Source organism: Pelodiscus sinensis, chromosome 6 (assembly GCF_052426305.1).
Source record: "Pelodiscus sinensis isolate ZL-2025 chromosome 6, ASM5242630v1, whole genome shotgun sequence".
Taxonomy (NCBI): Eukaryota; Metazoa; Chordata; order Testudines; family Trionychidae; genus Pelodiscus; species Pelodiscus sinensis.
In genome coordinates, this window is record NC_143057.1 from 40,009,049 (window position 1) to 40,153,227 (window position 144,179).

The following is a 144,179-nucleotide window of genomic DNA, read 5'->3' on the forward strand; positions in this document are numbered from 1 at the left end:
ATGCTGTCCTTGAAGAAACATTAATGTTTATTATTTTCAGTTGCAAGCTACCATCTCCATTTTTCTGTGCTCAAAAGGCTAAGCATAGCAGTATGTATGTTTACTTAATCTCCAAACTAGTTATCTTAATCTCCTACTCATTCCTGGCAAAATTCACAGATATAAAAGATGATCAGGAAATATTAGACCTTTGTTCTGTGGACACAGCAAAAAGTCATTTTTATGTTTCCATTAAATTAGTGTGGCCTAACCGTGAGCAATGTTTGAATGGAAAATTACAAAAAAGTATTAGTTTCTCTAACACCAAATATAGGTACCAGACCCTAACATCCACAAAAACTTAAGTAGATAGCCCAAAATGAAAGAGACCACTAGAATGAAGAGTTCAAGAGATTACTGCTCTTGCATTTATGCTCCTTCCTTTCAGAAGAGATATGCACCACGCCTATACTGTTTATACTTTTCTGTATAATATTGAAAATACTTATTTTCAACCATGAAAAGAATGACTAATTATTATTTAGTGACCAAGTAACTACTATTACAGACCAATAAACTTATTCCCGTAAGAGTTCATCTCTGATAATTATTTTACATTTACCCCACAAAAACCTCACAACAACTTTACAAGGCACAGTTTGACTGCCCGAATTTAAAATGCATATTTCAAATATACAGGGAAGATAATGGAGCAGGTAATTAAGGAAATCATATGCAAACACTTGGAAGGTAATAAAGTGATAGGGAATAGCCAGCATGGGTTTGTGAAGAACAAGTCATGCCAAACTAATCTGATAGCTTTCTTTGATAGGATAACGAGCCTTGTGGATAAGGGAGAAGCGGTGGATGTCATATACCTAGACTTTAGTAAGGCATTTGATACGGTCTCGCATGATATTCTTATTGATAAACTAGGCAAATATCACTTAGATAGGGCCACGATAAGGTGGGTGCATAACTGGCTGGATAACCATAGTCAGAGAGTTGTTGTTAACAGTGCCAAATCCTGCTGGAAAGGGATAACAAGTGGAGTTCCGCAAGGGTCTGTTTTGGGACCCGTACTGTTCAATATCTTCATCAATGATGTAGATATTGGGATAGAGAGTACGCTTATTAAGTTTGCAGATGATACCAAACTGGATGGGGTTGCAACTTCTTTGGAGGATAGGGACATAATTCAAAATGACCTTAGCAAGTTAGAGAAATGGTCATAGGTAAACAGGATGAGGTTTACTAAAGAGAAATGCAAAGTGCTCCACTTAGGAAGGAACAATCAGTTCCATACATACAAGATGGGAAGCGACTGTCTAGGAAGGAGCATGGCGGAAAGGGATCTAGGGGTCATAGTGGACCACAAGTTGAATATGAGTCAACAGGTGATGCTGTTGCAAAAAAAGCAAATATGATTCTAGGTTGTATCAACAGGTGTGTTGTAAGCAAAACTCGTGAAGTCATTCTGCCACTCTACTCTGCACTAGTTAGGCCTCAGCTGGAGTACTGTGTCCAGTTCTGGGCGCCACATTTCAAGAAAGATGTGGAGAAATTGGAAAGGGTACAGAGAAGAGCGACAAGAATGATTGAAGGTTTAGAGAACATAACCTATGAAGCCAGGCTTCATGAACTGGGCTTGTTTAGTTTGGGAAAAAAGAAGATTAAGGGGGGACATGATAGCGGTTTTCAAATATCTAAAAGGGTGTCACAAGGAGGAAGGAGAAAATTTGTTCCTCTTGGTTACTGAGGACAGGACAAGGAGTAATGGGCTTAAAGTGCAGCAGGGGAGGTTTAGATTGGACATTAGGAAAAAATTCCTAACTGTCAGGGTGGTCAAATCTCCCTCTCTGGAGATATTTAAGAACAGGTTAGACAGACATCTGTCAGGGATGGTGTAGACGGAGCTTGGTCCTGCCTTGAGGGCGGGGGGCTGAATTAGATGACCTCTCGAGGTCCCTTCCAGTCCTATTATTCTATGATTCTATGAAATACAAAGTAAAGAGTGGATGTCTGTGTGTGAAACAGTGGCACCTTCTTCGTCAAGACTTTTCTCTGAGCAGTTTTGAAATCCTTTCTGCTTACCTTTGATGGGCAAAGAAATATACTTTAAGTTTACTCCTGTTATTACTGCAGACACAAGACACGAGTAGGAGATTAAGCGAGATTATTTTCTGGCCTATGCATCACCAACGGATCTGTGAACTAAGTTGCAATTGCAAAATCTGTATTGCTGCTGATCCATGAACTGGAAAGAACAGCTTGTTTTTCATATTCTAGGAGGAGCCTGTGGCACTGGCAATTAGGAATAAAAGAAAGCCATCTTCTTAGTTGTAAGTTGTACAGATTTCTAACTCCAACCCAAAGAAATATAAATCCACATTTGTGGAAAAACTAGTCACACACTCACATTGTCTCAAGAAAAGCAACTCTAACAATACTGGGTTCTTTGAACCCAATCTGCTTCTCATTCATTTTTCTCATATTCTTTGTGTGTTTTCATTATTTCTTATGCTCAAATTTATAGATTGAGCTTTTTAAAAGTATTTTTACTTTACATGTATCTTTGGTTATACATTTGCTGAACCAAATTTGTCACCACAAAAAATACAAACAAAAATGAAAGCAAAGCACAGGACAAAATGTTGTGTTAAGTATCTTTTTAGTCCTATTGCTGGACTACATCCTGAAGACATTTAGACACTTGAGTAACTTTACTCATGTGAGAAATCTCTCGGAGTTCAGTAAGACCATTGGGAAAACTTTCAAAACATGTAGGTGGATTAGGTGCTTTTGAAAATGTTATCTACTTACACAAGGGATGTTAACAGGGATTTCAGCGTTGGCCCATATTTTATATACAGTATTAAGTATGTTATATTGTATGATAGACAGAGAATCAGTTTTGGCATTTGTACTATAGCAAAATGTAATTTTACCATTTTAAATGTCTATGGAACTAATATTCCATTTGCTACACATGCTTTAAAATAAGAGCTCTTGAAATGTTAACAGCTCTTGAAGAAGTCCATCACAAGTATTCACGCATATTCAGGGTCTTTTATTGAGGGTTGGGAAATTTGGGGTTGATGGGGGGAAAGCTCTCTGCTTTGAATGATATGAATAGGATGTTATAAAGAGAGGATACATTATTGGAAAAATATATCACAATGTTGTATTGTTAATTCATAATATAAACAGAAAATATAGATGTGTGAACTAGTAAGATGATTGTGTTCAGATGACTTGATATTTCCACAAATCTTTTCTCCATCAGTCTTTGTTTGCATTGACAGCCAATATATAATTTGTAAGGCTTCCCTGCTTCTGTCTGACATTAAAGTGCTGCTGTATGCTGTTTCAGCGATACAAAATACTTAAGGCCACATAGCAAGTCAAGGTAGATATTTCCAGAAAGGGGGATAAAGAAGGAGAATCCTTTATGTTTATGGGTAAAGGGCAAGAAAAATAGAGAAATAAGGTAAGTGAGGTAATATTAATCTGTTTGTAAAAGAGACAAGCTTTCAAGCTCCTCGTCGGTTGTCTTTAGGTCGGAAAAAGGTAATCAGTATCACAGCTAAATACAAGGAAAAACCAGAATGCTAAGCATAAAGAGTTAACAAATATTGCAAGAAACCTAGTGGTGACACTCCAATTTCTTTCTGAGACCTGAAGAAGAGCTCTGTGGAGCTCAAAGGCTTGTCTCTTTCATCAATAGAAGTTTGTCCAAGAAATATCACATCTACCTTCTCTATCATATCCTAGGACAAACATAGGTAACACTGCAAACAAAAAATATTTTAACCCGCTTGGCAGTTTCTGCGAGAATATCCCAAACTGCATGCCATTTCTACTACCACAGGAGCAGAGGATGAATTTTGGCCTGTTTCTCTCTCCAATGCAAATCTCTACTTCACCCATTGCTTTACTAAGAACTTACAGGTTCTACTGCTGCTGGCTCTTGAGAAACTTACAGAAGTGTCCCAAGATTTTACTATGTCAGGGAACATCTCTTCATGGAGAAAAACAAAAAACAAAAAACTAGAAACTTAGGAACTTGATGTGCCCTTTGCAGTATTTGGTGGGAAAAGGTTGATAGTGATGTTGAAATATAGTTGCAAAACTTACAAAAATGTCCAGAAAACTGAAACGGCAAAGGCCAAAAGGCAAGAATACATATTCCATATTAAGGCCTTGATCCATCAACTATGTGTGAGAGGACTGTTACAGCAACCAACCTCACTGGACACAGCAGACTCCCCAAATGTACCAAAAAATTGCAGGACCTGAAATAGATGTGATCAGGGATCTAGTTTTCTCATCCAGAAACTGGATTTAAAAATTCCTCAAATCATTTATACAGTGTAAGCTTATCTGCACAATTAACATTGCCGCACTTTGTGAGAACAGAATAACTACAAAAATCAGGAGCTGTTAGTGAATATCCATCAGATTAAATATTAGACATAAAACGTGGGGGTGAGGGGATATCTTAGGTGTGCTTGTGTTTTTCTGTCGCTATTGGGTTTTTTATGGAAACTGGCATTTGAATAGATGACAAAGAGCATCCCAGACTTTCAATAGCAAACATTCCTGTGCTATTTCCTGAAAATAAGCATGAAATTTTAAAAAGGAAACGTTTTATAAAGTAAACATATTAAAAACATTCACCCAATTTGTCCATCTAGCATTAGTCTCCCGCGAATAAAAAGGCCACCTGTCAACTAAGATCAAGAACTCTCATGTGGCAAACTTCAGTCACAAGATGTGTTTTGGACTCTGCAATTACTGGCTAGCACGGAGACTGTGGGCTCCCAATAACAGTACAATTTTTTAATTTAAAAAATAGTAGGGACATTTTAATAAGAGCAAATTTTAGTACGCTTGTACAATTTTTTAAACTTCATTTTTAAAACAGATTAACTTTTTGTACAATCTATTGTGCAGTCATACCAAACACCATGCTTCTGGATGATCAAAACCAGAGTGCTTCAGCCTCCCCCCTCACCAAAGAAGCATGAAAATTCATAACACCTGGTTGGTCTATCATCTTCATACAGATGCACAGCACTAGGCACGTGTATGGCTATGTATAGTTATAGCACTAATTTTAAAAGGCTACAAAATTAGACCATCAGGAATGGTTAACATTTTACATTTGAAATGTAAAGTTATATATTATGGCTATTACAATTTCATAGTGCTATGAAATGGTTTCAGTAGAATGGTCACATAAATTGAAAAGAAACTAATGTCTCTTCAGACACTAGAAACTAGAGGAAATTTTCTCCAACATTGGACACTCTGCAGCTAGCCAATGAATCTCTGAACCACAGCCTGAAGAACAGGGCTGGGGAACCTTTTTTGGGTCAGGGGCCACTGACCCACAGAAAAATCTATTGGGGGCTGCACACAAGTGAGAAGCAAAAAAAACCCAAACCAAACCCTCACAAATGTGGCCCCCCGACTGAGAAGGAGAAGGACACTCCCCACATTCTTATCACACAGCAGAACCTTGGGGGGGGGGGGGGCACGCTAGTAGATTTTGTGTGCTCCAGCCACATGGGGGGCTGGAGCACCATCATGGAATCCTCAGTACTAGGGGGAGACCCAAGCCTTGGAGGCTGGATCTAGGCAAGTCAGGGGCCACCCCTGGGCCTGAGGTTCCCTGCCCCTGTTTTAGGAGCACAGATGTGGGCCACTTCATGAAACATCAGAGAGGGCAGCTCTTTGCAAATAAACTTTAGTTTGTTTGCCATTTATATAATCTGAAGTGTCAGTTCAAAGACATTCCTCCTGTTCCTCTGTGTTTTTCATATCTTATATCCTGTTATTCAGCTGCTCATCTAGGAGCAAGGTACATATATGACCCTCCTTAGCCTAGAATCTGAATGTAATTTGCAGACACTAGGAAAGACCCTGTTAATTAGAACTATCAGGGAGGTTCTCCGCCACCAGCCTCCTCCCCACGCTGCTCCTCCCCACGGCCAGCTCCTCTCTGGCCCCGCTCTCACTGTGCTCCAGCTTGGCGGTCCTGGACTTGGGCTTCAGCCCACTGTGACTCCCTATGGACAGAGCTCCCCAACTGCTGTGGCCCTGCTTCTTCCCTGCTTAGCTGGGGATTCCCAGGGACAGGGCTTGCCGGCTGCCTGGCTTCTGCGACACTCCACAGGGGATCTCGAGGGACAGAGCTTGCTAGTTGCTCCACTTTTGCCACTTGCTGCCCTTTTCAGCCAGGGCTCCCAGCCGGTTTACACTCCCGGGCGCTGGGACTCTGGTAAGACCACGGATGTTGCCGGACCAGAGTCCTGGATTTAGGAGGTTCAACCTGTACCCAATGCAATGGTTTGGGGGCTTCCAGCTTTGGCAATTGCCATCAGAGCATGGTTCTTCAAAACTACTATCCATAGTGGCATAATAAATGGCAGAGATACAATCCACTAACTGAAGGAGCCCTCATTAAGATTTCATAGAGTTTTAGATATACAAGCTGCCAGGCCACATCACTTCCTCAAAGAGAAACTGGAATCCAAAGTGGTATTCACTTTAACCCCCCTTTAATGCACCAAAGATTTGATGTATTCATTTGAAATGTAGTTCTGAGTGAACTTTATTAATTAGGTGTGTGAGAAAAGTCACATCTTACTGCATGTGTTTTGGAAAGAGCTGAATGAGTTATAATTAGACATAAATATGACCCTGCCAAATCAAATATATATTGGAAAATTTATCATTAAATGCACATCTTTATGAATGGTTCTTCAATGTTTATACTGGCTCTAATTGATCATTTTAAAAAATTTCTGTTCAGTTTTCTGTAGCACAAGACAGTTCCTACTGAATTTTATAAATGTGGTTTCACATATGATAACTCTAGGGATGGTTAGTAAATAAAGTATAGGACGTTGTTCTCAAACTTTACATAGCTTTTGCATTTTCCCATAAAAGTAATTATATCCCAAAAAAGTATTGAAATAAATCACTTAATAAGTGAGAGCAAAAAAGACTGTTGGTACTAAAGCCTTTACTGTAATAAACGAAATATATTTACAATTTATACAAATGTTTGACCTTCAACAAAAATACAAAAACATATCACAAGATGCAAAACCAGGAAAGCAAGTTCATCTGAGACATCACTGCTCTACACAGGACAGAATGCAAGTTGAACTGCAAGAAAAAGAAAGGTAATCCCACATATTCAGGCAATGAGAAAGGTTTGTATGAGATCACAAAAAAAGAAAGAAAGAAAAAAGGCGGCTTCAACATTCATCAGCAGACTCCTTTTTTTAAATCCCCCAAACCTAGGCTACATCTGTCCATCTTGCCTCCATATTTCATTTGGTCCAGGTAGCTGATACCTAGTTGCTGGATGTTGGCTTCTATTTTGTATACTTGGAGTTGTTTCATTTCAAGATCTGCAATCCGGTATTTTGTTCCATTTTTTAAAAAGGTTAAAACCTTTCTACTTCTACAAATTAAGAACATTTGGCCCAGTTCAACTCTTAAGTTATGTGCCCATCACATTTTTCAGTAGATGACTTCATAGACCGTAGCTTTCTTGTCTCCAGAACCAGTAACTATGTATTTATCATCCACAGAGATGTCACAACTAAGTACAGATGAGGATTCTTTGGACTAGATGGGGGAAAAAAATAACAAAAAAATTGGTTACTAATTTGTTCAATAACTGTTTGAGACATGTTGCTTATGTCCATCCACTGGGGGGAGGGGAGGGTCTGTCTGTGTACCCAGTGAACTAGAGTCAGAGATTTTTACTTTAGTGATACTCTTTGGGGAAGCGAATTCACCATCAGCCACCTTGTGCTGTTGGATGCTACCCCAAACCCTCTCAGTTCCTTCTAACCAGATGGGACTCTGCTATAGAGAGAGTGATGGGTACATCATGGAATGCACACATGCAATACATCTCAAACAACAACAGTTACAGAACAAATTAGTAACTGTTTTCAATCCTTCAAGCAATTGCACGTGTCCATTCCACTTCAGGTGGCTCACAAAAAGTACAATCCGAAGATGGCTTTTGGAGTCTATGTGAACAAGGATTGAAGGACAATTTGTCCAAATGTGGCATCAACTTTGGAATGTTGAGTATAGCATAATGAGTAGTAAGGCTACATTGATGACCAACTTGCTCTACAAAGTATCTGTTACAGGTACATGAGCCAAAAAAACCTGCTGAAGCTGCTTGAGATCTTGTAAAGTATCCTTCCACCCCATTTGGAGGGGGTACCTAGCTGTGCAGCATCATAGAACTGATGCATGCAGGATGAAATCCTCTGAGTTGAGACTGGAAGTCCTTTCATTTTGAGTGTAACTGACAAACAGCTGGGACAATGATTTACAAGACCCAATTCTGTCCAAATACTCTTCTAGCATCCAGGGTATGGAACCTCTCCTCATCCTTATGAGAATGGTGCTTAGGAAAAAAACGTTGCTAAGTGTATCTTGTGCTGCAGGTCTCCAGCACCATCGATATCAAGAAATGTTCCCGCTGCTATTACTGATGCACTGAAGGAGCTGGCACTGTAGCAGAGATCCTTCTCAATGGCCCAGGCGTGCATGCTTGCTAGAGTTGATAACCCGTGATAGGAGAAGGTTGGTAAGAGGGAATATATCTTCCCAAAGGATATCCTAACTCGGTGGTCTCCAACCTTTTTACACCCAAGTTCACTTTTTAAATCTCAGAACAGGCAAAGATCTACCGCCCCGCCCCTTCCTTGAAGCCCTGCCCTCTCTATTCTCCTCCTGTCCATCACTTGCTATTCCCAGCCCTTATTTACACACTCTGATAAACTGTTTATTTTTAAATTATGAGATATATAAAATTAAAATCACGTGTTTATAGTTATGAAATAAATGGTCTGTTTTTTATTCATGCTATTTAAATCTAAAATGAAGCATTTATAATTATACATTTTGTGGGGACAGAGTTCTGCAGCAGGGGGCACAGGAGAGGGAATAGGATGCTGGGAGGGCAGAGGACAGAATTCGGGGAGTGCGGATGGGAATAGGGGCAGAGTTCTGCTGCTGGGGACAGGGGAGTGGGGACAGAGTTCTGCGGCTGGGGCCAGGGGATTGGGAACAGCGTTTTGTAGCTGGGGGCAGGGGAGTGGGGACAGCATTCAGGGAGTGGGGACGGGGAGTGAGGACAGCGTTCTGTAGCTAGAGAGTGGGGGCTGGGGAGTGGGGTGCCAGTGGAGGCAGCGAGTCCCCTGCATCTGCCTCCTCCCAGGATTTCCTTCCCCCCCGCCAGAGGGAAACCAGTGCGTGCCTGCCCCGCGGCCGACCCCCTCGCCCCCTTGCGCATGCCAAGAAACCCCCTGTGCGCCTGCCCCGGGGCTGACTAACCCCTTCTGTGCAGTGCTGAGAGCCAAAGCTCCCTCCCACAGTACACCCGGAAGAGCAGCTAGCATACTTCCAGAATTGCCGGAAGTGGCACTAAGCTGCGGGACTTCTGTCCATTCCCAGGAAGCCGACGCTACCTCCATTTTCACTTGAGGTAAGTAGTGGGGCTTCTCGGGGGTGAGAGGGAAATGGGAGCGGGGAGGACAGGATGCCTCGCGATCGACTGGTCGAGGACTCGTGATCAACCAGTCGAGGCCTCTGGTGTCCACAGTCCTAACTTGTCCTCCAAGTTGTTTACTGAGATGGTCCCTGGGACCTTAGTCTTTGATCGGACCCAAGTTTTAGCTCCTTTGACAAACAGGGATGTTAAATAGGGTTAGTAAGGTACTTGAGTAATTAACAGAATTTTCCATCGACTATTCAATTAGTCAGCAAAGGGGTTCTCTGCAGCTTTGCTTTTTGCCACCGGGCTCCTGCCACCAGGCTCTTACTATATATAAAAAGCAAAGGCACACAGTTCCCCACTACACCTCTGCCACTCCTGCGCCTCGCAGAGAAGGTGCTGGGGGGAAACCAGATTTTAAGCCAGTTCCCCCCAGCACTGGCTCCTCCCCCACCTTTCTGCCTGATACAGAGGCAGCAAGGGGGAGGATTGATTAGTCAGGTAGTGGACTACTCGCTTGCATCGCTACTGACAAATGGTCTGATCTTCCATGCTTCTCTCACCAACAAAAAAGGGGTGACCTTTACAAGCAGTGTCCCAAGGGACACTCCTCACCAATGCCAAAGTACTTCATACTCTCCTTGACAGGAAGGTACAGAATGTGGATGCAAGAGTAGCCTTTCTGAAGATGTGTGGCACAATCTCACCTATCTGTCTTTTTTTGGTGTCTGGTTTAAAGTCCTTGCAAATCTGGCAGGGATTTCAAATGTATCCCACAATGAGGCACTTCAGGCAGGTGAAACAAGGATCACTCACTGACAGATTTCTTGCAGCCAGCACACAATGTAAAATCCAGGGACCCCAGCATACCCACAAATAAGAAAGAACCAAGAAAAATGAATAAAACTGACACTAATCTAACACCAGTGCATATCACTAACTTTATCGATGTCTGTAAAGGAAGATCATTTCCACATAAAGGGAGAAACTTGCAGGAGCATGTGCATGAGCTTTGACTACAGATCCCAGGAGATCAGAAGGATCTGAGGGAGGTCTGGGGCAGCAGCACAAGGGAGCTGAAGGTGCATCTGCAACCCCAATGGGTAACTCTAAGGGAAAAGTTTCCAGCTCTTGTGCATTAGATGCAGACACCAGAAGTAGAATGGACATGTGCAAGCACTCAAAAAATGTAACATTAAAAAAATCCTTTTTTTTTCCATCTTCCCTCCAGCACACATTTGTGGTTTCAAATAATACAGAGCACATAGCTGGAGATAAAGGCCCAATCTTTGTATTGCCACTATTTCATCTTTTTTCTAAACAAAACAATACCAAAAAAAAGCTATTACTTATACCTGGAATATACTGGCTCCATAGGGGGTCCGCCAGGCATTAAGAAGGTTATCTTTTCCAGTACTCACAAACCATTTACCTAGAAATTTAACAGAATGTCTATGAGAGCATGTAATAAAACATCTAACAATTCTCAGATTTTTACATTTAACTCACATTTATAAAATTTAACTCAACAAGCCTATTAACCTCCGGAGTTATTAGCTAGATGATCAGCACTATTCAAAGCTCTGAGATGGTTTCTGCTTACATGTCGTTGATTAGTACTGTGTGTGTGAGAGATGGGGGACAGAATGTGAAACCCACCCCATAGGAATGCTGCTGCTGCTTGTAATAATAGTACTTAAAAAAAACACTTCATACGTAGAAAGAGCTTTACAAACATGAAATTCTCATAACAGCCATGGGAGGAAGAGAGAGATATTATCATTATTTTACAGAGACAAGTAAGAGGCAGAAAGACAAAGTGACCTCCCCCAAGTCACCCAGTAAAGTAACTGGCAGAGCAGGTATTCAAACACAGGTCAACTTACCACAGTAAGCAAACTTGAGTGACAACACACAGCTCTCATGAAGGTGTAGTTGATACTTGTCTGGTTTATTTACATGTAGTACTTCCACATTGCTGCTTTCCATTCCCACAGCTAGCCATTCACCAGTAGGGCAATAGCCCAGGGAAAAGATCTAGGGGAATTAAATGAGAATGTTTACCTTTTTGCAGTGTTAATAAATGAAATAGCACAGTAAAGGAAAGAGACAAACAAAATCCAAACTGTTCACCAGCAAGACTACAGTTCCAATTCTGATAAGAGAATACTGGAATATTTAGTTATTTATTCCTGTAATTCAAACTATGTTTTTTGGGAGAACAAGTGAGCTGTCCTTTAGGTTATTATTGCAGTTTTTCTGCCAATAAACTATAGGAATACCAAAACATATTGCATGTTTTGGCTTCTCATAGCAACATAAAAGTTTCTCACTTGCACTGGATTTAGTTCTTGAGTATCTTCCTAAATAAACTGGCAAATTAAAAAAAAAAAAAAAAGTAGGAAAAACTAGTCACCTGTGATGTGAAGTCATGCTGTTGTAGCTGTCTCCCTTCTCTCAAGTCCCAGGATCTGACAGTGTTGTCCAAACCTCCCGTCCAGAGCTTGGTACCATCATTAGAAATGTCAATACAGCTGGCTCCATCTGTGTGGCCCTGGAATTGCCTGATAAAACAAACCAGATTGAATAATGATTTCCTGCCAGTGCTCAAGGTAAACACTGTTGTGTTGTTAGTTTTGGATTCTGTGTGTGTGTCTCATCTCTTCTGTGTCTGCTGATGTGCAGGAGCCAGCCCCTCCCCCTGGCTGGACATGAAATGCACACATTACAAGAATCATTTTGCAGGTGTTAGGGAAATGATCCGAAGTACAGCTAGCTAAACAAAAGCAGTCAAATATTTCCTATCAGATTTTGGGAGGAAGGAAAGCTATTTCAAACCAAAGTACGACAGCCATCACATCTGGGAAAAATGAATGGCTCATCATGATTAAAAAACAAACTATCCACAGGACAAACTACTGGTTTCTGCATTATTTATTTTTCTGAGAGTCAAGATGACACATATGTAATAGATTTGGTTGCATAAACAGTAGGATATAATCCAGAAAACTAAAAGCAATACCATCATCATGACTGAATCAGCAAAATTATGCTCTTGGTGGTAGTGGGTCAGAGGCCCATGATCACGAAACGTTTTAATTTTAAAGCTTTGTATTGGGAACTCCCAGCTCTCAGTAACAAAGGACCATCTCAAGTTTTCCTTAATCCTGACATATGAGATTCCTGATTTTTTCACTGGCAATTGGCTTTGGAGAAGTCAAAAGGGAAAAGGGAGGAGGGGTTGACTTGTATATTAAAAATGTACACACTTGGACTGAAGTGGAGATGAACGTAGGAGATAGCTGTGTAGAGAGTCTCTGGGTTAAGCTAAAAGGGGTAAAAAACGAGGGTGATATCATGCTAGGAGTCTACTACAGGCCACCTAGCCAGGTGGAAGAGGTGGATGAGGCCTTTTTTAAACAATTAACAAAACTATCCAAAGCCCAAGATTTGATGGTGATGGGGGACTTCAACTATCCAGACATATGTTGGGAAACTAACACAGCAGGGCACAGGTTATCCAATAAGTTTCTGGACTGCATTGGAGACAACTTTCTGTTTCAGAAGGTTGAAAGAGCTACCAGAGGAGAAGCTGTTCTGGATTTGGTTTTAACAAATAGGGAGGAACTAGTTGAGAACTTGAAAGTGGAACACAGCATAGGGGACAGTGATCATGAAATAATAGAGTTCATGATCTTAAGGAAAGGTAGAAGGGAGACCAGCACAATTAAGTTAATGGATTTCAGGAAGGCAGGTTTTGATAAGCTCAGAGAACTTGTAGGTAAGGTCCCATGGGAAGCAAGACTGAAGGGAAAAACAACTGAGGAGAGTTGGAAGTATTTCAAAGGGACGTTGTTAAGGGCCCAAAAGCAAACAATTCCGCTGTGTAGAAAAGACAGAAAATATGGCAAAAGACCAGCTTGGCTTAACAAGGAGATCTTGCACGATCTCAAAATAAAAAAAGGAGTCATATAAAAAATGGAAACTAGTACAAATAATAAAGGATGAATATAGGCAAGCAACACGGGAATGCAGGGGCAAGATTAGAAAGGCAAAGGCACAAAATGAGATCAAACTAGCTACAGGCATAAAGGGAAACAAGAAGACCTTTTATAAATACATTAAAAGCAAGAGGAAGACCAAGGACAGGGTAGGCCCACTGCTCAGTGAGGAGGGAGAAGCAATAACAGGAAACTTGGAAATGGCGGAGATGCTCAATGACTTCTTTGTTTCGGTCTTCACCAAGAAGTCTGGAGGTGTGCCTAACGTAGTGAATACAAGCAGAGAGAGGGTAAGTTTAGAAGATAGGATACACAAAGAACAAGTTAAAAATCACTTAGGAAAGTTAGGATACTCAAGGAGCTGATAGAGCAGGTATCTGAGCCTTTAGCTATGATTTTTGAAAAATCATGGCAGACAGGGGAGACTCCAGAAGACTGGAAAGGGGCAAATATTGTGCCCATCTATAAAAAGGGGAATAGGAACAACCCAGGAAACTACAGACTGGTCAGTTTAACGTCTATCCCAGGGAAGATAATGGAGCAGGTAATTAAGGAAATCATGTGCAAACACTTGGAAGGTAATAAAGTGATAGGGAATAGCCAGCATGGGTTTGTGAAGAACAAGTCATGCCAAACTAATCTGATAGCTTTCTTTGATAGGATAACGAGCCTTGTGGATAAGGGAGAAGCGGTGGATGTCATATACCTAGAGCGACAAGAATGATTAAAGGTTTAGAGAACATGACCTATGAAGCCAGGCTTCATGAACTGGGCTTGTTTAGTTTGGAAAAAAGAAGATTAAGGGGGGACATGATAGCGGTTTTCAAATATCTAAAGGGGTGTCACACGGAGGAAGGAGAAAATTTGTTCCTCTTGGTTACTGAGGACAGGACAAGGAGTAATGGGCTAAAAGTGCAGCAGGGGAGGTTTAGATTGGACATTAGGAAAAAATTCCTAACTGTCAGGGTGGTCAAATATTGGAATAAATTGCCAAGGGAGGTGGTGGAATCTCCCTCTCTGGAGATATTTAAGAACAGGTTAGATAGACATCTGTCAGGGATGGTGTAGACAGAGCTTGGTTCTGCCTTGAGGGCGGGGGGCTGAACTCGATGACCTCTCGAGGTCCCTTCCAGTCCTATGATTCTATGCCTTAGTGTCAAATGTGGAGAGGAAAGAGAATCTTTTGGGACTCCACTATAAATAATTTTCAACTGCCATACTAAAGGTCTTTTGGCACGTTTTCTTTTGAACCACTGGTCTGAAAATACTAGGAGTTATCAATTAGTAAAACTAGCAGGCAATGGAAAATTAGAAGTAATCATATAGAACAGGCCTGGGCAAAATACGTTGAATCTGGCCTGCCAAGACACCAGATCTGGCCTGCGGGCACAGCGGGGAGCTCCAGGCAGGTTCCCCTGCTTGCCCCGCAGACCACTCAGAAAAGCAACTGCCAAGCAGTTTCTCATTCAAAACTGTGATCCCACTTTCCCTCCCCCTCACCCCAATTCCTTACCCTAAGCTCCCTTCTGCACCCGGCCTTCATCTCAGACCTTGCACCTCCTCCATTAACATTATGGAAGAGTGCAGCCCTCGACCTCTTTCCAAACTCTTGAGTAGCCCCTCCCATCAAATTTTTTCCCCCACCCCTGATATAGAGGTATCCCTTAGTGATACAGTTAGCAGAATCCTCACTCTTGTAAATCACTTTTGGGTAGTCCAATTTTGTTACAATGTATGAGGCGATTTTCAATATTTATGTAATAATGCTCACAAGACAAAGAAACAAACTTTAATACTACCCCAAATTATGCATTCACTCTTCATACCCATGAAAATTAAACATGCCAAGGTTTGCAGTGATTTGTGGCTGGTCCAAAATTCATTGGCACCCATGAGAGTTTTTATATTGACTTCAATGGGCTTTGGATCAGGCCCATTATGAAATGGGAGAATGTCTCCCAGTAATAGGCTGAAACTATCACTCAACTAACATCTACTTAAGTAGGATTCATTCTGTTCTCTAGACAACAGGTGTATCTACGTAACACTTTTAGCAAGAAATACACTATGTAGGTACAATAAATATTTTAGAGTAACTCACCTGACCAATGTCTGGTTGTGCAGATCCCATACTGCAATGTTCCCATCACTACAGCACGAGAAGCAGACCTTGGAATCAGGGCTGATAGCCAGAGCATAGCAGGCTGGAGCAGATGATGTCAGCTCTGCTTTTATACGAGGAGTTGGTGCTGCCAGGTCCCATATGGATAATGTGCTGGCTTCCCCACCAACTATGAGGGTGCATCCATCAGGCAGCAATTTACAGGAGCGGATGTAGTTATCTCTGTTCTGTGTAATACAAGCTACCTCAGTTACATTAATAAACGCCTATTGATAATAACCAATGACATGGTTCATTCAGCATCCAAGTTTTAAACACTAGTTTGTATTCTCCTGCTGCCAAAATACACAAATTTCACCAGCAGATTCTATGGCTTCAATCTTCTACCTCTCACCACACAGCAGAGAGTACAGCTGTGGAAATTAAGCTACAGTTTTTTTTCATATTGTGAGTACGGAAGCCTACTTTGTTTTGAAGCTGATGGAAAGCAATTCTTACATCTCATTACAAACCAACAGAGCCAAGCTAACAGAGCCAAGAGTTTGCTTGTTGTACAAATGCATGCCTTCTGCTAGGACTGCCAACAGTGCAGGAATATTTCCGAAAGAGCAAATGACCTCTTTGGCAGCGTGGAGAAATCATCTATGAGAAATAGTACATAAGTCATACTGACCTAAATTTTTTCCCTTAAACGCTGTTTTGATCTTATTTATAAATGCTGCACATTTTGTGTGCTGACTGCTTTTAACCTGTTTCTTGGGACTTAACACTGGATCTCCGTTTGTCAGCAGAGGTCTTACTATATAACTAGTTTCATGTTTGTGATATGTTAAGGACTAGAAAGTACTAAGGCAAAACAGTCTATGCTTCAATCATTACAAGTTTTACTCCATAAATTGGCTGTCATTTTAAATAGCAAAATTATTGTGGTGAGAGCTCTGTAGAAACCAAAAGGATAAAACCTATAACTCAAAACATTCAAAATAGCAATGTTATTATTGGTTTTGCATTACACTTTCCTTATTACAGCAATGCAATCATGTAACTTGCAGGCCTTGTTATATGCAGCAATAAGGTCTACATAACTTATACTTAGATAGCTATGAACACTGCTTCCAGGATTGTGTCCTCCACAACAGACAGACAAACAGAAATGAAGACCCAGCAAAGCTTGACTGTATAACTTGGCTCGTACCAATATCACTGAATATTAAAAGTAGAACTTGCTGTGTTTTAAATGGGTATTAAAGTGATTTATAGCCTACGCCCTTAGAAAGGTACCTGCCTTTACACAGTGCGCATTTTACTGCTTGCCTTTCTTTCCAAATGTATTGGTTCTAAAGCCAATGCTCCATGTTGTATGCAGCACTGAATTCATTGTCAGCTCTCAACAAATGTATGTTCACGTTCAGAACAAGAGCAAATATTTATTAGTTCTGTATCAAGCTTTGAGACCAATCCCCATATTGTAATCAGGCACCTTGTGAGTATCTTCTGTTTAAATCAGTGTTTCTTAAACTTTTTAAGACCATGGAACAGCACATTTTTTTTTATGAGGAACACCAAGGATTTTTTTTGTTGATCCAAAAAAAAAAAAAAAAGGTTGGGGGAAAAGGGGAGGAAGGGTCGGGGGGGAGGAGAGGAAGGGGGAGAAGTTAGAAAAAAAGGGTTGGGGGAAGTTATTGAACAAAAATAGTCACCTGCCCCTTTAAGGGCAGCCATTTTGAATTCTGTTCTTCGCAGCACACAGTTTAAGAAACACTAGTTTTAATGAACTGTAGCAAAAAAAAAATACTCATGGAACATTCTAGGCATCTCAGAGCAAGCCTGATTGCCTTCACTTACTGTGACTTATCTAATGAGGAAACCTCCATTAACTGCAAGAGGAAGAATTGGGGAAAATTCCCATTTAAAAGTTATTTCTCTAGTGCAGTATTTGATTATTGATCTTATCTATGAGGACTAAACTACAATTCTTCCTATACCATTGCCACCATTTTATTTAAAAAAAGTTACATGCCAAAAACAGGAAAAAGAACGGCCTAATATTTCCTTATAATATGAATAAAATCCAGGGCTGGAGAGCTATTTCCTTATTGGGTCTTCAAGGAGAAGTTACTCTTGTACACAAGTTCCTGTTTGCTTACCAGGCAATCCAACTGAGAGACAGGGCTCTTGTTGCCGGGTTGGCTAATATCCCAGACTTTGACACATCCCTTTCCACCTGTGTACACGTGTCTTGTGGGGTTGCTGATGGTAACTGCACATACTACTTCCCCGTGATTCAGAGTGTTGATCTGACGAGCATGGCGAGGGATTCCTGGTCCAATGAGGGCATCGGGAGGGAAAGGTACAGGCTGCATCTGACCATCCGCAGTAACGTGAAAGGAGTATGCTCTTTGGGGGGAAAGGGGGAGCAGGAGGGAGAGGAATGACAAAGATGGAGAATTATGTCAACCATTACATTGCTGAGTTATGACAAATAAGAACAACCTTTACCAGTTCCTTAGATTGACATAATGTGAAAAATAAAATCATCCAAGCTGCAGTGCCAAGTGCTATGCACACACAAGAAATTTGGGATGAGAAGAGAGGACTTACAACAGACAATTCCATCTCCTCTTGCTTGTGAAGCACAAAAACGGTAAGTGCATTAAGTGGTATGATTAACAAGTCCCTTTTTAAAACATGTCTATGTCTATGAGGTCATAGCAGCTACCTTTACCCTTCGTGAATTTAACCAAACATCTAGACTGCAAATATGAACAAATGGAGGCCATACAACTTCAATTGAAAGGCTGACTGATACCTTTTCCTAGTGGCTGTTCCTCTGAACAACATTTGTAGGGTCTCATTTCTGCAAAGAAGCTGACATGCCCAATTTCCCAGGCATTTTTGATTATTTGTACAGCTTTAATATTTGCATTTTTGCTAGTGTCAGAGTTTAAGTGAACTGAAACTGCTATCTGGAATATGGGGAACTGTAGCTGAATAAAGATACATTTTTCCTTGTAAAAAAAGCAGATAGAATAATACATGTGAGGCATCTGCCTAAGACTACTCCACTAATAATAGTTAGGGTTTTGAGTGTTTCCTTTATAGCTCAATTACCATTTATAGGACACATTTTATTGCCTAGGTGAGATCCCTAATTTTGTCCTAATATTTTAAATGCATATCTGATTCACATTACAAAGACCAATATTCCCATCATTGCTATTGCCACATTTATGACAATCTCAAGAAGACCAAAACTGAATGAACATGGAAGAGAGAATAAACTGCCTGCTCACTAATACAAATTGAGCCAGTTTGAGTCACACTGTTTGGTGCTCCGCCTGCTTATCCATCTGCCCCCTCCCCCCCAAAAAAAGTATTTTTCCTTAAGAAAGTCTTGAAAGTGCCTACCCTACACTACAAATACAGCCCCTTAGTTAGTGTAACTCAGATGAAATTCACACTTTTTACATATTACATTATGTAATTGCCATTCTATCCTAAAATTGGTAGTCAAATTTTTCCCATTTGTGTTTTCTGTAAATCACATGCTATAACCAGCGATTAAAAACCCATTCAAATAGGGTGAGTACACGGATTAGGAATGGGGAGAGAGAATTGATGGAATGCTGGCACCTTCCCCTTGAAGGAAGGGATTAAGTTTGAGAGCAGAAATAGTCCAGATATCATTAATGATCTTTTCAGTATGAAAGGAAGAAGCAAAAGAGCACCCCATATACTCTTGTTTTCACAGGGAAGTTACAGGAGTGAAGAGCAAGCTACAATTAAGTTAAGGCATGAATATTTCTTATACCTAGTCACATGTGGTAGAATCCATACTTGAGTGAATGCATACAGGTAAGTGAGAGTGAGAAACAGAATGAGGGAGCTACACTAGCTAAGAAGTGAAGGAGAGGAAGATCAGGAAGATGCAGGCAAGAGAAAATGTAGGATCCAAAGTAAAGAAAAGAAGATAACATTGAAAAGAAAGAGGAAAGAATACAATAAGCATGGAGAGAAAAAGAATGGAAAGATACTCTCTCCAAACAATGCAACATATACAGATGGAAAAGTGGAATGAAACCAGAAAGAGGAAACAAGATACAAGAAAAGCACAGGAGACAAAGGTTATATTGTTGCAAAACTTAATAAATAGGAAATAGACTGATAATGAAAACATAAACATAGTATTCTTTTAAAGTGTCTAGAGCCTGGTTTTGAGGGCTGTAATGACACAGGTGTTTCTCACATGGGCTAACAGAAGATGTTGGGAAAAGTTGTGACAGGACATTCCTTGCATTGAACAGAATATACCATTTATCTTCACACTGCTGATAGTCAGACTCATATTACCTATTGCCCTCTCTCTGGTTTTATAGGCTGTATCACGTTTGTAGCACTCTCTCTTTATTCCTATGCCCTGAAAGAGGAAAGGAACTAAGTGAACACTACTCCTCGACAAATATCTTGTAGGTCACTCCACAACTTATCTTCTTTCATTCAATGAGTAGTTTTTATTTATAGGTACTCATTAGTATTTGATTTAGAGGGCAGTTCTTTACTCACCTCAAAAAGCTCACCTTTCTAAATACCATAATTATTGTCAATAAAGAATAAAAAGAGGCAGCGTGAAAAAAAATACTGTTTGATTATGTAATTAAAGACTGCACCATAAAGCGTGTGGATGGGAGCAAAATTAAGGTTACACAGCCAACCATAACTCTGGTATTTCATAAAGTACAGGAGGGGTCCCCATGAAAAAACATTAAACAGTGTCCTCCTCTTCTCCCTGCCCCCTCCCCCCCCAAAAAAACCCCAATCCCACTCTGAACATTGTTTAGGTTATAAATTAAAGCACTTTAAAGTTAGGAAATGTCAAAACTGAGGTTGCCTATGCACTATGATAAACATACTATTTCTTCCTGCCTCATTAAATAAACAGAATTGTTTGTGTTACAGTAGTAGTCAGAGGCTCCAACATCAAGGCCTCATTGTGCAAGGTACAAACAAGATACAGCAGTGAAGTGACTTGCCCAAGATTACACAACAGGTCCGATCTGAGGAACAGGATCAAGGTATAGAATCATGACAGCAGTGAGAGGCTGCAATTGGACCTATTCTGTCTGTCTGTCTCTCTCTCAGCCCCCCCTCCCCCCCCCCCCCCCCCACACACACACACACAGAGCAGAACTTTAAATTTCAGCTGCAAAACTTTTATAATTGGTGAAAATACACAGGCAGAAAGTTATACTAGTAAAGCACATCTTGACCTAGATTTCACACTGATTTTGCAGGGCAAGTTCAATTCAGAAGCTACAAACGATATACTGGTTGTTTAAAAAATCAGCATGTTTTAAATTCAGAACATGGTTTTGATCAATTTTATGTCTTATACAGGCAGTCCCCGGGTTACGTACAAGATAGGGATTGTAGGTTTGTTCTTAAGTTGAATCTGTATGTAAGTCGGAACTGGCATCCAGATTCAGACGCTGCTGAATCTGATCAGTTTCAACAGCAGCTGAATCTGGACACCAGTTCTGACTTACATACAGATTCAACTTAAGAACCGCAGGCGTCCCCAAGTCAGCTGCTGCTGAAACTGCTCAGCAGCTGATTCCAGGAAGCCCAGGGCAGAGCAACTCTGCCTCGGGCTTCCTGTAGTCAGCCGCTGGTCAGTTTCAGCAGCGGCTAACTTGGGAACGCCTGGGGCAGAGCAGCTCGGGTGCTGCCGGGTTGGTCCAGTAGCGCCAAGGAGCGGTGCTGCGGGACCAACCGGCAGCGCCCCACCTGCTCTACCACAGGCCCCGGGCTTTGCTCCACGTCTCCCTGGTCTGCTGGGGGGGGAGGGGGGGCGCACTAGCTGTGTCCCCTCTCCCCCCCCCCCCAGCAGACCAGGGAGACGTGGAGCAAAGCGGCGGAGGACCTGGGGCCGGACCTGCGGCATTTCCAGCTGATCTGGAAGCGGCCGCGGGTCCGGCCCCGGGTCCTCCGCCGCTTTGCTCAGCGTCTCCCTGGTCTGCAGACCAGGGAGACGGGGAGCAGCTTTTCTCGCCCCGGAGGAGGCGGGCAGTGGGACCAGGCGTCCCGCCGCTCCAGTCCTCCGGGGCGAAAAAATCCCCGTTCGTAACTGCGGATCCGACATAAGTCGGATCCGCGTAACTTGGGGACTGCCTGTAGTTCCTACACATAAGTAGTTTTACTTTAATAAAAAAGTGCTGTTTTTAAGCATTAATTGAATTTTCATTTCTGTCCAAATGGAACTTGACAATCACAAAATTAAAAAATCACACATGCCAATTGGTAAATCAGAAACATCATTAGTCATCTTCTAAAATTGTAAAGTATATAAAAATTAAGAATGAGAGAATGTGTGTTAAATTACACAAATGTTTAAATAAATGTGTATTGCTAATGTGTATCTTCCACATTCGCAAAAAGAAGCACCATATTTAGTGAGATGGTTATATTTAGCTGCAAATTAACAGCAATAATATTTTACCAAATTAACAGTAATAAAAATTACCAACCAATAAAATAAAAATAACTAAGAATCAGAGTACTAGAAATGGAAGGGACCTCAGGAGATATCAACTCCATTCCCCTGCATCACAGGAGGACCACGAAGTACAAACACAAAACAAGATTACAATAAATTACTTCAATCAGGGTTTCCTACTTGCTGGTTTAAAATCACGAATAAATTTTAATTCATTTTAATTTAAATGAATCTATCCAGAAGTGATCTCTCTGATCTTAGTTCACTCAATCAATAAGTTGTTTTTCCATTTGTACCAGGCCTTTGGATTGGTACCAGGAATATGACGACACTCCAATGTACTACCACAATACAAACAATTGTAATGTATTGATTTGGCTAAGATTAATTTAGTATAAATCTTGCACTTTTAGCTCTCCATTTTCTAAGTAGGATAATTGTTTTATGACTGTCATCCTCCGAAGAGAACCCCAGAACTGTTCTTGCCATTTCAGAGAAATATCTAAAATTAGTGTTTTTATGATGAAATTAAACTGCAAGACTTTCTTCATTTTATGGAAAAATTAGCATGACAAATATGATTAAACTGATTTGACCAGCTATCTTACTCTAGAGCCTGGTCCACTCTACAGTGGAAGATCAAGTTAAGATACACAACCCCAGCTACGTTAATTACGTAGCTGAGTCAGAGTATCTTACATGGTGTTTCTGAACCACCCATTCAGTGGGAGGCTGACGGGAGCTTCCCTTACTCCTCACAAAAGGAGTACCACCAAACATCGGCTGGAGCTGCCTTCAGCGTTCGATTTATGGGTCCATACTAGACCAGCTAAATTGAATGCTATAAGATTGACCTCTGGAGTGTCGATCTTCTGTGTAGTGTATGCATGACCTAAGTATTTAACAGAATTATTACTAGTCAGCTTCTAACTAGGACATTCAGGGTAAATATCTAAATAAGTGAAATACTGCAACCATATTAAAATTACTGACATTTTAAAATGAAGTTAAATTTTGCCTCCATCTCAATCTTGCCTGTAAGATTCATATGCTCCAAACTAGATTTGAAAAGTGCAAATAGAGTACTGATAAAAGCACATGTCCTTAATACTACTGTTGCAAATCTATTTTTAAGGCAGCATGTTCTTTAATTCTCAAGTTTGTGACCGAAAGGTTGCTACCATTTAACTCTAGCATCAATACTAAGTGCAAAACTAGAGTGAGAAGTAGTCAGGGCTTCTCACTTCCTGGGAAAACCCAGAAGAATCTAAATACAATAGCTACAGGGGACAGTAAAGAAAGCTAAAAACTCCACTGCAATGACTAATCAAATGAGCAAATATGAACATAGCACTATACCAAAGAGAGTATAAAATCTATGTGCTGCTTACTGTACAGTAACAAGAGAAGGGACATAAGGTGCAAGATCTGTCATTATGCCAGACAGCATCTCTGAAAATAGTACTGATTTCAGGAAACAAGTAATTACTGATTTGGAGACTAAGGCAGAAGAAGAAAAATAACAGAACAAGTGCTGCCAGGAAATCTAAAGACAAAAACTGAAGTAGTTTTAGGTCATCTGGCCTCTCCCAAACACTACTGACCATGAGATTTTAAAGTATGAGCTTGAATCATTTGTTATGAGGACAGAAGTGTGCAATTGCACTAGAAGTAGTTAGTCCCAAAAGCCGTTAAAGGCAAGATAAGTGAAAAAAAGATTGTATGCATAGAGAAAAAATAGTTCCACAGTAACAGGAAAAATTAGCAATGGGCTTCAATAATGGACGAAATACAGGATACAGGACAAAGGGAAAACTCCACAAAGAACACAGAAAGAGTGCAGGAAAACTGAAGAACAAATGCTAAACACACCTTGAGAGCAGGATGGAGAGAAAATGGAAGGAATGGGTCTCGAGGAGAAAAATAAAATAAGGTCACCTGCTATCAACTGCCAAGACCCACTAATTTGTAGCAATGGGAAACAGGAGAGCTGAAACCCCCTGCAGCATTCCACATCAGCATGCAATAGCCCAAAGTCAATAGCATCACTTGTAACAGGATTTGGCTTTGAATCGTATAAACTTGTCAGTGGCAGATTTAAAAAACAAAAACCAGAAAAGGATGGAAGTAAGGGACTTAACTTAGTGACACAACACAAGGTGAAGCAATAGAAAATAAGGTGTTTTCCAGAGCGAAATCTTGCAACAGCCGCCAACAGGAAAACAAGAGCAAGTTCCTAAGAGGCAGCTTATTTTTCTAGCAGCAATCTATTCTATTAAGATGATCTCAGTGTGTACTGTGGCTAAAGAACAGGTGCTCACAGAAATACTGGTTCTTTGGAAAGAAAAATGAATCAATGGTACTTAGAACAACAACAAAAAATAAGGGTTGCAGAGTAGCAACAGATAATGACAGCAGCCAACCGATACAGATGGAAGGAGATAGAGTATTTCCATCTGAAAATCTTCTTCCCCCTCTCCCACCTGCAACAGGATACACAACAATAATGACATCTCTCAATTTGAGAGTCTGGGAAATAATAAGTTTCAAATATAAACTGAGAATTCGCCTGCAGTTTGCAATGCCTTGACAGGTGCCATGTTATGCATACGTTGTACCATTAATTTCAATAGACTTAACACAAATAAGAGATGCTATCTTAAAGTTACTCTGGGCAATAGAAGACATCCTAGTTGTGGACAAAGGCAGCTAAAATAAGTCTAGAATCTCCTAATGCAGTTAACTGAAAACTACCCTAACTCCTGGAATTTTAAAAGTTTGCCATGTTTATTTATAGTATGAAAAGGCTATTGAGGCAACTATCAGCTAAGGAGGCAAGACAGTCTCCACACAGCGTGACACAGAGATAACCTACCTAAGAGAAGTCTGAGGCTACGTCTAGTCTGGCACGATTTTCCGCAAATGCTTTTAACAGAAAAGTTTTCCATTAAAAGCATTTGCGGAAAAGAGCGTCTAGATTAACACTGACGCTTTTCCGCAAAAAGTGCTTTTGCGGAAAAGCATCCGTGCCAATCTAGACACGCTTTTGCACAAAAAAGCCCCAATCGCCATTTTCGCGATCGGAGCTTTTTTGCGCAAAACGAATCTGAGCTGTCTACACCGGCCCTTTTGCACAAAAGCTTTTGCACAAAAGGACTTTTGCCCGAATGGGAGCAGCATAGTATTTCCGCAAGGAGCACTGATTTCTTCCATGAGATCGTCAATGTTCTTGCGGAAATTCAAGCAGCCAGTGTAGATAGCTGGCAAGTTTTTCCGCAAAAGCACCTGCTTTTGCGGAAAAACTTGCCAGTCTAGACACAGCCTAAGTGTATAACTTATTACTACAAGTGAGTGTTCTCCGAAGCTATTTCAATGAGTAAGCTTTAAATTCTTGGGCAACACTTATGTGACCAGAAGGAAAACACCATACAGACTTCATTCAAATCATACTTTTTAAGCAATAAGAAACACATGACTAATGGATCCTGAATGCTATAACAATTATATCTAGAAATGAGCCTCCTTCCCCAATATGATTTGTTTAAATATTCCTAACATTAATGAAATGGAAATAGTAAAATGGCTTAATAAATGAAGTCCAAGAATTAAAATTACCCATAATCGGCCTATAAATGATCCAACAATATTCTATTTAAAACTGTGGGCCATAACTTGCAAAGCAAGAAGTCAGAAACTCCAACAACTGTCACTGGCAGAAAGAAGGAATTAAGCTTGAGTCGGGTCAGCAGGAGTGTACATATATGACGCATCACAACCAACCCGTTGGGTACTGCTAGGGAAAATCTTCCAATGATCATGCACACACATATTGGAATACACGTGAGCAATCACTCAAAGAGCTAAGAGTGATCACATTATTTTGAAAGCAGTGCAACAGAAGTGAATCTGCATGATCATAAAGTCATGAGGCAATCGGGAGGCATATGATGTACCTGTGAGAGGAAGATGTCACTGATGAGGGGAAACAGTTCAACCTATTTCACGGCTAAATCTGGTAGTTTAACGGAAACTAGAATCACGTTGCACAATATTTTTAATTATCAGAATTTCCCACATTAGGCAGGCAGTTTAGATAAACACTGCCAGGAGATTGAGCAAACTGAACAGGAAATCATATATACATGATATAAAAGAAAATACCTCCAGGAAAAAAGGAATTTTATCAATAATGTATTCTTTGGAAATCACGTTCTCTGTAAAATTATGTAAAAATATGTAAATATTTAAGAAAACTGCAAAAATAATAAATTCAGAGTTTAAAAAGGAGGCTCTGTGTGTCCAGGATTCTGCCCTAAATGTGGAACTTTACCAAGTTTAATTAAACCTTTACAACCTTGGGATTGTTCCCTAGAATACTGATCATACCACTGACACCAGCCTTTTTGCCTCTGGGGCTCCCCTACCACCCTGTTCTATTAGGCCAGCTCCATTGGTCTCCGCCCCCACAAGGCACAGAGCTGGGGTTACTGCCCCCTCAAAATCTAAGCAGACACTGACCCACTTCAGCTCTGGGAGAATGCAGTTCCATAGAGCACAGCACCCAAGCAACTATCCCCCAAAACGATCAAAACCCCAAATAAATCCATCTTGATCTGCATAAAAATTTTTACAAAGGGGAAGCTCATGAGGATGTTTGCCTTTTTTAATCAATGAAAAAAGAGAGATATGCACACTGGTCGTTCCCCTAAACACCACTTACTTACACTAGGCCTCACCGAAAACAAAAGTATTTTTTATTAAGTACAAACAGTAGGATTTCAGTGACTATAAGTGAAGAGTCAAGTAAGTTACTAAATTAAACTTAATGAAAACATGTAGCTTAAAAAAAAAAATCACTAAAAAACTTATTGCAAGCAGATGCTTACCCTAAAGAGCTGTTATTTCAGGAATAATCTTCAGGTCAGACACTAACTCTTTTTCCCTGACCAGGGTCTCCAGCCCTTGTATCCTGATGGAGTGTGCCAGGTCAGCCGAAGACAAAGGGCTGATAGCTTATATCAGTGGTCCCCAACCTTTTGAGGTTGTCGGGCGCCAGGGGGCGGGGACACTTGCGCAGCCGGGGGTGGCCCCCCCCATAGCCGCTTGCCCGGGGCCGGGGCCCCCCCATAACCACGCGCCCGGGGCCGGTGCCCCCCCGCCGCGCCCCCCCGCAAGCCCCTCTGCAAGTGCCCCCGCGGGCGCCATGGCGCCCGCGGGCACTGTGTTGGGGACCACGGGCTTATATAGTCTTTCCTCCAGGAATGGAACCTTTCATTCTACATTCTGCCCCGCCGCTCTCCTTCCATAGAAAAATACCATAGTCAAAACAGAATCCCAGTACCAGGTGGTATGGTCACATGCCTCAGTTAGCCATATTTCTAATTTCTCATACAAGAAGGATACATGCACCAAAATAGGATATACAAATCCAACCAAATGTAACATTAAAATTGACTGGTTACATGAAGCATTTTGTCCAAAGCATCTTTGAGTTATACATATTTATATTCATTAGTCAATTTTCATAAAACATGAGGAGGGACTGTCACAATCATCTAGCTACAAATGCTCAATAAAATGCTCACCCACCACTCTGAAAGGCATACTTAAGTGGCATGATTTCAAAATACTGCTTATTATGCCAACAAAACACTACATTCTGAAAATACAGAAAGCAAAACATTTTTAAGCGCATCTCAAAATTCATTTGACAGAACAGAGTATTAGCTAACTATAGGACTGCTTTAATTACCTTTACTTCCTCACTAAAAAATAAAATTACTCAAAAAATTCAAAATACACTGGCCTGTGAATGCAAAACAGCATGGTCACAATTTTTTAAAAAAGTGCTCTTTTTCTTTATATATCGAGTTTAGTATCAATACAAGAATCCAATTTCAAACAGTGCTGTGAACATGAACCTTCCCACATGTATATGTCCACTGTACATCTACAGCTCCATTTTTGAGGTAGTTTTTAGAAATGCCTGTTTTAATGTGCAGGTTATGTGCCATAGTAAGTACAGGTAGTCCCCGGGTTACATGGATCCGTCTTACATCGGATCCCTACTTACAAACGGGGTGAGGCAAGCCTGCACTAGCCTAGAATAAAACTGAACTCTGGAGAAATGTTTGGCTAGAGTTTCTCCTACAATATGTACCAGTTCCGACTTACATACAAATTCAACTTAAGAACAAACCTACAGTCCCTATCTTGTACGTAACCCGGGGACTGCCTGTACTTATGATCCTCATCAAGTGTCACCTACATTTCTGAAGCTTGAGACCCAGTGATATCGTCAGCCTTTCACTCCTGCTAAAATATCTACCAGTTTATAGGGGGGATGTGATTTGCACCCACTGTTTGTAGTGGCTGAAAGACAGATTCACACGTTTAAAATATAAAAGTCAAAACAACTTATTTTTTTCTGTGGAGCACTACTTCTCCAATTTCCCTTGCTACCTCTGGTTCAATGGCAAGGCTTGAGAGAAAGGAAACAGAGATGTATCCCATCAACAGCATCTCACCGGAAATAATTAAATGTTCACAAATGCGATTATAAGATGACAGCTGCCAGTTGAGAATTTATAAGAAATGCTCCTTATCAGGAGAGTACAACAGAAATCTCTATCAAAATACCCCAAGATATCATTCCATTTGGAAGTCTTGTTTGTGGACATAATATAACTAAGTGCTCTTGCTATTTAGGTGTTCTAAGTTACTTACGGTTTCCCCCCAGGGATTCCTGCTAGATTTGGAGGGATTCCAGGTACTCTCATGTGAGGAGGAGGATCAAATCCAACCTGATAATGAAAAATGAATAAATCTCAAGCCTATCGAATAAGAAAACACAACTCCCCTTTCTTCACCTAGGGATGTTAAACTTAGATTAACTGGCTAATCAAATAGTTGATGCAATTTGCATCTACTACTTGATTAGTCAAGAAGGGCACCTCTGCCATGGCATTACAAATTGCCAATGCTGCATGGAGCCCAGGGTTAGCTGGGGAGTCCCCAGCTGATCCTGGACTTCATGTGATGCTGCCACTTTGAAATGCTGCTTGCGGCCTGGGCTTGGAGTCCTCAGACTGCACGCAGCATATCAAAGCAGCAGATGCAGGGCTGCACACGGCATTTCAGAGAGGCAGCAGCAGTGACAGGGGCCAATTCGTTGAGTAGTGTGTGGACTATCCGATAAGCACTTGCTTATTGGACAGTTGACTAGTCGGTCACATCCCTATCTTCACCCCCAACTTATTTGAATTTCCAAAATGTTCTACAGAATTTTTTAAATACAATGTTTCTTAAAGGAATGAATTAAAGGGACATTCTTAAGAAATTTATTTTTACATTTTCCAGTGTTCATATCAAAAACTGAACAGATGTACATTATTGTAACAGCTTAAATATGACAGTAATGATATGCTTAATACATTATGTGCTACTTCAAGATTTTCTAGCATTTTAAATCTTATTATATTAATTCATCTAGCATAAATAAATAAATCAAGCCATCCCTACAACAAATATCGACCAAAGTGCATTCAAAGTTCATTCTTTGAAATGGTATCCATAAAATAAAATCATAATGCACATGGTTTTAAAGATATGGCATATACAGTTTCAGTCCTTCCTGCTCAAGAAAACTGAACTGTTTTCCAGTTTAAAAGATTAGCCTCATTATAGAATTTAGAGAATATAGCACCAAGCCTCCCATATCCTGCAAAGATTTATGCACGTTAAGTTTGCTTACAAATAATCCCAATGATTTCACTGGGCCTACTTGTGTTCCTAAAATAACACATGCACTTAAAAGTTTGCAGAACTGGGCCCTTAGTTATATTTTATGGTAGTGGCGACTACAGGAGTACCTTATTTGCACTGTTGCTAGATCTAACATTTTTTAACTTTCCAGGCCATAGAGCCATAAACAGACACACACCAACTAACTTCAATTTTTTATTTAAAAAAAAAAATGAAACTATAAGCACAGAAAAGTGGATAAAAAGCCTTCTATGTGCTGCAAGATTAATGTAGGATGTCTGTAAAGTGTACGGATCTGCTCCAGTAGGAGAGAAACAGATGTCCGGAGAACCAATGAAGTGCTTTGTAGCTTCCAACACTACCTTTTTATTCAGAAAATAAATAAAAAAATAGTTTGGCATTTCTTAATGAACCGAAGCATTGATGAAGGTTAACAAAAACTGAAACATACATAAATACACTGAGATTCTTTGTTTTCAAGGCATGAGTTTGTTTCTCTAGCCATATAGCAAAATGAAACATAACAGCGAAGCAGTCAAGCCTCTGGCGTTATGGCCTGGGAGCTTGACAGTGTTAAATGAAGCATGTAGCTTTTCCTAGTGAACCAAACCTCATCCTATTGAGACTGCAAGCAACATGTTTCCCTACCATAGGAGATCGTCCATAGGCAACCACAGCGGCCGCGGCTGCAGCAGCACTCATCTGCGGGGACATGTTGTGCAGACTGGCATAAGCTGCCCCTGGACTGGTCAAATCTCCATTCATGCCAGCATGAGGTACCATTCCAAATGGAGCAGGATATGGTCCTGATACCGCCAAGGGTGTCCTCAAACCAGCAGCTGCAGTTTAATGAAAAAATATGCTCATTTTGAATTGAAGTAATTTTCTTTCTATTTTTCTGCATAGGAAAGAAAACATGTCATTCCAGATGAATTCTTCTTGAGCAATACCCAGTCTTCCCCTCTTTGTGTTGCTAGTTACATTCTGAACTAGGCTCATCATCACCACCACCACTTATCCGGACTCTGTGTAAATGAAAGCTCTTCTATACATATGGCCAGGGCTAGACAAACCCCACCGAGAGCCACTTGCCAGCCCCGTACTGCGCATGCGCAAGACCGGCACTGCGCATGCACGAAGCGCTGGTGAATGAGGCTTGTGGCGCAACCGGCTGAAATCTACTCGCCACGGGCGAGTAGATTCAGCAGTTTGTTGAGCCCTGCATATGGTTTTTAATCTGATTACTTTTAATAATCCCTAAGCACAGTGTCCAGTCCTTCCTTCATATTTTCCTCCTCAGCATTGCTCATTCCCTGTTCTCATTATTTGGTCTTTCACCAATTCCTGCAATAAGGCTGAGAGGTGCAGTTTAGAAAGCTTACCTCTGAAGACTGAACAGCAAAGGTAAGCATCACTCTCAAGTTGTCAGGATTTACATTTCACTAAATATTAGCTGACTCAAATACAGGATAATGGGCTAGGAAGGCGCTTGCATTCAGAATAATTATCAGAAACTTTAAAGGAGTCATTCTGTAGTTTAGATTATGTAGACAGAAGATAAAACCAAATGTAAACAGTCAATCAGAAAGAGGTACAAGCTGCTGAAAACTAAGTCGGAACATCTGTTTCTTATCAAACCTGTTGAACAGTGTAAAGAATGAAGCAATGCATTTATTTAAGTATTCACAGATAGTTACATAAGTAAAAGATTAATGAAAGACTCAGAAAGACACATAAAAAGCAATGCATTACCAGCTTGGTTAACCAGAGGGTCCATTGTTGGCGGTTTGCCAAGGCCTGGACGAAGTCCTGGAGTAGCACTAGTGCCCGGAGTTGGCACATCACTTCGAGGAGTCGGTGTGCTGGATTTCAGAACAGGCGTGCTGGCTTTTTCATGCTGGTATCATTAAACAAATTAAATGAGCATTATTTTTAATCCAGGCCACATTACACAATTTATCACAACAGCAGCTGGGACGCTGGGCACCTACTACCTACTCCCTAAGCCAATTTTCATAAATCCGCACAATGTTGACAGCGTTAACTTGTGAACGAGAAATGTTGACCTTTCCTATTCCTGCCAAAATTATACAAGCTAAAAATGCAGAAGGTAATTTTTTCCTTCCTCCACGGTCATTAAAAATGTCTGAGAGAATTTTTCTTCCGGACAGTATTCCGTGTATTACCAAATTCTTTCAGTGTAAAATCGACACCTCAAATATAACGGATAATAATGTCTAGTGTCCCAGATTAAAGTCCAAAAAGGCATGATATCTAATTGATAGACCCCTAAAATAAAGCAATTTAAGAAGTTGTGCCACTACAACAAAGACCTTATGATCAAATAATGACATTTTAACGAAAGAAAGTAAAAACAGCCGATTTAGAAGAAGGCAACCCTGATTCTGAAGAACTTTTTAATGATCTGTGTGTGTATGTTTTGTCTGAAGTGAAGAATAAAAGTGCAAGCTATTTTCAGCTTCAAAAACAAAACACTGTTTATAGTGTGCTGTTTGCATTATAGTGTAAACATTAGCTATAAGTGTACAGGCAAGACCAGTGGGAAGTAGAAGTTTTTATCAGCAAAGAAGAGGGTTGTATAATGGTCATGGGGAACAAGAACAAGATTCAACTTCAAGTGTATAAAATCAGACATCCACTGCCAACAAGTAAGCCACTGTGCACAATAATTAGTAGTAAGACCATACATGTGAGAAATAGATAGGTATTTCCTCAGGGCTACAGGCTTCTTTTAACACTCACCAAACTCATTTCTTTGGATTTCAAGGAAGTGGAACTTCCTGAGGAGGCTGTGGATGCAGGACTGCTAGAGGCATCTTTTTTCAGCAGACGGTTTTTATCTATGCCATTCTCACGTGGTGAGTGTGCAGGACTTGCCCGTGGCGATGAAGGATCCTAAAATAATAATAATACTAATAAAACAAAAATACAGATTAGGGATGGGGGAGACAGGACAGCGGAAAGCAATATTATGGCCAGGGGCTTGTACATAACACTGCAAAGAAATTATCACCACTGAAAAACTGGAAGGTTTTAACTAGACATGTTTAAATACACATATATTTTTAATTATTAGTTTTTATTTGTGACAATGTCTCCATTCCATCTGGTCAATTGGGGCAGTCAGCCCACTGACTAAAATAAATAAATAAATAAATCACAGAAAAGTTGTAACAAGTGCATGACAAACAGTGAGGGGAAAGGGAGAACCAAAGTAACAGCAATACAATTATGCAGTTCATAATGTCTGGTGCAGGATAGCTCTGAATAATGAAAACATTTTAAAATTTTCTTTTCAAACCATAACCCTCTTTGCTTATCCCCACCATCAAGAGAAAGTGACCCTGAGTTCCTGAGCCACAGAGTACACCTCTATTGTTTTCTTCCCCATGTACCAGTAGTGGGCAATCTGCAGCCCATCAGGTAATCTGATTGCTGGCTACAAGACATCTTACTGATGTTGACCAGCACCAGCATCATGCCCCACAGCTTCCAGCAGCTGCAGTTCTCTGTTCCTGGCCAATGGGGCTGTGGGAAGCGGCATCAGAAGGCAAAGGAGCCACAGAAATATGTTGGCTACCATTTTCCACAGCTCCCACTGGCCAGGAACAAAGAACCATGGCTACTGGGAGCTTCATGAATAAACCACATGTCATGGAGTACTGATGGATGGATCACAAGCAAAACGTCTTCTGGCCCAGAATCAGATTACCCCAATGGGCTGCATGAGGTCGCTCACCACTGCTCTATACAGTCTGCCCTTTACTCCTCTCCGAAGCAAACCCTCCCCTGTACTCTGTCCACCCAGGTTCCCGGCCCTGTGCAGAAACTGCAAAGCCACCAGGACTCTAATAGTTTTTCCACATTCCCTGTTGCTCTCCTAAGGATAGTGTGGATATCTGCAAGTAGTATCAGATACAAGACATCAAAAATACTATTAATAGTTCTGTATCAGATACTGAGATACTGCTATGATCTGATCTTCGGAAGATGTTGCTAGTTACCTAGCTCCATGCTCACTTTCCACCATATAAGCCTACAAAGTGATGGACAGAGCTGACATCATCTGGACACCATAGGCCTTTACAGTGTCCACTTCCCAGTGCTGCTAAAAGGCAGATGGGAATAAGAGAAGAGTACTGATGGCATTGTATGCTCCCAAAATCTTGTATCTATAGGACACAAGAGGGGGGAAGAGGTGGCTGACTAGTCTTCTTCTTCGAGAGTAATTTGCTCTAGGAAATTCTGTCGACGTCTCTAGTTGCTTCTCTGCTCTGTTTGCTTCAATCCTGGACTTCATCAAATGCTATCTTCACAGTGGCCATTTAGTGTTGTGTTCCAAAGCCATACCCACCTAAGACACTTGGATTTAAATATACTGCTTGACAACCCCAGTCCTGTAGATCCTCATCTTAACTCTCCCCACCATACAAAAGCTTTCAGGACAGCAGCTGTGAAATGCTGGAATTCATCTTCTGGGAAAGCTGAGTGAATCAGTTTAGAGCCAGAAGAAAAGAGCCTGATTTCTTCTGTCCTGTAGTATGGCATCCAGCTAGCAGTAAATTTTAAGGTTTTTCAGGTTAATTACAAATATTAGTTTTTAAAAAAAAGCCAATCTTCTTTTTTATATACATTTAGATGACAGTAAAATTTTCCTTAATTGCTTGGGCAAATGTTAAAAAAGCAAAAATGGAAACTAAGTTACCTCATTGGATACATCCACAACCAAGTTATCATCACTCTTGTCCCCATCACTGTCCTAGAAAAAATTGTTTATTCCATTTAATACACTTGAAAAGTACAGGAGAAAAACTAAGCATCTGCTGTATACACAATCTAAATATTAACGTTATCACGATCTGAACCCAAATAAGAGACAAAGAGGAGAGCCACGCCATTAGATGCAGAGAGCATATAAGGACAAATACACAAATTTAATGAAAATAAGAGAACATTGTTGGGGGAAGGGGCCTGGCCTTTTAGCTTTAAAAGTATACTTTTGAAATTTGAAAGAATTTGCAACTAAAATAACTGTTTACACTCAGGGGAAAAAGACATACTTAACTGTTCTCATTGCTAACCTGTATGTTTCAATCCTATGAACTGTAAAAGGAGAGTTATAGAATTAGTTACAGTTTGCACTGTGCTTTGAACATGTAAAGGACAATGACTAAGATGTTCAAAGACGTTTCCTGTGTGTATTACTTCTTTCAGAAAAATATTCTCCTAAATCCAAAATAAGCCCAGTTTGAGACCTACTCTAAAGCTTCATAATATCAAAGTTCTGAGTAGAAATTAAACGGGAAGATTTTGAATTTATTGTCCTATTTCCAATCCCACAATTCCCATAGTCAACTTATTTCTGTTTTCTAAAACACAAATGAAACCAGCAGCCATATAAGTGCAGTCTGAAATTCAGTAAATCTTTGAAACAGTAAACGTGTTCCAGAGTGCAATAAGCATTAGAAAACAAGGGATTTAAAATAATGTATTTAGCTTATCTACTTATAACCCAATTCCCTTCTGACTACTTCTACCGAATCCAAATTGCCCTGTTTTCCCTAAAATCAACAGCTTCACATTGTATTATGATTCCCAAGGAAACAGAGTGGTTTAAGCATGCACTCCTTTGAATAAATGAGATCATTAATATCTCCCTCCCCAAACTGCTAACATCTGGACATTAGTGAGCTGAAAGACTTTAGTACATAGAAGAGTGTGTGAAAAGTTCCCAACATCAAAACAAGATTCAAGATGGTGGAAGAAATCACAGACTTTTGTTTCAAAGAAACCAGGGTAACAGGAGAGGTAATAGATACCACAGGCCTAAATTAACAGGATAAAGAAGGTGCCCGAACCTGCCTTCAGCTGTCTCAATGTAAGCCCAAAGAAAGAGATTACAAAGGTGTAACTGTGAATAGAACTGGACATATTGTGACCAACAAAAGCATCTGGTGAGTGATATTAAGAATTACAATAGAGTCTAATTTTGGGGGGTCTGAGTAACCAGCAGTTCAGTTAGTGCCCGAAGTCACAGATCCAGGGTATTCTTGCTACCGTACAATTTTATCACAATTGCACTTCCAACAAAAAGAGATCAGTCCTCCTCTTTGTTTCCCTGTATTACTAACATCTCCATTCCTTTTCTAATTACTACTATTACTCTTTAATTTACATTAATCCTACTCCTCCCGTGCTCATTTTTCATAACCTTGGAAGAAAGTTAAGGGGAGAAATGCTGAGCCATTGCAGCCAGTGCCTGCCTGCACAATTCATGATCCACAACCCTTTGTGCTGTTAGTTCTTTGGAACTCGATGGGCAAGCAAAGCTGCTTTTCATAGAAATTTTGCATAGAAATTTTGCAATTTCAACCAGCATGGGCAGTAGCTGGTGAGGTCGCATGGCAAGCAGACACCTTTGGGAGTGTGTCTCAGAAGATTCTACAGACTCAGGCTTGTGGGGCTCGCATAGAAGTACTTAAAAAAAAAAAACACCATATAGGCATTTGGGTTTGGGAGCTCAGGCTGTGAAGTTGGAGAGGGGGGGTGCATTTCACTAAAGGTTTCTGCTTAATTTGTAGGGATACCTTCATGGATTCTGAGGTATGTGCATGCTACAGTGGTGGCTACTATTACATAAGGGGAGGAAACTGAGGTAAACCAGCAATTCTCAAACTGTGGGTCATTACCTCAAATTCAGTAAATGGGCTACCAGATCTGGCTTAAGCTTGTTGGGGCCCAGGGTCAAAGCCCCACCACCCAAAGCTGAAGAAGGACTGAAGTTCTAGGCAGCAGGCCTTAGATTATAGGCCCCCCGACTGAAGTTGTTCCTCACTGCTCACCCTTGCCAAGTGATGGGGTATGGGGTTTGGTCCCACCACCCAGAGCAGCAGGGTATGTGTGGCAGGCATCAGTCACACCTCCTAGGGTCATATACAGGCATCAGTCACACCTCCTAGGGTCGTATACAGTAAAACTCCAATAGTCTGGCATCCAATAGTCCGGACTCCTGATAGTCCGGCATCAAAATGGCAAGAGCCTAGTGAGTGAGCTTCGGCAAAAAATGAGTCACAAGGTAACTGCGGCAGCAGCTGAACTGAGCAAAAAGGGTAAAAAAGGCTTAAAAAAACTAAAACATTACAGTATACTGTATATAGTATGTACAATAAAAAGGGTTAAGAACACTTTATACAGTATATAATGTATACAGTGTGTGTATATATGTATATATATATATATATATATATATATATATATATATATATATATATATATAACCAGTTTATAGTACCTCCTGATAATCCGGCATATTTGATAATCCGGCACCACCTAGGTCCCATAGGTTCCAGATTATCAGAAGTCTAATGTAGTAATTTTTGTTGTCAGAAGGGGGAGGGGGGTCGGTCATGGCACAATGAAGTTCAAGAACCCCCAAGGTTAACAATTTGTTTCTGAATCACAGAGGGCTTCTGACTCCTAAACCATATGAAACCTGAGATGCAGCTTTTAAAGAGGGTGAATTAAAAAATAAAAAAAGATTTTAAATCAGGTTTTTAAAATATAAATTATCTGTATTTTTGTTTTTAATAAACCTATTTAAATTTGAAATTATGACCATATGAATTTAGGTATGTCCTAAACTTTTACTATATTACATAATTTAATTTATAAATATTTACAAAAATAATATTAAACACTACATAGTTGAAAGTATAAAGAGAATATTTTCTTCATTTCAGTTTATTCAATTATTTTCATTTCAGTTATTTGTTCATTCAAAGTTAAGTTACTCATGACAGTTGAAAATGCAGGAAATCTTGTTTTCCTCTTCCAATCTATGAATGAAAACTAGCTTTAAAACCAGGAGACATACTAGTTCAAAAACCTTATGGCCATGGTGACCAGAAACAATCAGAATAATCAACTACAGATATTTCCTTTGTTTAATAAATCAGTTCATTTTATATGCAAAACGCATTTTGATACATATTCATATTATATATGCAATAAATGTAAGGCAATTTAACTAAAATTAATATGCTGCTCATTTTTTTAATTGAATTTCCATCAAAATAACATTTGATTTAATTCTCAAGTTAAATTATCACTTAAGAAATGAGAAATGCATCATTCATACTTTCTAACAAAAAAATTAAGAATCCAGATACATGTAAATTATTCTATATAATTGCTTAAATCAAAGTGGTATATTCTCCTGATTATCAAAAAAACCTCCCCAGATTAATGATAAACTATATTTAGTTGCAAATCAACATGTTTTAATGTTTTTCAACCAAGGAGAATTAACCTTCTTTAAGAAATAACTAAAAAGTATAAACACAAAACCAGATTCTAATTTATTGAAAAGAGGCTTCCAGTTTGCCAATTTAAGTCATTATTAAAATGGGTGATTTAAAATCTCTTCAATTTCCATCTGCACTGCTTTTTACAACTATTTCACTCCTCACACAAAATATCTGCAAATAAATTAATCATTTACTTGACATAGATTTGCTTACATAGTGGCTGGAATCCTTATCATCCACCTTTCTTTTTTTGATGTCATTGGAATATTCAGGACCATTCCTGCGTTTATCTGTGTTTCGCAGGCTGTCCGGTACCAAAAGAGAATTACTCTGTAAAGACAAAAAACAAGGTCAATCAAAAATTCCTTCCAGAATTCTTTTATATATGCCTGATAACCAAAACTGGATGCAACAGACATTTTAGAAATGTCATACCTTCACAATCATTCAATACAATTAATCAAAGTCTTCAAAGGCAAATTATAATTCGGGGATTCATACATTTTACGCTTTGCATAAATCAACCTATCAGTAACTATTTGTTAGGTTACTTAATTTAACTGACATTTGTTTTACTTCAGGAAAAATACTATTTGTGAACATGCAGTATTTTATATGTATTCATACACACACACAGTTCATGTATACATCATAATATTCTCATTTTTAATGTCAAAAGCAAATAAAGTTTGGAGGATCTGCCCATTGAATGTACTATTATGAAGCCATCTCTTAAAACAACAACAAATGTAACTGGGTGTTACCAACAGAGTAAGATTAACGAGGGGTTATTTATTTGTTAGCTGTGATAAAAATCTCATCTCGATGCCCTCAACAAATTTACCGCAAACACAAAGATCAAATATTTTCACTGCAACGTAAAATTCATCATTAGTGTGAAATTAAAGCTAACACATTGTTTAATCAGTCTTGGATTTAAAAACTGAGGCCAATACACACACAAAAGAGAAGAGCAAAGACTAATTTCATTCAGATATGCTAAGTACAAACTGTTGACCCAAAGAAAAAAAAGGCATTTTAAATATTTTTGGGTCACATGACACAATTTGACATGCTTCTGATTCCCATCTCCCCTCTAGCTAAAGCATTAAAACATGTTACAATGAGTTCTTTTAAGAATAGGATTAGCATATGCAAGAGGGCAATTTGTTCAGTGATGTGTTAATGCCATGAACAATGCCGAATGAGTTGTGCAAAGAACTCCCAATCAAAAAGACCTGATAAGCCTGGTTTCTAAAAGCCATCTAAAAAAATCATCACAAGAAGAAAGCATGGTGCCAATTTACATACTTAAAAGAAAACTTAAGGACAAATCAGATACAGTGGTGAGTCCATGAAGGAAATATTTGTTTATATTAAAAGTCATAGATGTTTACTCTAATATTTAACCTAATAATCAGTTCCCTACTCCTTGAATGATTCTCCATTTGAAAGTGCTCAAACACATAGAGGAAAACAAAACAGTATTACACATGGCAATTTGAACCCTCTTTTGCCTACTTCAGAGGCTATACTTTAAAGCTAGCTCTAAGCTCTTTTATTCATGACTATTCAAGCTACACAAATGCCAGAAGGCTTACATAAAGCATATGGGAGGGTCCAATGAAATTCAGTATAAAGAAGCTCATAGTAATGTCTTTACCACAATGTTTTGTGGCTAAAAGGTGGACTTGCTGGATGACTGAACTAATTACCTTGATAAGCAGAGACCAAATTTAACCCATCTTCTCCTTCCAAACACACACAAAAAGATAAGGAAGCCAATGTTTCAGAAAACTAAAATCCAACTCAGATGAAAAATAGATTTGTATTTTAAAATGAACACCCAAGATCTGCAATAGGAGATACAGCTTAAAGATACACTCTACTCTAGCTGTCAGGGGGAAGCCTGTTTTTGCTAAAACCCAAGACCAAAAGAAATATTCGTTTAAAAATATTTCTCTTGGAATTTTTTAAAGCAACCCAAATATTGCAGTACTGGGAAGCTGCAAGGGACCCCTAACAATAAAACATGCACCTGACTTCATCAGTTATCACTGTCACAGAAAATAACTTCAAAAAAGGGAAGAGTATTTGTGAAACAACAAATTATCTGGTATCACTTTATAGACTAACTCCGCTATCCTCTGAAGCTTCTTACATTTTTGAGACCTGGATCCTGCAAATTATTTTAAATGTATGTTGATTCCACTCATGCAAGCATCTTGCAAGACCCATGTCTAAAGTACATAGTAGAGTAATTTCAGGTGTTAACAGGTAGTTTTTTAGTGTCCCTTTAATGTCTAGTTCATGATTGTACACACTTCTGTGCAATTCAATATTCCATGAGGCAATAGAGAACCATACTTATAAATCCAGAAAAGCCAAAAAGCATATTCATTCTCTGAGAGAGAGAGAGAGAGAGAGAGAGAGAGAGAGAGAGTGAGTTCCTTATTAGTTTATAAAATAATAAAGGACAAGGGTCCATACAGTTTCTGGGATGCAACTTTCCACTCCCAATAATCCCTACTAGTACTTACCCATTATTTTTTGTTACAAACGGGAATTCCTAAAATGATATAGATGGTGAAAATATCTAGACAAATAGATAAGAACATCTGCAAGCGTCCTATATAGCACCACATTATGCCTATATAACCCTATCTCGTAATGCTTGGGGGCAGAGGTTTTCAACCAGGGATACACAGAGGTTTCAGAGGGTACATTAACGCAGACTATTTGCCTAGGTTTACAACAGATTACGTAAACAGGACTAGTGAAGTCACTACAAACAAAAACTAATTTATGCACAATGTGTTATTTGCTCTATACCAGGAGTGGGCAATACTTTTTTTCCTAGGGGCCTCTTCAAAAATTTCTGAAGTAGCCCCAGGCTGCACCGGAAGGGACGGAGCCTCAAATGGAAGGGGCGGGCCAGGCTGCTTCTGAGCTTCCCTGCCCACAGACCATGATTAGTCTGGGGGTGAGGGAGCACCTTTGCCCCCACCCCAGACTTCCCCAAGGTACCCATGCTCCTGGCGGTGGGAGGAGACTTCCCATGCTCCCCCACCTCCAGGTCAATCAAACTCTGGAGGCGAAGCCTTCTCCTGCCCTGCCAGGAGCATATGGTGCTTGTAAGTGCCATGTGCTCCCTCAGGCTGGGGGCAGGGTGGAGGAAACTTCGCACGCTGCCCCCGACCCCAGGCCCTGATTGGCCTCTGCAGGATGGATCAAGCCACTTGGCAGGCCAAATCCGGCCTGCGGAGGCCCTTTTGCCCACCCCTGCGCTATACACTATATACTGAAATTTAAGTCCAATTAACTAATTAATGACAAAAAGTGGGAAAGCAGGCAATTTTTTTAGTAGTAATGTGCTATGACACTTTTGTATTTATGTGCGATTTTGTATGCAAGTGAGGTGAAACTTGGGAGTATGCAAGTCAAATTAAACTCCTGAAAGGAGTACAGCAGTCTGGAATAGTTGAGAGCTACTGCTCTGGGGCATTAGCAATACAGTTTCACTAGCCTGCAGGATCATATGGGGTATGATAATGGGCAACAAGGTGCTGTAAAGGGCTAAGCTTATTGGAAACCTTTTTTAAGGTTAATCTTAAATAAAAATAAAGAAGAAAGTCTGTTTTGCTGCACAGACATATGGCACCAGGAATGATAATCATGTTTTTTCAGCTCCTTCCACTCCTCTCCAATTTTCCAGACTTAGGGTACGTCTAACACTGTGTGGCTATTTCGGGGTACCTCTGGGTAGATGTGCCAAATTTCAAAATAGAATCAAAATAAGACACACAATTTGCGTAGCGCAAATCGCATATCTTATTTTGAATTTAGGGTGCTGTATAGACACACCCTAAAGGGATTATCTACAATGGGGAAAGTGATTGGAATAATTGTTCCTCAATAGCCCAGTCTCTCCTCCCCACATCTCTCCTCCTCCCCTCCATGGACTCCCTTAACACAGTATGAGTATCTCTTAGGCCAGATCTACACTATAAACTTACATCAATATAACTACGTTACACAGGAATGTGAAAAAAATCCAACGCCCCAAGTGACAGTTATAACAAACTAACCCCTTCTGTAAGTAGTAGGTGAAGTACCTACACCAACAGAAGATGCCCTCCCATCGGCAAAGGTAGCATCTTCACTTCATGCCATTGCAGAAGTTAAGTGCAGACTGTATTCTGGAATAAAAAGAATCCCTGTGAGAAGCTACTGCACCAGCTATTCCACTCAATTTCCCTGACAAGCACCTAGACCTATGATGTTAACTGAGCCTGCTCACATTCCGACGCAACCTATCCACCATCCAGGAATTGGAGATTTTGGGTGGTGGTATAGTTCGTTTGCAATTTATATCCCTATTCTCGGTTGTGTAAGATCACAGAAGACAATAAAGGATTTATTTTAAAAATTAGATTTTACTAATTATTCAAAATATAGTTCAACAAACTGCAGCCCTGAAAACAAGAAATGCAAACAGAACATTAAAATACTGTAAAGGAGTAAGAGCACATTTCAACTGATTGGAGTATGTTTTCAATGTATGTATGCTTGCTATTGCAGACTGCTCCTTTAGTGCTGAGAATCAGCTGTGTGCAATTTCATCAGGCAGTATGAAGAATTTCCATTTTCCACTTTTGTTACTAGCACTTTAAGAAATACTGAAGTGACACAAATGACAACAAACAAAAATATGGGACACAGATGACAATACCAGACTTTGTTATCCAGGGGCTCATCGTGCCTCCTGCCTGCAGGAGCGACTTGAGGAACAGTTACCAATTAGAGCAGCAAACTGAGAAGATTGTCCCATCTTGTCAGGTCAAGTACTGTTTATATTTCCCACATGATTAGTGCCCTAAATGGCATAATATAAGACTGATAGCATGAAAGAGCAGCTGCTTCACTACACTTTAATGCAGCTGATATTTCTAGAGAGCACTAACCAGTTCTCTTCACTTGGTGGGAGGGGAAAATTTTATACAACAAATCACTAGGAATAATAAAAAGTAACTCTACCATTCTACAAATGACCCATTTTGAAATGTTAAAATTACTATTCTCTCTCTAGGAATAATACAGATTTCAAAGATAATATTACAGACTTTTCATTTTGGATTGAAATCTACAGTGTTAACTGATTTGTGTCATGTCGAAAAATATCTGGTTGACTCACTAAGAATAAAAACAGCATGACACCAATTTCTGTTTTGTCTTAATTTCAGTAGACTAGACACTTAATTGAGGATAAGCCTTCCTTTCATGCTAAGAACTCAATTTATCAGAGATTAAGAATGCAGAGTCTACATACAATGTATCCAGACTGGCATAAATGATTACATCAATTTTATAACATTTTATTTCTCTCCAGTGGCTCAGCATTATTATTTGCACAGATTCCCTTCGAGTAATTCTTGAAAAGAAAAAGACAAAAAAAGCTTAAATGTGGGCATTACTTCCTGTCATTGTTACCAGAGAGCATAAAGACAATTTTGGATCTCAAAGCGACCTTGCTGCCAACAAAATTCAAACACTGAAACCTTCAAGTAGCAAATGTGAAAGGAAAACTCACTCATGGATGCAGAGAGAGAAAGCAGGTTCCCTAATGTGACTATAATGTACATTACTCAAATGGATTTCCGTAGCTGACATGCTGATTCCCCTTAGGAACACTTTCCAAACCACAAGAAAAGTATTTGTGTCAGCAGTAGAGACTGGGAGCCCCAAATACCTCATTTATGCTCTGTTATACTAGGGGATAGGGAAACTAATTTACTAGCACACACCATGTTGACAATTAGCTTTACATTGAACATTACAACAATTAGGTAGCAGAGTTCCCATCACTTCTGTGCGCATGCTTTAACTACACCTGAGACCAATTAAGACATTCTCTAGAGCTGTATTTTTTCCCCACTGTGCTTGGTCATTTTACAGAGATTCTGCTGTACATCTAGCCAACTGCAACGAATGACCTCAACTATTATAGCAGATTGAACTTCTGCTTGTCTATACTGTCAGTGGTCAAAAAGGCTGATATGTTCATTTTGCTACTACATTAGACCTGATGTGCTGCGCCGTACACCAGCACACCCGATTTGCCAACATCTTATGTACCAGGAAAACAAACATTTATCCTTCATCAGAAAGAACAGCAAGGGAAAATCTACAGGCAAAATATGATAGGGCCAAAGTAAGCTCAGGGGCTAACTTTTCAGAGAAAGACGGCTGTTATGCCCCACAAGTAAACAAGCATAAACAGTATGAGTTGAATAGAAGGGAAGATCATTTAACAGTTCCTGTGGGGTTTAAATTTTTAAAATATCTGCCTGAGTAAAGATTTGACTCAAGTCTTAACAACTAACAGTAATAACAATCTATCACTCTTATCCATCCAACCGCACAACAATCAGATACAGGAACTTTCTTCCAGAAAAATAAGCTATGGAAAGTTAAAGAAAGAGGTTTTTGTTTTAAATACAAACCCTTAATGTCCTGTTGCCATCTTCCCACATCTCGTTTCTTTTTATGCCCGTTTGCATCCTCTACTTGAAATTAATTATAAATATTTTATATTTTTACAGGATAGAGCTGCACCTCACATAATAATACAAGCTGCCAGTTATTTATGTGCTCAGTGAGACAAGTTGACTGAACAGGGGTTGTAGTCAACAAATGTTTCTATGGCATGGATCAGAAGTTTCAAACATTGTGGAACAGATTGGAGAGCACAATGGTTAGATTGGGGTGGGAGGGAGAACCTAATTCAAATGATTGTGCACACTAATTCAGTAATTTACATATACATTACCACAACTGGCAGCACCAATCATAAGCTACAGAGAAACCACTATTGTTCACTAACGTAATGACCAGCAAGAAATGAAGAGAGTTTGCTAGGTAGAAACTGAAGTACATTTTGAAAAAAAAAATCTAATTACAATGGCAGCAACCATCATGGTAAAAACTGATATCTTCCCATTAACATACGAGCACAGTGAGAAGTTCTAAATTGCTTTCCTCTATGCTTTAATAATCAGAAGACGTTAACAATAGATTAAATAAGGCTTCTGTTGAATTCAGTATTTTCTAGCTAATGCCTGTCAAAATGAGGGTCAGGAATTATCCATAAATATTTATGCTCCACCCCCCTCTCTTCCTCTTCTCTTTTGTAACCTTTATTGCTAGCTATCACCACATGTTGTTTCTAGTTAGTTTCACACTGGACTGCAACACAATATTCCCCAGCTCTTGCACGCATATAACTCTGGTTAGAGTTAACTGATGTTTTGCATTAGAGATTTAAAGGGTTAATTGGTAAGGTTAGAATTGGGACTGGGCCTCTTGTTATAAGTAACACGGCCATTAAAAATAAATAAATAAAGAGAAGGCTAACATATGGTTAAAGGAAGCATGTAAGCTTCCCTGTTACAAGCTCTGGGAAAGGTACTATTTTCTTGGCAGAGATATGAAAAAATACATTGTTCCATTACCTAGTATACAAATCCATACTACACTTTCAAATTATTATTTATTCAAAATTTAATTTTAAATTATTTACATAAAACATGTCCACCATAATCACCTCCCCCGAAAAGGAGAATAAAAAACCCAAAGAAATTTTTAGCATATGGTCTTAAAGGTATTTTTGTTGGTTTGGGGGATGGTTTAGTGGAGGACAGGAAATGCAAGAGAATTTTCTATTCATTGTAAAAACAAAATGGCTGTTTGATAAACAATAATGCTGTTTTCATAAACAGTACTCAAGGCAAGAACTAACTACTTTTAAACAAAGATACCTCCTAAGTCTTCTAAAAACAGTCAGAATTCTTGTCTGAAGGTTTTGGGATTCATGTTACCATAAAAAGGTTATAACTCCACTATCTACGAATTACTGTTGATACAATACAGTACTTGAAGACACTTGCATTTCTATGTTGTGTGAATAGACTGCTAGACCAGTGAGAGCACAAGTGATAAATGAAAACCTCAAATGAGTCAGAGATGTTTCCATTCTACCTGACAAAGAAAACTGTGGACAAAGCTTGCTTGCCTTGTAAAGCCCTTATTAAACTTCAGTTGCAGAAATTAAGTTAACCTAATGACTGGTCAGTTTTATTAGCTGTAGCTCATACTAGTCACAATAGTTTGCATTGCCACACTAAACTATTAAGATGGCTCAGTTTTGGGCAGCTGAGATCAGCAGAAACTTGGGTGAGGTTACAAGTGCACACTTCTGACTTCAAAACTGGCCAGTCTTAAAAGATGCTGTTTAAAAAAAAAGTTGTTACCATCATCAGAAATTGTGCACTAAAGAATTTTTTGAAAAATAAAATCTAGCAGACAATTTGCACTTAAAATAATCTCAGGATTTTTAGGATACAAAGAGTGAGATTTAAGGAAGAAAAATCAAGTTTTGGTAGTCCAGACACCCAGATGCAATGGTAGTATGTACAGTGGCAACTTCTACATCAATGTTCACATATGACCATCCAGAAATACAATACATTTGCTTAATGCACCTTTGCATCCGTAGTATGTTATTCCCAGCTTTCACTGTCTCGTGTGTTTCAAACTATACAGTTCTAAACTCTAACTGCATGTATTGTCTGAGGGCACATTTCCCGCCCCAAAAAGAGCCTCAGGAAACAAATTTCTATTTTAAGTTTACAATAGAAATTCAGTGCTCCAGGGGTCCCTGATCTGGGATATCCATGGTTCGGACCCTAGCGGAGGGGGGGTGGGGGGGGGGGGGAGGAGAAGTGGCACTGAGCCCTGCCACTCCCCATTCCCCTCCACCCCCAGCTGGGGGAAGGGCAGTGTAGTCAAGTGCTGGTCTGGAGGCCTTTGCCATGTCACTACCATGGAGGCAGGGGATGGAGTCCAGGCAGGATGGTAGGGTACCGAGCCAAATGGGCCCCCAAGAACAGGAACCTGGTAAATACTAGGGATGTAAGCAAGCAGTCAGTTACTCACTCCCTCTCCCTCCGCTCTCCATTGCTGCCTCTGTATCAAATGCAGTGGGGCGTGAGAGGAGAGAGTAGGGGGGGCTCCTGCAAAGCAGCCTCTGCCCATGGCGGCCCAAGCTGTCTGCAGGCAGAGACTGCTCTGGTAGCATCCTCTGTTCACAGCACCTGTGCTGGCCATGGACAGAGGCTGCTCCAGCAGCTGGGGCTGGCCATGGACAGAGGCTGCTGGACCCGGCACATGCCGGCTCAGTCCTGGCTTGTGCTGGTCCAGGACTGCTGCAGCTCTGCATTTTACATATAGTAAGAGTCGGGCTGCCTGCATGCCCAGCTCCTGCTACATTTAAACTGCAGAGCCGCAGCATGGGTAGCTCCTGGAGCAGTGCAAGTCAGGACAGAGCACCGTCCCTTATCGACTAATCGTGTAGTGGATACAAATAGTATCTTAACCGTGTTAGTAAAATACCCCACCTCATTCCCCTCCTTCTCCCTCCTTCCCAGAACCCACTTTAGCATCCTTCATGGTCCAAAAAATTCCTTAATCCGGCATACCCTATTTCTTAGGTTTGCCGGATTAAGGAGGCTTGAATGTATTAATACCTCACAGATGAGCATTAAAAGCTTGCCATGTAAATATTTTTATCTTGCAATTTAGAGTAATCAACATACATTGATTGCACTGGAAGCTCACAGTTATCTTTACCGGAAATAACACTGAAGCAATATTGCAGCACTTTAGATAAACAACAACATGGTGTCTAGTGTCTTGGATCAGAGCATCTTTCTGACAGCAGTATTGGCAACACTACCACAGGCATTTAATATGCAAAGCCTCACTGAATTAAATATGTAGGTTACCAAATGTCTGATTTAAATAGTAATCTGCATAAGAATATAGTACTAGGTTAGGAAAAACTACATATAATAAGATCTACAGTCATGTGGATATGACTTATGTTACTATGACTACTTGAATATTAGCCTTAAAAAAGTATTTAAATATAAAATCCATTTCAAAATTACATTAAAGATGTGACCAACTGAGGAACAAAATTCAAACCAAACAAAGTTCAGTCAAATAAATTTGAAATCTGAATTTGGATAATATCCCATAGATTTTAAATACTTTAATAAAAAAAAGGAATGCAAACTTCTGTTTGCCAAGAAATGCCAAAATAGCAACGTGTTTTATGTGTAAGTCACATGCTTAAGTTCATCTGTATTCAGCAAAACATGTAAACCCATTTGAGCATTTTGCTGAACCAGGACAGAAAGAATGGTAAACCCTTTATTGTATCAACTTGCATCCAATACTAGGTGATCTACTTAAACAGCAAGGAGGACAACGAGCATTCAATTTTCTTTATATTTATTGTGCATTCTCCAGGGCCTTGAAATCTCACATTGTTTGCATGATCCTAAATGAGACCCCAGAATGTTAGATATATCACACCCACAGCTGAGTAACACTCAAGGAAACATGGATTTGACATATGATGGCAGGTTGCGACTGTGGAGGAGCTGTTTTAGTTGACTGCAGGAGTTTAATTATAATTAAGAAAATGACACTGCAACCCACACAATGTACTAAAAAGGCTTTTATGCCAGCCCCACACAACAGATCAGAGTGATACTGTATGTACTTAGTTTGTACAACAGTCTGCATTCTGTAACGTTGTCATTCTGTGCACCAAAGTCAACATATCTTAAGTGTCCTTTGCATATGCTTTTAAATATACTGCATATTTTTCAAATTGTCACATTTTTCTTATTTGCAGAATATTTTTAGCAAAGTAGGTTACACAGGGCCAAGAAAAAAGTGGGGGGGCAGGGGGGGAATCCGTTTTTTGGAGTTAGGTTCTCAACAGTGCCAAATATATTTAGGAACATAAATCCCACTGTAATGTAATGGGACTTGTGCTCCTCAGTCCCATCAGTGCTTTTGATAATTGTTCTCTTTAACCATTTCCACAACTGTACTGACATGAATGATGCCACTGCATTAAGGTAATAAACAAAAACTGTTAATTCCAACTTTGAAGAAATTTTTTTTTAAAAAACATGCAGGAACTATGACTAAATAGGAGGGAGAGCAAGGAAACCTACAGAGGAAAAAACCGCGCAATTTTTGTTTATCAAGTACTGTAGAAGCAGAAACATTTTAATGTCAACAGAAGTAGTGGTACTTACTGTGCCCGGCTCTCTGTCTGCTCCCGTAGTAACCAAGAAATGCACAGACATGCCCGTTCAGACACAGAGGCAAGAACAGAAATAAAAAAAGGGGGGAAAAATTAGAACACAAGCCCCGAACAGTTTTAAAATGGCTTTTATTTATATAAGTCATTGCACATTCCTAATACAGTGATTTCCTGAAAATTACAGTATTTTGTAAACATGATAGATTTACAGTTTAAACATACACAAAGCCTAGGTTTTTTTTTTATTTCATGACAGAATAAATTATTTTTTCAAAAATTAGTCAAGTGCAATTTTGCCCAATATTTAAATGTGTACTAGAACTTAAGCCTATGAAACTAAAGTAACAGATACAGTTATCTAACCCTTTCATTTAACACATTCACTTCAAAATTTAATTCTCATTCCCCTCTTCCCTTCTCCCCACCCATTTAACAACATTAGTTTCTTTGAAAAGTTTACCCAATTATGCAGTTTAACAATTATCCACAATATTGTGCAGGCACTGGTGTTACACTAAGAATTCCCCAGGATGTCAAAATGCCCTGCAATCTATAAAGCAGGAGACACCTAATGGATCGCCTATTTCAAATACTGAAAACTTCCGAGCTTAGTTTTGCTTCAGTGGTAGAAATGCAGACACTTAAAAAAAAAATTACAACAGTTTGTTCTCGTTTTCATTCTATATAATTCGATTTCTTTAGAGATGCACACAATTTGCAGCAATGTGCGAATTTGACAATGTCCTAATCAGGCTTGCCATGCCTCTCACCTCTGTGGTGTTCTGCATCATGATGCTTCTTGTCATCTTTTATTGCCAAGTGAGACTGCCCACCCAAAGCACTAGAGAGGGCAAGAAGGCCAGCACTGCTTCCAAGTGGAGGAATTCCAGGAGGTTGAAGTCCTGATGGGTGTGGTGTAAGAGGCACTGGAGGTCCATGGCCATGGGACAGATGCTGAGCTTGCAACTGTTGCTGCTGTTATGGATGGTATTGTTATTCCCAGGAGGAAGTATATGAAGCACATAGTTGAGGAAGAAAAGAGAAGAAAAGTGTTTGTTAGCCATTCATAATCAATACTTCCTGTTTTTACCCTATCTTCCTCTCTTCTCCAACCCAACATCCTTTATATCACCTATTCCTGATCTGAATAAACCTAACAAATGCAGTTAAAATACATTTGCCCTATCTACAGCAGCACTCTCACCATCTCTGAAAGGGTGGGCCAATTTTTAAGAAAAAAAGTCTACCAAAAAGACAACCTACAAGGTTGCATTCTCTTGCTTAAACTGTACAACTGCACTTTTACAGAACCTTTGTTTCTTACCCATTTCAGTGTCTACCATCTAAGAACTCTAGCTAATATAAATCAGCTCAAGTATTAGCATAAAGATATTCAAATACAGCACTCCCTCAAGCATTATGGCACTTATGGATCAGGACACCTCTCTCAATTTCATGTGCAGAAGAGCTGGCACCACTGTCCACATTTAAAGTTGCCTAACACTTCCTATGATAAGACTTTGTTAGGTTACTTATAAGCAGGGCTTAACAATCTATGTAATCTACTCGCCCGTGGCAAGTAAGTTACATCCCGGAAGAGCTGGGTTCAGGCAATCTGCACATGGGCAGAACGCCAGATAGCGCAGCCGGCGAGCGGGGCTCGCCGCGGCTTGGCGAGCCCTGCTTATAAGTGAACCAAAATTTTAACCTTTCAGAATAAAATTTCCCAGGCTGGAGGAATGCCTCAAGCTGAAATTTACCGGGCGAATTTCTGAAAAAACAGTTCTGCCATTTTTAAGAATAAGATGAGGGGAAATAAGATGTTTTGCCCAGATTAAAAAATTCCTTCAGTTAGTTCATCGAGCTCTCCTATTCCAAAGTAGTGATTTTAAATATGGCAGGGGCTTTCCTTCATGTCAAAGATGTGCCTTTTGCTACCCCCATGCAAATCTCTCAAAATTTCTACATGTACAGTTGTTGGAATTTGGCGGCTAGTTTATACAAAGATTTCACTTGCAAAGGGCATGCTCTATTCCACGTATGCGGAAGTGGAGCAGGAGATAAGCAGGGATTTTCCTGCAACTGCTGCTCCTAGCTATGGCCCAGGGCTCAGAAACTAAGAGCTAGGAGACTTGTCTTTCCTGTGCTGTCAGTTCTTCCTGCACTAGCACCAATGCAGTGTGGAAAGATGGTAGCTTCATCTGAGTGCAAAGAAAACAGGTATCGGACTGTGGGGCAGGGTTGCATCATAGAGGGTACAGACTGGGACAAGGAGCCATTAGGTGAGGGAGAGAAACAGGAAACGGATGGAATATAACTGACTAGCCAAGGAAAGTAGATCTGGCATCAAAGGCCCAATGTGTGGAGACTCGTACTGGTTAGCAGACTAGGCCAAGAATCTATAGGGGCAGAGAAGGTGGAGGAGAAAATGGCAAGGAGTATGGAGACAGTACTGAAACTGAGAAAGGCTGGAGGAGCAGAAGGGAGTCGGGGTTGGCAGTAAGCGTGACAGAAGTATCTGAGACCTCTACAGACACACCCCTCCAGAGCCTGGAGTGGAACCTAAGATTCCTGTGTCTTAATGTTCCTCTGTAGTCTTCAAACATCTATCAAATCTCATTGATCAAGTGTGCTTCATTCCCCCCCAGTGCTGGGCCTCAGATTAGGTGACAGCCCACTTGTGCTATGAGTTATGCCATAAGCTCAAGTGGCAGAGGACTATGTTGTAGATCTAAATGTTTCAACACAGTCTCACTATGCTGCCACATGATGGAACTGGGCTTTTTTAAAAGTCTAAGAAATTATACACACAACTACAACAAGAGAACAACAAGTTTGCAAAGTCAAGCACTCAAAAGTTAGAAAAGCCAAAATTAAGGATCCTTGTGCAACTTTAATTGCATGAATGCATTGTGATACAGTATTTAATTATAGGATTACATACTCTGTCCCCCCTCTACAGGACCCATGTTTCATTCACTACATAGGATGGACCTGCTCTAGCATCAAAACAGGGCTGAGTAGTGAAGGAGCCTGTTACTTGTAGGACCTACACCTCAGTTGGTGCACATGTTGTAATGAAACAGAAGAATGCAGGAAAACAAAGGGCAGCCTCCTGGTTCAGGCAGATGAACATCTTGCTGGAGAACTGAATTCTATCCCTGCTCTTGCCACAGAGATCTGAGGTGATATTAGTTAGTTCATTTAAAGCAAACAGGTGTTCACTAACTGTGCTCCTCATTATTTGAATGTGTAACTTGAGACCACAGAGTTTTATTTGCAATAATGCAGAACACTCGCAACTGATGTTAATGGGAACTGTACTTTGAACAAAGTGCCATATCATGCTGAATATGCATCCCAAAATGAGCACTCAATTAGTAGACACTTTTGACCTTAATGTCTCCACTGCTCAGTTCCCCATCTAAAACAGCCTCGTCAGGATGTTGTGAAAAATAAGATGCTTAATGTTAGTGATGCAGTTGAAAACCCAACATGGAACATCATAGAAAAGCCCAAGAGTAAATTTAGTAAGTCTGTGTTCAGAGCAGGGTTGGAATAACATGCACTAAATAGGGCATGATCAATTACAACAAAACAAAATACTGAATAGCTGCTCATTAAGTGATCAATTATTTCTGTGGACTTCCTGCGGAAAAAACAGCATGTGATTATGTAATTAAAGATTGCATCATAATGCACATGCACAAGGAGACCAAACTAATGTTGCGTAAGTTACTGAGTGTGCTGGACTTTGCAAACTTAATACATTTATTTTTATTTTTTGTGTTCACATGTAAAGCAGTTACATTTCTCAGATCTTTGCAATATTATATGCAAGGTTAGTATAAGAAAAGTTTACACCTGTTCATATTATTTGGCCCAATTATTATTTCAAAAAGAACTGCTTTGCAAATATTGTGGAAAGGGAAAAGTTATGCCTTACTACATCTCCACACAATCCACACCAATGGCAGAGGATACGCACATCAGCCCCTCAATCTCTGAGCTTCTACACATGAAGTGTGTGTGGGGGGGGGGGGGGGGAGGAGAGGAGGAAGGTTGCAATAAAAGCGTGGTTTAAAAAAAGCTGTTTGTTTCTTCCTCTGTAATATATCCTGGGGTTGGAGTATCACGTGACAGGGAAGGAAAGCAGAGCCAAGGATTATCTCAACAGCTCTTGAGTGATCAGAGCTATCACTGAGAAGAATGTTGTGGAACTATACCAGGAACTATACTGAAACAGTGAGGCTTCCAGACCACAAACTGTTCTCCAAGAGTTAGTTCAAACAGAATGACGACATTAGCATTGGACTCTGTTATTGGAGCTGATGGAGCTGTAGCAATGTTTGGAATGCCTGTGGAATGTTATGAACATTCTTGGGTCTCTTGTTGTAGATACCTGCATTCTTTAGCATAGACCACCTAAAGTGCTTGGGTCAAAACCTAACTTCTACAAATATACCCAGCACCCTCTTCGGTCAGCTATTTCAGTATCTGTAAAGGTTTGGTGAAGGCACTTCAGAACATCACAATATTAACCAAATTGAATTTGTTTTCTATCAGTCATCTATTCTTGCCTCTGTTCACAATGGCACAAGGCATGCAATTTTTTGGGAAATCAAGGAAAGTGTGGTCTAAGAAGGAATACGTTAATCACTCATTTCACATGCTGTATTCTGAAGTGCTTTCACCAAACCGTCAAAGCAGCAACAGCAGGGGGAAATTCCTACAGTACAGACAGGGGAAGAATACTCCATGATCCTTTACAGAACTACTCTTCTTGGTCAGTGTTGTGTCAGCAACTAGGAGAGGGACAATCTTTGGCCTATTTGTAAGGACTCCTGGTAATATAACTGTATCTGCAGAATGAATAGTAATTGATAATTGCTATAAAATAAGAGACTCAATCTGGTCTCTTGCATCACTGGAGCTGTTGCACTTGTGTGGGGATAATTTGAATTGAGCAACAATTTTAAACTTTATTTACGTCCCAGCCTGACATAGAACTGTTAGTGTTATATGAATCACAGCTGAAGACACTTGCAGCCCCAAAGTGCTCATACTCTACATCATTTAAAAAAAACAAACATCTCAGTTACTAAAGTATCTTAGTCCTCTTGCACAGAGAGGCTAGGTTGTCTGTAAATGGGGAAAAATGAAAAGAGGGAGCAGGAAAATGGATAATAGCAACAGTCGGGAGACATTTACAAAGTAGGTATTCACCACTTTATAGGATAGTAACAATTGTATTATGCGTATAATCACCTGTCACTTCAAATACACTAAAGCCTGTTCTCTCTCTTTTTAAGAGCTTACAATAGTAAGCCATAAAACTGAAGAAGTTGGTAGCAGTATCATGGTCCACTAGGTATGCTCATTAGCACTTAATTAAAATCTAGACACCTGCCATAAGAATTGTGCTCAGATAAGGATGAGTAACAGGTCTGTCTTACCACCAATTACTATCATTACTTGCAGAGCAAGAGCTGCTTCCGGTTTCAGCAGGAGGGAAGGATTGCAATGATCCATGCAAAAGCAATTGTATTGTGATAACTGACCACAGTATTGATTTTAAAATAATCTCCAATTCATCTAGAACTACTTTCTTACAATTACCTCTGCCCTCCCCCAAATCCTTTTAATATTGACAAAAGAACAATTCAGTTCATTTGAAAGCTGTATCAAACAGCATTTATTTCCTCAAATCTTCTGTCCAATTTCCCCTCACCTTCAAAAACAAGCCAAAAGACCAAGTATTGAAAAACTCAATCATAATATCAGAGGGTGATATTTCACTAGTCCTCTGTTTTGGAATATGAGTTGTTAGAGAAGAAAAAGGCAACCCAGGAGCTGATGGGGGGTAAACAGAACTGCTTTGTTGCCCATGTACATTAACCTTGACCCCCCAACTCAATGTTCTAAGTGGCAACAATTTGGCAATTACATCCTTTTATCTACTGTAATATATTAATTTACACATCTATCACTACTTTCCCTAAAATCTTATTTCGTAACGTTAACTCCCATACAATAAATATTAATAAGCAGGTGATGAATACAATTATACCTGCCCCAGTTGTTCACTGGTTTTTAGTTAAATCAGCATTACATACTGTCTTAATGAACAGCTGATAGGGTGGGGGGGCAAGAACTCTGACCCTGAAAGTGTTTTTACAGAGCAAGATCTAAGACAAAATAAGACTCTGTTCAGTGCAACCATCTTTCAAGGCTGCCAAAACAAACAGGAAAAACATGTTTAAAGGGCAATGCCAGCTGTAGCAGACCCCTTACCACTATCTCACCCCCTATTACTTTTTACATATCCCAACAAGGGTGTTGTCAAAGTCCACCTCTAGTTATTAAAGAAGATAGTTTGTTGACAGCATATGACTTGGAATCCAGTGAATCTAGGTTCAATTCCTAATTGTCAGTTTCCTGTGGTATTGTGGAAAAACTTAATCTCTGTACATCAGTTCTCCCTCTGTGAAATTATACTTCCTCTTTTAACTCATCTACTCTATTTAGATCAAAAGATGTTTTTGTACAGATGTACAAGGTAAAGCATCTAAATACCCATGGACTATTTAAAGTCCCTTTAGTCTTAAATTTACAGTATTATTGCACTCTTCAAGTGCTACAAAGTACATTGTATGCTTCCAAAACAGGATGGCAAATTTCAAATTCAGAGGCAATTACATTTATGTAAAGGATAAAGTGATCCCTGTATACAAGATATATTGTATGTATGCATACGGCCACATTCCACAAAATTTACCAGAGTGTAACTTCAACGGGCCACATTTCTCAGGACTGCAGAATTTAGAATCCTTTTCTATGAAAGGAGCTATTTAAGCCTATATTATTCATATCTATTAAACACAGAGGTTCTAATGATTCAAATCACTAATATTTTACTTAAGGCTACCACATCAAACTTCTTTATAAGTCTGCAGAGGTGTGTGGCATTAGCATATGATTGTACTTGCCCAGATAGATTGAGCTAGCATGGGGCTCCTATGTCTATATTTTAGGTACATGTGTCTCCCACCATACTCAGAATCTTACACTCTACTGTATTTATCCTTGCTACATCCTGGGAAATAGGGAAATACTGTTAGTTTCAAATTCAGGAGGCTAAGATACAGGCAAGATCTGGGCCAATACTGGCAAGGGTCCTTAGACACTACAATTTCAAAGCCAATTCAGAGCTACCACCTAATGCTGAAGGCACATAAGTCCCTAAAGTTTCCACTGACTGGCATTTAGTAACAGGGCTGGCCAACCCTCCAGGACTGGCTGAGTGTCTCCTGGAATCAGCATCAATCTGCCTGTGACTATTGAAAGCAATCCTAGAGATTTTAATAGGATATTTTAAGAAAATGACATTACATCATGCTGGGGGAAAAAATCTCCCGGAATAGCTTCAGTCAGAGTTGGCAACCCTACTCCAAAAGCAATGTAAACCCTGACACGATCCCACAGCTAACAAGCTATTTGGAGCAATAACTCAAGTCAAATCCTGAAGCAAGATTCTGAAACTCAGCAAGGTAAGCACCTCTTCCTTTAGCATGGCCCAGTACTGTAGGCATGCTTTCAGTATGGCTAGGCCCTGTCAGACCCTGTAAAAGTAAGGTCAGAGGAGGCCGACATCCCCAGTGTCATGTGTGCAGCATCCACCCAAGACAGGTCTTCCCCTGGGATGTGCGAGAGCTGGGTTCAAGTCCTTGCTCCAAATCAGGCCTGGGTCTCCCAGACAAACAGTGGGTGTCCTAAGCCCTGATGGCAGAGTAGCTATTGTGAAGATTCATTATAAAAGCTGTTAAGTATGTCTGTTTTGTCCAAATGGTTTTAGCTGCCAGCTACCTGAACACCTGACCTCACTGCTGGAGAGAGTCCATGACTGACTCTACAAGGAAGCATTTTTTTCCCCGCCTGTCAGCCAGGAACTAAGCCTCTTCCCCCTTTCCAGCATTTCTCTGCTGGCTAACTTAGGTAGCTTCCCATCAGCTTGTTGATGTCTGAGGATTTCTATCTTGGACCTCTCTCTCCTGATAGATGTTTTAGGGAGTGTGAGCACTTAGCTTAGGGCAGAGAATTCCATGGGATGGGAGGGCACCGATTGGTTAGGTGCTGAGTGGTGGAGGAACACCTAGGTAATGCTGTGGGGTCTGGGCCTGAAGTCACTTCACCAAGGTCACAAAGGAAGCCTACAGCAGATTGGGGAATTTAAACAAGGACTCCCGATGCTCACATTTGCAATCCTTGCCACCAGCCCATTGTCCTCTCAACACAGTGATTGCATTCAGTTTTTAAGAATTTGTCTAAGTGAACATGTAGTGCACAGTATACTAGTGAGGGGAAGATTCTTGCCCCATCTTGCTGTGAACTAAGTGTTCTCTTAAAGAAGTCCTATGGTATCGGTCATCTTATTCCTATCCAAATCCCACACTGCTCTTCTGCGTTCTCTCCAACACACCCATATCTATTTTCTTCCTCGCTTCTTCCATCACTCCCCTTTTCCTAGTTCTTGACAATAGAAAACATCTGAATTACTTCATGCCATTTTATGAGTAAGTTCTTTGTTCTGCTTCCCTGTCACACAAGTAGAAGCAAGCAGTTCCACTTCTCCTCTGTTATAACAACACTACAGGAAGCTCTCCCAAACTGGTATTTTCTCTCACTTGTACATACATAACATGGTGGTGATTTCCTCAGTGCTAGTCTCTCCACTCGTTCTTCTCAGATCCTCTATTCAATTTGATATAAGGTAAGTACAAAGCATCAATTACCTTCATATCCTGTCACTGGACAAGAAAATAAAGGGCATAAGATGTTTTAAAAAGGGGGAGGAGGAATCTCTGCTTTTTCATTCTGAGGCCCAATCACTTGAAACTGAAGCATACTTCGTTTCTAGGCAAGTGGCTGAGCCCCAGAAGATCTAGGTCTCGTGCCCCTTATTTACAAGGCCTAGTGCCTAGATATTAAGGTGATTTGTGTTATGTGTGTTCCTTATCTATGCTGCATAAAGGAATTTAGTTGGAACAAGTGAGGCGAGACTACCACTTTGGGAAATATCTGCCTTGTTATATATGCACAGTACATGAATATAGTCATATAAGACAATACAATATAACAGATACATGCCCCTCCTACACCTTTACACACTTCTTGTAGTTCCTATGATTGTGAGCAGGCTTCTTCAAAAAATATTTTCAGAGCTTGGTGCAAAAGTCAGATGTGTAGTGCATACCAGCTCTTCCTATAAGGTGAGCTACAGCCCAGCACCAAAAATGTCTTAGTCCTACAGATCCTTCTAGTCTTATGTGCAGCTATAGCTTGTGTCTCCTTGCTTTGAGCAGCAGTCTAGAATCAGGGTATGGATGGGGAAAAGCAATGAACAGGCATATTCAGAAGTTACCTTACTGGGCTGACACCAGGTTACAGACTCTCAAAAGATGAAGTATACTCAGCAGCCTAGAATAGGGTAAATACAGACTTTTATATTGGATTTGTCCTACTGCAGTCAAGCCATAGTGCTAGCAGAATTTGCAGAACTCTCTCCCAAGCCACAAACCAACACAGCCCTTACCAAAGAGCAAAACTAGTCCAGACCGTTTCACCACACAGGCAGAAGCCTAAACCAGGATCTTAATGCGATTATGTCTGTGGTCACCATTCTATACTACCCCTTTGAAACTCAAGATGAGTAGAAAAAACAGTTATGTTGTGTTATTGTCAGATTTAACCTCAAAAACTATCACTCCCTCCCCACAGCCACAAGGTTTTCTGCCACCTTCTTTTGTGCTAGTTGAAATTCTATCCCCTCTACATGAACCCTAGAAATACAGGCAATGAACAAATATATATTATCTAGATTTCCCCAAGAAAAAAAGCACATTAATCAAATTGAGACGGTGAGGGGGAGAGGAGGCAAGAGAATATGCACATATAGAAGCATATGAAATACTTATTCTATGTAAGTTCTTATGCTGCCCTCATCAGTACAGTGTCTGAGCACTTTCTAGTAGCATATTATGTGATGTAAATAATATCTATTGCATGGTATTCATTTGCATATCCTTTCCCTAGGGGAAGAAGTGCATGAGTATTGTAATGCTGTGTTTGATTTTTTTATGTTTTACATACATAGTGCTATGTGTTTCTATTAGAGAATGCAAGGTCAAAGATGTGCAACATGCCCTCTGAGGTTATACAGTTTGTAAATATATTTTGTGTAAGTTATAAATCAAGACACACACCTACCCTAAATTTGGAGGAAGTGGCATTACTTTCCTAGAAAACAAACTGAACTTAGTTGCGAGTGGGAATACAAGTTTTATCTAAATTTACCTAATTCCTGTAATTCAGAACCTCTCTCAGGTCATGAGGACAGAGTACACACTGCAAAATGTGAACTGCCTCAGACATGTTTCTTCTTTAAGGGTAACCCAAGATCTACCCTGCCTCGAGGCCTCACCCTTCCCTGAAGCCCTGTCCAACTCACTCCATTCTCTTTCTCTCCTCCCCCTCCACTCACTCTCACCAGACGGGAGCAGGAGATTGGGATTCAGGAAGCAGTGTGGGCTTTGGGCTGGGACTTCAGGCTGAGCCAGGGACAGAGGGCTGCGGTACAGCAGGGGGTGACAGGTGCAAGCTCTAAAAAAAGAGTTCAATGTAGGAGGGGCTCCAGAGTGGGGCAGTGTTGGGATGCAGCAGGTGGTGGGGGTATTGGCTCAGGAGTGGGGGGGGAAGGCAGGGCTTTGGGAGGGGGCTCAGGAAGGGGTGTAGGGAGCTTGGGGTTGGGATGTGGTCTCCTGCCAGTTAGCACTTAACCAATGGCAGCACAGCATGGCTAAGGCAGACTGCTTACCTGCTCTAGGCCCACACTACTCCTAGAAGGTGCCAACATGCCCCTGTGGCCACAGGGACCGGGGAAGGGAAATGTGCTTCTATGTCCTGCCTCCCCTCTGCTGGTCCCCATTCAGCTCCCATTGGCCAGTTTCCCATTTCTGGCTAATGAGGTTGGGTATTTTGGGGGGGAGGGGGGGCGCCAGGCAGGAACAGTGTACTGAGACTTCCACCCCTCCTGACTTCCCCCCCCCCCACACACAAACACAGGACTGCAGAGCCATACTGGTCACTTCTGGGGATGGGCTAGCAGCACGAGGCTGGGGCAAGCAGGGAGCCTGCCTCAGTGGCAGCTTCTCTCCACCACCAAAGATCACAATCAAGTGGGAGACTTCCAGGATCAACCAGTCAATCACAACCAATTGGCTGGTGACCACTGGCCTAAGCCCTCCCTGTTGCCCCTTAGCTGTACTACAACCCCCCCCCCCCCCCACCACCACCTAAATGTTTCAGCTAGAGACCTCGAGTGTCTGAGGCTTTGTCTACAGTGCAGGGTTTCCGCGCAAGGAGCCTTTTGCAGAAGAGTTCTTGGGCAAAAACTGCTTGTGTAAAAGCACAGTCAGACCTCAAAACGCATCACAGAAGTGATGTGCTTTTGCACAAGAAAGCATCCACACTGCATAGACACTTGCGCAAAAAAAAAAAAAACAACAACTCAGATTGCCATTCACAGAATGGCCATCAGAGCATGTGTGTTTTTTCCGATAGGGGTTTCTTGTGCAAAAACCACTTTGGAGCATCCACACTTGCCTTTTTGTGCAAGAGCTGTAGTGCAAAAAGGAGTTATTCCTCATAGGGAGAGGAATAACTCTACCAGCAAAAGCCCTCTGTTCTGTTGATTTTCTTGCGCAAAAACATACTTGAGGTGTGGACACACTGCCAGTTTTTGCACAAAAACCTTGTAGTATAGACATAGTCTAAGAGAATGTGGGGGAATGAGTGTCCTGGCATGCCCTGGAATATAGTCTTGATTAAACTTAAAGAACTGTGTCAAATGCATCATATACCAAAACATAGTTCAATACAAGTGTAAGTGTGTAAAAAGTCCCTCATTAAGGGCAGCATTATCCCAGGTTTTCCAATAGCAGCAGATTGAGTTTCCCTCAAATTTATCTTTTGGACACCATACACTTCCATCCTTCCTTATTCCAATGCGAGAAAAAAAATCAGCACAGAACGTGGTTTCTCAATTATGGTATACTTTTTTTAGACTATCTTGTACTAATGGCAGCCGTAAGGCCGGGTGTATTTGCCCATGAATCTCTTAAGTTAGTTGTAGCTCTGTTTTCAATAATTTTATAACCCTGTTGCCAGTTACTTTTCAATAATGGTCTCTCATAAGGAGAAACTAAGATGCTACCTTCATTCCTTAATGTTTTAATTCCTTTTAAACAAGGGTAGATTAAGAGATACTTTTTTCCTCCAATCTTACTTAAGCCCTTTTTTATTTATATACTCATTTAAAAAAAAGATTTTTCAACTAACTTTGAAATTGACAAGTTACCTGATGGCCCAATATTATTAAAATCATTTAATTTAAATAAAATAAAATAAAATAAAATAAAATAAAATAATAATCAGCACCATCAGTTTGGTTTTAAGTTTTAAAGGAAATCAAACCACTGAACTGGTAGAAAACACTAACTAAGCCCCCAGTACCAAAGAGCTCGCTGATGTGAATTTTTTTTTTTTTTTTTTTTTTTTTTTTTTTTTTACAGAAGTAGTCTTTCCTGAAAATTGAGAATGAAATTAAGAAAATATTGTTTATTCAACTGGTTCTGTTCAATGACTAGCTCAGACAAAGTTAAGAAACTAATTGGGAGTTGAGAAAGTGGAAAATCTTGTCGTCCTCTTTCAATCTATGAATACAAAAAATTAGGTTTGAGTGTGAGATCTACTAGTTTTGTTTGCTCAATTGCATTCCCATCCAAATACTGGCAAGTGACCAAAAAAAAAAAAATCATGTAGTGCAGTGTTTCTTAAACCAGTGTGCCGCAAAGCGGTCAGAGGTGTGCCATGGAAAAAATAGAAAAAATTCTGCTCTCCCGCCCCCTGCAGAGCCCGGAGACAGCTCCCACTATAGCTGTCACCCCTCCCCCAGAGCCCACAGGAGCCTCTGCTGCTGCGCAGCCTCCTCGTCCTCCACGTGTGTAGGTGGCAGCTTTTACAGTGGCTGCTGTTGGAAGGGGGAAGGGTGGGTGGAGCTGAGGAGCTACCTCCCAGACCTCAGCGTTTTAAAACTGCCGCCTTCAGGGAACCCAGATCCACACACCCCCCCACCACCCCCGATCTGGGGCACACTTGGGCTCTGCTAGCCCCCATGCGCTGCTGCTCTCTCCCCCCGTGCCCCTCCCAAGCCTGCTGCGAAAGTGGCAGAGTTTAATCTGGTGGGGATGGTTGGGGTTTCTACTCTTCTCCTCCCCCCCACCTCCACCCTGTCCTGACAGTGGGAAGCCTGGCCTGGTGCTGCAGCTGTGCTGGGTTCCCCACTGCATGGGTTGGTGGGGGAGAGAGACTGAGATCTCCCCCTGGAGGAACAAGAGCATGCTCCCTGGAGGCTTTCCCTGCTGCAGCAGGATGCCAAGCCAGGTAAGTGTCCCCCTTCATGTCCAGATCCTGCACCCAACCCCTCCCCCCTTTCCTCCCCCTGTCAAGACCCCACATTCCCAGCTTGCTCTGACACCCTGCCCCCAAGTCCCCTCTTGCACCCTCCCTGCCCCAAGTCCCCCCCGCCCTCCCTCCTGGTCCGGTGGTGTGTTTTGTTTTGTTTTTTGGTGCTCGACAAAAAAAATCGTCTGTGTTCCCCATAAAAAAAATTGTTTGGTGTTCTTCAGTCTTAAAAAGTTTAAGAAACACTGATATAGTGAATAAGACATGTATTATTCACTTTAATATAATAAAAAAGTAAACATTAAGAAGCTAAATAAAGCTTTAAGCTGCATAAATTTAGTATAATAGGTGTTATTTAACAGCAGATCAATGTGTTTTAATGATTACCAACTAAGGCAAATCAATCAGTTTGGAAAATAATCTTTTGTATTTGTGCCTTGTAATTTATTTCAATCAAGGTTTCGTGCTTGCTGATTTAAATCATGATTAAAAATCAGTGACTTAATATAACTGATATAACTCAATCCACCTTTTGAACTGTCAGTGCTTAGTTCAGTCTCTGTACTTACTCTCTTTTTTAGACTCAGATGTATAGGGATTTGAAGCTACAGTATGGTCACTGAAAGCAAATCGGAAAGTGCACACTGCCGTATCCACAGCTAGACAGCTGAGAATGAAATCTTTGTAGCTCTGCACAAGTAATTTGAAAGATCTCCATTATGTAAACACATTATAGTACCCTAACAGGGGGAAGAGAACGTCTCTCCAAAACAAGGGAATAGTGTCTTCAGAAAACCTGTTCTAGTAATAAACTATATAAAATGTCACCCTGCTAAGAGACCCCAAAGTCTATAGGGGGTAGTAAAGCCTGCAACTATGATATATATAACTCATGGGTGATAATGGGACTCTGTTATTATTTCAAAGCTCAACTGACGCAGGCAGAGGAGGGAAGAATCTTCTTTCCTTTTTTCTTCTACAGAAATGTATGAAAATTGATTTTTATTTTCCTGCCACTTATTTTGCCTTCCCGCAAAATGATAATCCTTCGTGGCATCATTTGTTGCTGTGGAGATGACGGATGTAAAATCATAACTGTCAAATTACAAAAACAAAAATCACTAATAAGCTTACCTTGTTTTAAAGCAGATGTCCTTTGTAGGAAGCCTAACTTTATATTAGCAAGTCTCAGATGGATAGCTATGTTAGTCTTTATCTACAAATACAAGTCGTCCTGGGGCACCTTAAAGATTAACATTTATTTGGAACGAACCATCTGTGTTTACACCCATGAAAACTTACATCCAAAACACAAAAAGTTTTACATCTGTTAATCTTTAAGGTGTTCTCTCCCTCCCCCTTCTCCTCTCATATATAGAGAGATTTGTATGAGAATTAGAATCCCGAGTACACAGTGCCTTAATCTACAAGGTTCAGGATACAAGACCTTAAACAGAACATCCACATGATGGGAATCTTTACTATTCCATGAGACGGCAAGAAGCAAAAGATTCAAGACTACTGCCATTCCTCTTCCTTTTTTGTCCTCATGTCTACATGATTTCTTCCATTATCTTCTTTGCATTCTCTCTCACCCCACATGTCAAGAGAATCTCAAACTAGTCTCACCACTTTCCTCATTCTTATCCCTACATCAAGGCCCCAAAGATACTATCTGGAGAAAAAAAAAGTTTTTATTTTTCAGAGAACCTCTAGTTGAAGGTGAGCATATTGGATACAAGGTTGACCTTTTCTACACTGAAGTCAAGTCTGCCCGTGCCTGGTCTTAACTAGAATTTTACAGCAGGTTGCCTATCTATGTAACACATGGTTTTGGTAATGAAGAGGTGAGCCACAAAAAGATAACTCTGGTTATCTTCAGTAGATTTCTCTTTGAGTCAATTGATGAACAAATCTGTTCATTAACTAGCAAAGGTTAGTGGGGACATTCCCCACACATTTGTTTCAGGAGTTAAACATTTGTTCTTCACTTCTGTTTTCATGGGTAAACACCCTTTGGTAAAGAACAAAGGTGTGGGTATCCCACACCAGCTCTACAAACATTCTAACTCCTTTGGTGAACTAGCAACTAACTCCACGTAAAAAAATTCTAGCAAAGACTCATCCCATGGGAGCAGAAGATTTGCTATTTCTTGCCAAGTCTCTTGTGACATAGGCTGCTCTATTCCTTTCTGAAGGCTTCTCTTTCTGTCTCTGAGGATCTCTCTGGACCTTATTCTTGTTTTACACAGTCGAGCATTACACTATGGTAATTACTTATTTTATTTGAATGTACTCTTCATTTTAAATGGAAGCTGTGGTTATCTACCAAGGGCATATCTTGGGAATATACAGATGTCTTCTAGGGGTACATCAACTCACACCATCATAGGACTCAAAGGAACCTTGAATAGTCTTCTAGTCCAGGCCCTTGCACTCACGGCAGGTCTAAGTATTATCTAGAGAAGGAGTGGTCAATAATCTAATGGGAGGGAGGGGGGGGAAGTATGGTAAGAGAAGAGCACTTCAAGAATTTGATAAGTGGTCAAGAGTCACATTCTTCCATATTAATGGAGGAGGTGCAAGGTCTGGGACGGAAGGGAGACGGTTGGGTACAGGATACAGAGCCTGGGATAAGGGACTGGGATGCAGGTGTGGGATCAGGCAGCTCCCTTTGGCCAGAAATGTCCCTACAATCTATCGAGTATTTCTCAAACTGGGGACATCCTGACATTTTATAGTTGTATGGTAAAATGAGAAAGTACGCAAATTTTTCCTTGAGTGTGCTATGACACTTTTCTATTTTTATGTCTGATTTTTAAGCAAGTAGTTTTTAAATGAGGTAAAACTTGGAGAACTGCATTTTCCTCAAACTCTCTCCTGAGCAGTTGTCGGTCTGAGAAGGTATAGCAGCTCTTCATCCTCCTAACCTCCTGGGAGGATGTCCAAAAATCCAACAGCAACTATTTTTTCTCTTCCCTCCCTTCTGACACTCAAAGAACAAGCCCTGGCACAATATCAGAAAGATCTTACTGTAGAGCTCTATAGTGTAGTTTATAACAGTGCACTTTTTGAAACTATGGGTATGAACAGCCCCACCCATCTGTATTTGCGACTCAGGCAACTGTGAATAAGCATGCTGGGTGGGTTTTTCTGTTTAATATCAACAGTTAAGCTTTCATTCAGTAATCATGTTAATTACAATATTTTTAATACTCATTGACATGGAGAGAATAGTTACATAGCACTACAACTGGTACTGACATTTGCACAACTAAGATGTAGTCTTTTGCTCAAAGACCTTACTACAATAGAAAGATAGGGAAATTAAATGAAGAAAAGTTGGAAAAGATAAGAGAATTTTTCATGTGGCAGGAATAATGGGGCTGGGATCAGAATTGGCAAAAAACAAAACACACACACCTAAGTAGTAAAATAAAGGGAAACAACACTGCAGAGTTCTAGTTGAAAATATGTATCTCCTTAATTGCCATGGGTATCCCCAAACACTAAAAACAGTACACTGGTTGACACACACAGTGCTCCTAACCATAAAGGTCTGGAAACGAAACCTAGAGCAGGCCTATAAGCTGGGCATCTGACCTAATACACTTTGAAAGTGATTTTGGAGCCAGTTAAACATGCTTTTCTATTTTAGACAGATAGGTATTATTTGTTCTGGAAATTGCAGGTCTAATCATTATCACTAGAATAAATCTGTCAACAAATGGATACTGCTCTGAAATTCTTGAGCCAAAAGTAAAGAATAAGCTTTTAAGGGGTCAACCACACATTCCTTGCAATGCTGCCCACCTCCATCTACACTTGCAGGTTCTGTCATCTTACATCAGATGGGATGTAAAACCCATCTACAAACTGGTAACAACTGACCTGGGGGTTTCGGCCGGCAGGGCCAGGTAACTGGTTACATGATAAGCAGGAAGTTAAGCTGCCTGCTTACCATATAAGTGGTTAACCTCTTACAACCCTAGTCATCATGTCTCTAAAAATCTAACCAATGCAAGCATGTCCATACTGTTCTGAGACGCACAGATAATTACACATTAGGTAATGTGCTGTGTCCTTTTATGATTTTTTCTGATTGATGTATAGTTGAAAGTATTTTCCTTGTACCTACCTTCCTTTATACAAGTCTCATCCAGGATGAAAGCTGATCAACAGACAACTAGTGAAGTAGTGACAAGACAAAAGCCAAATTGAAAGTTGTGCAGTGCGGACAAGAAAGGATTTGGTCAGTTTAAAACCAAAAGAGATTTAAAAACCTTCAACTTCACTGACTGATGTTTTAGATATTGATGATTTGTATTTAATTCCATGCTGTCACCCTTTGTATTGATGTACCCTACATATATCCCTCAGATCTGCCAGCAAAATCATGGAAAACTTAACATTTGTCACTTCCAAATTCATGCATATTTAATCCCCATTTCAAGTCTTCTTTATACAGTAAAAACTACATATATAGTTATTTTCTAAACAGGTCACCTTTGGATATTAATTGAAAGTTACATATATGTTCTTCATTGCTTGGGCTGCATAAAAGCTCCAAGACAGTGTATGTAATTGTTGGCCTCTTGCAAGAAAATGTATTTTGAGAACTGCAATTAGTTTGTGGCCTGACTCTTGAGAAATGGGTGCTCACATTTTGGGGGAGTGTGGGGAGAAGAGGAGAAATGGGGAAAATAGGTAAAAGAAAAGTAATTGAAAGTCAAGGTATCTAATTTAATCCTCAATGCTGAACAAGTCACTTGCTCTCAAGATGATAAATCTTGCCTCAGCAGTGATAAAAGGAAATAGATTACTTGTTACGTCTCTAATGCAAATACATGGTAAGAAATCCCATGTAATTTCTAGCACAACAGCAGATTTGTGCACATACATACAATTCTTAATTATGCACAAAGTATCTGAACAGCTAAGTTTTAGCTTGTTTCTTATAGGCTGGCATGCAATACTATGAAGTGAACAAGAAGATGCATAGGTATTTTCTACTCAGCTTTCTTTTTCCACAGAAAACTAATAAGCCATTGCTGTAGAAACTCCCACAGATACTTGGCACAAAAAACAGCTGACTGCTGAGGAGGATCTGAAGTAACGCTACAGCTGCTTAGCTCTTCCCTTGCACAAAATTTTGCATTCATTCCTGTTCTAGTCTGTATTTCTATTTTATAATGAAACATACAGCCTAGTTATTTATAGGCTTTCCAAGGATTAACTACACACTCATAAGAATAAACCCTCAAGAGGTTAACCTCATCCTCTTAAGCTTCACACACTACTATCCCAGAGATAGCTGGCAACCACAGCCAAGGAGAGAAAAATAATTCAGCAGTTTGCTAATCCTTTAGCCAATCACCTCATGCAACAGTGAAGAGCTCTTTTGGAGGTCTACAACTCAATCTGTCCTGAAAATACTGTCAACCCAAAAAGATACTATTTCACAAAAACTAATGTCAAACTAAGTATTCAGGTTTGTAGGCTACATTCTCTATGCTAAAATACCTTGCCAGTTTACAGATTTGTCATTCTAAATTAAGAATGCACTTTTGTAAAGGTCTGGATTTTATTAATGTTCCTAGGACATAAGTCTTTCAAAATTATGTTATTGCTGACATTGGGACAGACTAATTATAACTGTCCCTATTCCTGTTGTGAGCTGATAGGACATCTTTGATTTTTTCCAGCCTGCTGCTTAATCAAATCTCAAAAAAAAAATCCCTTCAAGTTCTACCATGATAATCCACATAATCTTTTCATACCAGGATCTGGATTCTCCCCAACTGCCAAACAGACTTCAGGCAAAACACTGAAATTGGTGGTGCCAAGGAATTAAAAAAGTGCACATATCCTTTCCTATCAAAACCTTACATTTAAATATCTACCAAATCTACTACTTCTTACTTTAGTGGAAAACAGCAGCACAATGAACACTGACTGGTGTAATTAAAAACATAGAAGACATGTACAATATCAGATATTTCCACCCAATAGCTAAAGTTGGAACACACACACACACACACACACACACACACACACACACCCCCCCCACACCTTAGCTCAACTAAACGAATACATGTAGTGGCTTGACATGAGTACTTGGACAATCTCAGTTAATACTCATTTCAGTAACCATTTGGAAGAGGCTAAGGATAAGTGTGTGCACGAACAAGTATCTCAACTCACCTTCATGATTTAATTAAAGAAATTAATACTATTGATATAGTATTAGATATTACATCCAAATCATTTTATTTTTAACCATTAAAGTTTATGAATGCAACAACACACCCATTATTCCTCCAATCTAAATTAGTGTATTTATACAGGTTGAACATCTTTAGTCTGGCACTCCCTGGCCCAGCAACCTCTGAGGTCCAGTATGATTTTAATTGGCTAGATGCCTAAATGTCTTCTAAGGGCCCAGCAAGCGGAAGTGTTAGTAATGCTGCTAGACCAGTGGTTTTCAAAGTACAGGTCCAAACACTTGAGTCACCAAATATCAAGCGCTGGGTCACCTAGCTGTAGGGCATATATGGCCTGAGCAGTTCCACAATCCGGCCCATGTGCCACTTCCAGGATGAGAGTCCCTGCGGTTCAGAGGAGTATGTCTGTAACCCTCCCCTAAGCCCAGTCACTGCTGAGCCACATCTCTTCCCATCCCTGCTTCACACTCTCCCCCCATTGCACTCCTTCCCTCAATCTGCCTATCTCCGAGGAAGGGACCTCGGGGATTATCAGGAGGCATGGCACAGAGTGGCACAGTGCTAGCAGATGTAAGCTTCTCTAGCCCAGCTGTGCTGGAGGGGGCAGAGAAGCACAGAAGGCCTGGCTAAATTTGGAAACAATTATTTTAAGTCATTATACCATGTCAGGGAATCAAAATTTGTTTCAAAAAAAGAAAGTCAGTGCTCAGACAAATGCCAAGAATGCAGTTTACACCTAATCACGGACAACACCTAAGTGAATACCTGCTAAGAAAATGCATAACTTCCCTCCCATCCTCAACATCTACAGTACAGAAATATCTTTAGTACTATGATGCTGTAAGCTACTTGATTGTACCTTATACTGCTGGAGAATGCTTCAGCCTATTTGCATTTTAAAGAAGTCTTTCATGATCTTTCACACTCATAATAGCTGTCTAAACCGTTAAATTACTATTTCTTTTCTTAGCCTGAAAGACACTGCAGTTTAAGAGCATGGCCCCTCTATTGTTCTTTACACTAAGTTGGGTCCCTGAACAATACTGACAGCTGCTATCAAACTGGGCTGCGTTTACTTTCAGCGCAGCTGCTGCTTGTAGGAACAGCCAGCCTCCTGATGCCTCCTCCCCTCTGGGGAGACAGGTTGACACACTGCATGTTCAATGAAGGAGAGCAAAGGTCCACTGAATTGTCAACCCAATTTTATGCTACTCTGATTTTCCAGGATGCACACAATTCCTTTCAAACAAAATCAAGCATATGTCAGAGCATGAAACTTATTGTGCAGCATAGGATAATTATTGATCACCTAAAACTGTAAAAGATCACTTTGACATGCATCTGATTTCTGGCATGCATAAAACAGAGCTCTACATTGAAAATTAAAATAGTTTGTGCTAACTACGTGTTTATACCCTCATTCACAACATCTGAATTTGACATCATTGGTGAGCACTCTCTTAACACACATGAATATACTTCAACTGAAGGATTATTGGCAGTTTAAAAATGTCTGGGAGTTCCATTGGTAAGATTAATACCTCTTCCTACCTCAAAAAAATATTGCCTAGAAAAAGTTTAATTGTGTCTTGTGGTTGTAGAACTAGCAGCAGAGAGCTGAACACCCTGTGGTACAAGTTTTGCTATACAGGAAGTCTCCATAATCAGGACAATCCCTTGGTCCAATGACAGATGTTTTAATGAAAAAGTTTAGTCCAATATGAAAGGACTTTTTGTTCAGGATCTGCCCTCAGCAGACCCCTTTTAAAACAGAAAAACCCCCATAGCTCTATTAATCTTTGCAAACCAAATATTATACATGCAAACATACTGTATGAATATTTGATTTGATCATCAAAATAAGGCAATTCATTACACAAGCAAAGCATAGAGAAGACTACAGATAAATGCAGATTTAACTTTTATTAAACATGATTAGTGAATTAACTCAGTAACAGTCAAAATTTGAAAATAAGGGGAAAACATGGCTCAGATTTGAAGGAGGTATGTTTATGCAAAGCATCTTGAATAAAATTTAAGCTGAAAATCCATTGAACCTCCCCATTTGAGGGAGGAAAAAGCTATTAAAAGGAAATGAAGGTCACCCTCCCATTTTTTTCACCTAATTGACTGCCAATAGCTTACCACAGGCAAACCGACTGCAGCTCTGCAATTGAGAAACTGATGAAAGGAGAGTTTTCAAGCTGAGGCTCATTCTTTTAATCCTCCCTCGCTCTTATTTTCCCCCCACCCCCATCTCCAGTTGGGATGTAATTTTAAGCACAGATGGATTAACTGGTTCCATTGTCTGTAGACGTCATTGGACTATGGCACTGTTAATCCGTACAGCAGCATGTCTAATTATCATTACAAAGTGTCTGAGGGAACTATAAAGACCAGCAGGGCATCTTCTCACAAGCAATTAACATAAATTGATAAATGAGTAATTTGAATCTGCTCAAGGCGCTCACATATGAATAAAATCAGAAAGGATGGCGTCTTGTTTCGGCTACTTCTTTCACTTAGTCTGGAAGGGCAGAAAACATGATAAATATTCCATGCTTAGTGGTGGGGGAAATGAACTCATGCCATGGAAGGAATGCATGGTTCACAGAGTTCATTAATGCTAAACAAATGACTTGTGATTGACAGCCAGTCACAAGTAAGTAGTATTAACTTATTTCAGCATAGTTAGCAGCACAAACTTGGTGAAAGGCTATTAGAACATTATGTCAGACAATTAATACTACTTCAAAAGCAAGAGACGTTTCTTTTCATTAGCCTACTACTTCAAAATTCATGAAAGATTCTGAAGAAAGGAAAAGGAAAAAGACTGAATAGTCGTACAGGTTTCAAAAACTCAAATGTCACAAAAGCAAGAGGCAAAACAAAGGTAACTTAAATCAAGTAGTATACAATACCCATGATCAATCAATAAATAAATCTTTCCCAAGCTGATCTTTCTTGCAGCAAAGGTTTTGTATAATATATAGTAGCAGGAAATTAAAAAGACATTGTTACACAAGAAACTGCTGTTAATTCTACCCCCTCTAAAATTTGAGTGAGCCAAATTGAAGTTTGAGCAACAATAGCAGGTATCAAAACAATTAAATCTGAAAAAAATTATATCTATTTTAAATCTACCAAAGCAATAAGAAATGAAAGGTGGTTATACACACTGTAGGAGGTAGACCTGGAAGGCCACGTACCCCGATGATGGCATTTAGTTCAGCCATGGTCACTTGTTTGGCACGTTCTACTGCTTGGGCCACTTGCTGCTGATGCTGTTTTTAAGAGGAAAATGAGTTGATGTGTTAAGCATTTAAACAACGATACCAGGTCTCTTCTTCTACCTCAAAGTAAATTAAAACTGAGACCAGAAACGTTTACAGTATACACACAGTTTATGTATAGAAATCTGCCCAGTAAGACAGAATCCCAGGTTGACTATTATAAGTCATATTGTGCCAGTTTAAGTTACAGGGCTTGTTTTATAACTTATTATTTAAGAGTAAGGCAAAAGTCATAAACAAACAACTTAAATGGTTTCCAAATGAGATGAGAAAGTGCTGACAACTTTAAACTAGTGTCTGTTTTATAAGTCATTTATAAGATCTGCATTCAATATAATGAACATAGTAACTAAAAGACAAGGCAGTTACCTACATTTAACTTAACAAGAACTACAAATAATAGTCTTTGCAAACTATGCAGTATTTGAAAATCTAATCCAAAGCAGGTTCCAAAACTGAATAGAAGTACTCTAATATGATACAGCTGTAGTCATGCAACATTTTTATACCTTTAAAATGACATTTTGTATTTGAGCTACCAACTGCATGTTACCTACCCAAAAATAATAAGTATTTTAGTATTGAAGGCCAACATTCTTATTTACACTGAATTTAACACTACTAAGCAGCAGTTAATTTAGTATTCTCATTAAAAATGAAAACAAAGTGTTTTATAGTAATTTTACATTTTTTCCTGAAGAGAATTAATTTGAGGTTTGAGATACTGTCACCAGTTCTTTAGTTTAAACTCAGATGTTCAACCAAATTAGCAGGGGGGTTGCACACTTCAGCTCTAAACAGATGTTCCTCACACTTGTGCATTGTGATAAAATTAACATCTTAAAACTAGCTAATTTGCAAACAGAAAAGCAACATAATTGCACTTTAACAGCTGAACAGTTTTACTTACTTCCTGAGACAAAAATGGGATGACTTGTGCACAAATCGTATTTAATCTCTTGGCGATTTCTGTCTATTTAAAAAAAAAGTAAATATTTTGATTAAAACATGTAGGAGGTATGTTATGTATCAGCTACTAAGAGGATCATATATTAAGTACAAGCATGGTAAAAATGTATAAAGATGTTTAGTGAAAGTATAAACGGTTACTATACAAGCCCAATCAGGCCATTGACCTAGTTCATTACCATAGGACAGCTGCTGTGTCTCAAGTACTTAATCTCTATATACATAGAAGCAAAAATCTGATCTTTATAAGTAACTCATTAACAAATAAAGTGTTTGTTCAAATCCAACACAAGGCAAAGCCTTTCAAAAGACAGATTTATTATTTAACAAGCTGCACAGAACAGTGTTCCACAAAATGGTGCTGAAGTGAAGATTCCTTCATGATATTCTTTTTTAATTAGGTGCTGTAAGTTTAGATAGGGATGTAAAAACTGTTTATAAAGATAACTCTGTAACCGCTGAAAGTCTTAGTGGTTACACATGCTTAGCTTTATACCCAAATTCTGCCCCCAACTGTCACTGACAATCATCTTTTTACTTACCAGACATGCATTTACACCTCACCACACATCTGCCAGTTATATAATAAGTGCCCTCTGAGAAATTTAAACTCAAAAGGTTATGGAGGAGATTTTCAAAAGGCACAAAGGCCAATTAAGTGCCCAACTGCCATTAAAGGTAATGGGAGCTGGATGTCCCCTGGGAGGGGGGAAGGAAAGTGGGGGTGAACCCTCTCTCAAAGGGTATGTCTACACTATAGAGTTGGGGTTTTTTTTTGTTTTTTTGGTTTTTTTTTTTTTTTTTTTTAAGAAAAACAGCCATTTTTCCAAAAAAAGTCAGTTATGTCCACATTGCAATCTCCTTCTGAAAGAAAATTGAAAGAGGAGAAGAGTTTTTCAGACATTGGTAATCCTACGAGGAAGAAGACTTTTTTCGAAAGAGCTCTTTCGGAAAAAGGCGTGTGTGGACGGGGAAGAGGGAGTTTTCGAAAGAGGAGGAAAGAAGAAAAAGCACAGGTGGCCTAGTGGCCACTCCAGCCATAGTAATCACAGCTGAAATGCAAGTTTCTCTTCCAGAAAAGCTTCTTCTGAAAGAAGCCTGCAGTATAGATATAGCCTAAGTGACCTGTCCAATGTCAAGGCAGCAAGTCAGTAATGTCAGTAACCAGGATCAGAAGTCGTCTAATCCCCTGACTCTAAGGACTGTACCTAATGTATTATGAGTGGGGGTGAAGAGGACTCAGAAATCACCAATCCCTACATCTTTAAAGTAATAGCCAGGGTTAATAGATGATATCTGCGTTGACAGCAAGGATTTCTTGTCAATTTACCTGAAGTGAAATTCCAATATTATGATGAACATAGGAACTCACAGATCTCAGCTGCAGCTTACAACTGAAAATGCTGCTGTGAAGTCAGCCACTGAATCTCCTCAGCAGCACCCTAATGATCTAGGCACAGATTTTCTACCCCATTCTGCTTCCTTCGTGCCACCCAGGAAGCACAAGAGAAGCAGAAACCACCTGCCAGTTCCCCGCTGGTGTTCCCCAGCTGCAGGTTAGGCCCCAGCAGATGCAAAACTGACAGCTGCTCCCTCTCTCAGCCCTTGGCAGAGAGGCTGGAGAAGGGGAATGAACCAAGGTTAAAATACTAGCAAACTATTGCCAGTTGATGCAACTGAAAGTAGTCCCAGGTAATGTTCCCTTTAATCTCTTACATCCATGTGCAATGTTCACTTTTTTTCCATCTACATGCGGAATAATTTTATGTGCACTGTACATGAGCAAATGTGTATCACCAGTAGAAACAAAACACATAGCTGTTGGTACTCTGCTAATCAGCTGCGTGGCATCTGAATCTCTCCTCAGTGAGCACACAAGTACACAACTTACAAGGAATACTGGTCTCAGGACCCTTTAGCCTGCATCAGAACTGAAGCAGAGAATCAAGGACCAGCAGCCAATTACTTGATAGCTGTTCCACTGAAAACTAGCAAAACCAAAAATATTCCCCTTAGTGTGAATTGGGAGCAGGGCATATAGGATGGCAGAAGGAGGGAAGGGAAGGCAATTTTGTTTCCTCTGAGGAAGTGATGGTTGCTTCTCACCTTTTCTTCTCATTCCAGAAGATGACAATTGCCCAGCAAGGTTTCCCCCCCCCCCCTTCTTTTAAAAAAGGCTGGCATGAGGGAGTAGCAATAGAATCTGCTCCCAGAACTAAGAATATACACAAAACTAACTGGGGCCTTTAGTGCTAAATTAAACAAAATGAATAGTAACAGTAACATGGGAATGCTTGTATGTGTTTTTAAAACTGTCAAATTGCTACAATCTATAGCTAGCCAGTTTGTGCATTTCTCCCAAGTTTCATATATGCAACTAACAAACTTACATTGTTAGCAAAATTCACTCTTTGCAGAATGTTCCTGACATCCTAGCCCCTCCTAAGCTGAAGAGCTGCCAGCAATTAGGAGCCAATAGACTGCTGTGTAATGGGCTTGCATCCCCATGAGAAAGTGGTGGTAACATATAGTTCCTGATCGACCGAATGATCTAATTAAAATGAGGTCACAAGTCCTTCATTTTCAGGATGGGAGGAGATGAACGCTAGTTTCAGGTGGAAAGCAGTATTGGTTAGAAGAGCCTAAGTCAGCGATAGGCAACCTAGGCTAGTGAGTGGGCCACATGACTGGCTGTGCTTCATCTCAATGGTCTGCAAGGCTGATGTAACCAAAATGATAGGGTATTTTTGCCACCTGCACTTGCCTACTTAGACTTTGGGGGATGTGCCAACTGAACCATAGCAGAGGTATGATCAGATACAGAGGGAGCACACAGCTTTTAGAGTCAGTGTCATGTGCAATGAGCAGAGCTCGACAAATCACTCAATCTATTCGCCTGTGGCAAGTAGATTTCAGCCAGTCGCCCCATTCACCGGCAGTGCGCGCATGCGTAATGCGGGTCTTGCGCATGCGCAGTGCAGGGCTGGTGAGTAGGTTTCGCTGCCATTTGTCAAGCCCTGGCAATGAACATGCACCTTCCTTCACGTGCCCTTGCTTTCTGTGCATGTCACTTTAGTAATACTGGTGCACTGACAGAAACCAACTGAATCTGGCAATCCTGTGCCTGAGCAACGGTAAACAAAACATCTTGCAGGCTGCACATAGAATCCTGAGGAGTCACATGTGGCCCTCAGACTGCAGGTTGCCCACCACAGGCGTCAGCGAATGTTCTCTGGTTTGTAATCCTTCACTGTAACAGAGGAGAGCTTTTCACTTGTGGGGCATCAGTCAAGTGTTTTCTAAAGCAAGCTGTCTAAAATATTTGGTGTTTCATGCAAGTCTCATACTTAGATGTGTGCCTCTCTTCAGGTAGCTCTCTTCCTCCCTTCCCGAGCTTGAGTGCCGCAAATGAGCAAATTTGTGGCACTCTGGAAGCTTTCAGGGGGTGGGAAAGGAGTTGTGTGTAGGGCCTAGCTTCTCCCCTTCCTCCCCCATGAGTACTCCAACCTGACAGCATGCCTCTTCCCTCCGAGTACCTCCCTCCCCAAGTTCCCTCATGGTCAGTACTAGCCACTCTGCTGCTGCTGGAGAGGAGCCTTGCAGCCAGCAGCAGCGGAGGGGCCAGCACTGACCTCCCCTAGACCAACCAATTCCCTTGTTCAGGACTGGTCAGATCCAGAGGGTGCCAGTCCAAGGAGAGACAGCCTGTAGCGGTCTATGAAATTTAACATACTGATGGAATCTTCAGATTTCTTTTCCCCAAGAAGCTATTAAATGAGTCAGACAAACGTGTAGCTCTTGATACGGGGGAAAGATCTGACCTTAGATCACTGAAGTGTTTCTAGTATTTCTCAGGTATATAACAATTAGTTTGTGTTTAATCTGTATTTTTGGAAGTTTTTAAACATTGAGCTAGGTAAATATCTTAATCAGATAAGTCATAAATATCTCTGGTTACATGGGGAAAAAAAATACATGAAAAATCAATTTTAAAAAGTTAAAAAATGCACTGCCTCCACTCTTTCCCTCAACTCTAAGGGCATGTCTGTCTAATTTACATCTCACTTTCGAAAGAGGGATGTAAATTAGACCGATTGAAATTGAAATGAAGCTGGGATTTGAATTTCCCACGCTTCACTTGTATAATGGTGGTCGTGCGTTTTCGAAAATGGGTATTTCAGAAGTGAAATCACTGTCTAGATGCGGTTTTTTTTTAAAAAAAACCCTTTTTCAAAAGATCCTGTACTCCTCATTTTGGAGTCACTCCCTCCTCCGGAAGAACTGCATCTAGACAGCGGTTTCACTTTCGAAATACCCAATTTTGAAAGAACGCACAGCCTCCATTATGCAAATGAAGTGTGGGAAATTCAAATACTGCTTCATTTGCAATTTCGATCTCTCTAATTTACATCTTTTGAAAGAGGAATGTAGTCTAGGCAGTCTAAGGTCTTGTCTACACTGCCACTGTACATCGCTGTAACTTTCTTACTCAGAGGTATGAAAAAACACCCCCACACACTCCAAGCACAGCAAGTTACAGCACTGTAAAGTGCCAGTATAAACAAGCTCCCACTACATAGTGATGCTATGACAATATTGCCACATGCATAGACAAAGCCTTATACTTGATAAATGTCACCTTTTGCTGTATTTTAAGAAGTTAGTTGGGAGTGGTTTCTGGTAGGGATATTAAATTTAGATCAATCAAATAGTTGACGGAAATCCCATCAACTCTTTGATTAGTTAATCTATAAGGGTGCCTCCACCTTTGAACTGTAGCAAGAGCCTTCAGAGGCTCTTGCTACAGTTCAAAAGCAGAAGCCCTGCAGGAGCAGCCGAGGACTCCCCACTGGCCCTGCGCTCCTGAGCTGTTGAAATGTACAAAGCCCTGGCAGGTCTCTTCTACATTTCAAAAGGAAGCCCCACACTCCTTGCAGGGCCTTGGCTTTTGAAATGTACAAGAGCCCTTTTGGGGCTCTTGTACATTTCAAAAGGCAGAATTGCAGCAGAAGCCTTCACAAGGGGAGACTGCTTCAACATCCTTTCCTGCTATGCCTCTACCTTCCCTACCCCCAGCGGAAATAGCTTTTAAGCCAGCACCAGCTCCCCACCACCCCCACTCCACTGCCTCTCTGATAGAAGCAGCAAGGGGGGGGGGGGGAGCAACTAGTCATATCACTAGTTGTGTCTCTGATAAGCTTATGCTCATCGGAGAGTTGACCAGTCACTTACAGTCCTAGTTCCTCTGAACCCACTCTGTGTTACTGAAGCCCCTAGCTACCATGATTTATAAGCCTTCTGCAAGCCCATTTCTGGTCTTTTGGGTTCCTCTGCCGTTCCATCAACTCCTCTGGACATGCCCCAACTTTAGGGAAATACTGCCTTATGCAAATCAGATATTTCATCAAAATTCATGGAAATTGTTTGAGATCAGGAAAGTAAAGGATGAATACTTAATCCAGCTATATACTCATGCGCAATGCATCTCTCCTTTGCTGCCTGTTGCATCATGAAAAAAATTGACTCCATAACTATACTCCATATTTGAAATTTTCAAACAGTGATAAATCAAAACAGATTTTCACCAGAATATTCCAAGCTTCAAAATATTTCTAAGTAGGAAAAAATAAGCACCACCCATCATAGCTCTCACCATCTTCTCAACTCAACAATTAAAAATAAACCTTGTACCTTCAGGAACAGGTGTGGCTTGCAAACTTTAAACTTAACATTTGACTATGATTAAACCATGTAACACATATAGTACTGATGTGCAGAATGACTACTCATCTAGCTACAGCATTAGCAAAATTCCTACAATACCTATAGGCTGTGTCTACATTGGCAAGATTTTGTGCAGTAACAACCGCTTTTGCGCAAAATCTTGCCACCTGTCTACACTGGCCACGAGTACTTGCACAAGAACACTGACGTTCTAATGTATAAAATCAGTGCTTCTTGCGCAAATACTCTTACACTCCCACTCAGGGATAAGCCCTCTTGCGCAAGAGGCCAGTGTAGACAGGCAACGTTAATTTTTTGCACACGAAAGCCCGATGGCTAAAACGGCCATCGGAGTTTTCTTGCGCAAGAGAGTGTCTACACCGGCACGGATACTTTTGCGCAAAAGCACGTCTCTTGCACAAAGGCACATGCCAGTGTAGACGCTCTCTTGCACAAATACTTGAACACAAACTCGTGTTAGAAGTATTTGCGCAAAAATCTTGCCAACATAGACGTAGCCATAGACAATACCAAAATATTTAACAGTTTTACATGTTTTTCTTCCTTGACAACGTTATTGTACAATAAACTTCTACTTAGACTGGTGTACCTAATTAACAATTGTTACATCTAACTTTAGGAATCTTTTAAAAATCCATAAAGTTAGAAATTTCAAGCTCACTGACATCGTTCAAGCAGCCAAAGACAGTACTCAAGTATCCACCTAAATCCATTGTCATCTATTAAAGTATTTATTTATTTAATATCCAAACAACTTCAGCATACTCTCTCAAACACTGGAAGCAAGACTAGTGACCACAAGATACTTAACTTTGTCCCTGCACCTCTGAAGTCTGCCTTTCCAATGAGGTTCCAAAAAAAAAAAAAAAAAAAAAAAGTTCCCATAAACTTAGGCTGCCTAGAAATATACAGTAATGAGTAGGTATGTCAGCAGTTATCCAGTTAACGGGATCACCAGTTCACCAGCAGCCTGGCTTTGCTCAGCAGCCCCCTGCCCATGGGATCCCATTTAAGCAGTTAACCAGTGAAACATAACATTTAACAAGTTAACTGATTAGATGGGATTTTACATCCCTAGTAATGAGTTCTAGATCTCCACCTCTGCCACATTGCCTCATCAAGAATATTAGTTGCTCATTTAGCAATCCAAGAAGGAACACAATGCATGTATCCTATGTTCCTATACAATTGCCAATTGTGAAAACTTCAAATACAGATCCAGAGAGAGTATTACAGCCATTTAAATCCATGACTGCAAGATCAAACTTCCATCACAAAAGCCAAAACTGAAATTCTTTAAAGGGGTATAAATAAATAGTTTAGTTAATCATGACTTAAGTCACCAATTTTGAAGCTTATAAAGATATTTATGATTAGTCATCTGGCATCTGCACTTGGGCAGTCTCCAATCTGATGCAGCTATATTCAGATTGATTTAACTGTCCCACATAAGCCTGAAAATCAGCAATGAGGAGTTAAAAAAAAAAAAGTCATGCAGAAAGCTGCTTGTGCGTAGACATGAACACTAATTGCTCGTGCTCTCTTTGGCTCACTGGCAGAGCAGACTGCAGATGCATGTGAAAGCTCTTGTATACGTATGGCAGCTCTTAGCAGAATATTTCAAGTACCCTTAATTGTTTATGTTCTTAATGCAGAGCCTCTTGAATACATTCATTTTTAATAGCAGGCTTGAGTGTGGGGCCTACCCAAGAATGACAAAGCAACTCTATTCATTGGTTCTTCCTGTTGCAAAGATGGTCTTTTGATTTATTTGCAAATGACAAGCTTGTCAGGCCCCTGATTCAAGTGCTGCCCTCCTTTTTGAAGCATCATTAAAATTAACATGAAGGAATTCAGCTGCATTTTGCAAAGCGAAGCAGAGCCTGCAATGTTGTCTTCATGTAATTTTTTGCGCCTTGGTTCCTTCTAATTAAGGACAAATATTTTGACCTAATTGTTGCTAAGCATAAGTGTTTGTATTTTAATGCTTCATTTTGCTATAGTTTTTTCTTGTCATAAGTGACCCAAAGAAACCACACAAGAGCAGTGACATGTATTGCTAAATAAGATTATCAGGGACCTTCCAAGCACTTACAAAAGCAATGTGCATACCAATACAACAGTGTTTATTTATTCCATGTTGCAAGAGGATGATTAATACTATTAAAAATTTTTACAAAATGTCTGATCCAGATGATTTGATTTTGCATTCTAAAATACAACCTTCAAATGTGATTGTACATGCATCATATACAAACCCACGGTGAAACCAAACATTTCTTTAGCAAGTTGCTAGTTTTTGCTTTGGAAGTGCAATGCAATCTGAAAAGACACCACCACAAGGGCTACATAAGGGAAATGCTTTAAAAAGTTCTCACTATTACTACCACTAGTTCATCTATACTAGTAAAGTTGGAAGGAAGTCCTAGCACAGAGGGCACACCAGGCATTGACACAGTGTTACACCTTTCCTCCAAACAGGGAAAGTCTATGTAAGGCACATGACCTTTTCACACTAGAGCAGTGTTTCTCAAAGTGGTCTGAAAAACCACTGTGACAAACCTGCTAACTGGCCTTTCTGCTGTGTTTATTTACCCACTCCCTTTTACAGGGATTGCTAGATTAAACCCACTTCAGAGTAGTTACACTAAAATGCCATATATTAGAGGACAAAAGCAAAGAAGCATGTGACATGCAGGTATACAAGCGATAATAAACTCTTTAAAAAAAAGCTGGTCCTATTGTATCTAGTAGGGATGTGAAAGGTTAACCAGTAACCATCACCCTGTTAACAGGTGGGGGCTAGAGCAGCTCCTACCTGCTGTGGCCAGGTGGCCTCTCCACTTCAACAGGGACTGCTCCAATCACCAAGAGGCAAAGTCTACTCTGGCCACCACGTGCATTACCCCTTTAATCAGTTAACCAATTAAACAAGATTTTATATACCTAGTATCTAGTCTTGTGTCAGTTAGGCCAAAACTAGTTAGTTACCAAAACACAAAGGTTACATTTAGAAGTGGCCTTAAACAATGAAGTGACCTTATCCAAATTCATCCTGTTTATACAAGGCATTCTAGAGTTTGAAAAGTTGGAACAAGTATCTTAAAAAAAACGAAAAACAAAAAACACTACACCCACACACACCAGAACAAAAAATTAGACTGCCAAAGTTTACAACAAAATTAAATTTAATTTCTAAGTTTTTGGCCTTCGTTCGCACTTCCCCACATGCAAGGCCCATCACAGCACTGAACTTCTGGATCAAGGAAGTACTGCCAGCCATTTATACTGTGTAACACAGTAACCCACCAGAGAATTAAGGTCAATGTTGCACTTCTGGTCATTACTGAATCATTTGAGATGATCTGTGCTGAGGATGAGATGAAAATCGAAGGATATGAGAATGATTCAAATGGCTCGACCTCAGACCAATTGTCATCTCCATCTGTCTAACAGATATGTGGATAAAAGCTCTGTTTATGGGACTCACTTGGCTATTTTAAATCCATGCTGCAAGCTAGGAATCAGGATATTTTTCATTCTTAATGCAACATTTAACTTTCACACACAATTATGTTTCAAATTTTATTCTTCATCAGTTGAAGTTTAGAGCTATGTATTTTCTCATTCCTGCAGCATTGCTGAAAACACAATGCAGTACAGAAGTGAAACTTAGCTTTTCGAAACACTGACATCCTCCAAAACTAAGATGTGGTTGTAACTAACAAGTCTGCCCCACCACCACACATAAAGAGGCACTTCCAAACTTCTTAAATTCCAGTGTGCCTGCTTAAAAAACTGTTTCATGAAGTCATGAACATTTCTAAAAAGTTAATTGCAAATTTTTAAAAAAATATAACAAAAAATATTAAAAAGCCTCAAATAATTTAAGTCCAGTCTAACATTCTATGAACTCTCTGTTAATGAGCATTATTGAATCCAACATTGAATATCAAGATAAGCATATATTATTATAGGTTGAACCTCTCTAGTCTGGCCCACTCTAGTCTGGCAACATCCATGGTCCAACATGATTTTCGCTAGCTGTATGTCCACTTACCATGGATGAGGCCAACTTTCCAAGTAGTCCCATGAAGTTTGTTTGCAACCACCTGACCTGGCTCTCAGTGTTCTGTACTGTTATTTAGCTCTATTTGATCCTTAAATATCTTCTAAGGGCCAGTAAGCAGTGAATATCTTGGTAACACTGCTAGACAACATTGACCTCCCGTGGTTCGGCAAATTCTCTGGTTCAGCACCAGTCAGGTCTCGAGCGTGCTGGACTAGAGAGGTTCAACCCATTCTAACCCTTTATTTAAAACTAACATATTATAGTCCCTTCTTTTGGCAATAGCTACATAAAGAAAAAAAAATGAGGACAACATGCCATTTAAAAGTTGAGGCCCCCATAGTATATCAATGTCAAACAACAGTGTGTCAAGCTAAGATTCAATTCAGGTAAGTGCCACTGCCAAATTTTCTTGTTCCCAGACGTGCTTTAAGATTATTTTATTGCTTAAAATTTAATTTGTTCCAACTCACGTCTCCATGACAACGTTGGCTAACCCTGCAAATCATTTGGGTAATTGGATATCTTATCTTTCTATTGCTCTCAAATCGAATGATTCTGCTAGAATTGTAACAGCCAATCAAATTTACAGGTCTCCTGAGTAATAGACTCAGGAAAGTAGCCACATTCATCTCCTCTTTACAGCCATATTAACCAGTATATGACAAACTGTAGAACTTGGCTTTTAAACTATATTTTAAAATTATAAACACTGTCATTACTAATATTCTCACCAACAGGAGAGGTGAAGACTTTTACTCAAAGGAAAACTATCTAATAAGCAGCAATGAGTACAATTCCTATATTTTGGGCAAAAGCCAACAGTTTAACATGACAGTAAAAGCAGTTCTCCTTCAGCCACATGTTTGTAGTCACTTTAAATCACAAGGTAAGGCAGCCAGACAGGCCCCCCCCCCCCCCCAAAAAAAAGAACACGGAAGGGGACATCCTCACATTTCTTTTAATGTTTCTCCACTGAAAAATTAGGGTGTATGTAGCTTGTCTGGGAAATAAAAATATCAAAATCCCTACTAGAATCTCAAAGCATACTATATAAGCTTCATAATGCAGAAATTTACATTTTTGATTCCCAATCCTAGGCTACATTCTTTGAAACCTCTCAGATGACAGAAAGGTCAAAATATTCCAACATAATATATATTGTATGAGGCACGAATCAACTTTCATCATCAGATGTGAGTTTGGACTTCATTCAACAATAAAGTACAGTCACTAGATACATTTCACTGTTCCAACTCCAATTTTCTCTAAGAGTGAGCTGCTGTACAGCAGCTATTGACCAAGCACTGTAAACAACCGTCCATCCTACTTTCAGCTCTAAATGCTGTTGAACCAAGGCCAACTGGCAGGAATGAGGAACACTTCAGCATTTTGACAACAACCTCTCACACATCTTTAGTAGGTCAGGCCTCTTTTTAAATTACTCTTAACAGAAGGATGCTTTATCACATCATCCTTCTAATCCAAACTTTCAGCATGTCCCATTTCACCAATTCTGATTTACCATTCAGCACTTATGCACATTCACAGAGGCCTTTCAGTTCCACCATTTTGTTTCAATATCTAGCCTCAAGTATACATTAAAGTTGTTTGAGGCCTCATAACTACATAAACGTAAAACTAAGCTCATCTCTGGTCAATAGTTTCCCACCTAATTCTCTTCCTGAGGTCCCCAAGTCCATCTAGTTGTCACTATCCTCTTTTAGGAACAGGAACATCTCCAAAGCCACCCAACTTAAAAGCATGAAGAACTTCAGCCACATAAATAATTTCCCAAGAACAAAATGGATATAGTATCTCCTTCAGCTAGATATTGGTGCTACAGGTAAAACCTCTATCTTCTATGCAGCATTAGATTCATATGGATGCTAGGCCATTAAGACCTTTCCTAAGTTTACAGGAGCACAAAGAATAGAAAACTGGCCTTTAATTCCTAACTGCCTTCACCCACCTATTAATCTTATAACTATTTTAATTCTCACCCATTTTTACACTGATTGTAGCCAGTTCTAAACATCCTGTCACCTTTAGTAACTCTTTGTATCTACCCTACATTTACCTGGACTCTTAGTCTTGGTATAATCTTGGCCCTTTATACCAATACAAATTGTCATATCTAAAACACACGCACCAATGGGCAAGAACCTCCTCTGAAACTTGTGTCATATAGTGCTTTCCTAGATCTGGAAGTAGTAATTAAAAAAAAAAAAAAAAAAAAAAAAAAAAAAAAAAAACCAAGAAGCATAGCACAGCCCAGGGAGGCCCCAAAGTTTTTCAGGTTAATGAATTATCTAGGTGTAATATTCACTTTTTATAGTACCTTGAACTATAGATTTTGGGTCTTGATCAAAGAGCTTTGGATGACACCAAAATCCAAATAAATATTAGAATGTTGATTCAACATGGACTTTTGAGGAATAATTCGGACACAAAGTCACCAGACTTGAGGATTAAGAGAAGGAGCTGCTTGGAAAAATTCACACTCACACCACAGAAACTGGCAAGTCAGACCCCTAATACATCACAGTATAAAAATAATGCAAAGTATTTATTTAAAGGTATGTACATGGATTCAGATGTGTAAATGTATAAAAGCTTCGTAACGACAATATATTACCAAATGGTGATGCAAATTAGATGACCTATTTTTTTAAAAATAAAGATTTTAGGGCATTGTCACAAGAAAGAAGTTAATGTTTACACACTAATCAACTTTCTTTAATGAGCGTTAAACCGAAAGATTTAACATGAATTTTGAAGCTATTAAATTCCTTTGAGCATGCTTCTACACTGACACCAGTAAGACATGCATGTGAATGTTTTTTACTACTGCAGACATGACTCCATGAGCAAAAGTCAAAGTACTTCAAACAATGTACCACACTGAGAATACCCAAAATCTTCCATATTCTATTTTAAAGAACTATCCAAGCTAACTCATTTCCATCACATATTTTAACTAAAAACACAAATCTGAAACCCTGAACTGCATCTACTTACAAGGGCAGAGTAAAATGAATAGGCAGACTTAAGCAGATTGTGTAAAATCCTTCAGTTATGGATGCCCTTTCCTTATCTTGACCTCACAATAGCTTCACACACACACCTCATGTGCTTAATACCTGATCAAGATGCAGCTAAACAAACAGAGCCATTCCATTCCCCTTCTTCTAAAACTGAAAGCTACCTTTTTGTTTTCACTCACTAATCCACAGAAGCCTTTCAAATGGTACAAATAGAGGCAGCAGCATTTTGTTCTCTAAATCAATTTTCTCCTCAGCCATCAACTAGATGTTCCAGCACAGAGAAAGAACAGTCCTTCCCTTCTAATTCAAAAATCCATACTGCCATTGCCCTTGCAAACTGCTAAACAAGCAGTATCGGCAATTCACTTGTGTTCTGTAATATATTTACTGAAAATCCCAATGGCTTGCCTCCTAATGCAGTTTTCTATTGTGTCTGTTCTTGTCAATACACTGACTGGTCACCTTACTTGTAAGTTACTTTGAGCGACTGTTTATCCAAGATATCAGAAAGCTGCAAGAGGAACAAAAGACACCATTGGGAAGAAACTCAGTTTGCGGCCCAATATCTTTAGCAGCTTAAATACTACTTTGCCAAAGATGTTTTGTTTTTAAAACACTCACCCAGAAAAGTACAGGGCACATTCCGACCTGTAATATACCTATCCTTCATAAGAATTTTTACAATTTTACAATTTAGTTGTTAGCACCAGCTTATTTAAGTTTGCAAGAATAATGACTAAGCCAAGTACAAAAAAACCTGTAATTAGATGTACATGGATCAGTGAAGGCTTGCTGCATTTTCTTGAAGTTTGCTTATGTGTTTATTAAAAGTTTCTCTTACTAATAGATAGATTGTTGAAAACTACCAAAATGTTGTCCAAATCCATTTTTCTCCACAATTGTCAACTATAAAAATTAAAGTTACAGTACACTTAGGATTGAAAACCAACTTCTGAAAGTGACAACAACTTGAAAACAAAACTATTTTGAAGTTTCTTCTGCTTCCAGATACACTGCTGGTAAGAAAGACGAGCCCCATGGAGAGCTAGAGTTTTCATGAAAAGCTTGCCACCACCAGCCATAGTCTTGACTCTGGTCATCTGAAGTAGGCTGTGCCCACAAAAGCTCATGATACCATCTACATGTTTTGTTAGTATAAAGTGCTACCAGACCATTTGTTGTTTAAGTTTATCCTGTACAGACTAACTGGGCTACCCCCTGAAGAGTCTTAACTCTGTTATTCCAATTCCCCAAGCTGTGTCTGTGTTCTCTGAGACAGGGACCTCCTGTTTGTTCCATGTTTATATACCACCCATTGTAATGGAATCCTATTCCACAGTTCCTTGGTGCTAAAATAATCTAAAGATAAATAAAAGAGTACTCTATTAACTTGTGGTCAAAACTGATCCAACTGCTGAGACTAGTTAAAAGCACTGCAGTCATAGAGTCTGACAAACTACCAAAACTAAGAAACGGATGAAGACTGCTAGCTCAGTTTGCATAGTCCAGTGGATTAACTGCAGATAGTAGTAACTATCAATGACTTTGGCAGACCAATGACCTAGAGGTAAATGGTCCGACTCATTACCAATCCTCTCAACTTTGCAGTTCCCAGAGCTCAGATTGGGTACACAACTGAAATGACTGTGCTCATTTAGAAATGCTTTTGGTTCTTTTATACATTAATCTCATTTGTAAAGTAAACACTTTGAAAAGTGTCAATTCATAATTCTACCTCTGTTTCCTTTAAGAAATAAATTGTGTATATTATGTTTCCATAAGTTAACAGAGCCACTTAATGTTATCACTACACAGCATCAATTTTTTTAGGAAAAGTTCATAACATGTTTCACTCTAGTAATTAAAATGCAATTAAGAAAAAAAATAGAAACATCAAATTTAGCTTTAAATCCCTTTCAACAATACCACCATTCTACTGAAGAGCTTCAGAGAGCCATGTAAGCCTCTTAATTCCCCTCTCTAACCCACTCCTTGAGATCCTGATGTTCTAATGAGATAATAAAAGGCTTGATCTTGAATATTGGAGTACTTGAGTGATTTCACATGACAGAGTGAACTAGGTGGACATGGAATGCTTGTGCTACTGGTGTACATAAAGTTTAGGGTTCTGTTATTTTGAAAGAAAAAAGGCAACAAGCTAAAGAAGGAAAAAAAAAAAGATACAGAATGACAAGATTGCCTACTGGCAGGTCAAAGATCAAAACTATTCACACAATGACTCAGGAACTCACCTGTCAATTTTAGGATGGCAGAAACTCACCACACATTGTAGTTTATATAATTTTGTCAGCAGGTTCAAGAGCGATGGCTCTCTCTTTGGCTGCCTGCCACTGAACAAAAGCTAATCTTACACCTACAATTTGGACTTTATCTCCTGACTCATTCCAGAAGACAACAGACATCGCCGATGAAAATAAAGAGACATTTCTCTAATAGCCGATGACAGCAGCCCTTCGAGTGTAGGATGGCTATTAACACCCAATAGGCACTGTGCTTCAGCAGCAACAACTGCAGTGCATCCATTGCTAGCCATGCATGTCACACTAGGAAAATCTGAGTTGAAAGGGTTGAGAATGAAAGACTAAAAAACAAAAAACACACCACACACACACACACACACACCCACCCACCCCCACACCCACCCAATATCACAAAAAACAAACAAACACACACAACCCTTATAAAATGCCTGTTGGGCACTAAAATTCAATAGCCTAAAGAGTGTAAAGATCTATTCAAAATCATCTCACTTCTGCTATGCACAGCCAACCACTAGTTGAGAACAATTCTATAGTTTTGTTTTTCTTAAAATAAGGCAGCAGTCCTAGGAGAGGCATATGCAATAATGTAATTAAATACTACTGTAATGCATATGCACAGGGGTCAGGGTTAAGGCCGTGGAGGCAACCTTAATGTTGCTTTTTCCATGATCTGAATATTACTTGTACTGCATTAAAAGAATGTGTATTTTAGAATGAAATATTTACTTTGTTAAAAGGCTGTTTATACCAACATTCAAGCCTGTATGAATTTATTCCAGTCAATTTGTTATAAACTCCTGAATTAAAGGATAATGAAACTGTTGACACAACACTAACACATAATATCTGTGCAACAAACCAGCTTTTACGTGAGCAGGAAAGCTATAATTACATCACTTTTTATTTAGGTGACGTTTATTTTAACGTTGTGAAGTGCCACTGAAATAGTATAAAAAAATTCATCAGACCAACAACTCTAAAGGGCTTCACACAGAGCGAGGGTAACATCTACACAGGAGACAGGCCTTCAGAACATTAAAGCTTATTCAGTGGAAAGTTTCCCCATCACTGCATTTTTCTGTAACAAAGATGTTGTCAGAAATGACAATTTTTGTGTCCCCTGATGATGCCTTGCTAGCATTTGGTTATAAGCCATAAAGCAGGAATAATTTCAGCCTGTCAGTAGTCTAGCTAATGCCCAGTTTCCCCCTAGAGAGAATTCCTGTCAAACGTAATGAGAGCTCCAAAGGCCCTCTCTACAACATAATGAGCACTTAGGCCATGCTGGTGATCAGCCAGCAAAAAGCATCAATTTGAGATTGGCTATACCCTAGGGACTAGACGTCACCAGTTTTAATAAGAATTATGATTATTATCTACCAAATGCCTCCCCAGAATATGTATTTGAAGTTTAGAAAGATGTTTTTAAGTTTAAGATGATTCATGCTGAACTGCAACAGTGTTATTTTGCACTTCTGTAGTTTAGGTCTGAATTTGAGGCTTTAAATACTTTTCTGCACTCAAATGGGAGATGGTATATGGAAGACAAGAGCCAACTAAACACTAAAGCTTATTTTCTTGTCAACTTTCATTTTTGGATCACCATGACTTCCCCAGAAATTTATTACTTTCATCTCCTAGATTATGACTAAACAAAACACAGACATTAGGTGCACGCACAGGTTATAATACATTCTTTCATTTATTTTAAAAGTTTATATGCTATACCACCACAGCAAATAAACTTATATCAAATAATTTAAAAGCCTGGTAATATACAGAAGCTATTTTCAATGTGGAAAGATGAGCTCTCTGAGGCTGCTTGATTTTGTGGACTTGTTACTTTAAAGTAACAATAGAATAACAACAGAGATTCATATTTTAATGCATTTACACAAACTGCATGCTCTCATCTACTGTTCCATTATTTTAAATCTGTCTGAGATGTTACAAGAACTTCTACTCCTATTATAAATTTGACACTTAACAGAAGAGTTTTACATCTGGATACTATTTTTATCATAATATTTTACCACATCACAGTCCACCATTAAGTTAATTGAACAGATTTTTTCCCCCCCACACTGACCCCAAAACAGTTGCCTGAAGTCAAACTGTCAGTTTCAAATTTTACTTGCAAAAGGGGGAAAAAAAGTTCAGCTTCAGAGCTAATCTGACAGTCACAAATGGTACCTCAAAGCTTCTTCCTATAAAAGTCATTGTTACCTTAAAACAAGCTTGTCATATTTCTACAATATAGTCGATACTGTGAATTTGAACCAAATGCATCTCCAATAAAACATCTACATCCACACATCTAACTCCACACTACCAAATTTCATATTTTTCAAGGCATGATAATATTTAAGAAAAAAATATTAGAGTTCAAAGTTACAAAAACAGAATTCAGCTCTGAAATATACTTGCTTAATGAAAGTCTTTGAATATACTGAAGATCTGAAACCTGAACTAATCAATTTATTCGCTGTGCCCTAGCCGGTCAGCCATGCTCTTTAATTTAATGAAACAAGGAGTTTTAGATGAAATAGCACATATACATCAAGAAAGAATTGTATTGTTGCACTTTGAAATGTGTCCAACTGTGCAACTTCATCTAATGATAATTTTTTTAAGAGGCCATCGATTTCTGAAAGACTTATTGTACCAGCATCTTGATGAAAAAGTGAATGTCAGCATATCTACAGAATACTTACACCCTGCCATTAATGCTTTCTTTGGCAGACAATGACTACTCAATTGAGGGTCCTCTGGGCTGAGCAATCATTTAGCTTTTCTTCTCTTATGAGGTCCTTAGTGCCTTGTTCCAGTTCAATACCTCTTTTTATTCACCATTATAGTGGCCATAAGTGTGAATTTTATGGGAACTTGCAAACTCAGTCATAACTAGAATTTTCCAAGTCACTAATCTTTTCATACTTTTAAATTGCTAGATTTTGAACCACTGTCAACATATGCTGCAGATGCATAAGAGACTGATTAGACAGATCCAAGGTTGTACCATCTAGGAATTTCCTCAATTTATTTCCTTATAAACCACATAACTGAAAAGTCTATGTTTACAGAAATGAGCCATTTCCTATATATTTATCCACATACTTCAGACTCAGCACCAACACAGCCCTTCTGTTCTGCAAGCCTTATTTGTCCCATCATTTTATATTAGGCAGGTGAACAACATTTACTAGTCGCAACTATGAATCAATGCACTCTTTCAGACATACTGCATGAATTCAAATATAAATCTAAGAGTTCTGTTTTAGTACCATAAACAAATTATAAGTTGTAAGTATAAATTTAGTACTTATGAACTTAGATGAACATCTTACCTGCTTGTGCATTTCAATGTTTAATCCATAGGACATTTCATAGTACTGCAAATAAAGGAAAGTACAATGTAAAACCAGCATACAATAATAAAATATTTACTGTTATAAACAAAAAGGAAACAAATCTTACACTTACCATCACATAGTGCCGTTGCATTTCTGTCTTTTCACTTGCCAGTTTCTCACATTCCAATTTAAGGCTACAAAAATAAAATAAGACACTTTAATGTAAATGTTTGACACTTGTTTTGACATCTACCTGCCCTATTTGCACTTTAAAGGGAAAAGCCTAAAGCTTATGGGTATTTACATCAATTGCTCATTAGACTAGTGTAACAGAAAAAAACTGAATATGAATATTAAGAGTACATAGCATCCTTCAAATCAGATTCATTTTAAATACATACTAAATAAGGCTTTAAATATTAAAACACTATATACTTAGAGTGATTACCAAACATTGCCACAACCCCCAGGACTATAGGATTGCCCGAATTCACTAGTTTAACTCTTAGTGAACTAGAAAGCTCTTTACACTTCAACATGTAATGTACCAGAATTTAACAGCAACACCACTGTAGGAAATTCAAGGGCATTTCAATTCTAGACTTTTACTCCAAGAAATCTGATTTTGTACTTCACTATCTTGTCAAAGACTGGAAAAGGGTTTTTTTTTTTTTTTTTTTTTTTAAGTATTATTTAAAATTCGGCGTGACTATTTTTTGTTCTCCTAAGTACATAAAAAGTAAATGGAGAAACTAGTTTCAAATAAGCTGTACCATTTACTACTCCAATATTTCCAATTTAAACAAAATATTAGATACTACTTCTTTAAAAAAAGAATCTATTACCAGTCCATATTACAAAAAAAAATAGTAAATCTATCCAAATGGTCATCTTTTGTATATGTAACAGTACACAGTTGATGCACTTTTAAATGCAAGAGTTATCAAAAATAAGCACAGGCCTTTGTGAGTTACTATTTAGAAATAAAACCCAGGGACAACAACATGAAGAATGTGTAGTCCAAACTTGAAAAAGATAGAAATATGTACATGGAACTCTCTATTCATCTCTACTCAAACACAGGATACAGCAATACACCAAGGGACACATTCCCTTTTAATGCCAAAAGTACTGTCCATACAATAAGGGGAAATACATCCTTGACATGGGCAGAGACCTCAGCAACATGCACAAGAACTGGCAATATATCAAGAATAGTATAGCAACCATAACTTAGATTACCAAAGCAATGAAATTCACTTATATGTGGTAGCACACTAAAATACTTGCATGCATTTTTAAAAATCCTTATTTGCTCTTTAAAGTCTTATTTGCATCAAAAAAGTGCAGACATACATAAGCTGAGAACCAGCCTTTTACATTTTCCCCTACAGTTAGAAGGGGATATTCTCTCCCAATACTTTGTACTCGTGTAGGCTTTTCACTAAAGAATCCTATCAAAGAGTTAAATTCCACACTCCCATCCTGAGCATTTTACAGATGGTTCCATACATTAAGTGCCAGAGCTGGGCTTAGAACCTAAACTGGTCCTAAACTCAGACACTCAATTTCACCACTCGACTTCACTGCTTCCCATTGAACTTCTAGTTCTTATTAAAACCTTATTTCAACAGTCCTTAGTACTGGAATGCGGTAACATGAGGACAAAGTCACCCATTGACCTGCTGTTCTGAACACAGCCTATTACAAAATTCCCAAGAGCAAATATTGACAGTTATTGTGAAGCTCTAAAAACACACAGAAAAAGTTCATCTGAACAGCAGCAAAACAAGCTATGAAAACAATGGCAAGTAAAGAAAAGGAGTGAATGACAGGACTTAACTGTGACTCCACACGCCACCATCTGGACACAGACATAAAACACAGCTTCTCCCACCAGCAAAAGTGGAGATAAGAAATACACCCCACTGAACAACACGTTGTGCACCAGCCTGAAATCCTCAAACGCAGTATGTGCCTCAGGCCTGCGGTGCAGGGAGAATTGGGTATGAAAAAAGCATGATGCACCCACCTGTGATACTGAGCTTGGAGGAACTGAAACTCCTCTTTGATCCGATCTAGAGACTCTGGAATAGTGAATTTAAAAGGCTGACCTGCAGCCTGGTGTGGTGTCTAGAAAGGCCAGGAGAGAAGAAAGAAGGCACAAGAAAAGAAAAATGTTTAAACAAAAAACAGTGAGCAAGGCCATAAGATGGGCATGAAAGATAAGCTACTTATCCCACTGTCTTGGCAGGTAGCTTCTTAGGAAGCACCTGCTCCCACCACCATTTGCCACCCTACAACTGGGGCACCTCCAGCAACACATGAACAACTGTGTGTGCTAATGGAAGTGGGGAGAAACTTGGAGATCCAGCTCCTCCTTCCACTTATCACGACTGCCCACTACACCTCCTCCCCCACAAAAAAGAAGTTGGTTTTCACTCCACCCTGGAACACCCCTCAACTCTCCTTACACTTGTCACCACCATCCCAGGAAAACTAGTAGGTTGCTAACCGCTCCCTGCTGTAAAATCAAGTGCGGTGGGGGGGGGGGGTGGAAAGGCGAGCTCATATCCTGTCCCTGGGTCCAGCAGCCAGAGTTTATTTGGCCACAGCTACAGAAGGGGGAAGGAGCCAACCTGGCGGGGAGGCGGGGGAGCGTCCCGGCCCCGCCATTGTCATTTAGATGCAAATAAGTTACACATTAAAACAAAAGGGAAGGAGGGAGAGAGGAGACGCCCTACCCCCAACCCCCCATGCTCTCCGGTAGACAGGCAAGGTCTGAGTTCCGGGAAAGGGACACGCCGGGGGAGGGGGGGGGGAGAAGAGCAGGAAAGCCAATAAGTTGCCTCGTGCCCTGTTGTGGGTCTGCTATTCTTAGGGCAGGAAGCCCAAGGGCCCGCGGGACTGCGAGAGCAGGAGGCGGAGGCGGTGGAGAATGTAGCCCCGACAGCGAGAGAGGCTGACTGGGCAAGCAGGGGTACTAGCCACTCACTCACTCACCCTGGGGAAAGAGCAGCGGGGATCCCCGCTCTGTCACCCCCACCTGCGGGGTGTCCGGGCCTGGGGTTACTTACGGGATGCCGGCTCTGGGGAAACATGGCTCTGGCCGCCGCTTTGCTCCTGTGCAGCTCAATTCTCGACTCAGACCCCAACTTTAGATCCCGAGCCCCGTGCAGCCCCCGGGGGCAGACGCCACCGCTCAGCGCCCCGGCCGCGGCATGCTCCTCCCGTCGCCTCCTTTGTTGTTGTCGGGCTGGGGGCTCGGTCCCGCCGCTTTCTGAAAAGTCACCGGCAGGTGTCGGCTCCTTGGGCGCGCCGGCCCCAGCCGGTCCCCAGGCCGCGCCGCTCCGCGGGGCGGGGGCGGCACAAGGCGGGGGGTGGCTGCTCCCCTCGCTGCCTGACCGCCTCCTCCTCCTCCGGCCGCCGCTTCTGTCTGCAGCGTAAATAATCCCCTTTCGCAGGCTCGTAACTTGTGCAATTGTAAGACCGGAAACTCCGAGCGGGGGCGAATCCTCTCCCCACGGCTCCTGCCCGCAGGGGAAATCCAGGCCGGGGCGCGGGCGGGCTGGCACCAGCGGGACACTCAGCAGATAGGGGCACGAGAGAAAGTCCCCGGCGAGTGCCGCGCTGCTGCTGCTCCCGGGCGTTGGCGAAAGGGCCGCTCGCAGAGTAGCAGGGGCCGGCTCCAGCGGCACATGCACCGCGGAGACTCCTCGGGCCGTTGCAAAGAGAGAGGCACCAGCAACACCCACCCCCTGCTCCCAGGCCACCCTCCCCCCCAAGCGCACCCGGCAGGGCTATTCAAAGGCTAATCAACTCCTCCGTGGATCAGCCCCGCGGCAGCCTCGCTCGCAGCAGCGGCTCTCACCAGCAGCGCCCCGCGCGCAGCAGCATCCTGGGCCGGCGCCTCGCCCCGCTCACGGCCGGGACAAAGTTCTCTCCAGCGCCCCGGGGTGACACATCCAGACAGCGGCGGGCGGGGGGAAAAAAAACCCAGACCCCCCCCCACTTACAGCCGCGCCCCCATGGCTAATAGCGCGCAGGATGCAAACTCCGCGGGGTGCGGGCCGAGGAGCGCAGCGCCCAGGCAGTAGCAGGCTCTCGGTACACGGGACACAATGTATCCGCCCGCGCTGGCTACATTAACACGCGGTTTCACACTCCTCTAGCTAACCAGCCACCCGGCCCCGCCCACTCGAAGGGAGGTGGGGAGGACCCTGGCCAATCGCCTGCTCAGGCACCAACGTGGGGCGCTGATGTACTCCTCCCGCCTGCCCAATGGGGCAAGCGGCTGATCCCTCCAGCTCTCCTGGCAGAGCGGCAGGACCCTTCCGAGCGGACCAATAGGAGTCCGTGGAACGCTCAGAGAGGCTGGGGAGAACGGGAAGGTCGGTGGGAAGGAGAGGGGAGAGGCTGAACTGTCACTCAAAGTAACGTGGGCGGGGGGGGGGGAACCAGAGAGAAAGGAGGAGGAGGAGGAGGAGGGGAAAGAGAATGGAGGGAGGAGTATATTGCTGGGATCTGGTTTATTCCTCCACTTTGCCCTCCCTCCTTTCTCTAGTCTCAATCTGTGAAAGTAACATGGAGAGATAAATACTGCATCCTACTTTAGGGCAGGACCAGCTGCCTTTACAGCCAGACGTACAGTGCCCTGCTTAAACACACAAGCTAAGGTGTGGAGTGTTATGCACTAGGGCAGCCTTTGAGGTTAGGGTGTATATAGTTATCTGTATCCAATTTTTCTTAGAACAATTCACCTCGAGGACCAGAAGGAAAGTTATGAACATGACAAAACTCAGTTGCTGGAAAGCCAATTTACCCATAAGATCCACTAGTGGTCAACTATTTTAATGTCTTATGTATATACATACTCAGTTGTATTTAAATATAAATTATACAAATGACCACTTTATGCTATTATAATACAGATATACAGCCCATCCAAATCACCACAAATCAGGCCCCATTTTGCTCTCATACCTGTTTTTATTAAAAACAACATTCAGTGCTGTTCATTGTTGTAAATTGAAAGCACTTTTAGCCTATGATTTTTTATCTCAGCATTTACTTTCTAATTCTAACAGACAACTATGGCATGCATACATATTTGATTTATAGGTTATGTACAGACAGGTGCATAAACTATGGCACCCACTTATAGTGTATTTCAATAGAGGAGATACATAATAAAGTAGGAAGAAAGTCTCACCTCAGGTCTAATATATTGCAATATAATTTTAGACGGTAACCTCAGACAGAAATGAAGTTGTCCATATTGCGTAATACTGACTTTTTCTAAGGGAGTTTCATCAGAGCCAAGCACTCAGAAACTTCCAATATTATAAACAGTTTATAGGTCTATTTGAAATAGACTAGGGTCAAATCAATTCCACATGTTCCATGTGTGACTACCACCATGCCAAACACTGACACAGCCCACAATGGGATGTAAACATCTTTAGAACACATCCTCTAGTAACAACCATTTTATTTATAACAGAATTTAATAATCAAGCATCAGGCACGAATAGCTTTAAATTTAAAACAATGCTTTAATAAATGTTCATGTACTTATTCAGTTACTGTAATATATTTTACCTAGTGGAGAGATTCTAAATATTATAGGGAGCCACTTGAACATAAAGAGAGCAATTTAATAGTAAACATTTTTTCACCCTATATTTAAACTTTCCTTTAAATGTGTATGCGATTGATTTATTCATAATTGTACTTTCAGTATATAATTTAAATTAGAAGTGATTATAGTTACAATTCAATAGGAGTGAAATCGTTACATCTCTGAACAAGAGCAATGTATGGCTTTATTCAATTCTCTATTATTTTTGAACTGCTTTATTACCAATTTTACCTGCATTTAAGAAATGACAGAAGACAGAGGTGTGTGTGTGTAGGGGAAGGTGTGGATAACAAAAACTAAAACAAAGCTCTTATTACCTGTGAGTATTTTGCAAAATACCAGATGAATTTTGCACTCCTTAGGGTTTTGAATGTGATACTTATAAGGCTAAGAAAATATATTTTCTCCTTTCACCATTTCCTAAGGGTAGTCAACAAAGATTTGCTTTTAAATAGAAGGCAGTGTTTGTGGTAGCAGATTGTAAATTTGTCTAGTGGTTCATGCACAAGTCTGGGAGTCAGAATTTCCGAGAAGTCTATGGCCAACTCTGCCAATGATTTGCTGTGTTATCATGGGCAAGGCACTTAACCTCTCTGTGCATCAGTTTATTCATATAAAATAGATATTATTAGCATATTTAGCTATCTCACAGAGGCAGTAAGAAGTTTAATTAATTAATGCTTATAAAGCACTTTAGATTCCTCAGATGAGAAGTGCTATAAAATACAAACTATCATTATATATGGTAGGAGTGCACCTGGTAGTTATGGAACCTGAGACAACACAACACTTTCTCATCCAGCTTTGGTTAATACAATGCTTAGCCTGCTGGCGCAAGTTGTTAATGAGATATAAACAGATTAAGCATTAAAACAGCAGTATATTTTGGAACAAGAACAAAAGTGGATATTTTAATTGCTCACCTACATGAAAGTTGAAATGTCTTGTGATCTTTACCGGTATTTACCATATTTAAATTTTTCAGGGCATGTTTTAACAAATGCAGGAGAGCACTCTGTTTTCCTCATTCCTTTTAACAAGTTCTTTCTGACCTACTGAGGTGCCAGGAGCAGAGACTTAAGGGCATTTTGAGCCTCTTCCATCAAAATCAGAATGGATAAGCAGTAAAACCAGTCATAGAACTGTTTGATTATAAAACGGGTTGATTTTTGTAAAATGAAAGTTATTATATGTATTAAATAAATAAATAAATACTCGTTCTTTCATGTAGTTCATTTATAATTCATCATGGTCTGATGGTAGGGGACCAAAATCTGCTCTTAGCAGACCATTTGTTGTTTTTTTACCAATGTAAATGTAATGTTAATTGCACTGGAGTCCATGATGTTTCTCAATACTTAAGCCAGTGCAACAAGAGCAAAATTTGGATACGTTGAAGAGTAAAGGTATAGAAAGCTCAGCTGTATCCCATTCAAGGTAATATTTTCTTTTAGACTGTTATACTGTAATAATTATACTACTGCATTAAAAATAATGATGTTTAAACAATCAAGCTGCTTTAATCTTATGTTTTAAATAAACATGCTGTTTGCAGAGGCCTTCAATAATAAAATACCAAAAATCTCTATTTAATCATAATTTCTACTCATTTATTTGAAATCTGATACTTTTTTCCCTTACTACGAGCATACTAATTTGATGTTCTGATTTCCGACAGTGTCAAGGCCTAATCCTGTTTTGATTTTGTACCAAAACTCACAATGACATCAGTGGGAGTTTTGGGTGCACAAACCAATCAGGATCAGGCCCAAAATGTAGTTTTATTATAATATTAGGTTTCAGATATAGCATCTTGCTCAATCAGAGGAATGATTTTCATTTGATTTATTTTTTTATTCTTTACAGTTAGCATTATTGGTTACAAGCAATATGAATACATTTTCACTTTTTAAAAATTCCCACAGAGTGGCAAAATCTTTATAATAAAATGCTGGTAATGTCAATTATCTGGAATTTGCTAATGGAGAAGAAAACTCTTTCTAAAAATTGTAATTTACTTCACTCCTCTGCAAACCATAATGCGGTAAGAAAAAAATGTAAAAGACAAGTATAAGATTTAATAGGGTTTATGCTTTTAAAATTATTTATTTAAAAATTCATTGGATTATCTTTCAGAAAAAGAAGATGAACATTTTAAAATATTTGGTTGCAATGTGCTTACTGTACAGCTAGGAGCAAAACTAGATGAAAGAGTGCCTGAGTCATATGGTATATGTAATATAATAGTGCTATATTTGAAGAGATTATAATGGTTATAATGAAATGCAAAAGGAGTATTTTTTCAAGATTCTGCCTTATTTATAAAATCAAAATTATAACAAGATAAAATTATTTACTTTATCATAATTCACTATATTACAGTTAATCAGCTCTTTACATATTTTTTCAACTTTTTTCAAATTAATAATTTGTCTTATAAACAGGAATTTTTGACAAGTTCCAGGATGACTTTTTTCCTTCATCTCGCGATTACCTTCTCTCAGTTTGTTGCCCTTAAAAAATTCTTCCAGACTAAGTAGGAAAAAAAAATCAGTAGCAAATTATGCATCAGTAAAACCTCAAATAAAATCAGATCCAAAGAATCTCTTGTGGTTTCACACAATATGGTAAAATTAGAGATTGCAGGAAACCAACAAAATTAAATTGGGAACATCTGAAGAGAAATGACCAGGGTTTATGAAAATGACACATTGACTAGCCAGTATGCTTTTATATCAACAATTTCTTTGTTAAGGCAGAGATCAAAGGAACCTGCATATGTTTTCATTTTATTTCAAGTCTAACTAGAAAATTACATCCAGATGTTTAATAGGCATTCTGTTGGTTTTTCTGCATTGATTAGATATGTTGGTACTGTTTGCTTACAAGTGTAGCCGGATCATTAGCTAATGCAAAGAAATGTTTGTAGTGAGTTGCTAATTAGGTCTTTTGGAAACTCTCCACACTCAGGAACAATTTGTATAGAGGCCAGAAGAACTTGCAATACTTGAAGAGTTGCTTTCCCGTCTGTCTCTGGGAAAAAACAGTCAGTCCCTTTCCCTAATCTTCTTTTGCCTACAGGGATTGCAGCTTGATCCCAGTGGGTTGAAGTGCAAATAAATTAGGAAGAGACCACACACACAAATCTCTTTTATCAGTCAATCTGCAGGCATGCTATTTGACAAAAAGTTAACCAATATGCAGTGTTTGAGAGGAAAATGTGTTAAATTTTCCACCTTAATATTATCAAATACACAGCATTTTGAGCATACTTTAGAGACAGATGGGGAAGCCCTTTATGATAAATGAGTGTACTTGAATCCATTACTGTAGTACTTATAATTACAGTAGCTCCTTTATAACTTCAGTACTTTCCCAGAGTACTTGGAGACAATGCTTTGGGGAAGTGAATACATGCCTGCTGAAGGAAAAGGAAAGGGTGATTAAGACCTCTGGGAGGGACTCTGTGAAAACTGTGATAAGACTAAAAAAAGGTGTCAGAGATATTACCCTTTTATAGTGTAGTCAGAGACTTTGTTTTAGACTTCATGGCTCCTGCCTGATAACCTTCTAGGTGCAGTGTCATCTTTCATAAGATACTTTATAATGTCAGTGACCTTTATAATGAAGACCACCTGTCAGTACATCATGCTTTTTGCCTCTCACTACAGAAAGAAATCATAGAAGAATGAATAGTGTGTATGTATTTTATATAGTAAGCGCACACATCCTGAAAATAAAAATATGCTTAACTTTATTAATGTGAATAATCACATTAAAGCTATTGATGCTACTCATATTAGTAAAGATAAGTGGTATGTGTGTTAGATGTTGTGGGATCAGCATGTATACAATAATCATACGCACACTTTTATAAATGAGGCTGTATGACTCCAGGGGTTCTGCTTTCCTCTGTGTTGGAAAACATCTAGAACTATTAAGATTATCATAAGATAGGTGGTAGTAATAAAAATAAATAGATAATATATCATTGGTATAAATGTTAATTTTCATAAACTATGGCACTTCTGTCCTCAGCCTACAGGAAAGATAAAATGATATTTTGCAGCTTTTATACACAATAGATGCATCAGTAGAAACTCTATATTAGAGGGTCTGTGGAGATTGTATCTAAAGCAGGATTTAAATTCTTCTGCTTCACCATGAAAATGAATGATTGAATTTAATCTCCACTTTTGGCGCTATATGTCCTTATAGGACAATTGAATTTTCTATGTAATTTTTGCCCTATTTCGCACATTTTCTTTGGCTGCTTTAGCTGAACAACAACAACATTTCCCATGAACTCCAAACTTCAGAACTGTTTGCAAAAACCTCAGATACTGGTCATTTTTCAACTGTAATATTAAACAGAGAAGGAGTTATTCCTCTTATTTATCATAATCTAATTGACTTTCACCACGACTAGCCAATGCAACTCCACAGAAGAACCAGCTGTTTCTATTTGTCGGTACTGTCAGTCTGCTTCCTTGACAAGAGGTAATATTTTAACAAATGACATTTTTCAAAATTTGTGTAATTTGTTGTTAAAATTGTTTTTGTCAAAATGTTTTGACCTGCTGCATCCCTAACTAACCAATTGTGTCTTGCATGTTCTCCTGAATCAGGTAGACAGATTGTGCAGCCAGAGTGTGACGAGAGAATCTGGGAAAGGAAGATAGGAATGTAAGGAAGGTTTAGTGAGGATAAGGGGCTCAGAGGGAAAAGAATTACCTGCTGGGAACCTAGAAGAGGGTTAGAGCTGTGAAGGGAAACTCCATGAGAATCCCCCCCAGCCCTCCAACCTACTGGTGTTTGTAGCTATCTGTACAAACCACCAGCCACAACCCAAGATTTCAAACTGGGCAAGTTTAGGTTATTGTTTTTGATTTGCTGGGGAACCAAGGCAGAAGCATAGGGAAAGTCTTTCAAGCATCAATGCCTCTTTATCTCATCTCTTCTACCTAACCCAGCCTCATATGCCTGCCATGATACAACGGTATTGGACTCCCATACAGCTAAGTCTATTCCCCATTGCACTTAGGGATGCCAACTTTGATGGACACTATTCCCAGAGGTTTCCCCCCCAACACGATGTAATGTAATTTCTTTAAATGTCCTCTTAAAATCTCCTGGATTGTTTTCAATAGTCCCTGGGAAATAGATGCTAACTCCAAGAGACTCTAAGCCAAACCTGGAGGGTTAGCAACCCTAATTGCAGCTTTCAGTAGCTCTCTGGGGAGCTAAGATGAGATGGACGAATGATATGAGAGGAGTACAGGTCTTCATGGGAGCCAGGAGGGTTAACAGTATTGGAGCTCACAGAAGGCGTTGGAGCTATGCAAAGGAGCACGGGGGTTAGTGGGTAACATATCAATGAGCAAACTATATGAATACCTATCAATAAAAAAGCTGAGACATTCCCTCAGAAACACTGTTAATTTTTAGTTGCTTGTTAAATGCAAATCAATCACTACATGTTATACCAGGCCTGCACAACTCGGAAAGCGGCGAGGGCCATATTACTCCAAAGAAAACAGCTGTGGGCCGCAAGTAGGGATGATCTCCCAAAAAATACCGGACACGCGGGCTAAAAATTTGTGTTGAGGGGGGAAAAAAAAAGCATGTCTCCACTTGGCCCCCTGGCATTTATTTGTCTCTCCTGTACCCTGCCCCTTGGTGTCTTCCCCTTTCTCCTGACCTGCCCCCCTCCCCTCAGCACAAGCCCCTTCCCCTCCCCTACCTGGCTTCTGCCTTCCAGGTTGCGGGGCTGACAGAGCCTTTTTGAATCTGGCGGTTGCCAGCCATGACATTACAATGCCACGTCATGCCAGCGTCCTGGTGTCTGCCGGCGTCCTGCTCTCTAGCTCGCGCCCTGCCTCCTCACGTCAGAGCTGCATGCAGGCAGCCTGGCAGTGAGAATCGCCACACTTCCCCCTTCCGGGTGGCGCTCCTCTCCTCCACCCGGCCGGCAGATCGGATGGGGCTGCGCTGCCTGTAGTCGGCACAGGCCGCACAATGAGCCCCAGTGGGCTGCATGCGGCCCTCGGGCCGTATGTTGTGCAGGCCTGTGCTATACAAAGGCAAGGACAGGTTGGATATTTGTTGTACAGAATAAGATTGGCTTGAGTCATGATAAGGAAGACATTTCAGGGTGGAGATGTAGAAATGATGAATGGAATATAAACAAGATGTTGAATACTGAACTATAGGATCTTTGTTTTTTGTGGTTTACATAGATAGTGATGTTTGCACCCTATAGCTTAAAGTTAATGTAGGATTTTGTATGGGAAATGTTACCTTTCCATATAATATATAATCTAATAAGGGAGATTATGGATATTATAATCTTCATTAATTGTAAGTTACCAAGTGGCTAGTTTGCAGATCCCCGCCAATGTAATCCAGAAAAAGCAAGGAAATAAATAGTTATGTTATTTATGCACATACATATATTCCTTTTTAAGCATAGACATTACTGTATATTAAATAAAATCTTATATTATGTGCATGGATTAATAGTGGTAAATGTTAATGTCTTCTCATTCATTTAAGGTTTTCACCCAAATGGAGTAGATATGTGATCAGTCTTCATGAACTACAATAGTTCAGTCAAGTGAGTTGTTCTGAAGCATAAGGACAATATTTTGGGCTCTATAGAAATCTGCGAGTTACATAGATCATTAATAATGAGCTTATATGAAGTTGGGCATCTTTATGAACCCATTCTAATGACTCATAATATAGACAATGCACTCTTTTCATTTTTGCTTTTAGAAAACAAGGCTATGTTTACACTACAGGGTTTTTGTGCAAAAACCTGCGGAGCATCCACACCTCAAGCATGTTTTTGCGCAAGAACATTTACAATAAAACAGCAGAACAGAGGGATTTTTGCGGCATAGGTATACCTCCTTCTACGAGGCATAACTCCTTTTAGCACAAGAGTTCTTGCGCAAAAAGGTGTGTGTGGACACTTAACAGGAGTTTTTTGCACACAAAAAGCCTATCAGAAAAAGCACAGGTGTTCTTTTCTGTGAATGGCCATCAGAACTTTCTTGCACAAGAGTGTCCACGTAGTGTGGACGTTCTCTTGCACAAAAGCACATAGCTTTTGAGGTGTGGACGTGCTTTTGCGCAAGAAGTTTTTGCAGAAGATTTCTTCTGCAAAAAGCTTCTTGTGCAAAAACCCTGCAGTGTAGACAAAGCCCAAGAGTATGAAGCATTTGGCTAACAAAAGAAGTAGTTAAGAATTTAGTGATACATTCCATATTGATTTCACATAACATACTCTGCAGTCTTGCAGAACAATTGTAGAATATGCCATGTGATTTTTAATTAAATCCACTACCTAGATTGAAGGCCAATTATTTCCATGCAACTTCTTCTAGAAGCACTGAATGGGTTTTTTTCCATTTAAAATATCTTTTAAAGCTTACCTACATTATGTTTTTTTCTTCACTTTCTTTTCTGAGCAACTTTGAACTTTGCTTATATCCCTTGCAAACTGGTTTTAATGATTATCATTTATTCAAACATACTTTTATTTTGAAATCATACCAGTAAGGCAAGCAGATATGATGGCTGCATTCTAGATTAAACAGTATTGGCCGTTAGTCTGAATTAATGGTACATACCTTCCTGTCCCTTGAATAGTGTTGAAATTACAGTTCAACTCAAAACATAATACCATGCATTTTTGAAGTAAAATAAATTTGGGGATAAATTATGGTTATTATCGTCGCTTAGCTTTAACTCTGTCACAGGCCCTGTTTCTACTGGGAAAGGATACATATTTGAAAGCAGCTTTTATAACTGATTTAAACACAGCTTCTGCTGAACATCTTTGCCTGTCACAGTGTGATTGGTGACTGTAGATAGGGACACAACATGTTTTTAAAGTTTTTTTTTTTTTTAATATGGTTCTAACATGGTGTGGCCCTACTTATGCCCACTAGTCAAACCATGAACCAAATTATGCCATCCTTAATTATGCCATGGGAGAAATGCTCAAGGAAGGATGGATGAATTTGATCTGGTGTTTGAAAACAGTAGGAATATGGGTGAAATTTTGGCCCCATTGGAGTCGATGGCAAAACTCTGGTTGATTTCAGTAGGTCAAGAATTTTACTCCAACATGCCTGCTTTTCATCCTGCAAAAGGATGAGCACTCTAGAGGTGCTGAGCATCCTCCTAATGAAGATGTCCAAGGAATGTTTTAGGAATTATGCACCTTACCCATGATCAGGTTTTAATCTGGTTTTCAATATATTGTCCTACTCAGCATAGGTTAAGAACCAACAGAGTTGTTTATAGAGTGTAAGTTTTGTGCTGCGGTATTCAAAGTGGAAATGGTGCCCATCTTGTCCGGCAGCCTCTCATGAAACAGTCTTTAATAGTTTTGCTGCCTGTATAATAAAGCTGTGACTATTACTGATTAATTTATAAGACTTCACAGGGTGTGTACACATATACACACAAAATGCTTTAAGATACTTTATTTGGAATATGTGTAATAATTATTAGGGAGTTTTAAAAATATCCTTTAATCATTTTCTCTATTTTTGTAGCCTTTTCACTTAATTCCATAGAGATTTTAGCCTCTAATGGCAACGTATTAAAACTTTTATTAATGGAAATATTCTGATTGATTTAAAAATTATCTTGACAGTCCCCTGGTGCATTGTTTTATGCTTTATGTAGTTGAAACGCACTACTAAATCTTCAGTAAAAAGCAAAGTAATGTATCTGGGTAATAAGTATATGAAAAGCATGAGATGGTGGCAAATACAGCTTATTTTTACCTGCTACTTCAGATATTTGCTTTGCTGGATTTTTTCACTGAAAGTAGCTGAGTAAAATGAATTCAACGACCAAAGCAGATGCATTGCATGTCTCCATGCTGGATGAGTTTTTTCAGCATCCTCCGTAAATAAACCAGTAGTCCTGTGGTACCTTATGCTAGGTCTACATGCTAGGCCTTTTTTCGGAAAAAGCTACGCAAATTGCGCTCCACAATTTGCATTGCTTTTTCCACTTGCTTTTCTGGAAGAGGCTTTTCTGCCATTTGGCCCCTGTCTAGATGGGGCCAAATGGCAGAAAAGCCTCCTCTTTCGGAGGAGCCCTTATTCCTCATAGAACGAGGTATACAGGGCTCCCCAAAAGAGCATGTTTGCTCTTCTGCGCTAAAAAAAAGGAGGGGGTGGACGAGCAAACATATTCCCATGTGGAGGAGTTCTGAAACCCCCATGCAGTCTACACATACTCTGAGGCTGCGACTAGACTGGCAAGTTTTTCTGCAAAAGCAACTGCTTTTGTGGAAAATCTTGCCAGCTGTCTACACTGGCAGCTTGAATTTCCACAAGAACACTGACGATCTCATGTAAGATTGTCAGTGTTCTTGTGGAAATGCTATGCTGCTCCCATTCGTGCAAAAGCCCTCTTGCGCAAATACTTTTGTGCAAGAGGGCCAGTGTAGACAATGCGTTATTGTTTTGTGCAAAAAAGCCCCGATCGCGAAAATGGCAATCGGGGCTTTCTTGCGCAAAACCGCGTCTAGATTGGCACGGACGCTTTTCCGCAAAAAATGCTTTTGTGGAAAAGCATCCCTGCCAATCTAGACGCTCTTTTCCGCAAATGCTTTTAACGGAAAAACTTTTCCGTTAAAAGCATTTGCGGAAAATCATGCCAGTCTAGACGTAGCCTTAGAGACTAACACAAGCTTCTTAGCAGGTAAATAGAGAAAATGAATTATAGATATTTTCAATCCACACAGTCAGTTCACAAACACGACCATCTGTGGCTCAAAACGGGTGGGAAGACAAAGTCTGATTTGCATAAGTAAAATTCCAGTTCTTGAAATAACACCCACAAATCACCTTAAAGTGACCTTATCACTATTGTCCCATCTCTCTCAAACTTGCAAATCAGTATGCAAAATGTACACACTAAAAAGTGTTTTTGTCTTATGTGTCAGTTCCCCAGTTCTCTTCTGTTTTCACCCATTTACACTTCTGTTCCTCAATAGAAATGGCAAGCTGCAACTGACACCTGCAAAAGTGTTACAAAACACTGACAAGTATTAGAGTAATGCTGAAGAATGTAAACAGCCTGCTTCAAGGAATATTACTTTTCTTTAGGTAATTTGTTTTCAAATTTGTGTTTCTATGAAAACGGGCACCCCAAAGTAATTCTTACCAATAAATGAGTTCCCAGACAATGCTGTACCTTTAATTGATCTGAAGGTTGTAAATGTGTACCAACAACGTCAGGGGAAAAACCTTAAGCGGACACTGTAGTTTTAATAAACTTCAAAACCAACAAATAGTCCGGTAGCACTTTATAGACTAACAAAACATGTAACTAACATGTTTTGTTAGCCTATAAAGTGCTACCAGACTATTTGTTGTTTTTTAAGTTTATCCTGTACAGATTAACTCGGCTACCCCCTGAAGCTTCTGTAGTTTTAATGTCAGCAAACTAGGAAATGAAAAATTAAGGTTAGACTTTAAAAAGACGCTTCAGAGAATGGGAATGCAAGGTAGCACAGTTAACCTTAACTTTACCCCAAACACCCACCAGAACATGTATCATCCTCATGCAAGGAAGTGTAAGGGTTAAAAAGAACAAGAGAGTTGTCAATTTTTCAAAGAGACTTTATTAAGGACATAAGAGCAAACTGTACCACTGCCTAAAAAAGATTTTAAAAAGTATCACAAGAGATCATGCTGCCTTAACAAGAAGATCTTCAATGATCTGAAACTCAAAAGAGCCCTACAGAAAGAGGAAACTAGGTCAAATTACATGGATGAATATAAACAAAAACAAGTTTATAGAGACAAAATTAGAAAGACCGAGGCATAAAATAAGCTCAAACTAGCTAGAGACATAAAGGATAACAAGAAAATATTTTACAAATATCTAAGGGTACGTCTACACTGCACGGCTATTTCGGGATACCAGATAGGTACCCCATATCCAAGTAATGTGCCTGTTATTTCAAAATATTTTTCGAAATAACCAATGCGCTATTTTGCTATCCCTGTGAACCTTATCGCACAAGAGATAAGGGATGGCTCAAAATAGCACTTTATTTCAAAATTCAACACTGTAGAAGCACCAAATTTTGAGTTTAGGATGCAGTGTAGATGCATCCTTAGAAACAAGAGAAAGACCAAGGACAGGGTAGGCCTGTTACTTAGGGAGAGGGGAAATCAATGACAGAAAATGTGGAAATGGCAAAAGTATTAAATGACTAGTTTGTTTCAGTGTTCACCAAAAAGGTTAGTAGTGATTAGATGTCTAACAGTGAATGCCAATGAAAATAAGGTATCTAATGAAACCACTCTGCCTTCAGGTGGAGGCAGAACCATTAGGGATTCCACAAGGGGTATCTTCATGTTGAGGACCCCATATTCCTGGATCTACAGGTACCTATTGGTCACAACCCCCTATCCTCCACCATGGAAGAATTTAAATAAAAGATTACTGGGGGAACCATAGAGTTTCCTGGAGTGTTATAGGCATTTCTGCACAGGGCAAATGATCTGGTCTCCTGTTACTATTGCTTCCTAAGTAGTTAAAAAGTATGTTTAAAATTATAGAAAGCATGACAAGCTAACAGATTTATTTTTAATTGACTATATTTGAACATTTCTTCCATTATTCAAGTCAATTTTTACATGCAGCCTCTCCTCAAAGATATGGCTCAAGCTTCCTACCTTCTCTCCCTGGTGCCTACTATCACCAATATTTGGAGCGATTTCTCTTTTCTCCTCATTTAGGTTGGGTTCTTTTATGGAGTGGTGTCCCTTTTGAAAAATTAATGATACTTCTATCTGGCATAGAGTATAAAAGCCAGTACACACAGGGACAATAAAGTAAATAAAACAAAACACAACAAAGAAATGGCTAACCCCCTGATGATATCTCTCAGAGTGACTTTATTGGGGAAAGGACCATAGACTATGGGGCAGGAAAAGGAAAGGAATATAGTGCACTTTTCCAAAGCAGATGGTAGACCAATGTTTACCGTTGGTTAATCAGGTCCCAGAGATTATTTAACTGGGTCCTTCCAATCTTCTCCAAGAAGATTCTCTTTCATATTGGATGTTTTACTATCACTGTCTCAGGCGCCTTAAAACTGAATAAACCCTAGTGAGAATTGATGAACCTTGCTTAAATAAGAATCCTAATGGCTGTGAGTTGCTCTTATATGGTAGAAGTCAAACTCAATTATCTTTATATTCAACAATTCTGTGTCAAGTGGGACACTCTTTAGAGCCTCTTCTAGGTGTCTCTTTTCATTTAGCTTCTTACCTGTGAAATCTGGCTTTGTTAGGAAAGATGTAAAGAACCAGTCTCTATGCCTGGCTCTTTTTGATGGAAAACAATACATATTTGCCAACTATGTCTGATACTTCTTCAAGTCTGTCATTAAACCTGCAGTTTTCCAGTATGTGCATCAGTATCTCAGCTGGCATTAGAAGAGCAATCAGAAAATGACCAAATACAAGTCATAACTTTCAGCTGCTCAATAACTTTGATTGCAACTTCCCATATATTTTATTGGCAATATCCTGTTTTGTAATACAAATTTCTAAATTTGCTTTCTTTTCCTCCAGAAATGAACCATTTTAATTCTTATAAGCAAAATGGTGACTTAATATAAAATTATGGATATGACTCAGTCAGCTTAAAGAGAGAGCTGGGACTTTGACTTGGCCTGTCTCTTGAATTACTGTATTCTGAAATTATCTAGATCTAAGGATGTTAAATGTAGATTAATCAGCTAATTGAATAGCCACTTCAATTTACATCAACTATTTGATTAGTTGCTAAGCGCACCTCTGCCTTTGAAATGTAGCAAGAGCCCTGGCGGCTCTTGCTACATTTCAAAGGCGGAAGTGTCACGGGGAGCACGGCTCAAGCAGTCCCCCACTGGCCCTATGCTCCCTTCTTTTGAAATATACAAGAGTCCCCCAGGCTGCTTGAGTCCCCCACTGGCTCCCTGCTTCCCACACACACTTTGCTTTTGAAATGTACAAGAGCCACTCTGCAAGCCTCTTGTACATTTCAAAAGCAGGGAGAGCGGGGCCAGCGGGGGACTGCTTGAGTCCCTTGCTTATCCCTTGCTCCTGCTGCACTTTTACTTTTGAAATGCAGCTTTTGAAATGTATCATAGAATCATAGAATAATAGGACTGGAAGGGACCTCGAGAGGTCATCGAGTCCAGCCCCCCGCCCTCAAGGCAAGACCAAGCTCCGTCTACACCATCCCTGACAGATGTCTATCTAACCTATTCTTAAATATCTCCAGAGAGGGAGATTCCACCACCTCCCTTGGCAATTTATTCCAATATTTGACCACCCTGACAGTTAGGAATTTTTTCCTAATGTCCAATCTAAACCTCCCCTGCTGCACTTTAAGCCCATTACTCCTTGTCCTGTCCTTAGTAACCAAGAGGAACAAATTTTCTCCTTCTTCCTTGTGACACCCTTTTAGATATTTGAAAACCGCTATCATGTCCCCCCTTAATCTTCTTTTTTCCCAAACTAAACAAGCCCAGTTCATGAAGCCTGGCTTCATAGGTCATGTTCTCTAAACCTTTAATCATTCTTGTCGCTCTTCTCTGTACCCTTTCCAATTTCTCCACAACTTTCTTGAAATGTGGCGCCCAGAACTGGACACAGTACTCCAGCTGAGGCCTAACTAGTGCAGAGTAGAGTGGCAGAATGACTTCACGAGTTTTGTTTACAACACACCTGTTGATACAACCTAGAATCATATTTGCTTTTTTTGCAACAGCATCACACTGTTGACTTATATTCAACTTGTGGTCCACTATGACCCCTAGATCCCTTTCCACCATGCTCCTTCCTAGACAGTCGCTTCCCATTTTGTATGTATGGAACTTGCTAAGGTCATTTTGAATTATGTCCCTATCCTCCAAAGAAGTTGCAACCCCACCCAGTTTGGTATCATCTGCAAACTTAATAAGCGTACTCTCTATCCCAATATCTACATCATTGATGAAGATATTGAACAGTACGGGTCCCAAAACAGACCCTTGCGGAACTCCACTTGTTATTCCTTTCCAGCAGGATTTAGCACCCCTATCGCTTACATTCCTATCAAGGATTACATTTTACTCCTTTCAAATCCAAATTTTCCATCTCTACTCATGTCTGGCAATACTTATATGAATATTTCCACTGAACTCACTGCGATTAAGTCCTATTAATTACTGCTATTATTACCTATAGAAAACAATGTGAAGGCTGACATTTCATCCTTGCGAGTAAAAACATGTCACTGAAGTTTATAATATACATAATGTTTATCTGAGATACCCTAATTACTGTAAGTTAAATATATTTTTGAGTCAAGTAAGCCTTCAGGGTGGGATTTTCAAATGATGCCTAAGTAATTTGGAAGTACGGAAGCTAAGAAACAGTACAAAAAAAAAAAGACAGGGGCTTTCATGTACATGGGCTGTTGTGAATCTTGGTGAATCTTTGAGCAACCATTTCCACTAGAGTGGTTGAAAACGTTTCAACTGAACAGTTTTAAATTAAAAAATGCTGATTCAACAGAATCAATAAGTTCTGCATGACAGTATCAATTCTGTTGAAATTTTCAACAGAAGTCAGACATGTCAACCTACCTGCCCACTTTCCTATAAACCATCCCTCAGCTCTAAGGCTCCACAAGGTGCCCAGCTCCTAGGACCACTGGTCCCTGGGAGACAAGCAGCCCACCTGCTTGCATCCTGTCATACTAAACGCTTCTATTTCAGTTTCTCCAAATTGGAATTTTTTAAAATTTAATTTCCACGACAAATTTTGATCATTTGATCGTTTTATTTCAGTACAAAAGAGGTAAATAATACTTCCTTATTCACGTTCTCTGTACAAGTTATAATTTTATAGACCTCTATTCTATCCCTCTTAGTCATATCTCTTCCTAGCGGTAAAGACCCAGTCTTTTTAATCTCATCTCATAAGAAAGCCGGTCATCTGAGGAAGTGGGCTGTGCCCACGAAAGTTCATGATATCATCTATAGTAGAGTCCCTATCATCCGACTTAAATGGGACCGACACATGGTCAGATTATCAAATATGTCGGATGATACGGACTCTACTGTAGAGAGCAACGGAACAGCTGATGCCGCTCCTGCCGGGACGAAGCATCCCCGGAAGAGCAGCATCAGCCATTCTGTTGCTCTCTAGGAGCAGCTGCTGCCACTCCTGCCAGGACGCTTCCAGGCAGGAGCGGCAACAGCTGCTCCAAGAGAGCAAAGGAATAGCTGCTGCCGTTCCTGCGGGGGATTATCCCTGGCAGGAGCAGCATCAGCTGTTCCCTTGCTTTCTAGGAGAAGCTGCTGCTGCTCCTGCCGGGGCCGCTTCATCCCCGGCAGGAGCGGCAGTAGCTGCTTCTAGAGAGTGATGGGGAAGCAAGCGGGGCTGTTCTCCCGGCCTGCGCTGTATCCAACCCTGCAGCTCGAGCTGAAGGGTCGGATAAAGCAGAGTGTCAGATTACCGGGTGTCGGTTAATCCGGACTCCACTGTACATGTTTTATTAGTCTATAAGTGCTACCAGACCATTTGTTGTTCTTTAACCAACAAATTTGTTTGTGTTTTAATCACTTTTGTTGCCTTTCTTAGAACATAAGAACGGCCATACTGGGTCAGACCAAAGGTCCATCTAGCCCAGTATCCTGTCTGCCGACAGTGGCCAGCACCAGGTGCCCCAGAGAGGGTGGACTGAAGACAATGATCAAGCGATTTATCGCCTGCCATCCCTCTCCAGCCTCTGACAAACAGAGGCCAAGGACACCATTTTATTCCCTGGCTAATAGCCTTTTATGGACCTAACCTCCATGAAATTATCTAGCTTCTCTTTAAACTCTATTATAGTCCTAGCCTTCACAGCCTCCTCTGGCAAGGAGTTCCACAGGTTGACTACATGCTGTGTGAAGAAGAACTTTCTTTTATTAGTTTTAAACCTGCTCCCCATTAATTTCATTTGGTGTCCTCTAGTTCTTCTACTTAGGGAATTAAGAAATAACTTTTCTTTATCGGCCCTCTCCACACCACTCATGATTTTATAGACCTCTATCATATCCCCCCTCAGTCTCCTCTTTTCTAAACTGAAAAGTCCCAGTCGCTTTAACCTCGCCTCATATGGGACCCGTTCCAAACCCCTAATCATTTTAGTTGCCCTTTTCTGAACCCTTTCCAAGGCCAAAATATCTTTTTTGAGGTAAGGAGACCACATCTGTACACAGTATTCAAGATGTGGGTGTACCATAGTTTTATACAGGGGCAGTAAGATATTCTGGGTCCTATTTTCATTCTTTGTATCGTCCCTATTCTTTTTTTGAGATGAAGTGACCATATGGTATTCAAGGTGTGGGTATAATATGGTTTTACATAGTGCCAATAGAATATTTTTGTCTTATAATCCCTTTCCTAATGATTGCTAAATATTCTGGTAGCTTTTCTCACAGTTGCTGCAGGGGCTTCAGCTGAAAAAGGCACAGGCAAGGGCTGGGAGCAAGGCACAAGCAACAGCTGAAGCAGGAATCAGAAGGGAGATCAGGGGTATGTGCAGTTCAGTCATGATACATACCAAGCATTTCCCGTGTTGCTCCTGCTGCAAGGCCTAAGTTGCAGACTGCTGCTTCCCCTACCCAATCAGGTATCACCATTTGGAGGGGGCTCTTTAGGCGCCCAGCTGACCTTGTTAGGTTGCATAGCAACCAGTTTGGAAGCTAGTTGTGCCCCTGGCCTGACATTAGGATTCAATTCTGCATCCATTAAAATCAATAGCAAAACTCTCTGACTTCAGTAATAGAGAATCAGGCCTGAAGTGGATTAAAAAAATTACAGTGTATGTAGGTATGTATGAAAGTTTTCAAATGTTGACAAATGGGTTGTTTAGATTAAAAATTAAACTGTAATGGGGCAATTAGTCCACATTATGGAGTAAAGGTCGATTCATTTCATATTATATGTTAACGCTATAGAGAGCAAATAAAGGCTTTGAAGCCAGTGAGTAGAATTGAGCTGGACATTTTTCTAAAAGGAATGCTCTGGTTCAAACATGAACGACTTTGGAGAAGTTCTATGACCGTGTTATGTAGGAGATCAGATTACGTGATCATACTGATCTCCTGTGGCTTTATAAATGATAAATTTAGTTTCATCTGATTTCAGGACTCGTTTAATTTATTTCATACTCTAAAACTTTTCCTTAAAACTATAAAATTGATTTTGGGGATTTATTGTGTGCACCATCTGGGTCAAATTTTCTGCTAGTGCAAGTGGAAGAAGTGCTCCTGGAATCAATGGAGCTTTGTCTTTCCTAATGGTTTGTAAACATTTGTTTGTTTTCATCAGATAATTTGGCCCACAAATGTCATTATAATTGCAAGAAGATTGGGACCCTTCTTTTTAATAGTGCTTTTTAATAATGGGTATGAGGATATGTTAAAAACTAGGAGTTACCACTCTTTCCATGACTCCAGGACACATGACTCCATTGTCTCATTAGTCTTTCATTCAAAGCTTAAAATCAACAGTTGACATTTTTATTTTTCCAAGATTAGACTTCACCCTGCATGTCATTCAATTTTAACAGGTTGTTGAAGTATACATTCAGAAGCAAACAAAGTAGTAAGTCATGTTTATGACTAAAAGAAACAATTACCTGCCTATAATTTCCTGTAATCTGCTTTTATAAGTAAACATCCACTTCTAAAACAAACACATCTTCATAGAAAGAGAACATGCTTCCTTACTGCACAGAAAGTCCAAAGTCTTCTAACAATAATGGCACCTCTTTATTTGTATTTATTTTTCTCTGTGTACAGCCTTTTATGTCTGCAAATATATATTTGCATTCTATAAAGTGCTGATGATTCTTTCTGGGTAGTTTAGAAGTCAGTGTTGCAAAGATAAAAGATGTTTAATCAACACCATTACACCTACTTTGCCTGCATGTCATGAAGGAAGGACTATTCCACAGCTAAAGAAACAGTGTGCTATTGAGAGCTTGTCTACATTTAGATTTCTCAAAATCTGCTCGCAAGAACAACTATGAGTAAAAGAATAGATAATTCCACAGTAAGATGAGAATATGAAATGGATTTATGAATGAGAAGATGAAGCTATCTGTTTCAAACTCAGCATTCTATATTTAAACAAACAAAATAATGCCTAAATGCATCTTCCAATGCCTAGTACTGCTTTTGAAATTACAGCACTGAAGTTAATTATCCATATCATAATTCAGTTTTGATTGATCCTTAAAGTGAATTCAATTTATTTCAGAAAAAAATTATAAACCTTTAATGCTGGGGGATGATTCAATTTAAAGTACAATTTTAATAACTAAAAAATCATCAGGTCTCATATTTATCTTTAATATTCTTTCCATAATTCATCCCATACAAATATTCTTGTAAATAATGTAACTCCTTTTTGGTTTCTGTTAGGAGATAATTACTAGAGCATCATGTTTGCCATGCTGTAGTAAGGGTTAGTTCCCATTTCCACTACAAATGCCATTTTTCATGACTTTGCAGCTCTCCTGTTTTAATCCACATTAGGTTCAAATAAGTTGTGAAGATATGTTAAGGATTTGTGTCTTTGTAGGGCTATTGACATTTTGTAAAATGGATAATGCTTAATTGATTTCGCAAATGCATAGTGGTTTGGTCTATGCTTCCTACAGTGGAACACCATGTCTCAGGAGATTAGACTGAACCTTGTCTGTACCACCTTCCAAGCATATAGAGGGCCCACTTCTTCAAAAGGGTATTTCCTTTCCTAACAGATGGTCAAGCCCCCAACTCCTTAATTTATAGTCTCACATTTCTGGTAAAAGGCAGTGTAGTCAGGGATAATGAAAAGCTGCGCTTCTATTAGATGGCATTTCGTGTATTGCACAAGACAATTATATGTAAGGGTGCCTGGATATTACAGTAATAGATGTTTCAAGAATGCACATAATGAAGTAATACTGGATTAAGCCCTTAATTGGATAGGCAAAACAATTCAGAAATATGTTTTGATGACGTAGGGTTACAAGATGGGACAGGTTTTTTAGTATTGCCTAATTATATTAAGAGAAGAGTAGAATTGTTTTGAAATAGTTCTTATGATCTTTTGAGTTCGTCTTTTTTGCTACATTTGCAGACAAAGCTGATTGGCTGGCACCTGCTTCTGTTTAAGGAGACAACATCAACCATATATAGCAGCCACTTGTCTGAAGTTCGGTGCTGATGCAGTTTAGCTTTTGATGAACAAAACTCTAAATTATTTGTACTTTTCTCATTTCAACTGCACAGGTTTGAACTAACATAATTAGACCTACAGCACAGACTTAAAATTTTTAAGGAGATGTTTAGCTTTGATTTGAATCAAAGAGTAAAAGAAAAACAAACTTCTAATTTTAGCCCAGCCAATCCTGAATTTAAAACAAATTTTAAAAGGACAGTGAACTTTAGAGAAAATAAGGTGGTAATCCTGGGCACCAGATGAACAGCAGGGATTGGTCTTCTATGATTTTATTGTTTAAATATACTCTTAAGCCTTAATAAAGTACTCATTCCTGGTTACTACGTGTTTAAACTCACTGAAACAAAGACATTATTTTAAATTAATCAGTCAGAGCAGTTTAGTGTGTTCATAAAGTTCATTGCATTTTAGAAAAAGGGAACGCTAATTGCTTTTGTGTGATTTTCATAACAAAACATGTTTATGAAATTTCACTATCTGTTTACGTTAAAAATATGTTTAACATTTTTTAGACATAACAGGATTTTGTATCTTAGTAAGGTACTGATTTTGGAGGGAATGTTTCTCTGAAAACTAGTTCATGAAATAGTCTGAAGCAAAAGTGAAACTAATTTGTCCAGATATCTGGGAGAAAAGGAATGTTGTCCCTTTAAACTGGGCTCTCGTCAACAGGGGAAGCAGGCTGGGAGAGGAGAGAAGGGGGAATGAAAAGGGAGTAGGGATAAATAGAAAGGACAGGGTGACGTTGAAAGCAAGTTTTTGTACTATAGTAATTAAAATTAAAATGTGTATTTTAGAGAAGGATGGTCTTTTGAAAAATGTATTTAAAAGACTATATGTCTGAAGATAGAAGCATTTAAGGCTAAAGATGAATACTCAGACTTTGCATCTAAACATCTATGCAAGGATTTTTAGAGATATGATTTTATAATCTTCAGGGGCAACAAACTAATGAAATATTTAAAGCAAATTTTAAACTAAGGTCTTGTAGACTTAGTAATGCACATACCTGTTAAATGGTATCCCACCACTTAATGGTTCAGTATTATGCTAATAGATCTGACAAGCTGGGAGCTTTTAAGTTAACAGGTCCACAGCCTGCCTCAGGAATGGTCAGAATAGGGATAGGAAGAAGGGACAGGTTGAACACAAAGACCCAGGGAAGGCATTGCCTCTCCTTATGTTTTTATGCCCGCCACCCATGCAATCGACTATGAAAATGCTTAGTTTTCCTGTTAAGGCTCAGGACTGGAGTAACAGCTACGATGATCCTGCAGAAATGCGTGACTATGTCATCTGATACTTGATCCCATCTTGAAATACTAATGTTTTTCCATTGAAAGATAAAGGGTTCCTGCAGTATGCCAAAAGTGTATAAGGCAGGGGAGTGACATCGTTGGGATTCTCCTCTGCCACCCTGTCCAAAGAGACATTGGGACACACTTTGAAAAAAACGACTGGACTGGAAGGGGAAAAGCTAAGCTCAGGCTGGAAGGGTGTCTAGCCAGTGAGTAAAGTACCCAATGGTTTAAGTTACAGGCCTATGCAGCTGGCTTTTCAGAACTTCTGCAGTCTTCCTGGAACAACATAGAGGGAGAGAAAATTACTAGTTGTAGCCAGTGTCCTTGACTGCACCACTTCTTGGCACTCCAATTGGCCATAAACAGCAATCCATGGCCAATGTGAGCTGCGATTGCTTGATACCTGTGGAGGTGCAGGTAAATATAGCAGCAGTGACTCTAGGGACTAATCCTGGCAGGCTTCTCCTTTTCATTGCCCTCCCCTGCCTTATTACCACTTAAAATCCTTCTTTTTTTAGTACATTTGCTTTTTTTGTTTATTCTGTAACCCAGGTTATGCAATTCATAATCAGAGGGAGGAAGGACAAAAGGGCTGTGTCTTTATTCCTACACATGGAGGTAGGGGGTGAATTTCATATAACTTTGGGCTTGCACTCGAAGGGAGGTAGGCATCTGAGTGCTGGGGCAAGTCCCCTAAACTGAATCTTCCCAGAGCTGATCTCAATGTCAGTGTCCTTTTGCAGCTGGGTGTGGCCCTGCCTGTGTGCATGTGAGACCATGGCTCAGCAATACAGAATAAAGCAGGCCCAGGCTGGCAGAACAACCAGGCTCAGTGGTATCCCAGTATGTGAATTGAAACCCTAAAGAGGGAACAGCCTGTCACAATCCTATCTTCAATGAAATCAGTAGAATTTTTGCCTTTGGCTTCAAGTGGGGCCAGGATTTCATCTCCAGCAGTAATGGTCTGTTAATTATTTGGATGAAGCTGTCCAATGAGAGTCAATGGAATACATACATCTTTTTTGCTCTAGAATAGTTACTATTTCATCACCATGAACCATTTCCTGCTATTTCGTTTGTACTTTCCTGTCAATATTTTTAAATATATTAATAAAACAAAATTAAGATTATATAGACAAATATTAATGGACTGTAAAGACAGATTTCAAGCACACAAATAATGAAATTCTTGGTTTGCAAACTGTGGTCAATGGACCACTTGTAGAGGTCTGTGCACAGCCTTTGTTTTTTAAACCTATTGTTAAACTGCATTAAAAGACAAAGAAAAATACATAAAATACTTACTTATCACAATTTCTGTGTTAGCAATGACAACAGTTGCCACAATGATTCTTCATGACCATAAAAACAATGAGTAGTCCTATAGCACCTTAGGGTACATCTACACACCAGCGTTATTTCAGAATAACTGTACACGTCTACACAACAAGACATTATTTCAAAATGTTGAGATGGAGGACTTCTTACTTTTATTTGTGTACAGGGAGAGGATTGTATGATGCCAACTTTTTAATTGAACAAACATGAGTAGCACTTCTCAGTAGATGCTTCTTGGCTTCCTACCACAAGAGTACATTCTCTAAGAGAACTACTTTTCCTCTTTGCATAGTTGTGAGGTTTTTTTTTAAAACCCACACTAAATCAAACAAATCCCAGTCAAACAGCTGTGCTAAACTAATCGTGTCTACTATATTTATGAGGAAGTCAGTCATTTTAAATACCATTGAATACAAATTCCTGGATAAAAGTTTGACAAGCTAAAAAGATTTTTTGTGGTAGAAAAAGGTTTCCATCTTTTCAGTAATGACAGTGACTGTGGAGACCAAATTGAAGAATTGTATAGAGAACTACATCTCTTATTTAATGTATAAACTACTAGGGGCTGCACCCCCTGATCACTACATGTGCCAACCCCCTTTCCTCCTCCCCTGAGCACCAGGGAGGGGGAAGAGGGAGGCTGAATGGCTTCTGCCCCCCTGGAGCACCAGGGAGGAGGGGAGGCGAAGGCCACACTGCTCCCACTCCTCCCAACACTGGGGAGGGGAGAGGCCATGCAGCTTCGCCCCCCCCCCCCGGGCACCAAGAGAGGCTGTGTGGCTCCCGCCCACCCCTGCCCCAGAGCACTGGGGGGAAGGAAGGCTGAGTGGCTCTGGGCCCCCAACACTGGGGAGGGAGGAAACCATGCAGGTAAGTGCCCGCCTCCAAGCATCAGGGAGGCTGCGCAGCTCCCAACCCACACCTCAGAGCACTGGGCAGGCCATGGAGGCTGCATGGCTGCCACGCCCCCCATAAGCATCAGGGAGACTGGGGAGGCCACATGGCTGCTGCCCCCAAACACAGGGAGGAAGGAAGGGAGGAAGACGCCAGGCAGCTGACAGGGGAGGAGGCTGCAGGACCCAGAATGACATGCTGACATCACTCTGTTGTCCCACAGGAATAAGGTTTTTTTTAATTCTATATATATATATATATATATAGAGAGAGAGAGATTTTCTTTACTTTTTTTCAGTTTCTGTGATGTTAATCAAGCAGTTAACCTTATTAGAATAGAGAGCTCTACCCATCTATCGAAGCTATCTAGAACGACATACTGTAAGGATCCAAATCAGACCTGATATATGTGGGCACAAACCCATTGACTTCAATATAAGTGTATCAAGGATGTATTTGGCCCTTAATATTTAAACACTTCATATGAACTGTTGGCTTCAGGGCCACTGAAGGATTGTGATAGTTTTTCAGACTACTGTGTCCTACATACTGCATATGAGTAATGGCATTAATGAATTAATGGAAAATAGTTCCCCCCTTTTCCTCTTAAAAGTGCATTGTCGGCATTTTAAAAATTAGTTTTGTAAGGGTTTTTTAGTGTTTGGTATTTTTCAGTATTTTATAATGCTCTCTTAGAAGCAGGAAACAAAAAACATCCTTTCTTTTTTGTAATCAGTCTTGGCTTTTCCATGCTATTTAGATTTTGTGAGATCAGACATAATTTGACAGAGAACTGGACTGTGGAAATGACAAAATAATTTCACAGAAGTCAAAGAGATTGCAGCTGGAAATGATTTTTGATACTATGGCTCTCTTTGTTCATACCAAACCAATTACTTAGGCATTGAAATTACCAATTCTGCAAATCATCCATTCCCTTAGAATAAATATAATGTTCATAGTTGTGAATAAAGTTTTAGTATCAGAGAGCATTTATTGGTCATGGAGTAACAGTATAGTTGATTACCATTTAATATACAGGGCCAGATTCTACAACCATTCTCACACTACCATTAATTCCACTGTATTCAGTTGGTTTGTTTGTGGAGTAAGAACTGACTTAATATGAGTAAGAGTGGTAAAATAATTATTTATTATTGGTATTTTTAGTGGCACTTAGAAGCTTTGCACCTTTGCGCTATGTACACACACATAACAGAAGAGAATGCCCCAAGAATATGCCTCTGGATTGTCTTTAGTGGATACCCAGGTTCTCTCTGGTTTTAGTACAGCACGTGTTGCTTAGCTTCATTATGTCCTACAGACAAAGGCTGATGAATGTATGGTGAGAGGTGTTCCTTATATTGATGCAGAAAATAAATGGAAACAACAAATTTTTAATTGTGGGAAGGGGGAAAAAGTTGAGAGAGGATAAAGGAGGGGAAACTGGGCTACAGGACCCTTTCCAACTGTACCAGTTTGAAGTGACAGGCCAGGCATTCCTCTATCATCAAGTCCGTTGCATGATGGCAACTGGATCTGACACCTAAACTAGCAAACAAACAAGCACCAAACACCACCTTGTGAACACTGATTTTTTTCAAGTCCACCAAGTGTCAGTAGCTTTGCCAGATACTTCCACAAAAATTGATTAAATTGGTTGAACCACGCTCTGGCGTTCCATCAGAGAAAAACAGACATTTTACATGTCCGTTATTTTTTTTTTTACCGGAGAGGGGCCACAAATACCGGACCGTCTGGATGAAAACCAGACCCCTGGCAAACCTAAGTGTCAAAAACCCCATAGTTTTGTGTGCTTCAAGCCCTCTACAACCAGTTAGTGCCTCTATAAAAGGCACAATCGTTCCATGAGAACTTCTTGTAACACTACTTTTTGGAATAATAATCTGCAAAATTCTACATCCTTAAAAGACAGAGTCAAAGATCAGCTCTTTGAATGTGATATAATGAAAAGGGACAAAAACAAAAACCCCAAGCTATACAACTGGGAAATAAAAACACAGACTTTAAAAGAAAAGACTGAAAAGTATAGTGCAGACAGAAACACTGGCAAAATAGAATTTGAAGATGCACTGTCATGTTTAATATGCAGAGATCCAAATTAAAGCTAGTAATGCACATTCATTGAATTCCAGGAACTACTGTTAGAACATGTTGTTGTAAAAGGCTTTTACTCTGATATTTTTAAGTGAATGAAATATGTGAATGTTTCTGTTGAAAAGGTTACAGTCAGAACTAATGTTCCCACTAATCCTTTTCATCTATGTGTGGATTTTTTCCATTCATTTGCGGAATAATTTTTATGTGCATGTCGAAGGTAGGGGCCCAGGCAGAGACAGGTGCATCCTGGAGGTGAATGCCTGGCTGCGAGGATGGTGTCACCAGGAGGGCGTTAGCTTCCTCGACCATGGGATGCTATTCCAGGAAGGACTTCTAGGCAGAGATGGCGTTCACGTTTCGAGGAGGAGGGAAGACCCTATTTGGACACAGACTGGCTAACCTAGTGAGGAGGGCTTTAAACTAGGTTCAACGAGGACAGGAGAGAAAAGCAGACGGGTAAGTGGAGAACATGGAGACCTGGGAGATGGAAATGGGAAATGGGAGGGAGCGTGGATTATAATAGCAGAGAGAAGGGAGGGTCAGGGCAAAACTGGGAGGCAAGGTCAAATCAGTATGGGTATGTCTACACAGCAAAGTTATTTCAAAATAACAGCCCTTATTTCGAAATAACTTTCCTTGTGTCTACACAGCCAAACCTCTATTTCAAAATAAATTTGAAATAGTGGAGCGCTTATTTCGAATTTGGCAAACCTCATTCTACAAGGAATAAATCCAAATTCAAAATAACTATTCCAAAATAGGTGCTGTGTAGACACAGGGTGCCCTGGTGGCCACTCCAGCTTCAACCAAGAATACTCCACTCCCTCCCCCACTCCCTGGAGCCCTTAAAGGGGTTGACTCTGGTCACAGTGCCTGTGCCAATTCCAAGCCTGCCAGCCCAGAGCCGGCAGTCACTGCCCCTGACCCAGTGGCCCCTAAACATGAGCCAGCAAGCCATTGGCAACCAGCCCTCCACCACTCCCCAGGAGCAGTCTGCCAGCTTCCAGGAGTATTCAGGGCTGGGGTGGAGATCATGGACCTTATTCAGGTTTGGGGGGGATGCTCCCAATAGCCATGATCTCCACACTAGACAGAGGAATGCAGCTGTCTATGGCAGGATAGCTGCCAGCCTGGCCACCACAGGCCACATGAGAACCCAGGAGCAGGTTCTCATGATAATCAAGTTGGTCCAGTGAGACCCCCAACCCTGAGCCCTGGACTTCCCCTCCCCCTTCTTCCTCTTGTTTCCCCCTTCCAGCTCCCTTCTCCCAGGTTTCCCCCTCCCCTCGCCCACCCTCTTTTCTCCCCTCTCCAGCCTCCTTTTCCCAGTCTCACCAGTTTTATATCCCCCCCCGGCCAGTTGTTAAATAAAGACAGTTTGTGTTCATGAAAATGTGTCTTTTATTTGCCATCAGGAAGGGGGGTTAGGGAGGAGTAAGTGCATGGATCTGAGGGAGGAATGAGGTACAAGCCCTCATTGGGGCAGATCAGGGAGGCTCTTAGTGCTCCTCAGGGTAGAAGCTTTCCCGCAGGGCCTCCTGGATATTACAGCCCCCTGATGGACCTCCCGGATGGCAGCCTGCAGAAAGTGTAGCCAAGCTCGCAGAAAAGTGTCCAAGAGAAGTACTAGAGTGCCCAGGGGCAGCTCTGGCTCCATGTTGCAGAGTACTGTGGTGACCTGAGTAAGGGCAATCAGAAACAAAATGCTTTGCTGTCCCTCATTGAGGTAGACAAGCAAGCAGGGAAACCTGAGAACTGGCTGTCTGGGGGGTCCCTTTAAGCACAGACCTCAGACCTTTAAGCAGACCCACAGACCACAGACCTTTAAGCAGTCCCACACAGTAAATCCTGACCTGGTGACCTGCCGGAACTGGTTCCAGCCAGCCTTAAATGCGATTCAGAGTCCACTAAGTATGGACATGCTTTTTTGAAATAGCAAAACACTATTTTGAAATGCATTTTGTGTGTAGATGCGTTATTTCAGAATAAGTGTTACTTCAAAATAACACTGTAGTGTAGACATACCCTATTTTAGATGCCTATATACAAATGTGAGAAGTATAGGTAATAAGCAGGAAGAACTGGAAGTTATAATAAATAAATACAATTATTACATTTTTGGCTTCACAGAAACTTGGTGGGATAATACACATGATTGCAATGTTTATATGAAAGGATAAAGCTTGCTCAGGAAGGATAGACAGGGAAAAAAAGAGAGGAGGTGTTGCCTTATATTTTAAAAATGAACACTCTTGGAGTGAGATGGAGATGGACATAGGCATGGCTCGACAAATCGCTGATTCTACTTGCTTGTGGTGAATAGATTTCAGCCGGTCACTCTGTGCTCCCCATTCATCGGTGCTGTGCGAATGCACAGTGTGGGGCTGGCAAGTAGCTCTCGCCGTGGTTTGTCAAGCCCTGGACATAGGAGACAGAAGTGCTGAGAGTCTCTGGGTTAAGCAAAAAGGGGTTAAAAACAAGGGTGATGTCATGCTAGTAGTCTACTACAGGCCACCTACAGGTGGAAGAAGTGGATGAGGCTTTTTTTAAACAACTAACAATGTCATCCAAAGCCCAAGATTTGGTGGTGGTGTGGAACTCCAACTATCCAGATATATGTTGGGAAAATAACAGTGGGGCACAGACTATCCAATAAGTTCTTGGACTGCATTGGAGACAACTTTTTATTTCAGAAGGTTGAAAAAGCTACCGGGGGGGAAGCTATTTCAAGATTTGATCCTAACAAATAGGGAGGAACTGGTTGAGAATTTGAAAGTGGAAGGCAGCTTGGGTAAAAGTGATCACGAAATCACAGAGTTCACAATTCTAAGGAAGGGTAGAAGGAAGAACAGCAAAATAGAGACAATGGATTTCAGGAAGGTAGATTTTGGTAAGCTCAGAGAACTGATAAGTGAGGTCCCATGGGAATCAAGACTGAGGGGAAAAACAACTGAGGAGAGTTGGCAGTTTTTCAAAGAGACATGATTAAGGGCCCAAAAGCAAGCTATTCTGCTGTGTTGTAAAGATAGAAAATATGGCAAAAGACTGCCTTGGCTTAACCATGAGATCCTGCATGATCTAAAAGTAAAAAAGGAGTCATATAAAAAATGGAAAGTAGGACAAATTACAAAGGATGAATATAGGCAAACACCACAGGAATGCAGAGGCAAGATTAGAAAGGCAAAGGCACAAAATGAGCTCAAAGTAGCTACGGGAATAAAGGGAAACAAGAAGACTTTTTATAAATACATTAGAAGCAAGAGGAAGACCAAGGACAGGGTAGGCCCACTGGTCAGTGAAGAGGGAGAAACAGTAACAGGAAACTTGGAAATGGCAGAGATGCTTAATGACTTCTTTGTTTCGGTCTTCACCGAGAAGTCTGAAGGAATGCCTAACATAGTGAATGCTAGTGAGAAGGGGGTAGGTTTAGAAGATAAAATTTAAAAAAAAAACACAAGTTAAAAATCACCTAGAAGAGTTAGATGCCTGCAAGTCACCAGGGCCTGATGAAATGCATCCTAGAATACTCAAGGAGCTGATAGAGGAGGTATCTGAGCCTGTAGCTATCATCTTTGGAAAATCATGGGAGACAGGAGAGATTCTAGAAGACTGGAAAAGGGCAAATAGAGTGCCCATCTATAAAAAGGGAAACAAGAACAACCCAGGAAACTACAGACCAGATAGTTTAACTTCTGTGCCAGAGAAGATAATGGAGCAAGTAATTAAGGAAATCATTTGTAGACACTTGGAAGGTGACAAGGTGATAGGGAACAGCCAGCATGGATTTGTAAAGAACAAATCAAGTCAAACCAATCTGATAGATTTCTTTGATAGGATAACAAGTCTTGTGGATAAGGGAGAAGCGGTGGATGTGGTATACCTAGACTTTAGTAAGGCGTTTGATACGGTCTTGCATGATATTCTTATCAATAAACTAGGCAAATACAACTTAAATGGGGCTACTATAAAGTGGGTGCATAACTGGCTGGATAGCCATACTCAGAGAGTAGTTATTAATGGTTCACAAACCTGCAGGAAAGGTATTACAACTGGGGTTCCACAGGGGTCTGTTTTGGGACTGGCTCTGTTCAATATCTTCATCAACGATTTAGATATTGGCATAGAAAGTTCGCTTATTAAGTTTGCAGATGATAACAAGCTGGGAGGGATTGCGACTGCTCTGAAGGATAGGGTCATAATTCAAAATGACCTGGTCAAATTGGAGAAATGGTCTGAGGTAAACAGGATGAAGTTTAATAAAGACAAATGCAAAGTGCTCCACTTAGGAAGGAAGAATCCATTTCACACATACAGAATGGGAAGCGACTGTCTAGAAAGGAGTACGGCAGAAAGGGAAGTAGGGGTTATAGTGGACTACGAACTGAATATGAGTCAGCAGTGTGATGCTGTTGCAAAAAAGCAAACATGATTCTGGGATGCATTAACAGGTGTGTTGTGAGCAAGAGATGAGAAGTCATTCTTCCTCTCTACTCTGCTCTGGTTAGGCCTCAGTTGGAGTATTGTGTCCAGTTCTGGGCACCACATTTCAAGAAAGATGTGGAGAAATTGGAGAGGATCCAGAGAAGAGCAACAAGAATGATAAAAGGTCTAGAGAATATGACCTATGAAGGAAGGCTGAAATAACTGGGTTTGTTTAGTTTAGAAAAGAGAAGATTGAGGGGGGACATAATAGCAGTTTTCAGGTATCTAACAGGGTGTCTCACGGAGGAGGGAGAAAACGTGTTCATCTTGGCCTCTGAGGATAGGACAAGAAGCAATGGGCTTAAACTGCAGCAAGGGAAGTTTAGGTTGGACATTAGGAAAAAGTTCCTAACTGTCAGGGTAGTCAAACACTGGAATAAATTGCCCAGGGAGATTGTGGAATCTCCATCTGTGGCGATATTTAAAAGTGTGTTAGATAAATGTCTATCAGGGATGGTCTAAACAGTATTTGGTCCTTCCACGAGGGCAGTGGACTGGACTCGATGACCTCTCGAGGTCCATTCCAGTCCTAGTATTCTATGATTCTATGATGTGCATCACCAACAGAAACATAAAACCTGGCTGTGGGTGCTCTGCTAATCAGCTGAGCTACATTTTAATTTCTCCTGAGCAGCCACACAAACACGCAGCTTGCATAGAACATTGTCAGAATCCATTTTAAATTCTTAAGCCCAGAGAATGAAGATATGATAATTGCTATGTTTCTAGATGTATGAAACCGCCAATATTGTATTTGGAAGGTAAGCTCTACACAAGATTTTGTGTTTAAGGAATAAATAGGTTGACCCCAATTCTGAGTTGAGCTCAGTGCAACTCAGAAAAAAGGGAGGGGAAATTAAAGCTCATAGCCCCTTTGAACGCACCTTCCCCAGCCCTAAATTGTGGAGTTGGCTGGCAGGAGTCCAGTTCTCACTGTGAACAAGATCAGTTAATTTATATGTAAAGTCAGACCCCAGCATGTGTGTGTATGTTGGAGGGAAGAGGTCATTAATGGGGATTGAAACCTGGACCCTGGTTCTGAAAGCATGAGATTAAAGTCTAAGCAAAAAGACCTCAGGCTATTAGTCATAAGTGTTGATAGGCCATCAACCTCTCTCTCTCTCTCTCTTAACAGGGGAAAAAGTACCACAAAGTATGTGTTTAATTACATACAGGGGCAGCCCGTGAGTATAGGCCGACTTGGCCGTCGCTTAGGATGCCGTCTTCAACAGGGCACCCAGGGCACCCCATGATGACGTCACGCCATTGATAGCCGTGCAGCTGGGGGCGCCAATCGTGCATTCCGCCTGGGGCACCAGCTGCTGCAGCCTGCCTCGGGCCGCCCCGATTACGTATGCTTGACTTTAGCAGTTTATCTGAAAACCTCTTTTGCCTCCAGTCACATCCCTGCTATTCCTGTATCTGGGGTCTGCCGGGGGTGGCACAAGGTCATGTCAGGGATCTAACCAGGATGAGAAGATGTGACCAGAGTGAGGCTCTGCATCATGTGTGGATTTCCTGTGCGGGACGAGTTCCTGACAAGTCAGTTTTCCTCTTGTTTTGTATCACTGGAGGCAGGGTGGCTGAGAGACTTCACCAGGCTTTGGGCAAGATGGACGGGACTGACTCTGGAACCCTGGAGGGGGAAGAAGGCATGAGGACCGAGGGCTAGCCTTCCCCAGCCAGCCCTTCAGCACCACCAGGCACACATTGCCTGAGGCTCCAATATGGATTTAAAGAGCCTGGGATTCCATCTGCAGCTGTTGCTACCGTAGTGGCAGTGGCTGGGAGACATGGGCTCTTTTAAATTGGCATGTCCCAGGACAGCTGCACCCTTTGTCCACCTCTGTTCTCCATCCCCCGACCCAGGGTCAGTGGGCCTGAATAGTGGAAACATAACCCAGAACTGAAGGGATTATGTTTCCTTGGCCTGTCTCCAAACAGTCCAAGAAGCAAGAATTCACATTAAAAAAATAAAAAATTAAGGAAAGAAAAAGAAAAGGTTGAGTTTGAGGGAATGGAGACTGCCCCAGTATTTTCAGCAAAACTCAAGATAATCCTTATAAAATAAAAGTTCCTTATTCGGTCAGCACACCTGCCAACAGACTCTTGGCTGCATTTTCTGTTTGAATTTTAGCTAACACTGATATAGGATCAGAAGATTAATTTTAATGGCAAAGTCTTCCTTGTTCTAAATTTGGTCATTTCCTTGACAATCCAATTAAACAGCATGACATTGTGAAATCTGTATTTGCCTAGACTGAAAACCGGTATTATTTGGGGAATCACTAGATACACTTAGATTTGTTTCTGCAAGTTTGCTGGGACATATTTGTAAACTAGAGTTAAGAGCCACAGATGTCTTAGGTGACATAAGTACATTTCTACTACTGATCTATTGTATATGATATCTCATTAATTGCATTTTAACGCTACATTTTACTATAATTTGAAATCTCTCTCTATATATCATGTGCCTATCACTATAGTTTCTAGGTGAGAAGCAACTATAGTAGGACTTGGATGACTTATAACTTACTCCCCCCCAAAGCTCTACTCCACTCTGATGTCAAAAGTATTAAAGGAAAGGAAGAGTTAAATAGCACACAGTGGCACATGTCATCCATTAAACTATTAAGATACTAGAAATGGTATCATACCCTGACTGCATGATCGGCCAGTGACAGTTTCTTTCTGACATTCGTCATTTGATATCTTGCTCGCATGGATGGAATATATGTGGACCCAGACAAAACTGGAATCTGTTTTTCTTTTTTCCTCAATTTAATTCTGAAGTTGAATTAAAGCTCTTAATAAAATCTGTTGATTTTTCAACTGACCTCCAGACACAAATAAAGTAGTGCCCATACTTTATTAACTAATTAGGGACTGAAGATGTAATAAAATTGAACATCTCAATATTATAATACATATGGTGCATACATTAATTAATTAATAATTGATCAGTAATGCACATAATGAATGTAATAAATGTGTCATTAAGATCTTTCAAACGGATTTTAATGCATTGTACTGTACATTTCTATTGCACGTTAGTGTTCCTGTAATCACTGGTCAAATAAATTGCTATTTTTCTTTGTTTTTAGAGAAACGTACCTTCATCAAAATGGTTCATATAATTGCTAATTCATAAAATGAGTTTCTACCATACTGTGGACCAAATTTTCTTTTTTCAACCATCATAATTTTGGAGTATCATCATCTTCTTTTAGATAAAACAAATTTTTAAGTGTAACTGAGAATATAACTTGGCTCTGTTACTCCAAAACAGCACACATTTTAATTTTTTTTCCTACAAAGCAAAGACACAATTCAGTCCTTCATGTGCAAAATCTATCCTTTGCTTTAGTGTTATAAACTTCTTTCACTACAAGTATTGAATTGTGCTCTCCGTTTCTTTAATATTACAGGTTGCACCTCTATAAAACCAGGACTCTCTGGACCGGCTGGACCATGAATGTTTCAGGATCAGAGAGTCTCAGTGTACTGTGGGGGGGGAGGGGGGGGGAGAAAGGGGGAGGGAGAGATATGTGTGTTTGGGGAAGAGTGGGAGCCAGCATGTAGCCTAGTTGGGCTGCGGGAGGAGCCAGAAAGCTCGGGTGGACAGGGGATGTGGCTGACAGAATGACAGCGGGGGCTCAGAAATGACTTCCCCATGTCCAGCAAAATCCTTCATCCAGGACCAGTCAGTCCAACCTGAAAAATGTACAAGCTGTATAAAAAAGAATGAGATGTGATTGGCAATCGCCATGTAAGACTTTAGTGATTTGAAATGCTTGTATTAGACAATACCTTTATTACACCAATAAACTCAAAGATTTTTTTAGAAAAAAAGTAACCCTGAAAATCTCTACAGCAGAAAAATAGTAGAACCCCAAACTAATAAGTCATAGACACACTAGAAAAATCACAGCTACAAGAATTAAATTCATTATTCTATGGATTTTCTATAACTCTTGATATTTTATAACAGGAACAAGCTTTCATCTACAAATAAAGTATCTTCTTTTTTCTGTAGGGAAAATAGTGTTCAGATTGCTATCTGACCAGTACAAGTATGAAATAGTCCTCCTTGCCAACAGACACACATTTAACTATCTTCCCTTCTTTGAAATGTTAGTTTCAAAGACTATTTGGAAACTTTAGAAACTGAAATTGCTAAGCAACAGCAATCTAAGAAAAAACATTTTGTTTCTTCCTATCTTCCCTGTTCCCCCTCACCGCCCATGTTTGAAAATAGAGAGAGAGTTAATTAAACAGAATACAGCATACGTAGTCTATGAGTATCTTTACACTGGAGCTAGGAAGTGTGATTAATAGATGTGTCCTCTACTTAAGGCAGCATCTAAAAAAAGCAGTGTGCCCATGGTGGCACAGAGTCAACTTGGTTATCCACCCAACTGTGCACCCAGGAGGTTGGGCAGGGTTGTACTCGGGGTGGCTAAGGTGCCACAGACACACTGATATATGTATGTGCTTGCTTGAGCAAAATTAGCACAGGTACATCTACCTTAGATGCAAAAATCATACCTTCCAGTCAAATGCTGAGATATTTTAAATAGTATTTATTAATTTATAACCTGACCCAAAACCACTGAAGCCAATGGAAATCAGATCAGGCCCACTGTTGCAGACTCTTTAATGAGGAATAGACATAGATCAGGGTATCTTTGGTTTACTTAGTATAACACATAACTGTGTCAATAAAGAGGTTCTGTAATTCTACATGTGTTTGCTTCTGTTTACAGGCATATTGTCCCATTTCCTTTTACATGAAACTTGTTAGAATTGAATGAAAACTATAGAAGTGAATAAATGTGGTTAGTTTACTTCATTGCCATTTGGATGGTCCCATTATTAATAATTTGTGCATGTCTACGTGACTGCTAACTTATTTATGAAACAGTTCATCAATCTTGGAAGTTTCATGAATTTTAGCATGAATGATGATTCACCTAAAATGCCACACCGGAAGTATGGTATTCAATTATTCTCATGCTCAAGTAGTTTCAATCATCTAGTCAGGGACTAAAACAAGTTATGCAAATTAATATCAGACTCTGATGTTGTGCTCAGGACACCCAGAAGTTTTCTATTTCCTAAATCAAATTACCAGGATCTCTAGTCCTCCAAACTAGGAGATCCAGCTTTCATAGATTTAATTCTGTGTCCCCTCAGTGACAGATAATTGTATAATCTTTTTGCCCCATTTGTTATTCAGAGTCCATCGCCTTAGCATCAAGATTTTGTCACCCAGTGTCCCTGCCTTCTTTCCCACTTGTTTAGCTTGATTGCTTTGTTTGCCTATATGTACTTTCATTTATTTCTGCCTATAACTAAGTCGGCCAGACAGGTCCATTTTCATTCTTTTCTCCAATGCAGGGCTGGTTTGGGCAATGTCTCTGAAAAACGTTTTAAAAACAAATTTCCCACACATATCTTTAACTCTTTGCACACAACTCATACATACATACATCACACAATTATTTGCAGCACCAGCGGATCACCAGTTTATCTGATAACTGGCACGATACCTTTAAGATCTAGATAAATGACACGATACCTTTGAGATCTAGATAAAGACATCAGTGTGTTAGGCCACTTGAGAATGTCAAGCCAGATGTGAATTATAGTATAGGGAATCCTCTGTCAGTGGTGAGTCAGGAGTTCCCAGAGTCACACAGATTGTGGGTTGTTTGTGAACTGTTCAGTTTGAATATGTACAACTTGTGATGTATAACTGGCCATATAAGCCACCTGCTATTGCTCCCTCCTTTGAATATATTTTCTAAGCAATCATAAAATATTTTACATGAATAAACTTCAGTTTAAGGACTTTTCAGCTTAAATTTATTAATATATTCACAGAAATCAGCAAATGGTTCACAAAGAATTCATAATCAGAAGAAAGGGACTAAATGATTACTATAACATTATTATCATTAATTTCCTGATTCTAGAGACTGTTGCCTATCTTTCCCCTTTTTTCCTTCGGTGTGTGTGTGCGTGCGCGCGCATGTGTGCACATGCATGACTACAATTTGCAGAAAGAAACACCTGATAGATTTTTCAGGGAATGAGCTGCGGGACACCTCCTTTATTATATCACCATCTGAAAATCATTTTTAGAATTCCAGAACTCTCTTTTAGGACTGAATAACTTCTCTTATATGCTTCATTATGATTATTTTGGCAATCATTTACCAGATTGCCATATGGTGCCAATAAATAAATCTTAAGTAGATATCCACTATCCCCTAAAACAGACATAAACATTTGTTAATTAAACCTAATTAATCCAATAGCATGCATATTGGAAACACATGCTGACCAATTAGCTAACCAAAGTTGCTATGGCCAAGTTTTCAGCATTTGGCAGATTGCTGACATCTCTAAGACACATGTATCAAGAGAAGAGCCAGAATATTTTTGAAGATGTTGGGGAAAACATTTTTAGCATCTGAGTTCACATTCATACAGCACATAAATCTGTTTCCTTCCATTGTCCAAAAGATAATGAAATGATTGCATAGATGAACAGGAAGTTGAGTTATATCAGAGCAATTCCATGAATGGTCACCCCACATATTCAAACTGTCCTTCTTGATGTAATTTCCCTTCAACAGAAAGGGTGGTAGGGCAAACACTGCCTACTCTTTCCCAGAGTTGAATAGAGCTAGCACTGGACTCTGCAATTTGCATTAGCAAAGAATGACTTATACTCCATAATTCCTATTTCTATGACTCTTCACTTTATGGTGTCACCATGGGAATATGTAGTCAATAGGACTCACAACACAAAGAAAACCAGAATTCATAATAGCCAAATTTCCTTCACTTTCAGAGTAGCTAGAGGAATTACATAGACTTATTTAGAAAAGAAGGAAAATATCCAAGAAAAAATACCTCTGTTCAGGTACCTCTGTTCAGGTTGACGTTAATGAGAAGCTCTCCATTTTAATGATAGGCTCTCCATAATGGGCACTGGATCAAATCCTTATTTTGTCCAGGACAGGATGGTTTGGAAAATAAATGATCTGGCTTTCAGTTTACCTTTATCTTGTTAACATCCACAGTAGGCGTTTATGTCATTACTGTTTCATGTGGTTCATACTGTGCATTTATTTCCCTGATATGGGAATGACTTCCTTAAATCAAATATCCTAGATTACTCACTTGCCAATGCCATAATCACTACATCAAGCACAGCATTAGATGATTATTCTTCTCTCTTGCCCTAGCAAATTTAGCTATTGTGTTTTCTTTGAGTTCCCTCCTCCCACCAAAGTAAACATAACAAATTTTAAATACCAATAAAATATCTGTGTAGTTTAGACCAAATATTGAATACAAAAGAACCCAGACACATCATTCTAACATGCATGCAGTCAGATCATACACAAGCAAAGTCTGTTGGGATTTCCTTCCTTCCCCCAACACATCTGTGAAGTTTTGGTAAGGATAAGGAATATTTTTATTTTCATTTTCTGTATTTACTCCAGCTCCTGAATTGTAAAAAAATAAACAAAATCCTGCAATTCCACTTGAAAGAAGACCAAGGCTTTTTAACTAAGAACACTATAATCACCACCTTTAACCACTTCTTAAGGTCATTACCAAACAGCTCAATTGCGATGTATCTGATAGGCAAGTATTTTGCTTACAGCTTCAAAGCTTCAGCTTCATTCTTATTTAAATGAGTGGAATAGCAGAATACACTAGTACATTCAGCCACATTATTTTGCATTAGCTGGTAGTTTTATTCAGATATGAAAATCAGCAGTGAGTCAATTAACAATGCTAAAAGGTGAGGATGAATGTTAAGCTTTAGCGCTAACACCTCATTGGCATAAATCCCATTGTATAATCTATACTTCTTTTAAAATTTGGCTCTATTACAAGATGTGTTACTACACAATAATGATACAATGATTCTATGGAAAGACTTCCTGTGATCATACCTACCATTTGTTATAATTAGTTCAGCTCCACTGGTAACTGCAGAGGTAGGCATTTTAATGTGTGGTGTTCAGTGATTATTCAGCATTTAAGATGTTTGCAAGGACTATGCTGTAAACTGTGTACAGTACCAAATGAGGCATAACAACAGGAGTTTCACAGTGCCCTGCTCACGATTAAAGGCTCTCTCCCCCAATGACATAAAATAGTATCAGCATTCATCAGCATTTTTAATATGGTGGCATCTACACCTGCCCTAAGCAATGCTGGTCAATCTGGTGGTAAAAGATGCCCTGTCTTCATGAGCACTACCACCAACACTAGAGCAGATACCACTATCAGTGATAGTGAAATGGTGGGAGATTTTCTTAGGGTATGTCCATAGTGGAAAGATTTGGTGACAAAAGTAATGTCAACATTTATAAGTCACTGAAAAGAAAGTTGCCAAATCATGTTTACACTGCCACACACAGTCAACAATTGTGGCCACGATATCCCCCCTCTTGACAGAAAGAGCAAAGCAATATATTATATGAGTCTGCATCCCACACTGCCTGGCATCACTAGGCATTTGGGAATGCAAAAAGTGTCCTGACAGGCACTTCCTTGTTTCCCAGCCCTCCCTGGATTTCTAGCTTACTTTTGCACCTCTTGAATGACAGTCCTTGCTGTGCACTCCAGCATCTGCTGTGAGAAATCATGGATCCCAGACTTCTATGCTGTGTTCAATGTGCTTAGGACATCACACATTGCAGCAGAGTTACTTATGAACTTAGTACTGAAGGAAGAAGGCTTGGCTGTGGATGACAACGTGAGTGACAGTGATAGCAGCAACTTGGCATTGCTTTTGGCTGTGACAGAGCAGATGTGCAGAGTAGAGTGTTGCTTTTGGGCTAGGGAAACTAGCACTGAGTGGTGGGATTGAATTGTCATGAAGGTGTGGGATGAAGACTAGGGACTACAGAACCGTAGGATGAGTAAAGCAACCTTCCTGGAGCTGTGTGTTGAATTGGCCTCTGAACTGCAGTAGCCACTCAAATGAGATCTGCTCTCTTGGTAGAGAAACTTGTTGAGAAAGTTTTGTGGAAACTGGTGACTGAAGATTGCTACCATTCAGTTGCAAATCAGTTTGGAGTAGGGAAATCTGCTATCCGGGCAGCACTTACGCAAGTGTGAAGTGCAATAAATCACATTTTGTTGCACAGGACTGCGACTCTGGGAAATGTAAATGACATAGTGGCTGGCTTTGCTGAAATGGGCTTTCAAAACTGTGGTGGGGCAATCCATGGCACATATACTCCCATTATAGTGCCACCCCACCTTGCCACAGAGTACATCAATCAGAAGGGGTACTTTATGATGGTGTTTCAGCTGCTTGTGAATCACCATTGAAGTTTCACAGACATAAATGTGGAGTGGTCTAAAAAGGTGCAAGATACATGCATCTTCAGTAACAGTGGCTTGTATAGGAAGCTTCAGGCTGGGACTTTCTCTCTATACCACAAAATTATAGTGGGGGATGTGGAATTGCACATCATAATTCTAAGAGATCGACTTACACTTTACAGTCTTGGCTCATGAAGCCGTACATGGGGGACCTGGACATCAGTAAGGAGTGGTTCAACAAGAGGCTAAACTGATGATGCATGGTTGTTTAATGTGTCTTTGGCAGATTGAAAGCGAGATGGAGATGTCTCAGTGGCAGGCTGAACCTTATGGAAGATTGTGTCCCCAAGGTGGCAACCACATGCTGTTGCTTACATAATTTGTGTGAGAGTACGGCTAAAGTGTTTGCCCAGGGGTGGAGCACGGAGGCACAGAGTCTGGGCACACAGTTTGAACAGCCTGTCAGAGGAGCTCATTGGGTGGCCATAAATATCAGGGAGGCTCTGAGGAACCACTTCGACAATGAGGGGGGCTGAGATTTCTGTATGTTGGGGTTGCTACTCAGCTTCATCCCACTGCTCATCCTGCATGAGGCATTCCCATGAAGCCAAGGGATACTGGAGGCTTTCACAGGAGCCAGAACGATTGGTGTGGTTTGCATCACACAAAATTCACTAATGGAATTCTTTTGTCTTAACTAATCTCTCTCAATCATGGTCACACCCATCTGGTGAATGCTTGGTGGTAAGAGATTAAGGTTATTGGAAAACCTCACAATTGTATTAATGTCCAGCTACAACGTCACAGTTGGTGTGACAGGGAGTAGAGTGAGCTGGGGAAAATATTACCTATGAAATTGAGTCTGTGGGCATAGAAAGAGATCTTTGATTCTGTTTGCTCTGCATTTTGATTAGACACCTCAGCATTTTAGTTTTCTCTTCCATGAGCTTCGGCATGCATTCAGTGGCTTCTGTTCTAACTTTAATCTCCATTGACTGTCTCTCCTCTTTTTTCTCTGCTTGGAGCATTGAATGTTGCAAAACATCCTTGACTAAGTACTCTCTAGTCCTCTGAGGTTTTTTCCTTAGTTGACGGAGTCTCTCAGTGGGGGAGCATACCTGACTTCACAAGGTCTAGTCTAGAAAAGTAACCATTAACAATGACTGTACAAAGGGATTGTACTGAGAAAGATTGTCACAGTTCTCTGAACAAAACTGGCCACTTTTCTTGTTACCCTAGATGCAGAAAAGATCTCTCCAAACTCTCTGATCATGGTGAGTTTTAAAGGAGCCGGAGGGAAGGAAGGTTGGGCATTGGGCCTCCAAGAAAGTACTGTCCACGCTCATGCAGCCGGTGTACATAGAAACAATTTATAATATTCGTACACTTGTCCACAGAGTGCTGTTGCTCTGGCTGACATATCCCTGCTGAAGAGAAACAGGCCAATCTGGGTTCAACTTCTGGATGAAAGCAGGAGGCACCCTGCTCCTCATGCAGACCAACTCTGTGCCGCCTTGCTTCCAGCAGCATAGTTTGAATAATGGTTTGGGACAATGTCGTACCACAACAGTGGGGAAATGGTAGCCCTGCCATGGAATCTCCATGAGAAAATTAATAAGTACATCAGGAAAGGTTTGACACCAACTGAGAGCAAGATTCTATTGATATCTCTGAGCACATCAATGCCCTGTTTGGACATAACACAGATCCAAGCAGGGCTTAGACAACTCACAGAAATACAGTCTCTGGTCAATCTGCTCTGCCCCCCAGCCCCAACTCTGCTGCAGTAAAGCAACTGTCCATGCTGCTGCCACCACTCACCCAATCCTCACTCAGTTGCAGCAGAGCATCTTATTTCTCCACCCCACTCCTGGTTGCAATACATCAACTTACTGTCCCATGCCATTTCCCCCATCCCACCCACACCCCACTGCTACAGAGCAACTTACCCTGCATCTTTTCCCTTACTTCATGCTCCACATCTAGTTGCTGAGACTTCTCATGAGCCTAGAAACTTGACAACAATTCCCGGCTGCCAGCTGTACCAGTTGATCCCACAAAGAATCCTTCTTCCTTGTCCACTTCTACCTCTTCATCAAGAACTTCTGACTTTGGGTTACCTATTTCTGCTGACTCAGTGCAATGGGAGGTATCCACAGTCTTCTTGTCTGTGGACATGGGGTCCCCACCCAGGACTGCATCCAGTTCTTTATAAAAACAGCATATTTTGGGTGCAGCACCACACTGGCTGTTGCCTTCCTTCACCTTATTGTACATCTGCCAAGTTCCTTTGGCTTCTTGGCTCTATTTTGTAGGGTGTCTCGCTCAGACCCCTTTGTGCAAAGGGTTCGAGAAATACAACTGCATATGTCCCAGATCCTATGGGTCACTCACAGATCTGATTATGCCAATTCTTCCCTCCACACACTGATAATATCCAAAAACTTTGGGGTGCCTCAGTCAAGTAGCCACACCTGTTTTCCTGAGAAGATGCCATGAGGAGCACTAAGCAATGAGCTAGCCAGGTGGAAATGGATTTTAAAATTCCCAGGGTTTGCAGATGTGGGCATCACGTTTCAGTTTACATGGCTGTTTATGTGGCTGCGGAGTGGCTTTCAAAGTGCTGGCTATAGGGACAGGGGATTGGGGAAACATCCTGGAGTTCAATACATTTAAAAATAATAATAATAAAAAAAGGCCTTGTATAGTACACACCGTATGATTGTTGACAGTGAAGGGAGAGGAAGAGACAAAAGTCCCTCAAGGAGAGGGAAGATTTTTGTTGCCATAACTGGGTGCTTTTGTGACTTTTGTCATGTTGCAATGTGAACACTCTCTGGGTTTTGTTGCCAAAAAGAGAAAGTTTTGGTGACAAAACTTGCGAGTGTAGACATTAGAAAAGGACAGTTTAAACACAGCTGTATAGATTGTCATGCCTGCTCAAAAATTAGATTTTACTGTGTTTTTTTTATTCCTATTACACTACAGAGCCCAACACAACTACAAAAGTGAACTGGGTTCTCTTCTGTTGTGAATTACACTAACACATAGGCCTGTTGACAAAATGTCCCCTTTCTTTTGCAAACACTAATCTCAGAGATTACATACTCACTACACCAAATAGATTGCTTATAGGATATCTGTCCATAAAGTATGGCCTGTAAGGTTTTTTTTGAAAATTTACAAATTATCAGGGCTGTTGGTATTAAAAAGTTAACATCAAGTACTGCAAGTAGGACTGCCTCATGCTGAAGGCTGGGGATAACAGGTAACTCACAATCTTAGGTACCCCAAGAATCATCACCAAGAGAATTGTTTACTAAATTGTAGTAATCTAAATATGAGAAAACCCAATGAAGTTGATAGGGCTGGGTAGATGTCACTGAGGAGTCAATCTGGTCTACAGAATCTGCATTACTAATATTGATCTATAAGAAAGAAACAACCCAGCCAGCTTGATTTTCAGAGTGTGGAGTAGGGAAAAACTCTTTTTTATAATAAACCATGCACATTTGGTAATGAAATCCATAATACCATGAAATACAGGAGGCCATTTTGCAGCTGTCTTTCCCAGTAATGCTGTTGGTAAACTATTAGTCCAGTTAGGATCTGCCTGCAATCTCAGAATCTGGTGGCAGCAATGTTTAGGCGCCAGGTCCTGAAGTATCTCAAAAATGCTTCATAGCCACACAGAAAATGTACTGTGATGGCAACACTTGGCCTTTGCCTGAACAGGTATGTTGTAAAACAGTATGCAAGAACATTTGTGCATTGGTTAATATTAAGAAAGGTTCTTTGCCATCCATCAGGCTAGAGCCATACTTTTTAAAAATGGAAAGCTTAGATTTTCTACAAAAAGTAAACCTCATTGCAAGCGGCAAATCATCTTTGCATGTACATTTCTATTGTGCTTGGGTTACATTCTTGCCAATATTTGGAAGCAATAAATATAGATTCTGCTGAACAGTGACTGTTTCCAGGGGCAGATGAGAGTGCCGCGGGGCCCAGGGCAGCACCGCGGGACCCTGGGCAGCGAAATTTTGCGGGGCCCCGCCTTTGACACGGCAAATGCGCCGTGGCGCCACGGCGCATGCGCGGGGCCCGGGGCAGCAGCCCTGCTCGCCCTACCCTAAATCTGCCCTGACTGTTTCTTAACAATAAATGTTTGTGGTACAATTTAGGTTGTGATGTAAGTATTGTTAGAGAGTGAAGAAGAACAGCGTGATTGTACATGTTCTGATGTGCTTGGCTGCATTGGTCTCAGTGTGCGCATTCTTCTGGCTACTTGGTCTTCAAAATGTCTACACTGACTTTTCAAGCTCAACTAGAAAAAGGGTTAAAAACGCCTTTATTGAGAAATTATTTAATTTCTGATATCAGTCATATATTATGTCCTGCTGTTAGGATTATGGTAACAGAGCCATTTATTAGGTGGCAATATCGTCAGTTAGGCTGTATTTATTTTATGCACTATTAATAGGCAAAAAATGCATGTTTTTAATTAGTATAATAAAACTGATATTACTTACAGTGTTTAAAGTAGGAGCAGGATATTGTTACACTAAAGCAGTGTTTCTTACATTTTTTAAGACTGAGGAACACTGAAACAATACTTTTTTTTATGGAGAACACCGATGATTTTTTTTGTCGGGGGGGGGGGGGGGCGGGAGGAAGGGACCCCGGGGAAAATAAAATTTGTTGAGGAAAAAGAAAAACAAACAAACAAAAAAACCACCACTGGACCAGGAGTGAGGATGAAGGAGGGCCTCGAGGCAGGGTGTAAGGCCAGGAGGGAAGGTAGAGGAGGAGACTTGGGGCAGGATGTCAGAGCAAACTGGGAATGTGGGGTCTTGGCAGGGGGAGGGGAGGGGAGTGAAGGGGGTTTGGGTGCAGGTCTGGGCATGAGGGGGGACACTTACATGGCTTGGCACCCTGCTGCAGCAGGGAAAGCCTCCAGAGAGCGTGCTCTTGTTTCTTGGAGGGGTGGTGGTGGTGATGGAGAGCTTAGTCCGTGCCTCCCGCCCCTGCCCATGCAGCAGAGAACACAGCACAGCTGCAGCACCAGGCCAGGCTTCCCGCTATCGGGGAGGGGGGGGGGGGAAGAGAAGAGTAGAAACTCCAACTGTCCCCGCCAGATTAAACTCTGCCACTTCTCCAGCAGGCTGGGGAGGGGTGCGGGGGAGAGAGAGCGCAGCAGCGCATGGGAGGCAGCAGAGCCCGAACACGCCCCAGGTGGGGGCGGGCATCGCAGAGCCTGAGCTGGGTTTCCCGCAGGTGGCAGTTTTAAAAACACCGAGATCCAGGAGCGGCTCCTCAGCTACGGCCACCCCTCCCGCTCCCAGCAGCAGCAGCTGCTGTAAAAGCTGTCGCCTGCACATGTGGAGGAGGAGGAGGCTGCGCAGCAGTGGAGGTCCCGTGGTACAGGGGCCATCCTGTGAGCTGATGGGGAGAGGGGGAGCCACAGCAGGAGCTGTCAGCAGGGGGTGGGGGAGCAGATTTTTTTCTGTTCTCTCCGCGGCACACCTCTGACTGCCTTGCAGCACACTGGCGTGCCGCAGAACACAGTTTAAGAAATGGGACAACAATTAATGTTTTTAAACATTGCAGTTTGAATGGATTCCTGAGAAAGCCAATTGTCCCAATCCAATAAACATGTGAGGAGATCCAAAGATTCTGCTCTCTATTGTTCTGTCTAATCTTTTCCATCCGTGTGTGAATTTTTCTATCCAGGAGGAGGACATGTTATGTGCACCGAGGCATGTGCAAATTTTCACCATCAAGAGGAATACAAACCTAGCTGTGGACACTCTGCTAATCAGCTGGGTGGCACTGGAATCTCTCCCGAGCTGCACACAAGTGCACAGTTTACAGGGAACACTGTGTTCAGATGGCTAAAGTTTGGCACATGATTATGTATTTTACTGAACTGGGACCCACAATCATGAGTTATGATTATATAATGAATTAGTGCCCATTACCAGCCAAGAGAAAGACACACGAACGTACAAGAAAAAAAGTGCATAATGTTTGATTAGTGCTATCAGTTTACCAATTAAAATAAAATGGATTGTTTCCCAATAAATATGGGACATAAAATATCTCCATGTGTTCCTGTCACATTTTTAAAGTTGTCGTCATTTCCTAAATGACAAAGTTCAATTTTTCATGTATAAGTTACTTTGCTTCAAAAAGTAAGTTATTTCTATATTTGTATTATGAATTATAGAAAAAAATTAAAGTAGGAATTGAAACAAAATGTTTTGAAATGATCAGAAACAAAAACATTTTGATTGACTCAATCAGGGTTTTTTGGTTCACAAAAAAATTCAGGATTTTGTCTTTTCATCCTAATTTGGGGAGGAAAATATGTTCATCTGCCCAAACATTCTTTCTAAAATAGGAAAACATTTGTTTTATCCATTCTGTTTTAGCCTGCAGTCACTCTCCTCCAAAAGCCCTTTACATCACTTTCCTTGAGATAAACGTTCCTTGAGGTAATCGTTATCTTTCTTCAAGTATTGCATCTCCCAATTGCATTGTCAACCCTCTCTCTTCACAACATTGCATATGGCGTATATGAAGGCTGAGGAATACAGTACAAGGAACCACAAACACCTAAGTTCTATTCATGGTTTACCACTGTGTTATCTTGAGCAAGCTGCTTTGACTGCCTCTTTCTTAGTTTCTTCACCTGTAAAATGGGTTAATACTAAACTTATTGATGATTGTAAGGCTTAGCTAATGAAGGTATTATTTAAAGAGGTAAAGCAGTATATTGAGAGGTAAGTATGATTACTAATCTATCTGTACTATACATGCAAATAATATGGATTAATAAAACCTGATTCTGCAAACCATTTTAATTTTTTTTTTAAATAATGGAGATTGCCTATCTCCTAGAACTGAAAGGGACCTTGAAAGGTCATTGAGTCCAGTCCCCTGCCTACACAGAAGGACCAAATATCACTTGGATGAATTTTTGCCCCAAATCCCTAACTGGCCTCTACAAGGATTAAACTCACAACCCTGGGTTTAGCAGGCCAATGCCTAAACCACTGAGCTATCCCTCCCCCCCTGAAAGTAGTATAATTGACAGTATGATTACTCGTGTGAGCAAAAACTTCTCAAATAAGCAAGCTTTTAGGATCAAGCTGATCAATTTAAAATAAATGATGATCGGGTTGTAATTTAAGTTTTCTTTACCAGGACTATGTGTGTAATCACCCACAACATATGTTCTTTATACATACAGTACTTAGAAAGGTGGATAGAAAAAGTCTGACTGGTTATTTTTATACATAAAATGCCAGTTTGTATGATGAAGTAATAATCTTATTTTTATTATTGGGCATGCAATGATACCTAAAGCCATGGAGTGATAATCAAGAACCTGATCTGACACTACAACCTTGATTACTATGGTTGGAACAGCGAACAGCTTTCTGAAGAGGATTATGTTAAACATAGGTTCTCTTTTAACAAGCACTTCCAGCCAATCAGTTAACCATTTTTCCTCCTAGCCTAGGTAGGAAGGTCAGATACCTGACTTCTAAGACTAGGAGTTTTACAAGAAGGGGAATAATAAGATGTATATTCTTGCTCAGTAAAGACATTGTTACTGTCTTAATACATTTCCAAATCAGGTCAAGGAAAGACAGATGTAACACTTCATGTAATATGTTTTTCTGTTCATTACAGCTTAGGTAACAGACAGAAATCCTTGACTGATAAAAAGTCCAATTTCTTACAAAGTAATATGTTGAATAAGACTTCTGTGGGAGTGAAGCTGTAGGAAGCTAGAATGTGTTAAAGAAAAACCG

General features: G+C 40.2%; 1 protein-coding gene across 3 annotated transcripts; it reads right to left on the minus strand.

Annotated features, from left to right (window-relative positions):
* Window positions 1–6,992: 6,992 nt before the first annotated feature.
* LOC102460431 (TLE family member 1, transcriptional corepressor) lies at window positions 6,993–96,092 on the minus strand. 3 transcript variants are annotated; one of them, XM_075931753.2, is made up of 20 exons: window positions 94,990–96,092; window positions 93,945–94,045; window positions 92,043–92,106; window positions 91,907–91,951; window positions 73,358–73,420; window positions 72,334–72,438; window positions 50,180–50,384; window positions 49,402–49,418; window positions 38,441–38,557; window positions 34,627–34,680; window positions 32,664–32,816; window positions 31,653–31,797; window positions 30,549–30,739; window positions 28,863–28,939; window positions 17,791–18,040; window positions 15,623–15,870; window positions 11,937–12,084; window positions 11,407–11,557; window positions 10,876–10,952; window positions 6,993–7,626 (listed from the first exon to the last, which is right to left on the minus strand). In XM_075931753.2, the coding sequence occupies exons 1-20, from the start codon at window positions 95,011–95,013 to the stop codon at window positions 7,519–7,521; spliced, it is 2,343 nt and encodes a 780-aa protein (XP_075787868.1). In that variant the 5' UTR covers window positions 95,014–96,092; the 3' UTR covers window positions 6,993–7,518. The 3 variants fall into 3 exon arrangements, with proteins under 3 accessions (XP_075787868.1, XP_075787867.1, XP_075787870.1); XM_075931752.2 differs by having other exon boundaries at window positions 72,364–72,438; window positions 94,990–95,707; XM_075931755.2 differs by lacking the exons at window positions 93,945–94,045; window positions 94,990–96,092 and adding an exon at window positions 93,269–93,538.
* Between the last annotated feature and the right edge of the window lie 48,087 nt (window positions 96,093–144,179).

Coding starts and splice junctions, on each gene's coding strand:
- LOC102460431 (XM_075931753.2), bottom strand. CDS start 95,013: ATGTTTCCCCAGAGCCGGCATCCC. Junction 72,439..73,357: donor TCCCATTTTTGTCTCAGGAA/GTAAGTAAAACT, acceptor TCTTAAAAACAG/CATCAGCAGCAAGTGGCCCA. Junction 18,041..28,862: donor GGAATCCCTGGGGGGAAACC/GTAAGTAACTTA, acceptor TTCCCCCCAAAG/AGCATACTCCTTTCACGTTA.